Source organism: Hydra vulgaris, chromosome 12 (genome assembly GCF_038396675.1).
Source record: "Hydra vulgaris chromosome 12, alternate assembly HydraT2T_AEP".
NCBI classification, from domain to species: domain Eukaryota; kingdom Metazoa; phylum Cnidaria; class Hydrozoa; order Anthoathecata; family Hydridae; genus Hydra; species Hydra vulgaris.
In genome coordinates, this window is record NC_088931.1 from 84957501 (window position 1) to 85065000 (window position 107500).

General features: G+C 27.3%; 4 protein-coding genes and 1 long non-coding RNA gene across 9 annotated transcripts; 2 read left to right on the forward strand and 3 right to left on the reverse strand.

Moving 5' to 3' along the window:
• The first annotated feature begins 3897 nt into the window (after positions 1 to 3897).
• LOC100204708 (NIPA-like protein 2) lies at positions 3898 to 27430 on the forward strand. Of its 4 annotated transcripts, none has more exons than XM_065814776.1 (14): positions 3898 to 4031; positions 5584 to 5652; positions 6609 to 6667; positions 7287 to 7390; positions 7474 to 7533; positions 20776 to 20828; positions 20924 to 20992; positions 21337 to 21433; positions 21654 to 21789; positions 21872 to 21960; positions 22074 to 22137; positions 25351 to 25448; positions 26432 to 26544; positions 27170 to 27309. In XM_065814776.1, the coding sequence occupies exons 1-14, from the start codon at positions 3966 to 3968 to the stop codon at positions 27170 to 27172; spliced, it is 1080 nt and encodes a 359-aa protein (XP_065670848.1). In that variant the 5' UTR covers positions 3898 to 3965; the 3' UTR covers positions 27173 to 27309. The 4 variants fall into 4 exon arrangements, with proteins under 4 accessions (XP_065670848.1, XP_065670847.1, XP_065670849.1 ...); XM_065814775.1 differs by having other exon boundaries at positions 26432 to 26561; positions 27170 to 27307; XM_065814777.1 differs by lacking the exon at positions 26432 to 26544 and having other exon boundaries at positions 27170 to 27430.
• A 4544-nt stretch (positions 27431 to 31974) lies between these two features.
• Positions 31975 to 36804, reverse strand: LOC136089083 (uncharacterized). Its single transcript, XR_010642786.1, has 4 exons — positions 36752 to 36804; positions 36571 to 36594; positions 36474 to 36497; positions 31975 to 36355 (listed from the first exon to the last, which is right to left on the reverse strand). It is a non-coding gene; the product is annotated as an uncharacterized LOC136089083 (long non-coding RNA).
• A 305-nt stretch (positions 36805 to 37109) lies between these two features.
• On the forward strand, positions 37110 to 39309 carry LOC136088424 (uncharacterized). Its single transcript, XM_065812132.1, has 3 exons — positions 37110 to 37118; positions 37271 to 37299; positions 38886 to 39309. Exons 1-3 carry the CDS (start codon positions 37110 to 37112, stop codon positions 39307 to 39309), a joined length of 462 nt encoding a protein of 153 aa, XP_065668204.1.
• A 34612-nt stretch (positions 39310 to 73921) lies between these two features.
• LOC101241134 (uncharacterized) lies at positions 73922 to 78821 on the reverse strand. Its single transcript, XM_065812133.1, has 5 exons — positions 78636 to 78821; positions 77253 to 77858; positions 75585 to 75831; positions 74314 to 74577; positions 73922 to 74150 (listed from the first exon to the last, which is right to left on the reverse strand). The coding sequence occupies exons 1-5, from the start codon at positions 78682 to 78684 to the stop codon at positions 73937 to 73939; spliced, it is 1380 nt and encodes a 459-aa protein (XP_065668205.1). The 5' UTR covers positions 78685 to 78821; the 3' UTR covers positions 73922 to 73936.
• Positions 73978 to 77123, reverse strand: LOC136089084 (uncharacterized). Of its 2 annotated transcripts, none has more exons than XM_065814779.1 (2): positions 77061 to 77123; positions 73978 to 75831 (listed from the first exon to the last, which is right to left on the reverse strand). In XM_065814779.1, the coding sequence occupies exon 2, from the start codon at positions 75544 to 75546 to the stop codon at positions 74578 to 74580; it is 969 nt and encodes a 322-aa protein (XP_065670851.1). In that variant the 5' UTR covers positions 75547 to 75831; positions 77061 to 77123; the 3' UTR covers positions 73978 to 74577. The 2 variants fall into 2 exon arrangements, with proteins under 2 accessions (XP_065670851.1, XP_065670850.1); XM_065814778.1 differs by lacking the exon at positions 77061 to 77123 and adding an exon at positions 76016 to 76117 and having other exon boundaries at positions 74148 to 75831.
• Positions 78822 to 107500: the final 28679 nt, after the last annotated feature.

Genomic DNA, 107500 nt, shown 5'->3' on the forward strand with positions numbered 1-107500 from the left:
TACAGACTTCAGAATAGACCATGTTAGTATAGGGGTTTCGTCAGACTGTTTTTCAAATCCCAGATATAGTTTGATCTGATGCCAAGGGAGTTGTTTTTGTATCCGCTATTTATTAGTGCTTGTTCATATTTATTTTTAGATTGATTAAATATAACTTTGTTTGAGGAATTTTGCAAAAGTCTGTTGGATATTGAGGTAGGTAAGTATTTGATAATTTGTGGTGGGTGATTGGAAGATGTGTGGATGTATCTTCAATACATTAACACATCTTCATATTGTTGGGTTTTTTGAAAGGTTTATGGGTGTTTTGGGCTAAATAAAAGTTGACATCAAGTTAACTGATTTAAGATTTGTTTTCTACTTGAAATCCAACATCTTTAAACTTTCGTATTATCAATACTTACATATCAAATTATGTATTATCAACAAACCATCATTACGATAAAGCCCTATGTCAGTTTTTATAATTATATTGGATAGTTTATTGAGTATGTAGACCCCTACAAGTTCACAAATTTTAGCACCATCGTAACTGCCCATTGTTAAATCAAAACTTTCATGATTCAATTTTTTTATCCATGTGCTTTTGTTGTAGTGAGGCGGGATTTTTGGCTATGTTTTATAATTCTAAGTTGGTTATCTGTTAGTGTGGCGTTTTTTTTTTTTGAATTATTCACCTACCCAAGACAAAATGGCCACTACAGTTGAGGAGGCTACTTTTGTGGTTACTACCTTCTCTCTACTCTATAACTCTGAAACACAAACCTCGATGAACAAGACCTATTTTTTAAGTATGTGTTAGTAATGTCAATAGTAATGTAATAAAAGATTTTTTTGCTTATTCAGATTTCGCTTTTTGGCTGGTTAATGAGACATCAGGCAGGTTTTGATTTGAAGTTTTCTTTATGGTCTTTCAAGGTGATAAATGCGATGAGAATAAATGAGATTTTGATAGGTATTCTATTTGGTTGCTCAAATTTAATTTTAAGGCTATTTGGTTGGCTTCTAGGTTGACTGATTTTTCTAAATTATCGGGTGCTTTTTTAGAGGTTTTTGTAACATTTTCGTTCATCAGTTTATTGTGACTTTCAACAGACATTTTATATAGATTATTAGTTTTATCAGCAAATACATGAACTTCTTTGCTGGTTACAATTTTAAGAATATCTTTTTTTATTTTTTTTAAAACTCATTGTTTGTGTTTCTGAATTTAATAGATTTTACTCAATTCAAAAAGTCATTTTCAAAGTTGTTAAGCTTGGTACATTAAGGGGGCGTTAGTTTTGATTTAAAACAGCATTTATCGCTTGTTTCATCGTTTTGTTTGTTTTTTAGAAAGAACTTTCTTAGTTCCAACAAACTCTTTTTATAAAACTTTCTATTTTTTTCTACTAGTTCGATATTATAATTTGTGTATCTCTCTCTCTCTCTCTCTCTCTCTCTCTCTCTCTCTCTCTCTCTCTATATATATATATATATATATATATATATATATATATATATATATATATATATATATATATATATATATATAGATCTATAGTTTGTTGGCTTTGGGAAGAGCGGAAGGAAAAAAGTGATTCTTACGCCAACACATACGTCACTTTTAATTACTTTTGACTTTCGTCCAACATTTTCGTGTTGGACGAAAGTCAAAACCATTAATTTAATTACAAATTAATTGTTATATAAAAAAACCACAAAAACGCAAATTTAATTGACCAGAATGTTTTTAAAAACATTCTGAATGTTTTTAAAACATTCTGAATGTTTTTAACAATAAAAACAATGTTTTTATTTTTATTTTTTTTAATAAAATGTTTTTATTTTTATTTCTTTTAATAAAATGTTTTTATTTTTATTTTTTTTACTGTAAATCATGCGCCGAGTGTTGCTACATCGACTATCTTATAGCCTGACTCGGAAGGGAGTGCTGCTACATCGACTGACAAATAGCCTGACTCGCAAGGGAGTGCTGCTACATTGACTGACAAATAGCCTGACCCGCAAGGGAGTGCTGCTACATCGACTGAGGGTTTGGTTGGGGCAGGCAGTCTATCATTATTAAAAAAAAAAAATTCCGGTCTTGCATTTTAATTTTTACTTTTTGTCAACAAAATATGGAAAAAACTTTCGGACAACATCTAAGGGTTCTATATATATATATATATATATATATATATATATATATATATATATATATATATATATATATATATATATATATATATATATATATATATATATATATATATATATATATATATATATATGAATCAGTTTTTTTTAAAATAGCGAATTTGCTCAAAACTTCTTAAGAGAATTTGCCCTTCTAAAAAACACTGATTCATATACATATATATATATATATATATATATATATATATATATATATATATATATATATATATATATATATATATATATATATTCCTGTAGTTTGACATTTAAGTTTACTGTTTGTAATAAATTTATTGCTTTTTAGAAAACCAAAATAATGCAACTTAATAGACTAGATTGTTTTTTTTTTCAGCAGTAATAAAGAAAATAACATTCAATGTTTTTTCTATATTTTAAATTCAATTTATTTTTATTTTATTACTATTTGCGTACATTGACTGTCAAATAGGTAGAACATGCAAGGAGTATTGCCACATCGACTGCCAAATAGGTAGAACATACAGTGTGATGTCATACTAAAATAGCCTGCTGCCACAAAGTGGCAGCAGGCTATTTTAGTATGACATCACACTGTAAAATAACTATCTTATATCCTGCTGCCACAAAGGGGAGTACCGCTACATCAACTGAAGGTTTGGGATAAGGCAGCAATTTTTTTCTTTTATTATTTTCAGTTTTTTTCTTTCTGAAAAAGCTATATGCTAAAAGATAAGCAAAATGATTAAGCAATTGCTGATCTATATACGCTGTAGTAGATTTTTTAGTCCAACGTCTTTTCATAAACAAATTTTTCAGCAACAATAAAAAAAAATGATTAAAAGCGTTTTTTTAACAACAGCTTTAAATTGAGAATAAAATTTTTTGAAAGATGGCTACAAATTAGTTGTCTTTAAGATTAAGTTTAAAAATCCAATCTGCTAACCTTTTTAGCAAGGGAATCTGAAAACTTTTGTTACATAGAAATATATTTAGTTTAATAAAAGACTGCCTTGATAATTCTTTAATTTTAATTTGTACATTAATACCTTACCTAAATGATTATGTGTCATTTCCCTTGAACAATTTAGTGCACAGTTTATCGACACTCTCGTGTGTTTGATTGTAATACTGTTCTTTCTTAGCATTAAAACAAAGCCAAAATAATCAACTCTATAAAAATCCATAAAAGGAAATCAGTATAGAAAGAAGAGTCTGAATACCCTTATTACATATTTCATAGGATCATTTATAATTATGATATTAATTAAACTTTCTTTTTTTGTTTTTCCCCAGAGCATTATTTGATAACTTGTGAAATTTCCACTTTTCATCATAAGTCATCTCTCATCATAGAGTAATCTCTAACACACAGCACATTAAGAACTTGTTTATATCCTGTTTGTCAATTGCTTGTAAACATATGCTCTTATTTTTTTTAAATTGAACAATAGATGTGTCTTCATCATCTGCAAGTATAGTACAATAGTTTTACTCTTTTCCTTTAATCACCTGTTGATTGTCTCTCTATCTTTAATGAGAGGAAACAAACCAGTCATTAATACTGCTTGTCTCTTTCCATTAAATTCTTTGCATTTTATTTATTATTGTGGAATAAATGTATGTTCTCTAAATATATATGTTTAAATATGTGTTTATAATACATTAATGCAATTAAAAATTTATAATAAAATTGTTGTAATATTTGTTTTCTAAATATATGTTCTCTAGATATATGCCTTTAAATATGTTTTATATATAGTAATGCAATTAAAAATTAATAATAAAATTGTTGTAATATTTGTGGTATGAATGGAACCACGACTAATCCACTATCTACATCTGCAGTTCCTCCAACATTTCCTAGAAATGAGGTTGTTTTTTTATTTTTTTGTTTTTTTTAATCTCTATAATGTTTATACTTTTTCAATCTTTACGTGTAATACTTTTTAATCTTTATGTTTAATACTTTTTCAAATTTTATGTTTAATACTTTTCCATCTCTTTGATACTAGAATTGAGCATGGTAAAATTGGTGGAGGCTAACTTAATATATTTACCATTAAACTTACTGATAAATTATTACTATTGCGATCAACCATATTATGGAGCATCATGTTGATCATATCTCCAAGCTTGATCCTTAGATGGGTTGGTTGCAATAGTAAAAATTTACTGGTAAATTTACCAGTAAACACATCAAGTTACCCTGTATAATCCCAGGTCAGATAAATACATCAGACAATTACTTCAAGTTAACCTATAAACCCAAGTCAGGTCAGGTTCAAGATCATCACGATCACCCTGCTACTGGTATCATGTAACCCAATACTACATGCCCCATGCTCTGCTACTTTTTAGGTTGTGCTTTTTTAGGCAAAGACTAAGAGAAACAAACTCTGAAAAAATCCCCTGCCATGGGGCTTTTGGTTGAGTAAAGACTAGAGATGGTGTCTTGATAAAAATACTCATCTTTAACATTTGTTAACTGCATCCATTCTTTGCCTAGGAGACCTTCTACAAGACAGTAACATTTAAGACACAGGTAACATATGCCCAAGATAAGTACTTTTATCTCTAGCCTCTACTCAACCAAGAGCCCCAAGATATTGTCTTAGGGCTCTTGGCTGAGGAAAAGCTAGAAAAGTACTTATCTTGGGCTTACGTTACCTGCATCCTATATGTTACTGTCTTATAGAAAGTCTCCTAGGCAAAGCTTTTAGAGGTAAGCAGAATAATTCTGTTGACCAGCTTTGAACCCTTTCATCTAATAGGCTGGCATAGATGTAAACCTGGATTACATTGTTTCCTACCTAGGATGATGAATGCTGGATCTTCTTGACTTTACTCAAAGTTTTTTACTTGTGTCTCCGTGATGGTGGCTATGCAACTCCCCCTGTTATCTCTTAATGAGGGTACAGCTCTAAAATTTAGATAATGTCCCTGTTAATGTATTGTCGAGGCCACATAAGGAGCCCTATGTTATGACTTTGGGTTAATTAACAGGACTGACACAATGTAACCCAAATTATTCTGACTCATACAACTTTTTAAGTCTTCTGTCAACCGTTTCCTTACTCTTTAACTCTATTCTTTTTTTCTTTTTTTTTTTTTTTACATATTCACTTCCAACAAGGCTGCAACCAACCACTATTAGAGTTAGAAGTCATTGGAAGAGAAAAGATGAGGTTTATAAAGCAAGATAACAATTAATGGACAACTTAAAAGATTGTAAGTTATATAAATTAGGAAAATAAGATGAAGAGAACAAATTCCATAGAATTTTCTTAGTAACTGCCAACTTAATAGTAGTTGCTTGCAGCTTTGTTTGAAGTAAATCATGATAATAAAAAATACTTAATACTTTTTTATTCTCCATAATATTAGTTGTTTTGCTATTATCTATAATAATTATTATTTTTGCAGCGAATTTTATTAGGAGTTGTGTTGGCAATTACTGGAAACCTGTTGATAAGTGTATCAATGAATATTCAGGTTTTTTTTGATTTTCTTCCATAAATTATCAATAATATTAAATTGTATAAATTATTATTTTTATTTACAAATTCTCTTGATTATAAAAGTTTTTAAATCATTTTTACCACTAAATTTTTCTTCAATTTTTTACTTAATTAAAATAATTGTAAACCTTTTTATTAATCTCTATTGCAATTAGTGTATATTCAAACATTTGATTTTTAGGAGGTTTGCTTTATTTACTTATTATTCCCACCTTTTCGAAATACTGTTCCGATTCGCATTCAATGTAAAGAATTATTGAAAATAATTTTTTTTACATACACTTTTTTTTCCACCCATTTTTATTTGAAAAACAGTTAATAAGCAAGCTTAAACAAAATTATTTTTACTCAGTGTGTGTATAAACAGAATGAAAAAACGTTCCAAAAAAACATATTGTTTTTTTGGAAAGCATTTTTTTTTTTTAATATTTAAGTTTTTACACATTTTATATATTAATACACATCAGTAATTCTGTTTCAAATTGGAATAATTTGTATGCACTTTATTGTTTGTAGCCATTAAAAACTTTGAGTTTTCCTTCCTTCAAAATACGACATGTGGTTTAACATGGTTTTCACTTTAAATTAAGGCATGTTTAAAAATAAGTCTTTTTCTTATCTCTAAATTATAATAAACATGTGTTTAAAAATGTGAAAAAATGGTAGCCAATATAATATTGCAGTTATAAAAATTATACTGCAGTATAAAAATAGTTCTAGATTTGCCTGAAAATTTTTATGAAAATTTACAATCTTATAAATCTTTTATCCATATTAAATAAATAAAGATAAATTATTATAGTTATTTGTATTCTTATTGTATATTAATGTATTTATTTTATTAAATATTAATGTAAATTAATACTAATGTAATTAATTTTTATTTTAAAAATGTTTCTAAGTAATAGCAGTAATGTGTTATATTTATAGAAATATTCTCATAATAAATTGATACCTGGAACATCTTACATTAAAAGTTTAACATGGTGGTAGGTTGTATATTTTGTATTTGTTATCAAAACTCAATTGATTAAAATAACTATGAGAACAACATAAGACAAAACATCAGTTTTAGACAATACGATAAATATCAGACAGTAATTAGAGACAGTAACAAGTGACGTTAACAAGATACAGTAATAGGATACAGTAACAAAGAGGTAGTAATAAGAGACAGTAATAAAATACAACTATTATATCAATAATGTCAGTCAGCAACAATAATAACATTCAGATAGCAACAATAGTCAGTAACAGTAATATCAATAATATCAGACATCAAAAGTATAATATCGATAATGTCAGACATCAAAAATAGTTTGTAGCAACATTAAACTAATTTAAAAAAAATATAAGCCACACAATATTATAAGCATGTTACCAAAATTTTTAACAAAACAACAGTAAATTAAAATAAGTAACAAGTAGAAATAAGATTGAATTGAATTAAGACTAATGAATTTATAAGTTTATATCAATAATTCAAAACAACAGTAAGTAGAAATTTTGTTTTTGTATGATGCAATCTGTTTGTATTTTTTTAACTAATGTTAAAAAAATACAAACAGATTATATCATACAAAAAAAAAATTATTCTCATTTATACAGGGGGGGAATAATTTTGATGGCTATTGGAGAAGTGGGAAATTTTTCTGCCTACGCTTTTGCACCAGCATCTTTGGTTGCTCCACTTGGAACAACTACTGTTATAGGTAATGCGTATTAACTGTTATATTTAAATCTTTGTTTGCAGTTATAAAAATCAAGTACTTAAAAGAATAAATTAAATTACTAGCTAATGCAGTTATTGCTGTGGTATTTTTAAAAGAAAAGATCAGATACAGGGATGTTCTTGGTAAGTTTGTTAATTTTTAATTTTTTGTTTATTAATTTAATGTCTTCAAAATTTTCCAATGATAATAATGTGGGTTTTGACTTGTTCACTGAATACAAATTCATGCACAAAATAAAATGTAATATGTCTAAATGAACAAATTTGAAACACACTATAAAATTCATAATATATAATACATTATATTCTCATAATATATACATTATTTTCTTCCAAATACATAATATATAATACATTATTTTCTTCCAAAAATATGCTGAAAAAATATTCCAAAAATATTCTAAAGGATTCCAAAAAATTCCAGGATTTCTTTTATAACTACTTTAAGTTTTTGAACTTGCACTTGATTTGAGGTACAAGTATTTAAAATTTTAAAAACTGCAATATATATATATATATATATATATATATATATATATATATATATATATATATATATATATATATATATATATATATATATATATATATATATATATATATGCAGTAGCGTGCAAAAGTTTAGAAACAACAACTTTTTTTCAATTTTTACTGCATAACTTTTCACAAACTTTTTTAAATAAGCTGGAATTTTTACCAAATGTACTCTATATTATTTCAATTTAAAATACAGACCACAAAAGTTGTAAAATTAAGCGGTTAATTTACTTTTTATTATTTTTTTGAAAAAGTTTCTGTGCAAAAGTTTAGAAACAGCATCATACCCCGCAATTAAATCATGTAAACAAAAGCAAAATTTAAGGCCAAAATATTTGTGAAAATTATTAATTTAATTACTTTGAGATATTTCAAAAGACAGTGAAGTATAACTAATTGCAAAAATGTTTGTAAAATCTTATAATTCAATTACTTAATTGTTTACAGTTACCCGCTGTTAAATATGGAGAAGGAAATGTTATGGTTTGGGGATGTTTTAGTTGTGACAATGTGGGTCCCATTCATCACATAGAATATTTTATGAACCAGAGAGTTTATTTAGACATAAAAAATGTTATGCTGCCAAAATGCAAAGCATAAAATGACTGGCAAATGGATCTTTCAACTAGATAATGATCCAAAGCATTTTGCCAAATCTGTTAAGGAATATTTTATATCACAAAAAATCAAAGTTCTTGAATGGCCTTCACAGAACCCAGAGCCCCAACTAAATATTCGATTAATATTTAGTTGGTAGAAAAACAACCAACAAAGACCATTTATTTGCATTGATTAAAGAATGTTTGTAAGATATTCCTCAAGATGTACTCATAAAATTATTAGATTCAATGCCTCAACTCTGCAATGCTGTTTTAAAGACAAATAGAAATTCCAGCAAATACTAAAAGTTTTATTAAAACTATTTTATTGTTAAAAAATTGTTATTTTGCTAATTTTAATAAAAGTTTCAGCTTTTTTGAAATAAATATTAATCAAATTCAATTGTTTCTAAACTTTTGCGCAGAAGCTTTTTCAAAAAAAACTATTAAAAGTTAATTAACCCTTCAATTTTACAACTTGTAGTTTATTTTTAAATTGAAATAATATATACCACATTTGGTAAAAATTCCAATGTTAATTCACCTCTCCAAGGCCACTAAAGTCGAGGAGGCTACTTTTAATAGTAGTGTGAGTTTTCGTGCAATAGAAATGATAAACCCACACTCTTGAAGGCAGAAAGAATATATATCCCAGGTGCGGACTGTCAAGTTTTTATTTTGTTTTTTTCTTTCTTATTAATTAATTTTTTTAAATTTTTTATGTGAGTTTCTGTCATTTTTTCATTTTTTGCAAATTTTTTTTTTTTAATATTTAGATTGAGTTAAGGTTTATTTCACTTCAAGTTTATTTTTTGCAATTTGATTTGTTTTTGATAATTGAAATAAATTTGACAATAACTACTTTCTTATTTAAAATATAATAATTACTTTTATTGGTTGCTTTTACTTATGTTTTATCTTATTGGTTGATGAACTAAATTAAGTTTGGTAAAAAACCATACAATAAAAATGTATCAGTTAAGTTACTTATAATAATTTTTAATTTTTTAAATGTAAATTTAAAGATAGTATAACAAGTCAGGGTTTTGGAGTCGCCAAAAATTTGCAGTGTAACAATAAGTTTTTACTTTTATTAATTAGCTATTAAGTTTTCACTTTTATTAATAAGTGATTAAGTTTTCACTTAATAACTTATTAATAAAAGTGCATCAACTACTACATAGCAAATACATCAATCTATTATATCATTTTATAACTGATATAAATTAAAATATTCTATTTCGATATTAAATGTTATATATATTTTGAAAGTACATATATTAATATTCCACTTATATAAGTTATATAAGGATGATAGAACCTACATAGATTATATATTATGCTCACTATGGAATGCTCTCTTACTAATAAACTTGCAAATGTAATGGAGCATATCATCATAGCAATCCAGACATATGAATGACTTCTGAAAACAATAATACAGCAGCAATGATAAAAAATTATGGTTATGTTTTTCGGCACAAAATAAGAAAGTGAAAGAGTGGCGGAAAAGAAAAAGGTGGCAGGGTAGGAATTATGTTAAAACAATCAATTAAGCACAAACAGCTACCAAATAAACAGTTTCACTCCTTTGAACATGTGTGTGTTAAAATTACTGTAGCCAAAAGATCACTATTTTTAATTTGCATTTATAGACTAATATTTGTCTCTCGCATAACATTTCTGGATGAATTCATGGATTTACTTGAAACAATAGTGTCAACAGGTTGCAAATACGTTATAGCAGGTGATATAAACATACACTTAGATACTAAAGAACTATTTAGCAAAAGCTTTAAAGAAATACTAGATATACTATATCTAACACAACAAGTCAAAGAACTAACTCATAAAATGGGACACATACTAGATGTAGTAATTAACAGTCAGATGGAATATCAGTAACTATGTTCACCGTAACTGACTTAGATTTTAGTGATCATTTTCTCATCGATTTTAAAGTAGAACAAAAAATAGAAAAAAATTATACCAAACTATCACATACAGGAATTTAAAAACAGTGGACATACCGTTCTTTAACAATGAAATATCAAGAAATAAATCAGAAATATCATCAGCTAAAAATATGAAAAACAAAATAATCATATATAACCAAATAATGTGCAGAAACTTTGAAAACAAAAAGAGTAAAAAATAGTCAAAACAGCTCCTCGGTTTGATGGAGAATATATGCAACTTAGGCAAAAACGAAGAAAAGCAGAAAAATTGTTTAAGAGTGACAAAAAAGAATATAGATGCCTTAGGAAAAAAACAACAATAATTGCTTATATAAAAAAAAGAATATATTTCTCTGATCTATTAAATAAAAACACTACAAGTAAAAATCTATTCTCATTGGTAAACAAGCTACTAGATAAAACTCAAGAATATGTACCAACAACCGATTCAGACGGAGAACTAGCTAACAACTTAAATAATTATTTTACTGAAAAAATCAGAAAACTCAGGTCTGGTCTTCAAATATCCAAACAGAGAAAAACACATCAGATTATAATGGTCAGTTTTTATGAAATTTTAATCCAATGACATGAAGAAATTTACAAAGTAACTATATCATTTGGAGTAAAATGTCCTCCTGATGATCCGATTCCGGCATATCTACTACGGAATAATTTACAAACATTTATACATATATGGGCTGAAATAATAAACCTATCGCTATAATCAAGCAGCATGGATTGTCTAAAAAGTGCTACACTACTTCCAATAATAAAGAAGTTAGACTCTGCCACAGATACTGAAGACTTCAAAAATTACAGACCAGTTTCTAATTTAGTATTCATTAGCAAGCTAATAGAAAGAGTAGTTTCCAATTGTCTTGATTCCCACATGGCAAAAATCTTCATATAGAACATCAATATGGATACAAAAAACTTAACTCTACTGAAACACTTTTGCTGAAGCTTTCCAATGATATATTTGAACTCTTTGATAAACATCCACATTCTGTACTAATGTTACTTGATTTAAGTGCTGCCTTTGACGCTATTGATCAGCAAAAACTACTTAGACTGTTAGCCAGTGGTTCGAATCATTTTTAGTTAGCGATACACAAAAAGTTAAAATTGGTAACTCATATTCCACGAACCAAAATGTAAAATTTGGAGCACCACAAGGTACAGTTCTGTGTTTTTATTTACTCATAAGTTAGTAAACTTGTGTACGCAAGAATGCAAAAACTTTGCATTTTACACTGGACATCAGTTTTTGCTAAGTCTTTAGCTGGACTACTTGGAAGCTTTAATTCATTTATTTTTGAAGTCTTGGATGTTTTTAGCTTCTTTGACATTAAACCTTAGTTTTCCTTTGATAACCTACAGACTGTCAAGCAAAGTTATTGTTGACAGTCTGTAGGTGCTGGAAATAATTCTTAGTAATCCCAGTTATGATTTTTTCACAACCCTGGTATATTGGTAATTATAGCATTTTTTTATTATATCATTTTAATGTCTTATCAATTAATCAGAATATTTCCAAGAAAATATTTTTTCATTCAGGTTTGTTGCAAGCTCATTTACAGTTTTCACACGTTTAAAAGTTTAAGTCATGCTTTTTTCATTTCAAAAGTGAAATATTTAGTTACACTTTTGTTGCATCAATATTAACAAAGATAAATACTTTCTAATTAAATGATTTTATCTAGACTAAAATCACAACAAAAAGAATTCTTCTATGAAATATAAATAAACTTTATTCTTTTTTTTTCCCTCAGTAATTTTTCTTACCAGCTCGATCAAGTTCAGGAAAAATAATCACAATTAAATTCAAAAAGAAAAAAATACATTATTAAGTTTTAAATTATTCAAATTAATTATTTCAAATATTATTTTAAATATTATTAATATTATTTCAAAAACTATTAAGATCATTTTAAATAGTGAGAATTCCTATCTATCAGAGGTTAATTGATGTAAATTCTATTTTAAAATTTTTTTAATGTTTTTGACAAAATATATAATGTGAACCAAGTTAAAATTTCTTAACATAAAAGATAAAAGAATATATTGCAGTTTTATGGACATTTACCATGGAGCTAATGATAAAAATATTTGTCAAATTTTTTTATTTGAAATCCTGGCTTTAAGTCATCATTTATTGTCATCAATTTAGTTAATTTATTTCCTTTTAACTAACAGATGTTAAAATGCCTTTCTGCAATCACCTCAAAGGGGGATAATGGATCATGGATAATAGATTAGTAAAAAATTTTAAGCATTAATTATTTAGACATGCTTAAGTATATTCAGTACTCCTAATATTGATAAATTATTCAATTAAAATTGTTATTAAAAAGCAGACCATCTTAATACTTCAATGTACTCTGTTACAGTACAGTGAAGTATCAATTATTGACAAACATGTTTTTAAATGTGAATTCAATGTAAAAAAAAATTGCCTTACATGAAAGGTGCAAAATAGTTTAAGGTTCTATCATTGGTTAAGCTAAAAAGTACAGAAAAAAAAAAGAAAAAGAAAAGATTGAGCAATAATTTGCCGACCTCAATCTTTTAGAGGTCGGCATCAGATTGACAAAAAAAACTTGATACAAAGGTCTTACCATAAAACATAGAATTGAGGTTGGCAATTTTTTGCCGACCTCAAACACTTTAAGGTTGGCATTGCCGAATGCCGACCCTAATCCTGTGGGCTGTATATATTTTATATATATATAAAGTATACACTCACACATTTAAATGATATTTGTGTGTATGTATGTATGTATATATATATATATATATATATATATATATATATATATATATATATATATATATATATATATATATATATATATATATATATATATATATATATATATATATATATATATATATGAATGTATGTATGTATGTATGTATATAGCGAAAACTAAATAATTATTAAGATATATTTCAATTACATAACTAAAAGTATAAACAATAGCGATCATCAGATGTAACAACAACAAAAAAGTAACGACAAAAGTTATATACAAAAAAATGCTATGTAGTGTCCGCTTTGACGACATAAAGTTCTTTATTAGAAATTTATTTTCATGTCAACATTTTGACACAAGCTCAGTTCGTTTGTTAAGCAAATTTAATGGTGATGTAATAATGTGGTGTTTTTCTGTCAAGCATAAATTGCAAAATTCACTACCAGGTTTAAATGGCTCCGCTTGATCGAGAATATTCTATTTTAGTATAGGTTCTAAAGCTTTGTTTTTGCATTCCCACACAAATTTCGAAAGTTCAGTGGAGTTGGCCTTACTTTCATAAACAAAAGAGTTTTTATCTTTATACTACTTGTCTTTGAAAGTTTTCTCAGTAAGCCCAATGTAATAATATCCTTTTTCTTTTTGGTGAGTTTTTATGTTGCAAATATAAGTAAGATTTTATGTAAGGCATTTTCCATTGAGTGGGCATAAGGTGGTTTGTTGACAATTCCATAATTGATTGGCATTATCATGAGAATTGAATATATTTTTATTATGAGAAATAATAATACTCTTGTTGTTTGGAAGGCAGTTATAACTAACCTTTAAGTTGTTTCGATTAAAAAGTTTGTGAAATTTGTGGCCTTAAGGGAAAGATTTATCAATTGTACTCAAAAATGTTTTTGCTACATTTGTTCTGATGTTGAGCGAATAAGGTGGGTTAAACCAGATGTTTCTTTTTCAAGATTTCTTTTTATATTTCTGAATATTTGAAATGAAATTGATCTTATCTTTGAATCCACAAGAATTGAGAGCGTTATTATAAAATGGTGCTGCTCTATCAAAAGCTTCTTTTCTTAAAGATATATTACTGATGCAATTAGAGATCATTTTTGGTATCGATTTAATAATGCTTGGTGGATGAATGGAATTGATGTTAATATATAAAGGATCATCTCCTGGTTTTCGATAAGGTTTAAAAGAGTACTCAGAAAGGTTAAATGTGGTATCAAGAAAATATACAGTCTTTAAGTTTAGTCTGATAGTGATGTTAAGATTATAATTGTTTTTAAAAATTTTTATTAGATTTTTCTTTATTTTTTCCGATTGAGGACCAGTGATATTATAAAAGCAGCAATGATCATCTCTATATAGAGCAGTAGTATTAAGACCAAATTCTTTGGCAATAGTGTATAAGATATAGAGGCCAACTAGTTCACATAATTCAGCTCTGTCAAAACTACCCATGTTGACATCGAAATTAGGCTGCACCGACTTTTTAATCCACATATTATTTCCTGAAAAAAGTAAAGATTTCCTGGTGTGGTAAATAATTTTGAGTGATTTATCAGGAATTTTGGTGAACTGTTTTGCATGGTTTATAGAATCTTGAAAAAGTTGTTTCGAAATTGAAGGGTAAAACTCGTCAATATCATACTGAATAAAATTACTTTTTTTTTTGGGGGGGGGGGTATGGATTTGAACCATTTTATGACATTTGTCCTGTGCCATTGGTGTACTTGGGTAGCATTCCTAACTTTACTATTGATATCATCTGATAGAATTTTATTTTTACGAGTTCAGGTTTAGCTGGGTTTATTAATCGGCCCTGTGTATTGTTGGGGAAATTATCCTTATGATCTTTTAAGGTAATGAATGGTGTATTCATAGCATGGCCCTCTAGCTTATCATCTATGCCCAAGTTTTTTGCTATGATTTTAGCATCTGTGTTAATGATGTTATATTGTGTGATATCAGAATTTTTATAGATTTTAGTAATATTTTCATTATAAAATTTATGATATGAAGGTTTGTCTAGCTCATACAGGTTTCTGATTTATCAGCAAACACAAAAACATTATTTGAAGATTTTATTTTTGCTATGTCAGTTTGATATTGCTTTTGAAAATTGCTTTGATGACATTAAAGTTCTTACTGGAAATATTAACACAGTTCCTACAATATGTATATATATATATATATATATATATATATATATATATATATATATTATATATATATATATATATATATATATATATATCTATATATATATATCTATATATATATATATATAGATATAGATATAGATATAGATATAGATATAGATATATATATATATATATATATATATATATATTATATATATATATATATATATATATATATATATATATATATATATTATATATATATAATATATATATATATATATATATATATAGATATAGATATATATATATATATATATATATATATAAACACAAACAGTAAACTCCCAGTTATTTGAACCTCCAAGGGGAACAAGAATTTACTTCGAATAACCGAAAGTTCAAATAACTGAAAATCTTCTTTAAAGTGACCAATTTCAAGTTACAATCAAATTTTAACAGTAGAAGAAAGTAAAAAAGAAGAAAAACTTTGGAATATGGTGCCGTTTAAGTCTTTACCTTCTAAAAAAAACAATCTAAAATAAAGAAATAAAATATTTACAATTTTTCGAAAAAATCGTTTAATTATCTTACCATTTAACCTTTCTGAGTACTCTTTTAAACCTTATCGAAAACCAGGAGATGATCCTTTATATATTAACATCAATTCCATTCATCCACCAAGCATTATTAAATCGATTATTTCTATGCATGTAACCAGGATATATTTACATGCATAGAAATAAGCACATAGTTACATGCATAGAAATAAGCACTTTTAACAAATTTAAGGGTTTAAGGACTCTTAGAAGTGTTAGGTGTAAAAAATGAAAAACAGGCATTTTTGGATTTTTTTAAGGTTTTCCATGTAAATGATACATTTCCACCTCTTTCTCGTTTATTTATTTTGAATTTATAAATAAGCAAGTATTATTTTTAATACTATTACAGAGATTATATATAATACATTAATTTAATCAATATAACAATAAAGTTTGTTTTTTAAATATATAAATTAATAGTAATATGAAAATAAACATAAACAATGCAGAAAAATATGTTGTAAAAAAAATTTAACAATGTGTTAGAAAACTGAAGGAGACCATTGTATCTTTTGAACAAACCCATTTTAGAGCTTCCTAAATACCAGTTGCCCTCAAATAGTGACATTTTAAGAAGATACTGCCATTTTATTTTTATTTTAACCTCTTTTAAAGTTGTAAATGTGTAAATTGTGTCTTTTTTACCAATGCTTTTATTAACTTGTTGTCTCTGTCTTTTTGTTTGTTTGTGAGCATCAAATCTTGCAATCAATTTTTGAGTAACTTCCTGAGGTTAGATTTTCTTCAAATTTTGTATACATGCTCTTGCTTGACGACAATACAATATTCAATGATAAGTTTTGTTATAAGTCAATTAATTTAGTTCATTTTAATTAAGTTTTCTATATGGAAAAAATAATAATAATTTTTAAAACAAGTATATTGATTGTTTTCGTACTTGTACGCGTTTAGCATATTTGGATAAGGCATTGACTTTGGAAACGGAATGTCTGTGGTTCGAGACCCACATCTTCCTAAACTTATTTGTTTTTTTACACACACATTCAGCCAAATGTTAATAAAACAAAACAGTAATATCAGAATAAATTGGTTGCAAAGTTTGTGTTTTAATAAAATATAAAAGCATTGGGTTTTAAAAATTTGTTTTTAATTTTACTCGTTTTCATATTAGATGAACCTCTCTTCAAAAGAAAATCTTTTGATTCTTGAAACCGACTATAAAAAAAACTTCAAATGAACTTTTTGATATGTGCTGTAAAAATATTGTAATGAAAATCAAACCTGATCGCAACACATCACTGATGCCATTAAAGAGGACATTGAATTCTTAACCACCAAAATTTAATTAGAAAAATGTATTAAACTGAGGATATTGATATAATTTACCAAAAAAGTAATGAATGTAGGAATGAGTTAAACAAAAAACTTAAAATGTTCATAGAGCATAAAAATTTATTTGAAAATCATATTGTCTCTGATTCTGATACAGAATCAACTAATTTTGAGTCAAATTCATGTAATGATTCATTTTTCGATGTATCTAGTGAAGAAGATAAAAATTTCTCTGTGCCGTTAACAAGATTTAATCATGGTGTAAAGGGTCATACAACGGTTCTTTCCTCAATTCTAAAGCAGGCAGGGCATAATTTGGAAGATTAGTCAATATCATGAACCCACAGAAAAAGAATTCATACCATCAAAAACAAAGGGGAAGAAGTTAGAAATAGTTATAAAAATGCTTAAATCGGTAAGAAACTCTTGCTTCACTTCGATGGTAAATTGTGTAATGAATGGGATCTTAAAAATAATATTACTGTTAAAATGAAAAAGATTGCAGTAAGTGTGACGGCTTTTGAGGTTGATAGTAATAGTGATTCTGCTAGGAGTGTTCCAGGCAAATTCATATAAAGGCAAAGATCAAGCAAAACAAATAAAAAAGGTACTAGAAGATTTCGAAATTGAAAATAACATTTTTGCTGTTTGCACTGACTCAACTGCTTCAAACACTGGTGCACATAATGGTGGAATCAAACTTATAAGTAGGTATGTTGTCAGGAAGTATATTATGTGACTTTTATGTTGTCGACGCATATATGAGAGATACTCAGTATAGTGCGAGCACTAACAGGAAAGACTAAGGCTCCAAAAAAACTAGGTTTTTTCTATTTGGGTAACTTCATCGACCCCCTGATTGTCATAAAGATAGATTTATAGCAAATTGGCTTGTATTTATTGATAGGATATATTTATTGATGCTTCAACTAACTCATAAGAAACTGAAATTTATGTCAGAGGAGGAGATAGAAGATGTCAACAAAATTGACCTTTTGTAGCAATATTTTACATTCCGTGGTTTCTGAAATCATTTATCATAATCCAGGCACCATCTAATGATCTCAAAGCTATTAAAGTTACCGAAAGCATAGAGAAAGAAGCCAAGTACTAGGCAAAAGTCTAACAAATTCTTTTCTTAGATATACATAGTACTTGTCTGAAGATGTTATTGTTTCAGTAGCAGATCCAGGTGTTACTAATGAAGAGAAATTTCTAATGGTACAGAAACTTATTAATTATCCCTATCCCAAGGATATTTCTTATTTTGAAATAAGGAAACCAGAGATTAGAGATGATATAATCATTAACAAGAACACTCATTTGCATAAGTCTGTTGAGAAAAACAGCTAATATATTTTTTTCATATTTTTCATATTCGATCTTAATATACAAGATATATTGATTTGGATTCCTGATGGAAAATTTGTAGATCTTTATCCCAGCTTCAAGCTTTTTAAAGATTTTGTTTCAAATATTCAGTGCACAAATGACTGCTCTGAAAGAAATATTTGTCTTGTTCAAGTTTTCCTGGCAGACAGTCATAATGAAAATCAGATACAAAACATCATGGTGGTTGCTAAAGAGAATAGAAAAAGTGTGGATAAAAGAATAAAAAAGATTTGTACAATATAACTCCTTAGCAAAAAAGTATTTTTATTTTTTTTTCAACTTTAATCAAACAAAAAATATTTTTAACCAAAATAATCCATTTTTTCTTCGGATTGTTTTATTATTTAAATATTAGACATTTTTAAAAAAAATGAAAATTTACACATAACACTTCCTCAACGTTTGCAGACCTAAAATTTTGCATTTTTATTTTATTTAAGGTATACAACCAGGATTTGTTTCAAACCTTTTGGTTCTGTGAAAAAGTTGTATTTTTGGGACACCCTAATATTTATATATATATAAATATATATATATAGATATATATATATATATATATATAAATATATATATATATATATATATATATATATATATATATATATATATATATATATAAATATATATATTTATCAATCTTCTCTGTTTTGGAGACGCTTTAGCGCTAACCCTAAAACGATTTGTGGAAACGGTTTTATGTATAATATACTTTGTTTTAGAATTTAAATAAAACATTCGTTTTGCCATTATTAATGTAATTATTTTATTTAGAAGTTGAATTTTTTTTTTTTTTTTTTTGGTGTTTTTATTTATTTTAATTTAGGACTTCAATAAAACTTTTGATGTTTTTATTCTAATATTTTTGAGGGTTTTTTTTGATTATTTTATTTAGAATTTTAACCATACATTTGTCTTTCCGTTTTTATATTAATTATTTTGTTTAATATTTATATAAAATATTTTTTGTTTTTTTGCTGTTATTATTTTATCTAGAACTTAATAAAACATTAATTTGGTAATTAATTTTTTTTTTTATTTATTTCATTCAGAATTTATTCAAAACATCCTTTTTGCTGTTTTTATTTAATTTAAATAGCAAATAAAGATGAATTTTTAAAATTGCGCACTACTGCCTAAATATGAACATCCGGCCAGCACTTTTTGTGTGCTGGCATTAAATTTTAAACAGAGAAGACTGATAAAAAATTTCAAACACAATCATTTTATAAAAAAAATTTTGTTATAGATTTTACTGCCTAGACAATGACATTTTTTAACTAAAAATAAAAAACTAAAAAATTTTCGGATTATTTTTTTCTCATTGTTTTATTTAATAAAATTGTGATTATATTTGAAATTATAAAAATTTCTTTTGAGAGCCAACACTTTTGAAAAACTTTTTCTTTTGATAATATTAGGGTTCCATTCAAAGTGATTAAGCTCGTTATCTCAAATAGGTGTTATCATTATGTCAAATATGTCATTATTATTATGTCAAATATGTTGCTATCATTATATCAAATATGTTGTTATCATTAAGGGAAAAAAAAAAGTAGTTTTTTTTTATATATGTAAAAAAAAAGTTAGCATGATATATTCATTTTCAGATCTTGTATAAGGGTAATAATATTTTTAAAGAACTTTTTTTGTTATTTGTAACAAAATTAAAACTTATCATTAGAATTAAAATTTCATCAAAAATGTTTTGGGATATTGAAATAAAATTTACAACCTCCTCAATTTAGGTTGGGTTGTTTAAATTGAAAATATTTGGTTAAAACAGAATTAGAAGATTTCAAACATGCCTTTAAATATATTTATAAGGTCTTGATAATGCTGACATAAAAGGATTTATTTAATCCTTTTAAATAAGGTTGACTTCACCAGGTGTGTAGTAACAATTTGAAACAATATTTTAACTAGCTAGGTAAAATAATTTCTTTTAATGATCCCATATTTTTTTAACTATAAAATTAAGTCATTTTTACAATTTATTTATAATTTTTGTCAAGTAGTTTACATGTGAAGATATTTTTTAGCAAACATTTTAATGTTGTAATTGTTTTTTTTTACAGGAATTGTTCTTGCAATAGTGGGCGCATTTCTACTTATTACATTTTCAAATAAAGTATGTTAAGTTATTACAATAAAGTATGTTAAGTTGTTAGAAAAATCTTTTTAAATGCAAACTTAACTTTTTTCAATGTGTTTAATTTTTATTAGAACGATACAATGCTATCTGCTCAGGAAATATTAGTTTACATCAAGCAATGGTCATTTTTAGTTTACATGGTAACTTAGAACTATAAAGTTATATATAAGCATATTTTTTAGTTTACATGGTAACTTAGAACTATAAAGTTATATATAAGCATATTTTTTAGTTTGTGTTTATAAACTAGTTATTTTTTGCCTTTATAAATTATTTATAAGTTATTTGTTTGCTTTAAAAAATTATATCATTTTTTTTTTTACTTAGTAAATTCATAGTGTTAATATATGTTAATATTCATAGTGTTAATATATGTGTTAATATTCATAGTGTTCATATGTTAATATTCATAGTGTTCATATGTTCATATACTTTAGAGATTTGAGGTTTTTGCGTTTGTTATTTTTTTGTTTTTTATTTTTAGGGATTTGAGATTGTTGCATTTGTTGTTTTTTTGTTTTGGGATAAATACTATGAGGTTGGGAAAATAATTGTTATATTACTTCAAGTTGCTATTTTAGGTATAATACATTTGTTTAGTTGTTCTCTTCATGTATTTGTTATATCTTTTTCTATTTTTCCTATACAGTTATCCTTTGCATTAACTTGTTTTTTCTATATATATATATATATATATATATATATATATATATATATATATATATATATATATATATATGTATATATATATAGATTACATGCTGCTTCTTTATTATTTGCAAATTTACACCTTTTTTCAAGGTTCATTTACAGTTATTACAGCAAAAGCTGTGTCTTCTATGTTAACTATAACTTTTCGTGGATATAGTCAATTAAATCAACCAATATTTTACATTATGTTTGCAATTATGGTAGCAACAGCTGTTGCTCAAGTTAGGTAAATATAGAAAAAAAAAATTTAAACTTTAAAGTTTGTATATGCTTTATTATACATTTCATTTTTTATTCTGTTTTTTCAGATTTCTAAGTAAAGCTATGTCTCTTTTTGACACAACTATGGTTGTTCCTACTAATTTTGTATTTTTTACCATGTCAGCTATCATTGGTGGTTAGTATTTCAAATTTTCTAATAATATATATCGCTATCGTATTTCAAATTTTTTAATAATAAATATCGCTATTATATAAGAAAACTTATGTTTTTTTTTTCTCTCTCTCTAGGTATTGTGTTTTACAGGGAGTTTTATGGACTTCTGTTTTTAGATATTTTTATGTTTTTATTTGGGTATGTTTATTTTTAATTAATTATTTATGTTTTGTGAGTATGTATGTTTTTTTAAGTACAGTGGGTTGCATAAATATAGAGTCAGTTGATTTTTAATATGATTTTTTTAATGTTTTTTTTTAATTTAAAGCAAACAAAAAAGTTTATAATTTAAATTGTTTTAAATTTTATTAACAGTGGTTTTATAAACAAAATAAGAAAAAAAGTTTTTTCAAAAAAAAAAATTTAAGATTTTTTATGAAAAATATATATAACTTTTAAAAAACAAAACAAAAAAACATTGCAAAAATATAGAGTCAGGGTGCATTTTAGTATTTTGTATGCGCACCACGAACTTTCACACATGCACAAACACGTCTAGGCATAGATTCAGCTAGTCGGATGTATAATTCTCTTGGATATTCTTTCCAAAGCTTTTCTAACGAATGCTGTAATTGTGCAACACTGGCTATGCTCTCTTTGACCAATCTCCTGTCTATCCAAGCCCAAATGATCTTGGTGGGATTGAGATCTGGAGAACAAGCTGGCCAAGGCATGACCGTAATGTTTTTCCGATCAAGCCTCACTTTAGCTGTAATTGCAGTGTGAGCCATTGCGCCATCATGCTGAAGAATCCATTGTTGTCGTCTTCCGTAAAAAGCTCTGAATACAAAAGTTTACTTTCGAGGGTCTCTTTGTAGTTGTACTCGTTAACTCTGCCATTATAAATGTTGTATGACCCTATTCCTTTATGGGAGAAGCATCTCCATATTCCAACTGATCCTCCTCCGCCTTGTATCCTTGGTACACAAAAACGCTCTTTGAACTCTTCACCAGTCAGCCTCTTGACTTGTGATTTATCACCTCAAAATTGGATTCGTTGCTGAAAATGACTTAAGCCCAGTCTACAGACCAGTGAAATCTTTCTCTACATACTTTAATCTTTTTAGGCGATCTGAGACACGCAAAAGTAGTTTTCGAGCAGCAACATAGCAATCTAAGCCTTTCTTATTTAGGTATCTTCGTACAGTCCGTCTTCTAACACTAATGTTACCAGGCGTATTTGTGAACTCTTCAGCAAGTTTTAGGGTCTTGTCTAACCTTTCGATAGAGATAATTTTGGTCTCTTGAAGTTAGCTTTTAAGCCCTACCAAGCCTTGGTAAATCTTTGACATCATTATGTAGCTCGTGGTTTTTCAATGTTGTTTGTACACATTTAAACGAAACATCGCACATTCGAGCTATTTATCATTGGCTTTTTGTTTTATCTTTTAGCAGACCTACAATTTGCCATCGTACCTTGTCTGAAACAGCCTTTCTGCCCATTTTTGTCTTTTTACTTTGCCAATTAATTACCAATGCGAATAACTAAAGATATAAAAATGATTATTTTATTTTCGCAAGAATGTTTATATAGATCGGATAGCATTTCGTTGACATATTTCAACTTAAGTCATTAAATTTCAGTTGACTCTATATTTTTGCTACATTAGAAATACAGTTATGTTCTAATTGAATTAATAATTACTCAAGACTGATTAACCTAACGAGTTTTAATTACAGGTACTGAAAAAAGTTTAATACCACTTTTTTTTTTTTTTTTTTTAAACATCTTTGCTTCCAACAAGGCTGCAAGCAGCCACTAATTAAAGTTGGAAGTTACTGAAACAGAAAAGATGAAGATTGTAGAGCAAGATAACGATTAACAGACGACTTAAAAGATTGCAAATTATATGAGTCAGGAAAGCAAGATGAAGGAAGCGAATTCCAAAGAGCTGATGTTCGAGGAAAAAACTAGACGAATAAGCGTTTTTTGAAGCACTTAGGAACAGTCACAGAAAAAGGATGACACTTAATTGAATGACGAGTAACACGAGAATGAATTATAGTAGATGGCACAAGAGACGCTAGCTCTTTAGAGCAGTGTCCATTATAGTATTTGTAGAAAAGAGAAAGAGAAGCAACATTACGGCGATGTGATAATGGTTGGAGGTTGGCTGCAAGAGCAGGTCCAACTATGTTTACAACGCGTTTTTGCACCTTGTCTAAAAGAGAAAGGGCATCATTAGAAGATCCGCCCCAGATATGGCAACAATATTCCATACAAGGCCGGATTTGAGATTTATAGAGATAGAGAATAGAATCCGAAGTAAGAAAGTGATGAGCTCGATAAAGAGATGCAACCTTAGCAGATGTTAATTTTGCAACTGATTTGATATATGGTTTCCAAGAAAGATTGGAAGTAAGAGTTAATCCTAGAAGATGAAGAGTAGGTGACTCATTGAGTACATCACCGTTCATAAATATAGGAAGATCTAAATTATTGCGATAACGATTGGCTGAAAAAAATTGAGTTTTATCTGAACCACTTAACAATTTTGCGTAATTTCATTATTTTTTTAATGTATGAAACTAATATTGAACTTTGATGATAAATTATATATATATATATATATATATATATATATATATATATATATATATATATATATATATATATATATATATATATGACATGCATGACGAGTCAACCTTTTTGCAACAAGATTGCCAACAACAATAGTCCGACGTGATCCTAATTCCTCAAAATATGATCCAAGATACACCTTCAAGACAGTCAAATATTCTCCAGGTGTCATGGTTTGGGCTTGCTTTGCATATAAGGGTGCAGGAAGTATAGAGTTGATTGAAATGAGCAAAAAAATGAACAGTGCCCGATATGTTGACATCTTGTCACAAAACGCAAAATGTTCTTTGAAAAGCTTCACTGTTCAATATTTCAGCTAGATAATGCCACTTGTCACGCCTCTAAAATTTCAAAGGCTTGGTTTGTAGACAACAAAATTGAAGTTCTTCCTTGGCCTGGAAATAGTCTGGATCTTAATCCGATTGAAAATTTGTGGTATTACATCAAAGATAATCTTGATAGAACCAAATGTACATCTACAGAATCCTTGAAGGATGAAATCAGACGAGTTTGGTGTCTGGAAGCTAATAAAGATCAGTGTTCAAAGTTGGTTGAAAGTATGCCTAGAAGACTTCATCAATTAAGAATCAAGAAGACATTTAATACGCTTTTAATCGTATTAATTAATTGGTCTTAAAAGTAATTTAAAAAAACAAAAATTTCACACAAAGTAGTGACTCTATATTTATGCAACCCACTGTATTTTTATTTTCATATGATTTTTATTAAAACTTTACAAATAATTTAAAATTTAATATTAATTATAGCGCATTTCTTTCATTTGGCGGTGTTTATCTTATCACAGCTGAAAGGAAAAAAGTAGATGTACCGTCTTCTGAAGATGAAAATGTAGTTTTAATCCCTTGTAAGTAAATCCATTTATAAACACATCAAAATTTAAAACCATGTAAGGAGGTTTTTTTAATCAGAGGTTATATAAATAAAGCCAAAAGAAAAGAAAAAATATTAAAAGTTAATTCTTTTAAAACTTTTTTTTTCGTTTTTTTTTTTTTTGCTCTAGTTTTCTGTAATTAAAACTAAAACTTAAAAAATTAATGAAAAAAAATTTTTTTTAATTTTTTTAAGAAAATTTAGTGTCAAATATTTTACACTGTTAATAGCAGTAGATATAATTTTTTTTTTTTTTGTAATCTATAAAATAAGTCGGAAAAAGTAAAAATTTGTAAAAGGTAAAAATACATCAGCTTCAAGGAATAAACCTCTTCAAATTAAGACTAGAATATGTCCAGAATAAAACCTACTAGGTTAAAAATTAGAACATTGATCTCACAAATGCTATAAGCTATAAAAGAAATGAAAAAAACGCATGACTTAAGTCAACAAGCTGTACGACTCTATTAAAATCAAAACAATTTCTTTTATATTAAATTTATTGCAAATTGGTGGAATGCATTGTACTTTGATTTGGCGAAACCATAGTATGTCAACTCATTCAAAATTCAAATAATACAAATTTTTATAGTTTACTGGTTAATAATTAAATTTTATTTAAAAAAAAATTATTCAAAAAAACAAAGTTTAATTATAAAAAATATTTAAAAATAAACTTAATATAAACATTGATCACACAAATATATTGATAAATAGATATAGATATATAAGGGTAATATATATTGACATAGATGTATAGATACATTACATTACATACATACATACATACATACGCACATACATATATACATACTGTAACAAAGTGCTATTGAATCCTATATATTTGTAAAACCTCCTTCGTGTGTTTCATTTTAACCACTTTCTGCACTTTATTGCACTGTATTAGTTAAAAATGACTCATTACTTCACTGATGACGATTTTATGACATTTAACAGGCATACCAACTGTTACAACGAATGATTTGGTGGCTACTTCCTTACAACTTCATGAAGTGTATGACAACTCCGCTTTATTAGGCTTTGATGGAATAGAGGAAAAATCTGATTTTGTAACGAGTTAACATTTGTAATTTTTTAAATATTTGTTGTATTTATTTTTTAACTGAAATACTTTTTGTTATAAAATTTATTTAAATATTTAAATTAGTAAGCGTCGACGTTAAGTAAGCGTCGACGTTAAGTAAGCATCGGTGTTTATTTGTGTCTAAATTTAACTTTTAAAAGTTAGAATGTTTAAGTTTTTAGATTTTTCATAAAATTTGTAATAAACATCTGACAACGAACTGTTAAATGAATGTTAGATACGCGTTTAACATAAAAATTAACGCGCTAATTTAAATTGAAAAAATATTGAGCAAACAGTATCCATAGTGATAACAAAATGAAGAATATCGTAATGATGCCGTGCTTTTTATTTTAATTTTGAAATGTTAATTGTGTTTATCGAATCACATCAATTAAGTAGTTGCTTAGGTTTTGTTAACATATTTTATTGCTTTGCTTTTTTTCATTTTTAATAATAATAATATAAATTGTTGCTCTTTGTGTTACCAATAAGGTACAAAAAATTTCAGCTGTAAATCTAGTATTCTTAATGTCTTGCATTCACTATTTAAATTACGTTAAAATTTAAAGAAAAAGCAATACTTTACAATACTGTTTGTTTTCTTACAGTAAAACGCAAGTTCTAGCGCTTGTTCAGCAAAACAAAAAAGTTTGTTCCTTGATATGGTGCAAAGTTGCAACTGCAAAGATGCGACCTACCGGCTTCGATAAATGGAATATATTTAATTTTTTCCTATTTTTAATTTATTAAATATTAAGCATATATTTAATTTATTCTGAATTATTACAATTCCTTATTTTGTAATGTAGTTGTTTGTATATAATATTTAAAATGTTGTAACTCATTATTGTAAATAATTTCAGTATACACTTTTGTTTTCTCTTTATGCTTTATTTTTTTTACAACATGAATAATTATATAAGTTGTATTGGTACTTATGTATTATAGATGAATATCAAAACCACGTTGGTTTTGGTATTTTGCTCCTAGCAGCTTTTTTAATATTTTATCTATTTCAATATTTATAGCTTATTTAATATTTGTAACGATGTACTTACTAATACTTTATGGTACTTGTAAATGCGAACTGTGAACCATCAAAATGCGAACTGTGAACCGTTAAATGCGAACTTTTTAACGAACCATGATCTTGTTGATAGTTGTTGAACGTATCATGGAAGCTCCATCCGTCGATGTTTAATCTAAACTCGGCCACTTTTTTTGTGGCAACTGCTGCTGCTTTTTCAGCCGGCAGAGATCCAGAAATTCTAATCAAGCCCAGATTCCGGTATGTGTGTTTTTGATAAATATTAATGTTCATGTACTTTCGATTTGTCAAAGAAGTGTACTCATCCAGTGTATTTGAAAGGTGTTATCCAATCTTAAAATCAATCCAGAAATTCTAATCAAGCCCAGATTCCGGTATGTGTGTTTTTGATAAATGATAAATGTTCATGTACTTTCGATTTGTCAAAGAAGTGTACTCATCCAGTGTATTTGAAAGGTGTTATCCAATCTTAAAATCAATGCTTGCACTTTTTTGGAAAATCGTAACCTTTTTTTCACACATTGCAGATCGAATGAAAGAACTGTTAACAATGGCATGGAAACTAAATCCATTTTGATTCCATGCTTTTGGTCTAAGTGATACCACATTCCAGTTGTGGAACTTAAATATTTACTGACATTTTCACATATTTTTGCAAGACTATGTTTTTTCTTTGATTAAGGTTTAGTATTTTCAAACTTGTGATATTTTGACCAAAAGCAAATCAAATTAGTATTGATTTGCTTTTATTGACAAGATTAATAGCAGCCATAGCGCAGTGGTTGCGTACTTGCCTCAGAAACAAAGGATTCGTGGTTCAAACCCCACCTCTATTGCAGAATAAATTTCCTATTTTAAGCCTTTTAAAGTATTTTTGAGCATAATAATTCTACTAACTAACATTTAGTTTTTTAAATTTTTGTAAGAGAGATAAATAAATGAAGAGGTGGAGAGGCAAATAAATAAGGTGGAGGAGTTCTGATTTACGTAAAGGAAAACTATATACATAACATTGTAAATGATATGTGCGTTACTGACGGCGATGAAAAAAATCATAAAGAAATTTTAGTTGATAAGAAAAATAAAACTCTATTATGTGCGGCTGAAAATCTTAGCTTCTTTTTACAACATAATATTATTCAAGGTAGAAAAAAATTTCAGAATTTGCTATTTCAAATGAATTATTAAATTTATAGTAAAGTAAAAATCATTATTTAGCGAAATTTAACGACAGTTTAATCGGTGAAACAATTTTACCGATTTACCAGTAAATTTTCGGTAAAAGCTCAATCCTAGTCTAGTTCGTTTATGCTTCTTTATTTAGTCTTTAAAAACGGTGAAAAACTGTTGCTTGTATAGCTATTCTACTGATTACTAATCACAGAAAAAAGAAAAGTTAAATGATTCAAAAATATCTGTTTATATTTTTCCGTTTATGTACTTCCGAATACATGTTGGATAAAAAGCATTTCTAATGCAAATCGAAAAGTGTCAGGCAACACTGTAGTCTAGAGAAGCGGTTCTATGAGTGGGTGGGGAGGGTCTTTATAATCTCCTCTTCCCCCACCCTTGGTAGCCGGTTTTATAAGGAATATATATATATAGTCGGGCATTCGACGCATTTCAGTCAAATAATTTTTAATTTTTAGGATTATTTTTTTTTTAAGATAGCAGTCGGTACTTTTTAAGAATTAGCCCCTTGGCTAATCGACTGTTGCAACTGTAGCAAAAGTCAATTTGTCATGTTTTGAAATAACTCTATACATACCCCCGATAATTTATTTTGAGCATAATAATTCTACTAACTAACATTTAGTTTTTTAAATTTTTGTAAGAGAGATAAATAAATGAAGAGGTGGAGAGGCAAATAAATAAGGTGGAGGAGTTCTGATTTACGTAAAGGAAAACTATATACATAACATTGTAAATGATATGTGCGTTACTGACGGCGATGAAAAAAATCATAAAGAAATTTTAGTTGATAAGAAAAATAAAACTCTATTATGTGCGGCTGAAAATCTTAGCTTCTTTTTACAACATAATATTATTCAAGGTAGAAAAAAATTTCAGAATTTGCTATTTCAAATGAATTATTAAATTTATAGTAAAGTAAAAATCATTATTTAGCGAAATTTAACGACAGTTTAATCGGTGAAACAATTTTACCGATTTACCAGTAAATTTTCGGTAAAAGCTCAATCCTAGTCTAGTTCGTTTATGCTTCTTTATTTAGTCTTTAAAAACGGTGAAAAACTGTTGCTTGTATAGCTATTCTACTGATTACTAATCACAGAAAAAAGAAAAGTTAAATGATTCAAAAATATCTGTTTATATTTTTCCGTTTATGTACTTCCGAATACATGTTGGATAAAAAGCATTTCTAATGCAAATCGAAAAGTGTCAGGCAACACTGTAGTCTAGAGAAGCGGTTCTATGAGTGGGTGGGGAGGGTCTTTATAATCTCCTCTTCCCCCACCCTTGGTAGCCGGTTTTATAAGGAATATATATATATAGTCGGGCATTCGACGCATTTCAGTCAAATAATTTTTAATTTTTAGGATTATTTTTTTTTTAAGATAGCAGTCGGTACTTTTTAAGAATTAGCCCCTTGGCTAATCGACTGTTGCAACTGTAGCAAAAGTCAATTTGTCATGTTTTGAAATAACTCTATACATACCCCCGATAATTTATTATATATTTAGGTGCAATCTTTTTATTAACAAGGAGATCTTACGTAGTGACTAAAAGTCATCAAACGAGAACCTGTAGCAAAAACAGAATTTGTGTAGCAAAGACAGAAATTCTGTTAAATATCCATTCTCCGTTTATAAAACTTTTTTTAAAGAAGAGGGTAGCAACCATTAAATGAAAGAGTTTTTATAATTATAAAGACTAAATTAAATAGCACCGTCTGTTGGTTTCTTTATTTAGTCTATTATAAAAATGGTGAAATTTGTTTATGTTTATGAAAAACGGTGAAATGATTTTTAACCATTTTAAAAAATTTATAGATTTATAGACAAAGAGACAAAGAGACGAAAACACGTTGCATAAAATATTTACCTAATGCGAGTTTTAAAACGTCTAGCAACACTTAATTATATGATCTGATTGACATCAAAACTTCAAAAAGGTTAAACTAAAATAACATTTTGCACAATTTTCCTCTCAGATAGATACTTAGCTTATTCTAAAATTGCAAGGAACTTTCTACTACTTTTTTTCGAATTTGAAAATTTCTACTAGGAACTATTATTCTCTGTGACAAGGTGTATGTTATAAAAATGTTATTGTATCAGGAAGTTGCTGTTTTTGGAAAACCAATTGTATGAGTTTTCTTTCAAATAGTGTTTTAAATGTTATGATAACTTGTAATACAAGTTGTATGTTTGATGGTTCTAAATTTCTTTTGAAAATGTTGTGAATACCTTAAACAAATAAGTTCCTTATTTTTATGTAATCGAATTCATTCAAATCTAAAATCAGTAAAAGAATCAAATAGTAAAGCAAATGCAATTACATGTGATAAAAATCTATAACGTTTTAAGAAAAGCCTTGATTAACTCTGGAATGGAACTCTTTTGTTGTTTGACTTTGGTCCACGTTAACAAAAACATATGAAATTATGGACTTAGACAGCAAAATTTTTTTTCTGATAATACTTACATTGCTTTTCTTAATCACCCTAAAAATGTTGTGATTTTAATGTGCGTCAATAATTTGTCAATAATTAGCTTTGCTAATTATTGACAAAAGTCATACGTTGCATATTTTTATTATTATAACGTTTTGTATAACGACCATTAATTGTTGACAAGAGTAACAAGTAAAAAACAAAATGGCTTTTAAATGCGTTTTTTATTTTATTTTTTTTGTTATTTTATTTCTTCACAATAACTATTACAGTAAAATAAATGAAAGAAAATGCATATAAATAAAAAATTACAAATTTTGTTGCATATAAAATAAGAACGCGGAGACTAGCAGAAGATCAGATGATTTTGTCATCAAGAACCGCTTACAATCGTTACGTGTTAAAACAATTTTATGTGTATAAAATAAATAAGGCAGTCAAATAAAGTTTATAAAACGAAAGTTAGAAGTAAAAATTAACGTTTCATATAAATACTTAAAATACAAGAATTGATAGGTATAAAATGTTTAAATTAACATAGATACACAAAAAAAATAATTAATAAAACAAAATTTAAATATACAAGTATATAGTTAAATAAATATTTTAAAATGTATATAAAAAAATATTTTAAATATTTTGAAATATGTATAAAAATTTTAAAATATGTATAAAAATATGTATAAATATTTTAAATATTTTAAAATATGTATAAAAAAAAATCAGAATTATGTATAAAAAAAATCCGTCACGTGACATTTTAAGAATTTGTTTTTTCTCTGTATCCATTATTCATAAGCACATTTTTTTGGAACGATACATTGAGACAATAGGCGGATAAAATCTTACTAGCGAATCTTTCTATTCGATTAAATATTTTAAAATTTGAATTTCGCAGCAAAATGTACACTCGTCGACTAACCGTTTTGGGTTAAGTGTAAAAAAATTAGTTTTCAAAAAAAAGTTAACTTACCAGGCTAAATTTAGGTTACCAGTTTTTTAAATATTATTAGGGTACCTAATGATATTTAAAAGACTTTTCGAAAGAAAATTAAAATTACATTATAATATTCATATAAAATATAAAAAATTAACGATCTAGAGTTTGATTTTTTCAAACTTTTGTTCTTCTTTGCTTAGCGACCATTTCTTAACAACACAATCAATATCAATTTTGTCATTAATATCTTTTTCACAACTTAACATCATTAGTGAACTTAATCTTTCAGTAGTCATAGTAGAGCGCAAACTATTTTTAACCAACTTTAATTTACTAAACGTACGTTTATTTGATGCTGTAGATATTGAAGCTGTTAAAGCTAGGCGACATAACTGATTTGCCCAAGGTAATAAATTCTTCAACTCGTGAGATTTCTCAATTACTTCCATTATTGTTGCTAAAATTGAACATTGATGACATAATATCTCCCATTCAGCAGCAACTGCATCATAGTCTAATAAATAGCCAGCTTGACTCAGTCAAGGTAAAAATGCTTTTTCTAAATTTTCTGGTGAAGCAGCTGTAAACTTTAGCGGAATATGTAAGATACTAAAAATCGGCTTGAGTTTCTCAATGAAGACTTTAAGATTTTGATTAGACAAACTTAAAAGAGTATTTAAAACTTGATTAAATTGTTTTCGATAAAAAGTTAACAAATCAATTTTTGCAGAATTATCAGAATTATCATCAATTTTTTTTTGGCATGCTTCTAACTCTGTGATATCGTATATAATCTGCATCTGGATCAACTCCATGCAATTGAGCAATTTTTTTTGAGCCTTCAATTAAGTTATTCATATTATCAGAATCTGATCTTATATTTTTTAAGGAAGAAACAGTACTTTTTATTAGTACTATTGCATCACATATATTCAATTCTTTTGTTTCTAAATGTTCGGTTAAATATTTAAGTTTGTACATGATGTTTTTCATTAACATTAACGATACAAAGAAATCAAAACTTAATATCTTTTTTTTTAATCCAAGAGCTTTAGTTTTTGTTAAACTGTTAAATTTATCTGAAGTTGTTATGTCTTTTTATGTATCAACAATTGGATTTAGCGATGTCCACACAGATTTTATACTTTCTGCTTGAGCAGTCCATCTTGTTTTCGATAGATTTCTTAGCTGTAAACTTCCTTCAATTTCTATCATACGGTCTGTTAAATCTTTGAACCTTTTTGTTCTGAATGAAAAAAATACATAAATATTTTCAAGTACACTTATAAATTCTCCAATTACAGGACTAGCATCACAACTATGCTCAAGAAAGATAATTTATCGATGTGCTTGACATGGTATATATGGAACAGCGTGGCCGACAAATTCAGTAAAGCAATGCTGAGCTCCTTTAATATTTCCGCTCATATTGCTAGCAAAATCATACGAATGAAACACTACTAGGAAATTCATTAAATCATATAGGAGTAAAGTGTTGTTGTTTATTTAATGGAATGTTGTTGTCTCTAGGATATCTGGCCAGTTTAGGTTGATGGGGTCCTAATGATATTAAAAATTGTTGTTGTAATATTGTTAAATTATAATTACATTTACCTGGATCATGTTCCGCAAAACTATCTTTTCCACTAATGTTATCATGTTCATTTCCAATCATTAAGTCATCTAATGCTTTTGTGGCGTAACTTATGTAATCACAAATACCATTTCTAATACTTGATATATATTCTATACTATTGATCGAAAAGAGTACAGGATTTGCAAACTTTGAATTCTTAACATTGTTTAAAATTTCATTACATTGCTCAAATTCTTGACTTATGGCTTGTAATTGTCCAATACAAGATATCCATGGGTGTTTTTTTTGTCTCAACATCACCAATAATTTGTTTTTCATTAATTAGTTGGCTACTTTTTTTAACTTCAACTAGAAATTAAAAATGAAAGTTTATAAATAGTAATATTATATATAAAAATAGTATGCATATATATGTAATATATATGCATACTTTTTTTTAATATATACAAATAGTCAAACCACTTTTTGCATTCTTCGAACACTACTGAATAACACTATAACTAGATAATAAAAATAATATGTCAATAATTATTCAACAAATGAAAAATATCTTTTAACTTTTCTCGATCTATTTTGTTGATTAATGACTTTTTTCCACAAAACTTTAAAATCAATTGGATTTTTTTGTTTTAAATTCTGCATAACTAAAGATAAATAATAAAGTTAAAAAACCTAGAAAATCAGCATCAAAACAATCAAAACTCATTTAAAATCAACCTTTTATCATATAGGCTCGTAAAGGTTTACTTGTATAGTTCTGAGCTACATCATTTATTTTTGAACATGTTACTTCAACTTCCAGCCTTTATTTCTTTTCCATTATGAACTACACGTTGATGTTTTAATTTGTAGTCGTTATTAATAGGTACGTGAGTAAAAAATTTCAAATTGTTTGAATACTATAATATTATATATCATTAGAAAGAGGATTATTATAGTATTTTAAAGGTGAAAAAATTATCAAAATCGAACAATTGGTTCAAAAGTTATGACGGTTTAAGTAGCGATTTTTCTATATATGGATTTGTTGAAGAAACTGTGGTCAAAATAATGTTTTTCTTCACTTAAATTGTCCTAACTTTGCCAATTCATATCAAAATACAAATATCTTCGTGTCAAAAGATAGGTTTAAGAGTGGGTTACAACTTTATGTTAAACTCTAACCATCGGGTGTATCGGATGGACAGAGGGGGCACCAAACTACCACCTCGCCCGTATAAAACTGAACACTTTTTTCAGAATTTTTTTTTTTTTAAATACATAAGCAATATAAATACACAAAAAAGTTGTTTTAAATTTATAGTAAACCACCAAAATATACGAGAGGTGAATGTTAGCAATAGAGGTGGGTGTGGTCGCGATTGGTGTATCACACCCTAGGATCAAAAACGACTTGATTTTTTAAATATTTATATCTTTACTATAATGAGTAAAATTAGTTCACAATATAAAATTATGTTATACAATCTTACGTATAAAAGTGGTGTTTCTATTACGAAGGGGCGTATGCCCCCCTGCCTACCCCCCCCCACACACACACACACACACACACCTCTCCACCCAACCTAAAAAAAAAATTATTTTTTTCAAAATTTGAACAATAAATTTAAAAAATAAATTAAAAAATTGGAAATAAATTAAAAAATAAATTCATACCAGACAACCACCAAATATGGGAGGTTAATTATTTTTTAATTTATTTCCAATTAAAAAATTGGAAATAAATTAAAAAATAAATTCATACCAGACAACCACCAAATATGGGAGGTTAATGTAAAACTCACAGTAGATATGTTGATGATGTTTTAGTACTATAATATCAAAAAATGTTTCAATTCTTGAAATATCTGATTGAATATTTAAAGTACAACAACAAAGAAGTAAAAAATATATTCCACTAGATTAAAAGATACATTAGTGGTGCATCCATGGTCATAAGAGAGTGGAGTATAAAGGAGGGGGTATCCAAATATGTCATAAGAAAGAGGCATTCTAATGCCCCTTCCACTTTTTACAAAAATTATTATTTAATTGGATATATATTACAAAAAAAATTATACAACTACTAATGTGGGGCTATAAATCGATTGGCTGTAAAAAACATGTCATCTTTCTAACCAAGTATGCAAAAACCTATAATAAAGTCTTTCATGTGATTATTACATTAACAAAAGTAAGGACCATACAAAAATTGCAAATATTTTTAAAATAAACTCATGTGGCAAAGTTGATATATATAGCCTTACAAGTTGCAATAGATAAAGAAAAAAAAAGCATAATAATAATAATAATAATAATAAATACTTAAATCAATTTTCAAAGAAAGAAAATATATGTCATTACCAACTGGAACAGATGAAATTTGCACTAAAATAAAGAAATAGGCATAATAAACTAAAATCAAATTCTTGTAATAATTTTCTAATTACAAGTTCACTTTATACACCTTACCAATTCATTCAGATGACGATGGCACTAAAAAATAAACATAAAATACAGCCACGTCTTAAAATTATTTGGTTGTTAAAAAGTAAAAATATGTAAACCTTACCAGTATTAACAGAAGAAGATAAAACTAAAAAATAAAAATGCATTACATTATCTTGCAATTATATATGTAAATTATTTGTCGATACTGGAAAATATTTCTTATTTAAGATCTATAAATTCTTATTGAAAATATATGACATTACCAACTGGAACAGATGCAAGTGGCACTAAAATAAATAAAAAAATCTTGTATTTATTTTGTAATAACAATCATGTTGAAAGGTTTAGATTATACCTTACCAACTTGTTTTGATGATGATGGCACTAAAAAATAAAAATATAAAATACTATAGCATACACTTATATGATAAAAAAATGTTATATGAAAAACTTTATATGAAAAAATTAAATAATATAGCACAACCTTAAAATAATTTTGAAATTAAAATCATATATGAAAATAAAAATATAAAAACCTTACCCATTATAACCGATGAAGTTGATACTAAAAAACAAAAAATGCAATACACAACATAACTGTATAACTATTTAATAATTGAAACCATACTTAAAATTATTTGTAATTAACAATATATATATACATACATACACATATATGTATATATATATATATATATATATATATATATATATATATATATATATATATATATATATATATATATATATATATATATATATATACATATATGTGTATGTATGTATATATATATTGTTAATTACAAATAATTTTAAGTATGGTTTCAATTATTAAATAATTATACAGTTATGTTGTGTATTGCATTTTTTGTTTTTTAGTATCAGCTTCATCGGTTATAATGGGTAAGGTTTTTATATTTTTATTTTCATATATGATTTTAATTTCAAAATTATTTTAAGGTTGTGCTATATTATTTAATTTTTTCATATAAAGTTTTTCATATAACATTTTTTTATCATATAAGTGTATGCTATAGTATTTTATATTTTTATTTTTTAGTGCCATCATCATCAAAACAAGTTGGTAAGGTATAATCTAAACCTTTCAACATGATTGTTATTACAGATTTATATATATATATATATATATATATATATATATATATATATATATATATATATATATATATATATATATATATATATAAACCTTACCAACAGTAACGGATGAAGATAATACTAAAAAATAAAAGGACAATACACAAAACAACCTTACAATTATTTAGCAATTATAATCATATCGAAAAGTAAGAATATATAAACCTTACCAGCAGGAATAGACGACAGTGACACTAAATATGAATTAAATGGAATAATATAAGTCTCCTTCCATTAATATATATATATATATATATATATATATATATATATATATATATATATATATATATATATATATATATATATATATATAAATTCTCTCACCAATTATCGAAGTAAGGTTTGCTAAAGATAAAGAAAGTAAATTAAAATTGTTGGAACGTAAATGGAATATATTTCAACTTTAAAATGCACTTGTTTCGAGTTATAATATCTATATAATGATGTATTAACAAAGTAAACACTTTAAAATATTGAAACCTACAAAACTTACATATTTGTTTGCCATATTCATCTAAATACCAATTTTAAATTAAAACATTTACTTGAAGTTTATATTTGTAATGATGTATCAATTAGTTATATGTTGAAAAATATAGAAATCTATGAAACTTAAGTATCTGCTGGCCGTACTCACCTAAATACCAATTTTAAATCAAAACGTTTATTCAAAGCTAACAAGGAATACTAACACAGCATACAAATACTTTTAAATGATATAGTAACTAAAACAATTTAAACTAAACTTACTGATTGTTTGTTCTAATTTGTCTACAGAAAAAAAAAGTGACTTAATAAAATGTAAGAATTAGGTATACAAAAATACAACTAACAACAATCTACATAGGCATAATAAAGAACTGTATTTGAAAACTAATAGTAAATGACTAAATACTAAATTAATTCATATAATAGAGATATAACTGACTGATCCTCTCTAAAGCAAGTTCATCTAAACAAATTAAATTAACTTTATTTTAACAAAGTAATATAAAAATTTGCATATAGTAAGTCATTTGTTCCGCTTGAGGTTTTGAACGGAACGGAGGTGTTTGGCAGCGTGGTAAAAAAAAAAAAAAAAAAAAAAAAAAAAAAAAAAATCAATTAAAAATACAAATGTAAAAATATATATATATACATTAAACAATTAATCAATATGACAGTTACTCTCGCGGAAATAAAAAAGATGATCAAGAATATGTTGGACGAATTTGAGAAAAAAACGGAAGCGATGCTTAAAAGACAAGAAGTAAATTTCGTAAATATAATTAACGCAAATTTAAAAATAACAAACGAACGTTTAGATAAAGTTGAAAAGCTATATAATGACAATACAAGTATTTTGAAATTATTATCAAAAGATGTTGAAGAGTTGAAAATAAGCTTAAACTTCCATGAAGAAATTTTTGAAAACAAAATAAAGACCGCCATTACAGTCGTGGATAAAAAAAAAAAGAAACAAACGACAAAATAAAAGGTAAGAGTTAATTTGTATATGTAAAAAATAAATTAAGAGAAATAGAGGACCGAGCAAGAAGAAATAATCTAAGGATAGACGGAATAGAGGAAGCTGAAAACGAAACCTTGGAAGTGAGTGAGACAAAGGTTCTAAATTTGTTTGAAGAGCAACTTGGCTTGGTAAATATAAAAATTGAGCGAGCGCATCGCACTGGTAACACGGTCACTAAAAACCCGAGGATTATAGTTCTCAAATTATTGGACTTCAAGGATAAAATCGCAATCCTCAAAAAATCTTCAAGTTTAAAAGGAAAAAATTTATATATTAACGAGGACTTCTGCGCGGAAACAAACCTTATTCGAAAAGATTTGTGTGAAAAAATGAAAGTGGAAAGAGAGTCGGAGAAATTTGCTTACATATCGTACGATAAATTAATCGTACGTGATTGGAAAGAAAAGGAAAGTATTATATGTCCTTAATATACTATTTTCTTAAGAGTATTTATTTACCTTTTTTTTGCTTATTTAAATTTTTTACTTTTTTCTTTTTTTTATCAAAAATGGCGAATGATGTGTTTGACCAATTAGATTTTGAAAAATTAAATTATGATCCTTTTGAAGATAATCTTTTGAACAATCTTTCTGATGACAACTTAAATATTTTTTTAGAAACTCAAATGAGTTTAATTAAAACACCATATTTTGATCCTTATGAATTTAAAATCAAAAAAGATTTAAACTCATTTTCTATATTACACTTAAACATAAGAAGCATGCGGCAAAATTTTGAAAAATTTAAAGAATTTTTATTTATTATAAATTACTCGTTCGACGTCATATCTCTGTCAGAGACTTGGCATGATTCAGAAAGTCCTCTAGAGTTGAATTCGAATTATAGTTTGGAAAATTACAAACTAATTAGCCAACCACGAGGAAGCAATAAAAAAGGCGGAGGACTGGGTGTTTACGTACTTAAAAAGTATCAATTTAAAATAAAAAAGCAATTAAGTGTAGCAAATAACAATTATGAAAGTCTTTTTATTGAAGTAATTAATGCAAAAAACAAAAATAGTATAATTGGATGCGTGTACCGACCACCTAGTGGTAAAATTAGATCTTTTCAAGACTTTATCGAAAAAAGTATTTTAAAAACAAACAACGAGAAACAAAAATTATTTATCCTTGGGGATATAAACTTGAATGCACTAACATACCAGAAATTTCCAAAAACAAAATCTTTTTTTGACATGTTATATAAGTACAATGTTTTGTCAGTAATTAATAAACCGACTCGGGTTAATAGAACTTCTGCAACTGCAATAGATAATATTTTTATTAACAATCTCTTAGAAACATCATTTGAGGCAGGAATATTTAAGACGGATATTAGCGACCATTTCCCAATATACATTACCATAAAAAATATAAAAGTTATTCCAAATGATCAACCCAAAATTTTATATATAAATAAACGCAACCTTTCAACTCATAGTAAAAACAATCTTACGAACAAATTATATTTAAAGAATTGGAGTGATGTTTATAAAAGTCAAAATGCAAATGAAGCATGTAATTTATTTTTAGACAAATTCCAAGAGATTTTTAATGAAGCTTGTCCAAATAAAGTATTAAAAATAAAAACAAAAACACTTGCTAATCCATGGATGGATAAAACACTTATTAAATGCTCTAGAACTAAACAAAAACTGTATAATAAATTTCTTAAAAATAAAAGCACAACTAATGAAAAAAATTATAAAGCATACAATTATTTTTATATCGATCTTTTAAAAAAAACTAAAAAAAATTATTACAGTAAACAATTTACTAATTGTAAGCTGGATATTAAAAAAACATGGGCTGTAATTAATGGCATACTAGGAAAAAATAAAAATAAAACTTCTTCGCTACCCAAACGAATCAATATAAATAATAATGATATATTCTGTCCTAAAGAAATATCCAAAGAGTTTAATACATATTTCAACAATGTTGGACTTGATCTAGCTAACAAAATTACAGCACCCCTTAATTCTTATAAAACCTAACACCATCAAATGATAAAACGTTGTATGATCTCGACTTGACATTAAAAGAATTTGAAACGGCTTTTTCTTCGATAAAAAATAAAAATTCATCAGGATTTGACGGTATTCCCAGTAATATACTAATTTCAAATAAAAAAAGCATCAGTAGACCATTGCTCTATATAGTCAAGCTTTCACTGGGCCAAGGAATATTTCCTGATGTACTAAAACTCGCAAAAGTAATTCCAGTTTATAAAAATAATGATCATGCAAATGTTTCTAACTACAGGCCTATATCATTGCTTTCTGTATTTTTAAAGATATTCGAACGTGTAATTTATAATAGAATTTTTAACCACTTAACAAAAAACAATTTTTTTTATCCAAAACAATTCGGATTTCAGAAAAATCTTTCAACTGAACATGCGATTATTGAATTAGTCGATCAAATAAATAATGGCTTTAATGAAAATAAATTTACCTTAGGTATATTTATTGATCTAACTAAAGCTTTTGACACTGTTGATCATTCCATCTTGTTAGAAAAATTAAAGTATTATGGGGTAATTAATAAGGACTTCAATTGGATTAAAAGTTACCTTACTGATAGAACACAATATGTTCATAAAAAAGAATACGGAATTCTTAAAGTCCCCTGTGGAGTACCCCAAGGATCAATACCAGGCCCTCTCTTATTCTTAGTTTATATAAACGACTTAAGTAATGCATCAGTGAAATTAAACCCAATTATGTTTGCTGATAATACAAATCTCTTTCTTTCCAACTATAGTATCAAGCAACTTTATGCTGACATGAACTTTGAATTAAATAAGATCAATGATTGGTTTCAAGCAAATAAACTCTCATTAAACGTTAAAAAAACAAAGTATACATTATTTTATATAAGATCGCAAGAAGTAAACCTTCCCCTCAAACTACCAGATCTTTTTTTAAGTAATAAAGAAATAAAACAGGAAGACTCTTTAAGGTTCTTAGGGATACTTGTGGACAAACATTTATCTTGGCTTCCCCATATTAAATATTTACAATCAAAAGTTAGTAAAGCCATCGGCATGATGTACCGAGTTCGTCTTTATGTTAATATTATATGTCTTAAATTAATTTACTTCTCTTTAATTCATTGTTTTATCAGTTATGCCAATATTACATGGGGCAGCACGCAAACTACTAAACTTAAAAAAATACTTAGTGTTCAAAAACATGCGTGTAGAATTATATACGGAAAAAAAAGAAGGGAGCACACGAAACCCTTGATGCTTGAATTTTATGAATATTTATGAAATAAATATTTATCAACACCTAATTTTTATGTATAAGTTTACAAATAACCTAACTCCAGTAAATTTTAATTGTAAGTTTAAAAAAAATATAAATGAAAAGTATTTCCTTAGAGCAAACCAATCAAATTTCTTTAAATTGCCTTAGAAACTAAACAAGTTTACAGAGTGTTCAATAGCATTTCGCGGACCAAAAATATGGAACTATTTAAAAAAAAAAGAAGCTAAAAAAGATAATATGGTAAAATCATTAAACTCATTTAAGTTGCTAGCAAAAAAACACATTTTTAATTCGGAGGAATTACAAGAACTCCGTCAAGTTTTATCAAAATAGTTTTACTTTTTTATTCTTTGAAAAATTATTTGTACATATCTTTTATAGTTATTTATGCAATGGTGTATATATTTTAAATCCTTGAGTATTTAAATTTGAAGTTTTTACATCTTACTTTAATCTGTAGTTTATTTGAACATTTTGACGACATTTTATTTTTTCAAGGGGCTCTATGAAAAGATTGTGGTGGTATTGTATCACCCATATCTTCTTTGAGTCCCGGTCTGTTTTTTAAATTGTATTATTTGTTTATATATTTTATTACGTGATAATCTTATGTAAATTATTTTATTAAACAGCAAAATATATTCTGAACTAAAAAAAAAAAAAAAAAAATTTGTATATATATATATATATATATATATATATATATATATATATATATATATATATATATATATATATATATATATATATATATATATATATATATATATATATATATATATATATATATATATATATATATCAGGGCGTTAGCCAGAAATAAATTTTATACCGCGTTTTTGCCATATTGGGAATTTTTATTGTTGTTGTTCTACAAAATGTTGGGAATTTTCTTGAAAAGGTCCTAAAAAACTCACTAAAACCCTCTTAAAAAAAAAAGTCATTGTCTTTAAGGAACTTTAAGATCATTGGGAATTCCGCATTATACGCGGCACAATTGGGCTAGCTAACACCCTGTATATATATATATATATATATATATATATATATATATATATATATATATATATATATATATATATATATATATATATATATATATATATATAATAAAAATAACTACTGAGCTATTGAAAAAAGAAAGTAACTAACTGATGTTGTTGGCTGACGCCATTTCACAACTTAGAGCATCTAAAACAGCGAAAGAAATATTTAAGTTATACATAAAGTTATACATATTTATTATCAGGCCTGACATGAGTATTTCCGATGGCGATAAAGAGGTTTTAACGATTGAAATTACAACCAAAAATAATAAAAATATACTTTTGAGTTGTTGTTATCGCCCACCTTCAGGCGTAATTGAACAATTTAATAATTTTTTAATTACTGATATAATAAAAAAAGGTTTTCAAGAAAAGAAATTAAATTACATAATTGGTGATATGAATTTAGATTGTTTTGAATATCACTCAAATAAAAATATTAAAAAGTTTTATAATGACTTGTTTGAAAATGGAGCAATTCCTTTAATAAATAGACCAACAAGGGTAACTGCAACATCTGCCTCGTTAATAGACAATATCATAACAACTGACACATCTAATAATTTACTAAAAACAGGAATAATTAAAAGTGATACCTCGGATCATTTTCCTATTTTTTTATCTATAAATATTAATACAGATTCGATATTACATGAAAAACAGATCATTATCAAACGCTTTATTAATGATAAAAATATTTTATCATTTAAGGAACAATTATCCTTAATAAACTGGAATTCAGTAAGTAATTTGTCAGAGGCAAATAATATGTATAATGCATTTTTTAAAGTTTTTTATGAAGTTTATGATGTAAACTTCCCAAAATGTAAAATTAATAAAACAAAAAAAAGTTTAAAATCACCATGGGTAACAAAAGACCTTAGAAAATCCTCAAAAATAAAACAAAAGCTATATATTAAATACCTTAAAGCAAAAACAATTGAAAGCAAAACACTCTATAAAACCTTTACCAAACTATTTGAAAATAAAAAAAAAACCCTTAAAAGGAAGTATTACAACGACTTATTTGATAAATATAAAAACGACTATAAGCGAAAATGGCAACTTGTTAATGAAATCACTTGTAACAATAAAATGAAAATATGCTCTTTGCCAAAGGCAATTAAAATAAATACTGACATCTTTTATAACCCTACCATAATAGCAAACGAAATAAACAAGTTCTTTGTATCAGTTGGACCAAACTTAGCCAAAAACATCCCCATAATTAATAATTCAATCAATTCAAAAAAAGATTTGACATCCCCTGAAATATCTTCTCTAAATAAATTTAAACTATCTTTTGATGAATTTGAGATTGCTTTCAAAATGCTTAAGACTAATAAAGCAATTGGTCCAGACGATGTAAACGGGAATATTGTTATTGGTTCATATGACATAATTAAAAATATTCTCTTTAGGGTCTTTACGTGCTCAATAAGCCAAGCAGTATTTCCCGACAAACTCAAAATAGCTAGAGTTACCCCAATTTTCAAAGGAGGAGAACTTACAAACCTCAGTCATTATCGCCCAATTTCAGTTCTCCCAGTTTTTTCAAAAATTCTAGAAAGAATTCTATATAATAAAATATTTAAGCACTTATCAGAAAACAAAATATTATATAACAACCAATATGGATTTAAAAAAAATAATTCTGCAGAACATGCAATACTTCAACTAACAAGAAATATTGGTGATTCATTTGAAACATCGCAATACACATTAGGTATTTTCATAGATCTATCGAAAGCTTTCGATACTATAGATCATGAAATTCTTTATAACAAACTAGAACATTATAGAATCACTGGAAATACTTTATTATTACTAAAGAACTATTTAACTAATCGTAAACAGTTTATTCAAATAGACTCATCATTATCATCAAATTTATTAAATATAACTTGTGGAGTGCCACAAGGCTCAATACTAGGCCCATTGCTGTTCCTAATATACATCAATGACCTCTACAAAGCCTCAAACTTAATGACAATTATGTTTGCGGATGACACTAATCTTTTTTTAACCAGCAATGATCTAACAACATTATTTAGAAATATGAACACTGAGCTTATTAAAATCTCTAACTGGTTCAAATCAAACAAATTATCAATTAATATAGAAAAAACTAAATGGATGCTTTTTTACCCAAATTCAAAAAAAAAATTAATTCCAAGTATTACACCACCTATTTTTGTTGACAATATTGAAATAAAGCGAACAAAAATTACAAAATTTTTAGGCATTTATATTGATGAAAATCTTAAATGGAAACACCACGTTAACAACCTAAATAACAAAATTGCTAGAACTATAGGAATATTATATAAATCAAGAAGTTTCTTAAATAAACATACTTTAACTCAATTATATTATTCCTTTATTCACTGCCATATTAACTACGCTAACATTGCTTGGGGTAGTGTGAACAAAAGTATACTAGAACCTCTTCATCGTCAACAGAAACACATTGCACGTCTTATAAACTTTAAAGACCGTTTTACTCATGCCAGGCCTCTCTTACTTGAAATGAATATTTTAAATATATATCAGCTAAACGTTTATAATATTTTATGTTTTATGTATAAATGTAAAACCAACGATTCCCCTTCTTCCTTTCATAACCTATACTCAATAAAAGAAAAAAACAAGTACAATCTACGAAATGATAATTCTATTCGACTACAATTTTCGCATACGAATTTTGGTAAATCTTGTGTTTCTTTCCGAGGAGCCTTTCTTTGGAATAAAATAGTTTTGAAACATTTTGACTTTTCTCATGAATGGACTTATACCTCTTATAAAAGGAAACTTAAGAAAATCATTTTGTCCATTGATAATATACTTTTATACTTTTAATAGGAAATTTATTTGAAAATTTCTATTTTTTATTTAAATTATGTTTTTCTTCTAATATTGTTAAACACAGTTTTTTTTTTATTTATTTTAAAATATGTAACACGTAAATTTGTAACGAGTTTGCAGCGGTTCTCGACGACAAGACCTTAAGGTCTTCTACGAGTCTCCGCATTCTTTTTTTTTATTTTATTATTTATAGTAAAAATCCTCACTTGTAATTGTTTATATTATTATATCTTAACTTGTATTTTATAAATATTGAAGAAATGTAAAAAAAAAAAAAAAAAAAAAAAAAAAAAAAAAAAAAAAAAAAGGTTTAGATAGTGGCCAAATAATAGTTTAAAAATAGTTTAATAAATTTATATAAAAATAACTTATTTATTAGTTATAAATTATAATCTAAAGGCTTTCCTTGTTAAATAAAGACAACGTATAAACTTCAAATTAGATATGATTCATAACTAATTTGATTCATATATAATTTATATTATGAATATGATACGAAATACTATGTGAAACCTTTATTTTCTTTCTCCATTTTGTTTCTAAATGAAATATAAAATTTTATTAAGTCTTATTTAATTATTTACTAAAAATCCTTTTAATAAAACAATTTCGTTTAAATTTACATATTTTTAAATCCTATTTTCACTATAAAGTATCTAGGTTTATAATATCAACTTATGAAGTAAGTTAAATATTGCTAATAGTATTATTAATATAAATGTTATATATAAAAAAAATATATATATACAAATAATCAATGGACCCCTCTGTCTCCGGCGCTAACAACAGGGAAAATGTAAATTAGGTAACAAAAGTGCAAGAAATAGGGTGACTGCTGCATAATATTTTTCAACGAAATTTGGCAGGTGCATAGATAAATGAATAACTTAAAAATAAAAATTGAATAGATAAAATATAGATTATATCCTGGATATTAATTTCACCACAGAAGTACAACTAAAACTTTGACATCAATAAACTCGGTAATATATCAATTGAGTATAATTAAAACCAAATTAATTATAAGCTTCAATTATTCTTCTTTCTAAAAATACTCTATGTTGATAACGAATACTAAAAAGTTATTTCAGAAAGCCTTCCTCAAGCACGCTAACTTTGAAGAGACTGCGAAAATCGTGGCACAAAATTTTAGCACAAAATTCGGTTCCGTAAAACGCAATTGTCACGTACCTATTATTAAAAACACTGCCACAATCAATGCATTCCAGCTTTATTCTTTTGCTTTTTGACGTTTTTGACATTGTTTTAAAACTTTTATTAAGTAAACGCCAGTGATATAAACACAAATAATAATACTATTAAACGTAAGTAAGCAATTAATGAAAAAAGTAATTTAAGATAAGGAGCTCCTTTCACTAGCTCCTTTGATTTACAATCGTGTATATAATTAAACTTTGACGCTAGGAAGCGGGAAACATTGCGTTAATTCAGCAAAGTATAACCGACCATGTTCAACCGTGTCCAAGTTTAGTCGGCAGTAAAATGTTCCGAAAAAATAGATATCGCCACTGTAAAAGGTAATTATATCGCGACTATCGTATATAAGCAGATTTTAAAAATACTCAAAAAACTTGTTGTTTTTAAATTCTATAAAAATCATGTTGAAAAATTGTCCATGAAATTTACCGACTATAACTTTTCTTCAAAAAAATACAGACTTTAAGTTTGATTTTACAATTGCCAGGGAGATGTAACATCCCCCCCCCACACACACACACACCCGTAAAATTGCGCCTATGTATGTACCACCCCCCCTCCTATAATGTAACTATTATAATAACTCAAACCCAGGATCCAATCACGTTCAACCACGTTCAACGACGATTATAACTTTTTTTTTTTTTTTTTAATTTTTATAAAAATATTTTTGTTAATTTTTGTAGTTTTACTTTTTAATGTTATACTTTTGTTTTTTCATCTTAGTTTAAATTTCATGGATACTGTATTTTTTTTTTTTTAACTTTTTTTTTATTAATTAAAAAAATTTTTTTTTTTTAATTTTTTCAATACTTTTTATTTTCTAATATAATTTTTATAGTTTTAATTTGAGAAGTATTACTTTTGTTTTTTGTATTAGTTTTAAGTCCAGTCATCATGATTGTATAAAGAATTATTTTGGATTTGTGTATTGCTTTTAATATAATCCCTTGATTGTCCGACGGGTATCTTATTTGCTTTGTTTCTTTTTATTTGTCTTTCACAATTTTCTCTGATCATATTCTGCTTTTTTGTATGCCTTAAATATTAATAGTTCATCTTCCGAGCATTTTGTTTTATCGAAGCCGTACAATAAATTTAAGTTGTAAATATGCTTTCCAGTATAATCTAAGGAAAGATATTCCGAGGGAAGTTCGATTTTTTTTTTCTGGTTCTTCTACTTTTTCTTTTAGCGTTATGTTTGCATCGTTGTCGTTGTGAGGTTCGATTTTGTTTTCAATATTATTATTGTTAAAACTTTGGCTTTCTTCCATGTGAGCTTCTGTTTTTTGTGTTTGAGAATCTATTTCAGGCGGTTGTGTATTTGTTCGGGTGTCTTTGGTTTTGTTTTATTTAAGTTATTGGTATCGTTGTTTATAATTTGGTTTTTGAGAGAGTTTTGGCATATCACCATAGGGGCTTCTGATTCTTGTGGTTTAGAAAATTTAATTGTTGGTTCAGGTATTTCTTCCGATATTTCTGGTTCATTAGTTTCCGTTACTTTTTTTCTAGGTTCTTCGGTCACTTCTATAAAATTTTCTTTGGTTTTAGGTTATCTTCTTTGTTTTGTCCGGTATAGATTATCCTGACGTTATATCCGCATAGTTTTAAAGATCTTGGTATTGGTTTAATTAATTGATTCATCATGGCAACTAGAATTCCTGTATAGTAGGATGTTCCGTTTTTAGGCGTTTTGCGGTATACTGCTCTTGTATGTATATGTTTCCCATATCCGAGTTGCTCAAGAACCACACCGATAGGTAAATATTTTTTTTCAAGAGGCAAACCCATTACCGATACTGCAACTCGTTTGCATAAGTTTCTAGTAGGAGTAGAATTATAAAAATGGTGGGTTACACCATTAAATAAAAGTCCATTTTCAAAGATCAACGATTTCGACTTATCAGTTTTCATGACGAGTTCGATCATTGTCCCTTTACGAATAATTTGCAGGCCTTTCAGATCGTGATCTAAATTGGCGTTTTCAAGAGCGATTAAAATGTTAGGTTCAGTTATATTTTCTGTTATTTCACACAAAAGGGTTCCTTTCAATGTGCTAAATTCATTAGACAATTTTGAGTTAAAATTAGTTGCTATAGCTTGAGCATAGCTTTTGAAAAAAGACTTTTAACGCTCTTTTTTTTTATACAAAATTAAAAGGTAACCTTGATTTTGTGAAAGAAATACTTTTAACGTGGTTGTGTTTGTGGAAAAAGAAAACTTTTTTCAGAAATAAATGATTTTACAATAACGATAGATAATAATTTGATTAATAACAGTGTTAGACTTCGTGTAAATTCAGAACAAAATTTTGCACAAGTCTTCATATTGACAAAGGTCACTTGTGTTTTTTTTTTTTTCCTAAGAAACTAGAGCAGCTTCGTATTCGTTTTCATTAATGGAGATCACAGTTTTTTTTTCTTTATTTTGAAAAATTAAAATTAGTAAACAAGTTGAAATAAATAAAAATTAAAGAACTAAAATACCTAAACTAAAATACCTCGAGATTTTAATATTTTAACCAATCTTGTGAACATACAATAGCTTCCAATGTGTTTGGAATCATAGAACTACGATATTTATCAAGAACTCTACCACCTGTGTTAAAGACTGACGAAACAACAGTAGACAACGGAATTGACAAAATGTCTATTGCTAAACATTGTATAACTGGAAATCCGACTCCAAAATGTCTCACCTTTCTAGTATGTCGAATCCTTCTTGATCAACAATCAATGGCTCATCTAAGTACAACTCGTTTTTTAGTTCCAAATAAGAAGTTTTTAGACTACATGTTTTTCAAATTTCTCAATTTTTGAATATAAAAAAGAAGCAGAAGAAGTAGACTGATTTAAAATGCTTTCCGTTAGCACGGGAGTGTTTACCACGTTGAAATATTTAACACCGTACTCATTATACAACTTTTTTATTAGTCCATTAATATTTTCTAACTTCTGTTCATATGCGGCACCATAAATTTCCCTAAAATAGTTCTCAAGGCTGATCATTTTATAACGCGGGTCCAATTGCAGATACAATGGCTAATATATCAGAACTAATTTTACAATATTTTGAAGATTTTGCCATCATTTTCCTCCCCATTTTACAGATAAACTGAATATGATTGCTGCAGATATCAGTTATTTGTAAATAAAGTTCACAAATATGATTGAAGTAGTAGTTTACTGTTGGATTTATTGTTGTAGAGAAAAGGTTTGTTACTTCGTAAAAAGAAATTTTAAACAGTCACAACAACCTTTAACATTTGACCACTCCTCTTTATTTAGCGAATATATGTAACTTTAATCAATTTTTTTTAGACGAATAAAGGCATCTTTGAACTTCAATGCAGTATCCAACATTATATAAGTAGGGTTCCATCTTGTTTTTATATCTAAAACAACATTATTACTAGAAGTCTATACTTGGGATGCTACTTCTTTAAACTGTTGCCATTTCAAAGTTGACAATTTGACATATTTCAGCTTTCTCCAACTTTTACTATTATATGTTTAATGCTTTCAATTGCTTTTTGAACAACCAAATTTACAATTTCTAACATGAAAAAAATTACCGTCACTGACGAGTTTAGTATTCAACTTCTCTTTGAGAATTCTAACCATTGCGTCATTTGTTAAACAGTTATCTAGAACAACACACATGATCTTATTTATCAGCGTTCCATTTGTATAACTTCTCAAGTAAAGTTTTGTATAGTGCTATTGCAGTATAATGCGCATCAATACTAATAAAATTAAGTATATGCTTTTTTAGTCTCCAATTATTATCAGTATAGCGGCAGGTAAAGTCAATGTAGGATTTATTTTAAATAGACGTCCACAAATCACTTGTGAAATTAATTCGATATTGAAGCTTTTCCATTAAACTTTTCCTTTTTATCCTCGAAGATTTTCAAACAGTCATTTATAATTGTACGTCAACTAAAAGATGTTGTAGATTTTTACTATACTCTCTGCAATGCTCAACAATTAAAAAATGACATTCGTGAAGTATTATCATGCGGGCCAAGTCGTTTCTGCATGTTTCTTGATTAAATTTAAAACTTTAGACTCCCAAATACCATCGAATATTACTTTACCACTTTGTTAAAAGGTTTGACCTTTTATTGGTGAACAAACTTATGGGTGTTTAGTCCTCAAATGTTTGACCAACTGACTAGTTCTTTCTGTAGGTCTTGCCGATAAAGAACGCAAACAGTAGTTACACTTTGCTTTATGTTGACCATTGGTTAATACCTTTTTATGTTTTTTATGATGCCCGAACGTTTAAGGTGCATTTTCTCTTTTTAGTTTTAGGTAATACTCTTAACTCAGATGAAAGTAGCTGTTCGATATCAATAATTGGAATGATAGCATTTGCATTTTCTACCTCTGACATATCTGTAAAAATAAATGAAATAAAGAAATAGGTATCTAAAGTAAAAGATTGGTTTTGGACCTTTTATAACTTAAGTATTTTTTCTTTGACGTTATGAAATTTTTGGAGCTAAAAATAAAGCTTTTATAAGAAGATTTTTTGATGAGACGACTTTTTTTAAACGATCGGGTTTATATATTTTTTGAAAGTCATCATTAGATGACTTTCAAAAAATATATAAACCCGATTGTTTGGTACAAGATACATCTTTGCGAAATGTTTCTTTGTGAAATGATAGAACAAAAAGCAATCCATCAAATAAAAAACTTACAATGTTAGAATTCTCGTTACAAAAAACACTCCACAAAACCTGTTTTTTACTTGTTTTATTTGTTAAAGACAACTCCGAAATCGAATTTTAATTTAACTTGAAAGAACTTTTTCTAAAAAAATCTTTATAAAAGGGTGCATTAAATCGGGTTTTATAATGTGGTTTATGAGCCTTTTTGAATATTTTAGAAATCATTGTTGGTTTACATCGGCATACGCCTAATATTAAATAAGATATAATGAAAAAGTTATATAAGAAAATTATAATAATGAAAGCATATTAATTAAGAAAATGTTAGCGGGGTCTGGGTATAACGGGTCTGAACAATAAACAACCCGTTTGGTTAACGGGTCTGAAGGGTTTAAGTCTGGCGCTTTTCGGGTCCGAAAAATGAGACCCAGACCTGAACTTAACGGGTCGGGTAGGATCGGGTCTGGGTCGAGACCCGACCCATTATTAGCCCTATGTGTAACTGCTTATTATAGTTTATTGAATAATGTGAAGTGTACCATAGTATAAAAAATATTTTAAAGGTTTTCAAAAAAAGTTCAACAAAAAATGTCAAAAATAAAAAACAAACTATTATTTAAAACAGTGGTGTTCAATGGTGCGTGATAGAGATAAACGCTTTTAATTTAAAATCAACACATTTGAATTAATTACTCGTCATCATGAAGAACAATATGGTGTGTGTGTTGTTTGTATGTACATACTTGCTTATATATTTAAGTTTTGCATTTTTGTTTTGAACATATTTTTGATGCTTTAATTACTCATAAGATTTCCAATTGCTTGTATCTATAATGAGTTTTTTAAGATTTTAAGGAATTTTTCAGAAGGGATTCATTGAAGTGCTTTTGGTATTGATTTATTATACAGATAAGGACCAAGATATAATATAGAGAATTAGGACAATTTTTTTTTTTATAGGCTACTATACAGTTTCTAGTTGCTCTAGTGCTAAATTTATTTATATTAGTTTCAAAAAAGTTATTTATAAATTGACTTGGAGCAGTTCCCATTTTATGTTTGAATATAATAAAAATATTTTGATATATATTGATTTGGTAAATGCTTAAGGCAAATCTGTTTTAAATATAGGTTTGCATGAGAAAGCTTGTCTTAACAAAATATAGTTCTTGAAGCGATTTAAATTTTTTGTTTTAATTTCAACTTTTTAAATAATCGAAATAAAATAGTCAAATGGAATGGCTAAAGGAATGGCTAATGGAATGGCTTAAGGAATGGCTAAAGGAATGGCTAATGGAATGGCTAATGGAATGGCTAATGGAATGGCTAAAAGTGTCGAATGGGAAAACAAAGCTAATTTTAGGTGAAGGAAGTTAAGCAAGCTAACCCTTTTTTTAAATGATTAAAAGATTGATAAAGTAAATTTCCTGAAAAACCTTAGTTGAACTCAAAATATTTTTATCGTGGCTATTAAAAAAAAAAAAAATGCTTTTTCAATAACATTGTTCTTAAAATACTTTGAAGTATTCTTTACGGAATTCAAACTTTCTTTAAAAATCAGTTAGTCTAATAATAAATCAATTTTTTTACGATGATATTTATTACAACGTTGTTATCAATTCTTACGACGTTATCAAAGTTGTTCTCTTTATGGTTTTTCATTGACCAACAAAACAGTTTTCATTGATCAACAAAACAGTTTTTCATTGATCAACAAAACAGTTTTTCATTGATCAACAAAACAGTTTTCCTGAAAATCTAAAAATAACCAGTGTCACCACTTTTCAAAAGACGTAACAAAACTAATGTTTCAAATTATCGCATAGTCTCTATTTTGCCTAATTTTTTGTATAAGTTTTAGAGAACTTAAATAATATAATTTTCAATCATCAATCTTCAAGTAATACTACAACCAAAGCAGGTTGAAACAAAGTTTTACAACAGAACACGCAATACTACAAATTCCCCCTCAGGATTGCTGATTATTTAAAAAAATCCCAATATGACGAAGATTTTAAGCAACACTAGGCTTGACGAATATTTTAAGCAACACTAGACATGACGAAGATTTAAAGCAACATTAGACATGAAGAAGATTTTAAGCACTAGGCTTGAGTGTCTTTAAGCAAAAATCTTCTGCGTGAAAACTCACGTTACATAACTTAATTGTTGGTACGTTGCGTAATAGAAATTGTTTTTATTACTACTTTTACAACGTATTTCTGCTTTTTAATAAATCGTTAAACTACAGAGACTTGGACCTTAAACTGTAGGTGTTTTTTTGAATAGCCATAGATTTTTTTTGTTGCATTAGATAGAAACTAATCTTCAGAATTTGAACTGTCCAATTGGTCATTTAAATTTTATGGAGGTATTTGTTGCACTAACACATTTTAATGAATCACTAACAACTCTGCAAAATAAAGACTATTTTATTATGTGAACCATAAATTGTAGGTTTTGTTGTCTAGCAATATCTTTGAAACAATCTTTTTATTTCTGTTTGAATTTGGTGATAATTTCTTGTCTTAAACGAAATTGTCTTAAATAACTTTGATTTTTATTTTGAATGGAATTAAATATTTTTTTAAAAAAAGTTGAAAAAAGTAGATTTTGAAATCGACAATACACTAATGTACTTTTAAAACCTTTTAAAATTCTCTTTATCTTCTATTTAAATAGGTTTGTATGATTTGTATAGGTGTTTTTAATGATCGGTTTTTATGATTTGTAATTCAATTATTTACTATCTGCAAGCCTATATTGATATTATATTATCTGTCTATATTACCTTTAAGAAATTTTTTGTAAATTTTTTTGTTTTTATATTTTTATTTAAATCTTGTTATTCTTTTTTTATTTCAAAATATTAGAGTAATTTGGCGTATTTCGAGCAATTTAGTGAACGTTTGTTGTAAACATCATGGAGTCAGAACATACTGCTTCTAGGAAGATACGGGTATCAATTTGAGCAGCCAATAATTTTATCCACAACATAGTAATTATTTGAAAAATATACAAATAATTTGTTACTTTTATTCATTTTTTTTCAATTTGATTTTTTTTTTTAACGAATTGCACAACTTCATGCAAGTTGACGAAGTAAAATTTAATTTAGTGCATTTTGTTTATATATTAAATTTAGTAGATTTATTCAAAAAGATTAGGTAATTCCTATATTTCTGTGTAAATTATTTTTTACAGATTAAGCATCTACCTTAATATTGGAGCCGGTTTTGGAATTTAAAACAAACATGGGACCTGGGGCTAATTAAAGGTCGCAGTAATTCAGCCTCTATATAGACTTTTTAAACTTTAAAGACTTGTAAAAACCAATTATAAAAGACTTTAATAAACGAAACACAGTGTAAAATAAAAAAAATTTGATAAGTAATATATATATATATATATATATATATATATATATATATATATATATATATATATATATATATGTATATATATATATATATATATATATATATATACATATATATATATATATATATATATATATATATATATATATATATATATATATATATATATATATATATATGTATATATATATATATACATATATAAATATGTATAGATATATATATATATATATATATATATATATATATATATATATATATATATATATATATATATATATATAGATATATATAAATATATATATATATATATATATATATATATATATATATATATATATATATATATATATATATATATATATATATATATATATATATATACAGAGACGATTCTACGAATAAAATGAAGGGGGAGGGGGTTGGGTGAATCCTTAAAAAAGTACTGACTGCTTCCAAAAACAAAAAAAATAAAAACAAACAAAAAATCCGTCTGAATTGGGAGTAGAATAGTTGTTGTATATATATATATATACAGTGGTGGCTCAAAAAGTTAGAGCCACCTCAAAATTTAGACAATATTTGAGTTTCGACTGTGAAATTAATTAAAATACATACGGATGTCCAGTTTTTGTCATTTCGCATTGTTAATTACTTTGTTTTGAACATATTTTTACAATGACAACACTATTGAGCGGTTTAGAGTGAAGTTAGTTGCATTATTGCAGAAGATGTCACATTTTAGCACGTGTTGTACTGGGCGATAGTTGTGTTTCTGGCGGTTTTTATTTGTTGATTTTATATTTTTACACCAAAATTTGTTTATTTTACTATTCAACACTTATTATATATTCTATTTACATTTTCTTATCATTATTTTACACCTTTTTTATCATATTTACTTAAATTTTTCTATTTTTTAAAATAATTTGCGTTTTTAAGGTAAGGGCAAAGAGAAAGATATTTCTCCCACAAAACTAGGGCTTATTCAAGGATATTTGTCGAGTGGAAATCATTCCAACAGGCAAATTGCCAAGTGTGTGAATGTTTCCAGAGCAACAGTCAATAGGATTAAAAGAAAACCGGACAATAATCAATCACTAAAATTGAATAAAAGAAAAAATTGTGGACGAAATTGAATTACAACGCCTCGCACCGAAAGAAAAATAAGGGATATTGTGATAGAAAATAGGAGAAAATCGAAAAAAGTGCTTAAGGAAATCATAAACAATGAAGGTATAACAATATCCCTTGCAACACTTCGGAGAAGAATGGCGGAGCAGGGGTTTAAGGCCTGTAGACCAGCCAAAAAACCTAGGCTCACCCAGGCAATAAAGGATAAACGTCTCCAATGGGCTAAAAATCATCGCCATTTTACCACTGATGATTGGGAAAGAGTAAGTACTCAGTTTCTCTTCATAAAAACATTAAAATTTAAACGAATACCATATTAAAAAAAAAGAATATAAGTATTTCATCAAAAATATTAACCCAATTTTGAAAATTTTAGGTTTGCTTCTCAGAAGAATTGGAAATTCTAATGGATAAAACTAATTTCGTCCGAAGAAGGACAGGTGAAATGTTCAATGAAGATTGTCTTGTGGAGAGGGTGAAGCACCCGCTAAAAATTATGGTCTGGTCAGTCATTAGTAGCCAGGGTACTGGAAGGTTATACATTGTAAAAAATACAATGCGGCAGGACCAGTACATCCAAGTCATGAAGGAAAGAATGATTCCTTAAGCGATGTAGTGGTATCCGAATGGGAACTTTACCTTCCAGCACGACTCTGCTCCATGCCATAAGGCAAAAACTGTAACAAAGTTTTTAGAGGCTGAAAAAATCCATGTATTACCCTGGCCAGGAAACTCGCCCGACCTAAATCCCATTGAAAATTTATGGGAATTGTTAAAGAGGGATATAAGTAAAAATCTTATAACAAATAAAAGAGATTTGATTGAAAAATTAATAAATGTTTGGCACCACAGCGAGGAAATAAAAAAAAATCGTCAAAACCTCATCAAAAGTATGACCAGAAGAGTTGAAGCCGTAATTGCTGCAAAAGGTGGCCACACTAAGTATTAGTGATTTTGTGTACAATATTTTGTATATCTTATTTATTTTTTCTAAATATACGTTACACTTCTATATTTTTGTTATTTACTATTATTTATATCTTATATTCCCAAAATAAATAGTTGTAAATTTAACTCATTACAAAATATAAGGAAAATCAGCTTCAGAATATGAAAATTTGTAAAAATGTTGGGTGGCTCTAATTTTTTGAGCCACCACTGTATATATATATATATATATATATATATATATATATATATATATATATATATATATATATATATATATATATATACATATATATATATATATATATATATATATATATATATATATATATATATATACATATATATATATAACTTTACAACAAAATACGTCATATACGCTATACCAATAGTTTATAATTGTAGCAGGCTTACGAATTCTTTTAGTTTTTACATACTTAATTTTATAAACAAAAATTATGTAACTAGGACAACAACTGCTTCAATAATAACCATTGCTTATTAACAATAAGCAATGGTTATTATTGAAGCACTTTTGCTTTGCTACGCAAGTAGCTCTTGCGTAGCAAAGCAAAAGTTACGAAAAACGTGCACAATTAAATATTTTCGTAACTCTTAATCTATTTGGTATTCACAAAATTTTTCGCAGCATTTGCGTAAATTTAAGGATAATAATTTACGCATAGCTTACGTCAAAACTTATTACGCAAACATTTTTTAATCATTTGATATACAGAAAGTAGTTGGTACAATAAATTCTTTTTCGTTTCGATAGGTAGGCAATATATATATATATATATATATATATATATATATATATATATATATATATATATATATATATATATATATATATATATATATATATATATATATATATATATATATATATACATATATATACATATATATACATATATATACATATATATATATATATATATATATATATATATATATATACTTATATATACATATATATACATATATATACATATATATATATATATATATATATATATATTATATATATATATATATATATATATATATATATATATATATGTATATATATGTATATCTAGACTCCACGGGAAGAAACGGCAGGGTCACATTTTTTCATTTTGAGATAATTCATTATTAAACTTTTAAACCTATATAAGTTTTGAACTTTTAGGAAAAATGTGTGCATTTTTAAAGTATATTGCAACTATTGCAATATACTATTAACTAATAACTATTGTGGTTAATAAAGCTAGAAAGTGTAAAAAGTCAAAATTTTAAAAATGTAACCCTGCCGTTTCTTCCCGTGGAGTCTTCATATACAAACACTACCAACAAAAAGTTTGAGGCAGGCTAGGATTTTTTAAAAATAAGTGAATAAACAAAATTTTTGAAGCCTAATTTATAATTTAAATAATATGTTTACAAAAACTAAATATTATTATACATTTTTGATCAATAATTTCTAATTTTAATTAGCGTTTTAATTAAATTTTTGATTTGTCAAAATACCCACCTTTATTCTGTATTAAAGCTATACAGATCCTCGGCATACGATCAATCAATTGAGACAGTTTTTCAGGTTGTATTGCGTCACATATTACTTGCAATATCTGCCAATAGTCTTTCACAGGCTGTTTTTCTCGCACATTCCTATCATGTTCTTCTCACAACAACTCGATCGGATTAAGATCTGGTGATTGTGGTGGCCATTCCATTATTTTTAATATTTTCTGGCTTTGAAGATCTACTAAATTAGTTTTGCAGATTTTGCTGGTATGTTTCGGTTCATTATCGTGCATAAAAGCATACTGATCGGAAAATAACCTCTCACCAGAAAGCAGCATTTGATGTTCTAAAATGTCTTTGTACACCTCTTTTGTCATAATTCCTTCAATTTTGTGTAGGTTTCCAATATTTCCTCCACCAAAACATCCCCAAACGACCACAGATCCACCCCCATGTTTCACAGTGGATATTAAACATTCTTCCGAATACCTTTCCTCTGCAAATCTTCGCACAAAAACACGACGTTTTGAACCAAAAACTTCAAACTTGGATTCATCTGTTCAAAGGACGTTTTTCCATTCTTCAATTGACCAATGTTGATGATTTTTAGCCCAATTTAGCTTCTTTGTCTTATTAATTGGTCTTAATAATGGTTTACGAGCAGCTACACGCCCATGCAAGCCAAATTTCTTCAATCGATTCTGACCTTGATTTTTTCGGCGGTGACATTCAAATTAAAAGAGTAACGGCTACAAATTTTTTAGGGGTTTTTATTGATGAAAATCTGACATGGAAAAAACACATTGAAAACTTATCCTCTAAAATTTCCAAAAATATAGGAATACTATATAAAATAAGAAGCATGCTAAATAAACATACTTTAATTCAGCTTTACCACTCTTTTATTCATTGCCATCTAAACTATGCTAATGCGGCTTGGGGTAGTGTAAGTAAAACTAAATTAGAACCACTTTATCGCCAACAGAAACATGTTGCACGACTTATTAATTTTAAACATCGATTTTATCATGCTAAGCCTCTTTTAAACGAAATGAATATTCTTAATATATATCAACTTAATATTTTTAAGGTATTGTGTTTTATGTTTAAATGTAAGTCTCGCACATCTCCAATTTCTTTTCACAATTTATATTCTTTAAAAGTTAAAAATAAGTACAATTTGCGTAATGAAAATTTTATTCTTCAACCAGTTTTCAAAACTAATTTTGGTAAATTTTGTATTTCATTTAGAGGAGCATTTTTATGGAATAAAATAGTGTTAAAACTTTTTGATTTCTCTCATGAATGGAACTTTTTCTTATTTAAAAGAAAATTGAAAGAAATTCTTTTGTCAGTTGAAAACATTCTGATATATTTTTAAGTTTGTTTTGTTTTTTATTAATACTCTTAGGAAATATTTTATCGTAATTTATATATACGAAATCTTTTATCTTAACTTATATATATATATGTATATATATATGTATATATATATATATATATATATATATATATATATATATATATATATATATATATATATATATATACATATGTATATATATATATATACGTATATATGTATGTGTATTTGTGCGTATTATTTGTATGTGTATATATATATATTGATGTGTAAGTATATTTATTTACATGTTTGTATGTTTAAACATGTATAAATAATTATATTTGTATTTATGTGTGAATATTTGTCTATGAATTATTAAAGGATTATTTACAAAAAAAAAAAAAAAAACCTTCTATTTGATAAAAAAATCTTTTTTATTTCTCTATCTTGAAATTTATTAGTTTTTTTAGGCCTTCCAGAACGTTTTTAAGTTGTATTCTTACCAGTTTCTTTGTGTTGTTGTAATGTCCTTTGGACACAACATCTTGAAATTTTCATTTTTTTGAAATTTTGACTTGTGAATAAACTTCTTCATAATAAACTTGAATTCTTTCTCTTTCAGCAATGTTTAATTCCTTTCGTTTACCCACTTTTTCACTTTTTTTACACTTTTTAGACAATTTTTGCCAATTTATAAATATCAAAATTCTGTGCTCGTTTTCTTTTTACTACAAAAAAGTCTACCACACACAAAGTTTATTGTCACTCTAATAAAGGTATTAATAACACTATTTCTTAACAGTGGGCTATTTACTGAATAACTGATTATTTTGACAAATCAAAACTGGTACGAGTACAACTAGAAAACGCAAGTTAAAATTGGAAATTATTGATCAAAAATGTGTAATAATATTTAGTTTTTGTAAACATATTAATTAAAGTATAAATTAGACTTGAAAATGTTTGTTTATTTGCTTACTTCTAAAAATTCCTCGCCTGCCTCAAACTTTTAGTCGGTACATATATATATATATACACACACACACATATATATATATATATATATCATTAGAGAACCAAGAGACCGTATCTCCACTTTTTGTGATTCGATTTTCAAAATTTAGGGCACAAACACTGGCAGTTGATCTTTATTTGAAATTTGTTTTTTTTGACAGTTGAAATTTGTTTGAAAGAGTGGTTTCAATCTAAAAACGTTGCAAACTGAACCTAGTAGTAGACATGCAGCCTGCTGGTTTGCATTTCTTTAGACTTTAATAAACGGCGTTTTTCAGAAAATCGTTTATATGATTACTTTCGGGTGATTAATACAAGGGGGTGGGGGCGTAAGAGTTTTAGTCCAGACTTAATAAACAGAACAGAGGAAAGATGATCTTAATAAAAATATGGATGGGAATTTTTTATACAAAATGAATAAACAAAATAATTCTAAAGTGACTTGCCTACAAACGCGCATTTTTAAACAGCTGTTTTATTATAATTCAATAGAATTTAAAATGCTTACAGAAGTTTTATACTATGATGAGAAACAAAGATAAACTTAAACTCGACAAGTCGAAACTTACGATATTTTTTAAAGGTTGATAGTTTTGAAAGCCTAATTACACTTAAAGTTTTTATTTTTATCAGGATTGATATATATTTTTATTATAAACGTCCTCGTGTTTGAAGCGGATAAGAGAAATTAATTTTTTAAAAATTGGAATTAAATTGCTTTTCCAGTGTCTGTGACACCTGGACTCTACTTTTATCCTGTTTTCTAGTTGTTAGCTCTTCATGGTAAATTATTTTTTAAATATTTTAATGCAGTTTTGAAAAGCGTAAAACCAAAAAAGATTGCAAAACATAATTTTTTGTTCGCGAGGGTTGTTCTTGAGGGTCGATTATGTTGATACAAACACTATACAAATAATAAATAATACAAAATTAGTTTCAGAATTAAAAAGTATATATATATATATATATATATATATATATATATATATATATATATATATATATATATATATATATATATATATTATTTTTTTGATTACATTTTTTGTAAAATACAACAACCGGTAAATTAAAATTTATAAAATAATTCTTTTATTTGATCAAAAATTCATAAAAAAAGTTCAAAAAAAATTGATGCAGAACCAAGTTGTCACTAGAGCTGAAAATTGCATAAAACAAAAATTGATAACAGTTAATATTAAACACTAGATGAATGTTTGAAAGGCCAATGACATATATTCTTTGTCTTGAAGTGGCATGAATTTTAACATTGGTTTTAGATCTTTTACTTTTTCTTTTTCTTTTTTTTTCAACCACTTTCAGTTTGCAAATTTTTTTATTATTTGAATTTTGGTGTCTGGCGTTATAGTTGAGAATATTTTCCAACTTCCATTCAGAACTAAATTTAGTTTTGAATTCTACACTCCCAGGCTTATCTACTGAGTATTTAAGTATATTTGCTTTAGCATATGTAACATTTTTAAGCAAAGGAATAATTCTTTGCAATTTTGAAAGTCCATCATCTGCTCTTCTTTAATTTGAATCAACTTGATTGTATTCTTTCAAGGTGTGTAATTTTGAATTCTGACAAGCCCAATTGGAATGTAAACTTCAGCTAATTCCATATTTATTTCAATAATACTATGTAAACTGTCTGTCTCCTGAATAACATTGTCCTGGCTCACAAAATTTATAAAAGATTGTTTTAATTTGTGAATGATTTTGGATGAAAATTTTGGATGAAAATTAACAAAAAAAGCACTAGCTATATCATTTCCTGTTCGGCCACTTGTAAGTTCTGACCAGACCGCACTATAATTTTTTTTTTGATATTGAATGTTGTGTAATCAAATGAAAAACAGTCAACTTTCGTTTGTAAAAAAAGTTGAAAATGTTTGCTTTTGGTAGGATGAAAACATTTTCCATATCAAAGCAAACAATACACTTGCTTTTATCAAGCACAATTACGTTCAATTACATTCATCACAACTACGTTCTTCATTAGTTTCAGCTTTGTTTTTTGTGTGAATTTCATGTTCTATTTTTCCATTTGATTTAGGTGAAGAATTCATTTTCATACTTTCACATTTGTCACATGTTTTTTTAGTTTATGAACTTCAATGTGTAGCTCTTTATTAAATATTGATCTATAGGGGAAAGCGGAGCAAGATGGCGAATGGGGTAAGATGGCTTTTCATATAGCAATGGGGTAAGACGGCTTTTCATATAGCAATAAATTTTTATAAAGTTGGAGTCAGAAATCGCATAATAAGTCATCTTGCCCCGGTCACGTGACCAGATGACATATTTAAGAACTTTTTATTTTAATTTTTATTTCAAGTTTTTCTACTTTTAAACTAAAAATTCATGCAGGCAATGAATAATTATGATAAAATGAACATACTGACAAAGCATTACTGCTTCATGACTGATAGTTTTGCAATAATTTAGGGCTTTTAAAACGTTTGCCATCTTGCCCCGCTTCCTCTACATACTTTTTTATTGCAAAAATAACATTGTCAGAAACACGTTTTTCACAACATTTCTCATACAAAATGGTCATATTCAGATTTTCTTGAATGTACTCTTTGTTTGTACTTTTGCAACAAAAGTGTCTGTTGATTCTTGGAATGCTTTGAATATGCTTACGTACAGATACTTTAATGTAATTTGGGACAGTTCGACTAGGTACTTTACCTCTTTTATATTGTTGAGGTGTTCATGGTGTTTGCTTTTTTTGTTAAACGGTAATTTCTAATTCTTTCTTCATCGATATCTAGAGTACATAGATAAAATTCTTTGCAAACCCGTATTAGTTTATCAGAAACAATAAAATAATATGAATAGCTGTTTTTTTTAATTCTGAATTTTCAGCCAAACAAAACCTTTTTTTGTTCTCTACAGTTGTGGTTTGGGAGTAAAAAAGACCCTTTTCTTGATCATTTAAAATCCAGCGTTTGTGCAAAGTTTGATCAGCAACGTTAATTTTTATTTTTAACACGACAACGTGTTGTCTCTCTTACAGTCTTTTAAAAATTTCCCCCGTTTTATTTTTCCAATTGAGGCTATGTATTGCTGACCATTCCGTCTAAGTGTTTTTCTTATTTCTTTTTTCCAGAAAGTAGGGTCTCGTTTTCGAGTAAGATTCTCTCTAGTTCTTCTGTGTTTTCTGCTACTTTCCCTGGCTTCTTGGGCGCTAATGGAGTTTCTCTCCCCCCACCCTCCTTTTACTTTTATATTGCTGATTATGATAGAAAATTTTAAGCTGATTAAGAATCGTATTAAAGCATAGGTCTAAAAATCAACAGAAAGTGCTCTAATTCGCTGTTAAAGTTTAAAAAATTACGCTAAAAAACGCTAATATTCACCTTTTTTTAAAAACGTTTTACATCGAAGTTTAAATTTTGAAATCAATCGCTTAGAAAATCTTTTTTTAATTACGCAACCCAGTGTTTATTGTCGTCAAAATTAAATTATATTTAAAATGAATTTAATGCTTTTATTAATTTATTTTATATATTTTTAATTAATTTTTTAAAAATTAATATGCTTTTTAAATGTACATAAATAGACTGACAAATAGGAATTAGCGTTGTGACTCGCATAGTCCGCCATATTGGATCCTGAAGTACCGTCGACATCTGCGTCCATTTTCTGTTCCATTTTTACAAAATGCTTTTTTGGCACGTCAGTGCTTCAAGCATTGTTTGATAGATCAGCCACTTTCAGTCACATTGTTTGTTTCATTTTACCAACAAGAAGGATCTCTAAGCATCAGTAAATTTTTATTTTTGTGTATCCGTAGCCATTTTGGTGTTTTTTCCCTTTGAAATAAGGTAAGTTTTTTTTTTTTTAATAAAATTTATTTATTGACCGTACATATCTAATTTGTAACCATACACCTAGCAAATTCGTTTTTCTATATTAGTTTAAAATTGTATTTCAATCAGTTTAGTCAACAGTATAAAATTTTTAAGCACAAATCTACATGTTGTCATTGTCAGCCGACTACCAATTATCGATAATGAGATCGTTTAAAAAAAAACTAAAGTAAAACTAAGGAGCCATGATACTAGTCTAGACTCTAGATTACTCTAGAACTAGATCTATTTCTATCTGTTAAAATGTGAACTTATTATAATTGTAAGTTATTAGATATAGAATGTAGATTATTCTAGATCTAGATTGGAAAATTAGACTTAGTGACTTTATTACTTTATAAGTTTACTCAGTGAACTTAAGTGACTAGTTTAGACAGTAGTGACATAGTCTTAGAACCTTAAATTGTTGATTGATCTATTCTAGACTCTAGAATCTGTGACTATATATATATTATTATATTATATAAAATTAAAACTGCCACTGGAAAAGAAGGATCTGTAGTGTCTTTTCTGTACAACCTTTCAAAACTTAGGTAACTATATCTAATTTATATATTCTTTGTTTTGCTAACCTTTTTTAATAACAAATATGATGTAAGGTACTATAAAAAAATATAACACATAATATATATATTATATATATATATATATATATATATATATATATATATATATATATATATATATATATATATATATATATATAATTTATTTATTTATTTCTAAAAGTAAAACAAATTGAAAACTATTTTTAGATATAGCTTCAAAGGTGAACCAGCAGCATTCAAGTTATTCTTGAGAGAACATGGAGTTGCTTCAGGAACCTTTCTGCGCTATGTTGGAAACAGGGTACACAGGGTACATGTAATTTTTCACATGGCTGGAGTTGCTATATTCTATCTACAGCTGCTAAAGTCATTTCTTCAGATGTAAGAGTTTTATTTTTACAAATTATTGATAGAGCTTCAAAAATATAATTGAAAATTAAGTTAACATTTTGAAATATTTACTTTCAGACAAAACAAAAATGTTGTGAGTAAAGCTCTTTTTGGGGACATCGATAAAGATGGCATCATCTTTCAGCTGCAAGCTCTAGGATTGATTGGAAAAGTAATTACAGACCCGTGGATAAAACTAGTTTATGGCAATGTATTGCAGAAATTTAATCTTGAACTGATATTTTTTATTTTATTTTAAAATAACAGTAATTAAAACTTGTTTTTAGTAAAATTGATCACATTTAATTGTTGTCTTTCTATCTTTTTTGCTTAATATTATTTTAGCTTAAGAATATTGTGTACCCTTTTTCATTTATTTTTACATTTCATTAAATTTAGGTACCCATGTTCCAGATTTGTCATCAAATAATCACCCAGATGAAACAAAGTTCCAATGATTTGTTGTTAACAGATCTAGATATTTTTGGGCAAAAATTAGTGTTTGACGAGGTGCACAAGTCATTGCTGAAAACAACTGATATAACGCTCCTCAACAAAATAACATCAACTCTTCTGAGTTCTATTGAGTGTGTTATTCATAGACAGTTGCACAATTATACATCTGGTCCTCTATCTAACCCTACTGAGAAAATATTGAAGGACACACTATCAGCACCTGCCAACAATATGCATGCAGAACGTGCTCTTGGCATGACAGATTGCCTACTTAGAAAAGCCCCCAATGCTACTATTGGATATCTAGATTCAAAAGTTAAAGCAAAACTGAATCACACTCTTCAGTGGATTTAATCCAAACCAGAAGATATTCAAAGAAACCTAATACAATTTTCTATCACTAGAGGATCACAGATCCGAAAAGCAGGAGTGCTTGAAAGTAAAGGGATAGACGATAACATTAAAACAAGATGGATTGAAGCATCTCAAAAGGCTAAAAAGGCATCCAGGCAGAAACTGGAACAAGACGTTAAAAGAGTCTTGCTAAATAATGCCTCTGTTGGTAATGAAATGTTTATAAAAGTTGCCCCAAACCAGAAACCTTTTCTTGAGAAAATGTTAAGCAATCAAAGTATGACTAATCATTTGTTTAATCATAAATGGGAACTAGACAATGGACAGGACAAAATTTTTTATGGACGAATACTAACAGAAAGGCAAAAAGACAAGAGAACTGTGTATGCTACATTTTACTGGGTTTTCGACGAGGACTCATCAGAGGATTTTGACATGTTTATTGAGTCAATTATTGCTGACATGATACTTGGCAAACTATTTTTTGAAGTTTAGTTAACTGTTATTGTTTATGTAAAAAAAAAATTTTCATGTTCTTTTGCTACTTATAAGTTCAAATTCATCTCTTGAAACTGTTCATTTTGATGTGTTTTTTTTACCTATATGTAATCTTAAAAACTTATGGAATATTCATATTTATTTAAAAAAAATCATCAAACGTTTTTTTGTAATTTGCATAACTTACGGATAATAATTTCTTTATTTCATTTCATTTTTCATTGCAACTAGTACAAATAAATTCCTCTTTTGAAACTGCTCATTTTGGTATATACTTTTGTTAATGTATTCATAATACTTTCTGAAATATTTACATTTGAAAGAAAATTGCTTCACTTTTTTTTATTTCTCTATATAAAGTCCATAGGATGTCAAGGCACTTCGGACAAACTAAAAATCTCAATAACTTTTGAACCAATAATGCCAGCATCATAAATTTGGTGTTGTTGGAAAGCATTTTTCATTCTCTTTCATTTTATTACACATTTATTGGTATTGGATTAAATTAACTTTTTTGGTGCAACTACCTAAATTAGCGCAATTAAATGTACATGCATTGACTGAAAAATATTGATTGGCCCAATTGAATGTACATACATCGACTGACAAATAGGGATTGGCACAACTAAATTCACATTGAAACAGTATGTATTTTGATTTTTCTGTATTTATTGATAATTTATTTTGTTTCAACCATATATTTAATCTTTTAAGCTCTTTGTTCATACATTCATAAAGATCTTTGATTGAGTTCGAGGAATAAAATAAGTTTGTGTCATCGGCAAACATAATGACATCAAGTTTATCCGAGACAATTGTAAGGTCGTTAATATATAGAAGAAACAGAAGAGGTCCAAGAATGGAACCTTGGGGGACACCGCACTCAACTCTTAGTAGTTTTGAGTGTTTATAATTATCTGAAAAAACACATTATTGTCTGTTGCTTAGATAGTTTTTGAACCAGTCAAGGGTTATGTTTTTTATCCCATAGCTTTCCATTTTTTTAAGTAAGATATCATGATCTACAGTATCAAACGCTTTTGAAAGGTCTATAAAGATGCCTAGAACAAACTGATTTTTATTAAAAGAATCACATATATTGTTAACTAGATCTAGAATTGCGTGTTCAGTTGAATATTGTTTTTGGAAACCGAATTGCTTTTTATTTAGAATTTTATTTTGGATTAAATATTCATACAATCTGTTATAGATTACTCTTTCGAGAAGCTTAGAAAAGGTAGGGAGTACTGAGATAGGTCTATAATTATTAACTAAGTATGTTTCACCTATTTTAAATATTGGTACTACTTTAGCTACTTCAATATTGATACTTAAATATTGGTACTACTTTAATACTTAAATACTTAAATATTGGTACTACTTTAATACTTAAATACTTAAATATTGGTGCTACTTTAATACTTAAATACTTAAATATTGGTACTACTTTAATACTTAAATACTTAAATATTGGTACTACTTTAGCTACTTTAGCTTGTCTGGTACAACTCCTGTTTAAATCGAAGACTTAAAAATTTCAAATATTGGTTTATTTATCGTTGTAAAGACATTTGCCACTACTCTACTACAGATATTATCGATACCTGGAGTTTTATTTAATTTTAAGGAATTCCTTTAAGTTTCTAAATTATTAAATATTATATATATATTATAATAGTAACAATTATAATATATTAAATATATAGAACTAAGTAGTAAGCATTGAAGAGTCTCAAAAATTCTCGATTTTATAATTTAGAGAACTCTATATTTATAATCGTAACTTTGAGAGATTTCATCAGTAGTTTCACGGTACGCCATTTTAATGATTACAAATTAAATTTTAGCGGTTGTTTCATCACAGCGTTAACAAAGTCTTATACATACAGCCAGTTAATAACAGTCATCACTTTTTTGGACATACGATCTTCTGGTTTTTTTAACATAACCCTAAGTTTCATGATTTTTGTGACTAAAATCACTCAAAACACAGATTTCATCCTAGAGAACATTTTTTATAATAAACAGAAAAAAGTCAAAACTGAATATACGGCCTTTTTGTTCTTGGCTGGCGATATATATATATATACATATACATATATATATGTATATATATATATATATATATATATACATATATATATATATATATATATATATATATATATATATATATATATATATATATATATATATATATATATATATATATATATATATATATATATACATTAATAAGAAAACATCAAACAATAAGAATTCTCTTAATACAAATAATAACTTATTTTTAGAAATTTTCACTGGGTTATGGACACCAGCATCGTAAAATATTTCAAAATTTATTGAACGTTAAAAAACAGTTAGATAAAAAAATTTTTTAACTGACGTCAGCAGTTGAATGGCTTCTTTTTTCGTTACGCAAGAATATAAAAAATGGAGTCCAAAATTTAGTTTTGACAAATTGCCCATTATCGAGATTTATTCCGCCATTCGATGGGAAACATTGGTGCCTCTGTATTTCGAGTGCTTCTCGTACTTTACGTTCGAATTTTTTTATTTCAACTTTAAGAGTTTTAATTTTCTCCCAATTTATTTTTTCAGAACAAAACTTGCTATGTGTTGCAATTGCTGACTGATAATGTTTGCTATCATTTAAACTTGTTTGATGTTGTTGAATTCTTGTTCTAATTTGTAATTTTATTTTTCCTACATATCTTTTTGAGCAATTGCATTCAACTAAATATATGCCAGGCTGGCTATTTTGGGGCAATCTAGATTTGTTTTTACATGTTAATAATGTTCTTAAACTAGGATGGGGTAGGGGATGTGGGGTAGGGGATGAGGGGGTTGGAGGTAGGGTGTTGAAATACTTATGTATTTTGCACCACATTTGCGTCTCATAAAAAAAAAGATCCTCAATTTCTAAGTTATTTTGGGACTTTAAGATTCTGGTGAGGGGGAAGGGGATGCATACCCTATTCCCCGCCCCTCACCTTCCATCCTGGATTCGTCACTGCATGTTACCTGTGTGTTTGGGGTCGTTGTCACACAAAACGATTGTGATCCAACTGCAGTTTTTCTTATGAATATGATTTGCGTATCTTTGAACTTAAGCTGTTTTTTTTTAAAAAAAAAAATCAGAAATATTTAAATGATTTTTAAAACATTTAAATGATTTTTAAAATATTTAAACGATTTTTAAAGGAATAATTACCAATAAACAAAGAAAAGTTTTAAATAATCAAACGTTAAACAAAAATTATATGGGGGGGGGGGGGGCGTACTACCCCGAAATAGTTTCAAGGACCTTTTTTTTTAATTCATTTTTTCAGCCGGTTTCTTCAAAATTATTGATTTGAAAAATTATGGGGGGGGGGGGGCAAATTTAGCAAAAAAATTAGCAAAAAAAAAAGAACTTATCCAACTAGCGCGGAGTTTGTAAAAAGCATGGAAGATAAGATGAAAAAGAATGATGCGATTAAGAATGGTAATAAAAATGTATAAGACACAATGGAAAGATTAAAATGTAAACTAAGTGAGGATTTAAAGATTATATAAAAAAGAGAAATAAAAACATCAAAAAATATTTATCGTGAGTACCATTGATTTAAAATTGTAAACATCTTTTCATAACATTTTTTATTTTATTTTTATACTTGTGAAAATTGTCACAAACATACTGTAATCAGTGACTGAAATTTTTTATTTTCCAAAAGTTAAAAGTTAAAACAACTTTAAACTTAAAGGTTTTATGGTTAACTAAATGGTTGTTTAAAGCAACTATAAGCAACTTGCTTATGTCGTAAATCTTTTTAATTTTATCTGTAGTTTTAATGGATTTATTGTTGATTAACATTAGTTTTCTTGTAACATAGAGAGAGAAATAATGTTTTTTTTAATGTAAAAAATACTTTTGGACTCGATATACCATTTTGTAAAGCACTCAAGGTGCCAAATTTGCCTTGTTTACCAAAATTGCATTGTTTACCAAGTTCAAAAGTGCTTTTTTTAAAGCTTGCCAGCTTTTCATACACCTTCAAGTAAACTAGCACTACAAACCCATCCTCATAAGAATATAATAAACTAGCACTACAAACCCATCCTCATAAGAATATAATAAACTAGCACTACAAACCCATCCTCATAAGAATATAATAAACTAGCACTACAATTGACCCATCCTCATGAGAATATAATAAACACGGCATAAGCTAATCCGCGAATGAATGAATCGCTATTCAAAGACAATCTATTAAAATTGTTTAACAAATTCCGAAAAACTAAAGACACTGAAAAAGAACATCGGTATGTTAACTTTTAACTATAATCTAATTAAAAGTTCGAAAAAAAAATTAATGTATTAATTAAGCTCAAAGCTTAAAAAAAAGTAAAACAGTATTTCGACGATGTTGGTTCAAAACTTGTAAATTAAGTAATACCAACATCAAAATAAAATCTACGTAAGATCTCCGCATAACGATATTTTATGCAATTATCATTTAACATTTTATGCAATTATCATTTAACATTTTATGCAATTATCATTTAACATTCAAACGTTAGGGTTTCCAATGTTTTCTTTTCAGAAATTTTTTTTAGTTTGTCTGCTCAGCGATGTTTAAAATAAATATTGATCAGCATTTAGTTTTTTTTGCATAAATATTACAACAACTTCATACTTCAATAATAAGTTTAAAATAAATATAAATGAAAAGTATAGTCTCAGATCAACGCTTATAAATTACCCTATAAATTACTTCATAAACTCTCAGAATATCGTATAGGAAACTTAACTATGAAATGCCTCCTTTTTGAAAATGTCTCCTTATTTTTATTCCTTTAGATTTGTTTGAAAGATTTGTTTGTTTAATTTAACCGCAATCAATGATATTATTTTTATTAATGGAAGTTTTACTAATTGGAAGTTAACACAAACATCAAAAAAAGCTGCTTTCGCCCTTATTATATATATATATATATATATATATATATATATATATATATATATATATATATATATATATATATATACATACATATATATATATATATATATATATATATATATATATATATATATATATATATATATATATATATATATATATATATATATATATATATATATATATATATATATATATATATATATATTAGGGTGGAGCGATTTTGAAAATTTTTGAAATTTGATTTGCCTGAGCAGCAAATCAATACCTTTTGGTGAAAAAAGAACCTTACTCTTTTTTTTTTTAGTTTAGATGAGTTCTTGAGGTTCCACTTTGGATTCTAAATTTTTGATGGGTCCTAATATTGTTTAAATTTTTTTTTTCTAAACTATATCAACTATAAATACTTAAAAGAAGTAAAATAGTATGATGATTTTGAAAATAATATTTGTTTTTATTAAAAAAATAAAATTAAAAAAGTAGAGTTGTTTTTTTCATTAAAAACCCCCGTCCTCAACAAAACGGGGGTTTTAAGGTATATTTTTGCAAGTATTTTTTTCACTAAAAAATTTTTTTAATAAAATTATTATTTATGTAACAAGCATTTTTTTTCTGCCTTTTTTGAGTCCAAGGTTGATATGGTTTAGAAAGAAAAAAAATCAAAAATATTAGGACCTGTCAAGAATTTAAATTCCAAAGAGGACCCTCAAGATCTCATCAAAATCAAAAAATATTTTTTTACTTTTATCTTATAATTAATAGACATTGATTCGTGTCTCAGTAATATTGGTTTTTAAACTCTTTTTTTTTTGCTATGAAAATCGCTCCACCCTAATATATATATATATATATATATATATATATATATATATATATATATATATATATATATATATATATATATATATATATATATATATATATATATATATATTATAATATATATAGTATATTATATTATATATTAGGTATACTATATAACGTATATTATATTATAAAAATTATAACTACTAGGGTCGTTTCCACACTTACCATGAGTTTAACAAAAGTTATTATAATATATTAGATTACTCAAAAAGTAGAAATGCATTAGAAATGAATTTTTGCAGCCGTCAATGTAATACGATAAGGGTTAGTTTAAAATTATTCTCACTCTGAAATTTAAATCAATAATGTCCTTACTTTGATCAATCTTTTAAAGCGCAGTTTTCATACTTATCGTAAGTGTTTCACACTTATCGTATATATTGTCGACACTTATCGTATATCTTAAAATCTGCTTTAGTGTCTGGTTTAAAATGCGCTCGCGATTTCAAATGAAAATCTAATGCATTAGTAACATTTTATAAAACATTTTTAGGTATAAAAATAAAAAATAAGACTATTAAATAAATTTTATGTTTATTATCAAATAAACACTAATTATATAATAATAAAAACATTATTATGAATTAAAATTAAAGATTTTAAAGCATTTCTATTACTTTAGTATCCTTATCCTTTAAGTTCTTAAACTGGAAAGGATAGAGTTTCGTCATAACTATCTATGTCTTATTCTATAATTATTATCAACATTTAAATGGAACTCGTTTTCTGACTCTTTTGCAACTTTTTTTTTTAATTTTCATGTTTTCTCTTTCTTTTTTAGTTTTTTCATTTGATAACTTTTTCTCCAAAGCCAATTGTTTCTTTTTTAATTTTTCATCCTTTATTTTTGACTTTTCTTGCACTTTTGTCTTCTGAATAAGGTGCAACGTTTCAGATGTTACAACCGATGGTAAACGTTATACTTTGTGCTTGGACAATTGGACTGGTTGTTTTGGCCATATTAAAACACTTTCGATTGGATTTATTATTTCTGATGCTATTTTTAAACTGAAACAAGCTGGTTTTGGTTCTATCACAGCTGCATTATTGCAATCAGACATTTCCATATCGGTTATACCCTTGCACATTTTCTAAATTACAAGTTGTTGATAGATTTTTATTATCCTGTTGTATTTCATCAGGTAAAATTATTGTCTTATATGTTTCAGATAAGACTCTTTTCCAAAACGGATACAACTGGAGGTGTTCAAGATCACCTTTCCAACCTAAATGTTTGTCAGCCAATTTAAACTGCTCTAAAATACCAAAATCAATGCACTTTTCAATAAAGTTTATGGGAAAGTAAGTGGGAGAGATAAAGTCACACTTGAGTGGTTCTCTTCTAAATAAAAAGCCAAAACAACAGTTGACTCAGATAATTTTTGAACAATTTTTTTGTAGTCAACACTATTAGCATCAAATGGAAAATTCCAGTGTTTTTAAAACCACTTTTAATATTATTTGCCATAGAAGGATCGATTATAAAAGAATTTAATGCCTCTGGTACATTTTTACTGTTTATTTCTTGTCCTTCATGGTCAATGCGCCATTGTCGGCAAAACGATTTCCACTTTGCTTTCATTGGCCCAAAAACGACCACATCGAGCGGCTGCAAAATATGTGTTGCATTTGGGAACAAAGCAACAAGAATTATTCCATTTTTAGAGCAAAGCTCACTCATTTCGATAGAAAAATGTGACGCATGACCATCAAAAAAAATAATAACTGGTAAAGGAATTTCTTCTTTCATTAAAAATGGATGAAAAGCGTTTGCTACATACTCAAAAAAACATTCTGCGGTCATCCAACCATTTTCACTTTTTCCAATACCCCATCTTGATGGAGCAGTATTTATAATTCTATTTGGAAGACGAACATATTTAAAAATTGTTAATAATAGAGCAAAAGTTCCGCTGGCATTTACTGCAAATAAAGTGGTGATGCTTTTTTTATTACTTCGAGCACTTTCTTCATATGTATTTTTTCCTCGTTCACCAATTAATAAATTAGATTTTGGTGACAACCAAAACCCACTCTCATCCATATTGAAAACGCGCATCGAATCATTTAAATATTGAGCGTTTTCTCCTAAAAGCTTCGGAATTTTAGTAAACCAATCTCTTATGGTTTTTTCAGTTACTCCTCCTCTAGCTCGGTTTAAGTATTCACCTCGTTTTTGAAATAGCTGTTTGTGACGGCGAAGAAATGCATAAAACCAACATTTTGCAGGACGGTTGTGAGTAAATTGTGTTTTTATATTGTTGGAATTCAAATATTTTTGCATAGTATCTAATTGCTGTACTACAGACATGGCAAATTCTGGTGTATGTTAGTAACCATTTGACTAACCTGTTTTTAATTTGTTCACGAAGAACTGATTCATACCCGCAGTGTTGTATTGTCAAAGAAGTTCTTCCAGATATTTTATCACGAAGCGTCTGATAAGGAATTCCAAACGTCTTGCTCGCTTTGTACACAACCATACCTTTTTTAACAGCATTAATTGCATCACGAAATTGAATATCTGTATATTGAAATCTTCGTTTTGAACTACAAACTTTTGTCTTATATTTTTGTCGTGCCATTGTAAAATAATCTAAGTAAAATATTATTTATTTTTATTGTAAAAAAGAAACAAATTGATTATTCATTGGACATACGATATGTATGGAATGACATTTTTTTTTAGTTCATAATTATCGTTCATTCAAAAATACTACATTGATACTACAATGATGAGTTGTTTTAATAATATTATTAATAATTCATGTATTATTTACCTGATTAAGTCAATTTTGAAATAAAATTTTATGTTATCTTCTTAAATTTCCTTGTTTTATTTGAAACGCTTCTAACAGCTGGTACTTAAAAAAAAGTATTTTCATAGGCTGACGTAATAAACCCACTGAGTTCATATAAGTAACTATGTATTGCGGTTTCTATGTATTGTAATAGAAGTGCATGACGATGTTGATGATACACAAAATATTAAAAAAAAAATAATAATTACAACTTTTTGCAAAATTTATGTTAGTATTTAAAACCTACGATAAGTGTCGACTCACGGTAGGTGTGGAAACGACCCTATATAAGGTATATAAAGTTTGAACCTCCTCAAATTAAGAGAGTAACAAATTTTAAAAGGTCATAATTTTTGAACGCTAAGAGATTATTGTATGAAGTTTGAAATTTATCGATGAAAATAAATTTAGTTGAGAATAGTAAAAATTATATTTTATTAACTTGTTTCTCTAACGTTTGTATATATATATATATATATATATATATATATATATATATATATATATATATATATATATATATATATATATATATATATATATATATATATATATATATATATATATTATTATTATTATTATTATTATTATTATTATTGTTATTATTGTTATTATTATTATTATTATTATTATTATTATTATTATTATTATTATTATTATTATTATTATTATTATACATATATATTATATATATATATATATATAGTATATTATATATTAGGTATACTATATAATGATTGATTGTATTATTAGTGTGTGTGTGTGTGTGTGTGTGTGTGTGTGTGTGTGTGTGTGTGTGTGTGTGTGTGTGTGTGTGTGTGTGTGTGTGTGTGTGAGAGAGAGAGAGAGAGAGAGAGAGAGAGAGAGAGAGAGAGAGAATCTTTTACTTATTAAGTTTTATGAAGACATTATTAAAAAAAAAAAAAAATTTTGAAAAAGCGCTAGACTACCATTAAATAGTTTTAATAACTACCGTAATGTCGGCAATATCGATGAAGTTTATTTTAAATAAAATAAAACATACCGACGAGAAAATCCTTAAAAATGAGTGAAGCTTGTTTTTGAGACGTGCTTAATTATTAAAAACAAAAATATAAATATATAAAATTTTAAATAAAATTTTAAAAATAAAATATTTTTAATAAATTATTAAAATAAATATCCTTAACGGAAACATAAGATTAGAAAAGAATTGTTTGATTTAAAAAAAAAAATTATTTGACGAGACGGTGATTGTTCTTTAGTAGTTTCTTTTTTATAGTTCCGAACACGCGTTCTTGTTTGTTACGATTGCAGCCATTAAATTTTTTCGTGTTAATTATCGATTTGTCTAGAACTTCGTTTAAAAAATTTTCCGAACTTAAGAAGTTTGTGTGTTTTACTTTTTTTTCTGATTTCCTCGAGCTTAAAATAGATTTACGAAGTTCGTTAAGAACTTGCCTAAAATCGATTGATGGAACAAGAGCAGAGGTTTCGTAAAACAAAACTTTTAATTCTTTGGCAAAATTAAGTCCATCCGATACAGAGACCTGTCTTTGATCGTCTAAGTCAATTTTATTACCTATTAATGCAATCTTCGGTCTTTTTATATTTAAATCAACAATTTTAATTAAAAAAGACTCAATGTTCTCGAAACTTTTTCTATCTGTTATTGAATAACATATTATAAAACCGTCAGCGCAGCTTATTAGAGCATCGTTTTTTCCATTAAAATCGATAAGATCTACAACAGCATTTTTAGCCGTTAACAATCTGTGCGCAACGTCTTTACCAGATGGTGCGATCGGTTGAAACACGTTTTTCACGCAAAGGTGAACGAGAGCTTAAATAAAAGTTTAAAAAGTCAGTTTAATAAGATTTTATGTAAATCAACAAAAATCACAAAAACGCGGTGTACATTAACCTAATAACAAAATACTTACAATAACTCTAACTTTTAATTATTTATAAGTACAACTATTGTTATATATATATATATATATATATATATATATATATATATATATATATATATATATATATATATATATATATATATATATATATATATATATATATATACATCTATATATATACATCTATATATATATATATATATATATATATATATATATATATATATATATATATATATATATATATATATATATATATATATATATATATATATAACTAATCATGATAGTAATAATAAATTAATAAAACTAATAATAATAATAATATTATTATTATTATTATTATTATTATTATTATTATTAATATTATTATTATTATGTTAAAAATATACAAACTACAATAAAATAATATAAGTTTAGAAAGAAAAAAGGAAACAAAAATAAAACAATAAAAAGGTCACAAAACTCTCCAAAATTCAAATTCGAGAAAAAAAATTATTCTTATGTTAAAGAAGTGACAAAATTAATGAATGTAATAATGACATTAAATAATAAGAAAATAAAAGTATTTAAAGGGGGAAGAAGAAATTTATATATATATATATATATATATATATATATATATATATATATATATATATATATATATATATATATATATATATATATATATATATATGTATATATATATATATAATTTTTACCTGATTTTCCAACTCCTTTATCTCCTACAATAGCTATTCTAACTGTCATGATGTTTTGTTTTTTTCAATTCACACTCTATATTATAATGATTGCTAAACTTGTTTTAATTTAAATCTGATGTAAAAATATTGCGTGGTTTTTATCTTTTATACTATCTAACCATGATGCTTTTAATTGCTTTTCTACTTAGATTATGATAAAAAAAATTTTTTTAAGAACTTCGCTAATTATCATTAAGTTTTTGCGTTTTTTTTTAAACTTAAAACTTCTCCTTTGGGAAATTAAAAAAAAAGATATTTTAAATTATATTTTTAGATGAAGTTTAAAAAAAAAATAATAATAATAAAAAGCTAATAATAATAAAAAGTTAGTTGAAGAGTAATTTTGGATATTTTACGTTATTATATATTTGCGTCAAACGAATTTCTATTCATTTTAAACAAAACTAATTTGCGTATTGGTTTTTAGTAAATTATATAATTTACGAGAATTGAAGTTGTAAAAGTTCAAACAGTTTTTTTTTCATTATCCCCTTTTATTATATATAAGGAAAATAAATTATAATAAATATACTCGGCTCATTTTGAAGCTATTTTTGTTACTTTAATCAATGGAATATTTTTGTTAAGACCAAATTTATTTATAAATTTTAACACAGTGCATACGGAGCGATAATTAGTACTTGTTGCTAAAATATGGCGAGGTATCGGCACCGCCTACACATATAGATCGCTATTGTAAAACCTTAAAAATATAAGGGTTTTACAATAAATTGGGTTGGCATAAACTGCCTGTCAACCTAGTTATATACTACTTGACAATTACAGAGTTTGTATAACTAATAGAAAATAAAATGTGGATTAGTCGTAAAGAAGCCATTCATTTTTTAGATGGTTGTCTAGAAGCAGCTTAAACGTTTTTAGAGATAATGCTGATTCAATGTTGCTATTTATAATTCTTAGAGAAAAAAAGTTCATACGTAAACTTAATCGTGAAGATTGCTTTTTTAGTTTATATACATGACCACGAGTAATAAATTGGCTATCTATTTCAAAAAGACTTCCATCACTATTTGTATTTGTGCACCATTTAAAGACGTTGAATAGGTCTGCACGAAGTAGCCTTTATATTACATCTTTTATATAATATTTAACATTTTTTTGGTTTTCTCACCCAAGATAAAAACAAGTGCCGCGACTCTTAATGATGAATTTGAAGAAATAAAACCATGTAATTTATTTTTTGATGATTTTTGTAATAATACCACGTGTTTTAAACTATGTTATTGAAAATACTATAAAATAATTGTATCCTTCCCAGTAATATAATTTAGTAGCATGTTCTAAGTTATAGGAAATAGTATAAAGTATTAGTATCTAATTATTCACTAATACTTAACAAAGCATTCCATTCGTAGTTTTAATATTCCGTCTAGATCACTTTAAAAATCAGTCTACTTGATTATATAGTCGAAGTCCACGTCTGTGGAACTCGGTCCTGAAAGATTTCATAAAAAATATAACCACATTTAAATTTCTTAGAAGAACAGTGAAAAAATACATAATAACATGAACTATGTATTGCTCTTACTGACCAGAGTTGTTGTGGATATTTTGTTGTAGACTATTTCTGTAGGCACTGTTCCTACTCCTGCTTCCCAACCAAAAAAATGTCTTTGTACTTTTGTCATTGATTGTATCGTTTAAATGTTGTTCTACCACTTCAAAAAATTTTAAGATGATGAAAGAATTGATTTGTCTAGAGCCTTTGACATCGTTAATGATGAAATCGTTATTGAAAAATTCTTTTCTCTATTGAGTAAAAAGCTTAAATTTACTTTGGACAATAGTACGCTCAGTGATCAAAAAGCTTACACTGCAGATCAACTTGTTTCTCCATGCAGCGGGCTTGTTTGTCAAAGTTCGTCTTTCGGAGTAAAAGAGTTGAGAGAGGGTTATAACCACAATAAGCCTCCTCGTCTGTAGTGGCCTTCTCGGCCTTACGGAGGTGTATTAAAATTAAAAAAAAATAAAAATTATTACATTATTATTACGTGCAAAGTTATTGGTATTTAGATCTCAGAAAAGAAAATATATTTTTATCGCAGCAACAACTGAGATAAAGTTAGTTACTAAAATATATGTGAATTTAATCAAAAAAAAAATTTCCCTAATTTTTTAAAGTAAAAAGTGGCAAAATAAGTGTTTTGACATTTTGTTTAGACATTCTAAGAATTTAACAAAAACATATATATAATGCACATTCTAATATGAATATAAAAACATTTACCCCCAATCTAATAATTACCCCCAAGTTAGACAGCCAAAGGGAAAAACAAAATTGGCTTTGTCTCATTGAAGGTGTTTCCAAATGAATCTACTTTTCAATGAATAAAAATAATTTTAAAAAAGCTTATAAATTTTCCAAGATAAGGTATTTAATTAGCCAGAAGAAAAAAAGCGTTTTAAACAACTTCATTTTGCAAAAAATTAAAGTTCAATATGTTCTTAATAAAGTGCAAAAAAATATTAGCTGCCATGATCTACCCCAAAAAAAAAAATACAATTTTGAAAATGTTTCGTTTACTGAAAATACAAAATGGTCAACTTTTAATACATTAAAAGTACATAATAAATGATCATTATCTAAGATATTAGTATCTTACTTAAACGATGTGAAAGATTGTCAATTACCGTATTGATTGTGTATACACCGAATTTCGGGTTGATACCTCATTCCGTTTATTAAATTTTGCTCTCTAATGACAAAAAAGTTGAAAATTTAGTTTTTTTACTTATGCTGACTCGATATTTTTTTCTAACGAACAAGAAATTTTTAGCATAAATAAGAAAATTAAAACCTGAATATCTCAAGAACCGTAATGAGTTGGTTGCAGCAACTTTTAGACTTTCCTGGCTTTCATAAATTCTATAACATATATTAAAGTTAGCATAATCAAAAACATGTAATGCCATTTTTTGGTTTTTTCAATCAAAAATTAGCACATGAAGTAGAAATTACTTCAAATTCTCGTTTTTCGTATGAGCTCTGGGTGAAGAAGAATAAAAATGATAAAGCAAAAAATAACGAAAGTTGTTGTTTACAAGGGAGTATGGAGAAATAATTCTGGCCATCATTTTTACAGAACCGTATATGGTCACCCCTCTAACAATATTTGACAAGTTATAATTATCAAGATATATTACGATTACTATTCATGTAAACACAAGTAAAAAAAGTCTTTTTTTTTAAATTTATTATGCATCCAAACGTTTTTTAAAGTTTAGCAAAGAGACAAGAATTGCCTTACCCCTCCCCTCCCCCTAAAAATCAAACAAATAACCTTCATTCAAATAGTGAGAATGCCATAGTTGCAAAAACGATTCAAAAAAATTAATAAAAACAACTTATAAATTTTAACAAGATTCAAAATAAAACAACCAAGTGACAAATACAGTAATAATAACCAAATAATGTCAAATTAATAATAAAAAATTGTTACTAACTAAATATATAATCATTCTGTATGAAAACAGGAGAGAAAAAGTTTTAAAATATTTACAATATAATTTTTTTTAGCAATGCTCACTTAAACAAAGTTTTTTTTGATTTTGTCACAGGCATTTTTTCTCCATTTTGCAATTGAGTTCATACAAAACCATCTCTTTTATCCCAAATGCAGACTGACTCAGCTGCCTCGGTAACTAATTTGACTGCCCTCACAACTTTGGGTATGCAACGAATATAAAGGAAGCTCCAGGGGAAAAACCCTTTTATTTTTTAAAGTTTTTTTTTTTGCTGTAAAAAAACTAGTTTAGTTATGAATTTTTTTTCCAATCAATAAGTTCTTTGATTTTAGAAGCATCAAGGTTTATTGTTTGTAGAACTTTAAAAGGTCTCAGTAGAGCCATGTTCACTTCCCGCTCTGACTACCAATAGTATGTCGGCTGTAAATGACCTTTGTTCTGAGTTATCAGAACAGAGAAGTGCAACAAGTGTATTCTCAGGATGAGCTTACCAGGATTCACTTTTTAGATAAGGTTTAGAGGCTTCTTTAACTCTATCATCTTACTTCTCTGCATTCTCAGGTTTAAGATCATGTTTGCTCATATATAGAAGCAAGCATGCCACAAGTAAGCCATCGGCTGTGAAACAATCTACTACATTTAAAAGCTGCTATTTTAGGATAAAGGTTTTTTTTTTTAATATTACATTTTAGTACTTTCATGAAACTAAACTGTCAGTGCTCATTTGCTTAACAAAATCTTTCACTGATACTAACTAAAGGCTCCAGAAGAGAGATTGGCGTAAATTTAGTAATTCTTTCAGATAATCAACTTTAGAAAACAGTTTACCAACTGCTCCACGCCATCCTTTTCCTAAAGAAGTTGGATCGTCAAATTTTTCTACAATATGACGGAATGGAAGCTCATTAATGTGAAGCCAGCAAAATGATCTAAAAAGTTTTCGATGGATAATCCTCTACAAAATAAAGCATTCCTTTTTTCAATCCAGACATTTCATTTGTAGTATTACTACCAAATAGTTGGAGATTAAGATCTCTACCTTTTTCCATTAACCAGTTGGATAATCCAATATCACATTATTTGGCTGATTTATATAATTCAGATTTAGGCTCTGGTGTATAATGAGTAAGATAGCAACCTTTAGGCTCCTCGGTCACAGATATATGGTATTCTTGAATAATTTTTATTTCTGAAGGTGACTGTGATCTTATCATGCATAACAATTAAAGTTTCATCTTTTCTACCATCAACAAAAATTCGAGTGATTATATTTCTTCCACAATCAATATTTTCTTCTACTCTTTCATGCTATCACAAATGAGATTATTTTTATCTTCAACAAGTTTTTCTGCCTCCATAATATCTTTCAGAAGACCATTAATGATTGCAGCAGTAGCAGTCGATGACACACCAAAACTGACAGAGGCAATGGCATCATTTCTAATATCAAGGTAATTTCGTTTATGATAATTTTCTTGTTTTTCTAATGTTGAGTCTCCTTCACTATCACTGACTTTATCTCTCTCACTGATCATGTCAAGATTAGAATTATTATTCATTTCTACTGCAACATCCATATTTTTAGCGTTAAATCTAATAATAGATAAATAAAATGTTCTCAACAACTCTGACTTTTAAGTCAAAGTTGTCGAGAACATTTCCTCAATCGACAATAAGAAGAAGCTTTTAGAGCTTCTTCTTGATGTCAATCGAGGCTTGCTTGATCGATTGACTTGATGATGCTTGATCGATTGACTTGATGATGCTTGATATTTTTGAACTTAAGCTTGGCAGTTGTAACCAACTTTAATATAAAAATTTTTCTAACTGGCGTTTTAATTTAGAAAGAGTAAGAAACTAGTACTAATTGATACCGTTAGGGTACCGTTGCGATTCTAAAAATAGATTTAATAAACTTTTTGCAAAGCTTTCTGGGATCAAAATGCGGACAAAGAATACAAATTGCAAATAAGCTTAATGCCAGTTCTGAAGAAAATGCATATAAAAGTGTAATAAAATAATGTTATTAGGATTTGTTCTCATCAAATTCATGTCTTAAACGCTTGCCAGCTGGTGTAATTTAGAAAAAATAGAAAGAACTAAAGATTTGATGACAAACTTGGATAAAATGATTAAAGAAAAACATAGCTTTCGAAATTATATATTTAAACAAAAAGTTTACATCTTTTAGATTTTCTTGTCAAAAAGAATGAAAATAGTATTAACTTTGCAAATAATATGTATAATCATTATAACAAAAAAATATGCAAACTCTTTATTAATTCTGATATAAATACAGAATGCAGCATTGTTGATTTTAATACTGGAAACAGCATTGATTTTATTGTTGATTTTCTGTATCATTTAGTCTTTTATTATATGAACATGAAAAATATGATTTTATCGCTTTCATGAAACTCAATTTTCTACTTTTATTGACTTTCTTAAACCAGCAAATTATCAACTTTCATATTTCAGCTCAAGGAGTGTTAAAACACAGTTAAAACTTTCATATTTCAGCTCAAGGAGTGTTAAAACACAGTTAAAACTTTCATATTTCAGCTCAAGGAGTGTTAAAACACAGTTAAAACTTTCATATTTCAGCTCAAGGAGTGTTACAGTTAAAACAAAGTCTTAATAGTTATCTGTAAAAAAGCAAGAGCATATATCAAATTTTATATCAATGCATTAGTAATGTGGCTTTATTTCAGAAGTAGGGAATTATGAAGTTTATTAATTTTTAAAATTTGTTTTCTTGTTTATAAAAGAATTTTTAATTGGAGACCTACTTTTACAGAAACAAGAAACTATTTATATTGCACTATTTTTAAGTGTGTAAAAAGTTTACAAAATAAGTTGCCATGCAACCAAAAAGAATTGTAAAAGCACGAGTTTATTTTGAACGATTCAATGAACATGTTTATTTATTTCAATGAACATATTTATTTATTTCAATGAACATGTTTATTTATTTCAATGAACATATTTATTTAGATTCAAATGAAAATAAACAATTCGATCAAAAGGATAGATTGTTTGATGGAGTAATGCTTTATTTATTGGCATTGCCAACTTAATTAGTTTATGTTACTTCAAAATTGTTAAACTTTTAACAACCCAGTGAAAAATAAAACCGCGTCCCACATGGGTTCCGCGTGGGTTCCGTGTGGGATTAATGGGATTTACGTGGGACGGATTTTCCCATGTGGTATCCGTATGGAAATGTGTCACCCTAAACCCATGTGGGTAATCCCACATGGGTTACATGTGGGAACCATATGGTATTTACACACATGGGAAATCCCACGTGGGTTTCCTGTGGGATTTGCATGGGAATTAATTTGAAAACTGGAAACTAAAAAAAAACTTTTTAAAAGAAACTAAAAAAATTTTTTAAATCGACATAGCATTGCGTTACGTTTATATTGTGTAAAAATATTTTATATTATATAGAAAATGGCAAGCAAGTATGTAAGTACCACGAATAATGTTTATCTTTCTTTATAGATATAAGATTAAGATTTGTGCAAATAGACGTATTATTAGGATGATATAATAGTTATTTGAATATAGATCTTGAGTAAATTATTTGCAAACAATTAACTGATGCAAATTGAAATGTTGTCAAAAACCAATCTTGCGTGCATGGGACACTGCAGTGTCCCACAAAGAAATGCAGGTTTGAAAGTCAAAGAATTCCCAATTTTCTTTATTAAAAAAAGAAAAAAATAGGATGGAGATGGGTTTCTGTAACTTTTTTTATGATCCAAAACTTTTAACTTTAGATATAATAAGGTCCTTAAGACTTAAAGGACTTACGAACTACATTGAGGCACAAAAACAGGATATTTACAGAAACTTTTTAATTTTTAATCTGGAGTACCACAGTGTTATTGAGAATAAAGCCTCTGGGTCCAGTTTTCAAAGTAATTTGATCTAAAGTAATGTTTAAATAATATGCTTTAAAATGCATATAATTAAATAAAATGCATATAATAAAATAAAATAATATGCTTTAAAATGCATATAGTTATACATATAACTCCTGATAGTTAACTATATGTATAACTAGTTATACATATAATTTGTTATAAAAACTTATTTTTTAAGGTTATGCTTGAACAAATTAGTACCAATTAATTCAAATTCAAGATTTAGTTAAAGTTCAAGTTAAAGTTCTTATTTATTCATTGTTATTGTTAATTTTATATTTATTTGTTCAAATTTATCAGTTAATACTATTTTTTACTACAGTAAGAATGTTTATCATTGTTGAACGTGATTTTATTAGTAACTTAATTTTATTTTCAACATATTTTGACAACACCCTTTATATTTTAAATGATGACAGCTTTACTTTTCTATTGATGTTAAATTTATTACGTTTCAATAACTCAGATTGAATTTTAACTGAATTATTGTTAGCTTTGTTGGGGTTTGTTGTATATCAAATGGTGTTGTAAATAAAGTAAAAATAATATATATATATATATATATATATATAATATATATATATATATATATATATATATATATATATATATATATATATATATATATATATATATATATATATATATATATACATACATATTGGGAATTCTTTGACTTTCAAACCTGCATTTCTTTGTGGGACACTGCAGTGTCCCATGCACGCAAGATTGGTTTTTGACAACATTTCAATTTGCATCAGTTAATTGTTTGCAAATAATTTACTCAAGATCTATATTCAAATAACTATTATATCATCCTAATAATACGTCTATTTGCACAAATCTTAATCTTATATCTATAAAGAAAGATAAACATTATTCGTGGTACTTACATACTTGCTTGCCATTTTCTATATAATATAAAATATTTTTACACAATATAAACGTAACGCAATGCTATGTCGATTTAAAAAATTTTTTTAGTTTCTTTTTTTAGTTTTTAAAAAGTTTTTTTTTAGTTTCCAGTTTTCAAATTAATTCCCATGCAAATCCCACAGGAAACCCACGTGGGATTTCCCATGTGTGTAAATACCATATGGTTCCCACATGTAACCAATGTGGGATTACCCACATGGGTTTAAGGTGACACATTTCCATACGGATACCACATGGGAAAATCCGTCTCACTTAAATCCCATCAATCCCACATGGAACCCATGTGGGACGCGGTTTTATTTTTCACTGGGTGAAGTTACACGAACATTTTTATGATTTTTAGCAGTTTCCTTTGTTATTTCAATCCAAGATGGCAGAGAGAAAAAGATTGTCTGGTGCGCAATATTGCAAATGATGGGCTGGTTTGTTGTTAAAGTATCTATGCACATCGCAGAGAAATGAAAATGGCGCAGATGAGTTAAATAAACGAGTTAAAGCAGTCAGGGAAGCCGAGGAGATAACAGTATCAGAATGTAATACACGTTACACACCAACCCAGTGAAAAAGCGCACATGGGATACGCGTGGATTTTTTCCATATGTAACCCATGTGGGGATTATCATTTTGTCCCATGTGGGTTTCATATGCTAAATCCCACATGGATTCCATATGGTAAGTCCCATATGGGATACGCGTGAGTTTTTACCATATGTAACCAATATGGGGATTATTATTTTGTCCCATGTGGGTTTCATATGGTAAATCCCACATGGGTTTTATGTGGTAAATCCTACATGGGATATAGGTGGAAAATACTACATGTTATAGATCTTAAATGCCACATATTTTAATCCAAATGGCATAAAAGTAGTCAATACCAGACAAATAAAAGTCCCAATGCTTCTATGATAATTTTTAAAAATCCTTTAATTTAAAAATTACTTAATTAGTAATTTAAAATTAATCATCGAAGCTTTCAGAGAGGCTTAACTTAATCTGGTATTTGCTACTTCATCCCATTTGGGATTCAAAATGTGTAGCATTTTTGATCTTTTCCATGTGATGTTTTCTACCTATAACCTATGTGGGATTTACCATAAACTATTATGACGAAATTTTATAAAATTAAAAAACGTGTTGCAAAATGAATTTATTTTAAAATAAATGCTATTAATCAATACATCCAAAATGAATATTAAAAAAATTATTTTTTCTTTTGCGATTTACACGCCGTTTTTTGTCGATTGAATTAATTAAATCGCTTCGGCTTGCATAATACCAAGGTTTTTAGTATTTTCTAACTTTCTTCAAACATTTTCTAAAATAAAAAATATAAATACAAATATATATATATATATAGATATATATAGATAGATTTTTATATATATATATATATATATATATATAGAGATATATATAGAGATATAGAGAGAGAGAGAGAGAGAGAGAGAGAGAGAGAGAGAGAGAGAGAGAGAGAGAGAGAGAGAGAGAGAGAGCAATTTTAATAAGGAACCTTATTATTTGAGCAATTTTAATTATTAGCCAGGTTGAAGTCATTAATAACTCAAATATTTCACAAATAAGTATTTCCTAATTTATTACTTACAATGACTAACGTATTATGGGTAATTGAACACGTATTATGGGTAATGAGCTTGAACCCATGAAGAGAATCCTAAAAAAAAGTGATGAATTAGGATTAGTCGTTAAACAAAAAAAACAAAAACAAAAATGTAAAAACCTACTTTACAATGATGAAATTGGGTGCAATAGACACTGGGTGCAAAAGTATCTTTATTTTTTCGTCACACATAATATAATATTCTGAAACTAATAAACAAGCATCTAAATTTCTATTAGTAAATTTATTCTTTGATCATTTTCTTCATATCCTATCTTATTTTCATATCATATTCTATTATGGTATTATTTATATAACATATCACAACACTATTATTAAATTTGTGATGTTCAAATATCATATGAACATTTTCTAACATGTTCATATGATATTTGAGCATAGTTCTTGAGTATATTATCTGCAAACAATTAACTGATGCAAGTTCAAATGTTGTCAAAAACCAAGCAAAAACTGCAGTGTCCCAAGCATGCATGCATGGGACACTGCAGTGTCCCACAATGAAATGCAGGTTTGAAACTCAAAGAATTCCCAATTCTCTTTATTAAAAAAGAAAAAATAAGGTAGAGATGGGTTTCTGTGACTCTTTTTAGGCTCCAAAACTTTTAACTTCAGACAAAATAAGTTTCTTAAGACTTAAGGCACTTACTAACTATATTGAGGAACAAAAACAGGATATTTACAGAAGCTTTTCAATTTTTAATCTGAAGTACCACAGTGTTATTGGGAATAAAACCTCTGGGTCCAATTTTCAAAGTAATATGATCTAAAGTAATATATAAATAAAATAACATGCTTTAAAATGCATGTAGTTATACATAAAACTCCTGGTAATTAACTATATGTGTAACGAGTTATACATATAGTTAATACTTGTTTTTTAAGGTTATGCTTGAACAAATTAGTACCAATTAAAGTTAAAGTTCTTATTTGTTCATTGTTTTTTCACTATTTTATATTTATTTGTTCAAATTTGTTAACTAGTACTAATTCTTACTACAGTAAGAATGTTTATCATAATCTTAACTGAATTATTGTAAGCTTTGTAAGGTTTTGTTGTATATCAAAAGGTGTAATAAATATATATATATATATATATATATATATATATATATATATATATATATATATATATATATATATATATATATATATATATATTTATATATACAGTTATATATATAGTTATATATATGCATATATATACATTTAATATTTAGGCTATCAGGTCATCCATAAATGATGCCAGTAGATAGAGGGGCAGTGTGAGCTGAAAAGTTTAACAATAATTGACAATGGGGAGGGGATGTTGAGACCAAAACAATGTCAATTAAAAAACTGTATTAAAAAAAAAGTAAAACATTTTATTTTAAAAAAAAGTAAAACTATTTATGGTATCTATGAGCAGGTTTTAGAGGTATTTACATTAACAATGTGGTATAAAAACTTCTTGCTTTTTGCTTAAAAATGTACAGGATCATCGGAAAAACAATTTAAATTTAGAAATAAGCTTGCTTATCCGAAAGAACAATTTATGTTTTTTTTTTTTACTTTAATTGAGTACTCTTGAGAATAAATGTATAATTAAACCAGAAAAAAATTGATGGTATATGCATTTTTTATATTATATTAACAATTCTGATATACCATCATAATATGATAATAAAAACTGACATCATTATGAATAGGAGATGGCAAATAATTGACAGGGTTTGATTAAGGGGGATGGCGTTCAATAAACCAGGTCATTATCTTATATAATAAATTTATATAATAAATTTATAAATATATATAATAAATATATATTTGTAAATTTATATAATATATAAATATAATAAATTATATAATATATAATAAATTTTATGTATAACTAGTTATACATATAGTTAATTATCAGGAGTTATATGTATAACTACACTGTGTGACAAAAGTTATCGTACGCTAAGAAAAAAAAATAATATTCAATACAGACACAATTTTTCTGCTATAATTAATGAAAATTATTTATAATTTTTTTTTTAATAGTATTTATTTTGTTAATTTATGAATTTTTTGGAATTTATATTGAAATAACATTAAAATTAGGCTCAAAATTTGAAAAAAGTACATTAAAGATGATGACAAAAGTTATCGTACACTTGGCGTACACTAATATTTATATAACTCCAAACCGTTATGTCCACCATTTTTCATACATTTTTGAAAATAAAGTAAACTATAAACACTTTAAGATTATTTTCAATTGTTTTAAATGAATTTTTTGGTTAAAAAAAAGTAAAATGAGCTCGAAACGGGTTAAGACCACTGTAGAAATTCGTAAGCTAATAATTAAGCACTGGAATGAAGGAAAATCGTTAAATTGTAATGCAAAAATTGTTGATTCTAAAAAATCCACAGTTTCTTCAATTATTAACAAGTTCAAAAAAACAGGAAAATTAGCTGATTTGCCCCGAAGTGGTCGTCCAAAAAAACTGAATAAGCGTGCTGAACGAAGCTTAGCTTCCACAATCAAGAAAAATCGTTTTGTAAGTGCCAAAACTTTAGCTTGCAAAATAGAAAACAATTTGGGGATTAAAATTAGTCCAAAAACAGTCATTCGAAGTCTTAAAAGACAAGGAATAGTGAATCGCGTTCCAAGAAAGGTTCCTTGTATTAGTGATAAAAATGGTAAGCTTCGATTAAACTATGCTAAAACGACATTGATATGCCAGACTCATTCTGGAATAAAGTTTTATGGACAGATGAGTCTAAATTTAATGTAAAAAGATCTCATGGTAGAATTCGTGTATGGCGTTCATCAAAAAATTGCTTAGAAAATGGAACTACAGTCCGAACATTTAAACACGGAAATGGATCAGTAATGGTTTGGGGATGTATGTCGGCAGCAGGTGTTGGAAAGTTAGTATTTATTGAAGGAAATATGGATAAACATTACTATAAACGTATTATTAAAGAAAATGTTGAACAATCTGCACGTAATCTTGGTATTGGTGATGACTTTGTTTTTCTTCAAGATAACGATCCCAAACATAAGGCCAAAGATGTGATGGAATTTATGGAAAAAAAAGGTTGGGACATACAAAATCATCCACCTCAAAGCCCTGATTTGAATGTGATAGAAAATTTATGGGATGAAATTGATTGACGAATAGATAGAACAGGCGTAAACACCATTGAACAATTAAAAGTCCAAATTGTAAAGACGTGGGAATCAATCGATCCGTCTATTACAAAAAAACTCGTTGAATCGATGCCAAGACGTCTTGTTGCTGTTGTAAAAGCTAAAGGACAAAATACACGATACTAAAATATAAGTTTAGTTCCCATAATATTTATCAAAGTGTACTATTTTGAAAGCGTACGATAACTTTTGTCACCTTCTTTTTGTTACTTTTCTTGCTTTTTCATCAAGATATTAAAATAAAATTTTTTTCTTGTTCTGTTTTTTCAATTTTTGTTTAAATAATTATAAATCAAATAGTTTTTATTCAGTTTTTAACTTGTTCCTTGCATTTCTTTTATTCTAAATTAAGAGTTAGTAATTTTTTTAAAGTGTACGATAACTTTTGTTACACAGTGTAAATGCATTTTAAAGCATATTATTTTATTTATATATTACTTTAGATCATATTACTTTGAAAACTGGACCCAGAGGTTTTATTCCCAATAACACTGTGGTACTCTAGATTAAAAATTGAAAAGTTTCTGTAAATATCCTGTTTTTGTTCCTCGATGTAGTTTGTAAGTCTCTTAAGTCTTAAGAAACTTATTATGTCTAAAGTTAAAAGTTTTGGAGCCTAAAAAAGTTACAGAAACCCATCTCCCCCTTATTTTTTTCTTTTTTAATAAAGAAAATTGGGAATTCTTTGACTTTCAAACCTGCATTTCTATTATATTATTCTAATATGTCTATTTGCACAAACCTTAATCTTATTTCCATAAAGAAATAAAATATTATTCGTGGTACTTACATACATGCTTTCCATTCTCTAAAATAATATAAAATATATTTACACAGTATAAATGAAGCCTCGTCGTAATGCAATGTCGATTTTAAAATTGAAGGTTTTTTAAGTTTCCAGCCTTCAAATAAATTCCCATGTAAATCCCACTAGAAACCCACGTGGGATTTCCCATATCAGTAAATACCATATCGTTCCCACATGTAACCCATGTGGGATTACCCACATGGGTTTTAAGTGACAAATTTCCATACGGATACCACATGGGAAAATCCGTCCCACGTAAATCCCATCAATCCTACACGGAACCCACGTGGAACCCATGTGGGACGCGGTTTTATTTTTCACTGGGAAGAATCTGAAGCGGACGAAATCAATAAATTCTCTGGTTTATATGCTAATTTTAACAATCCGGCTACTTGGGTTGTATTTGATTTGAAATGCAACAACTTTTGATAGAACATGGCTGCTGTATTTTGACACAATCAAACAATTGAGCCCGAACATTTGCGTCTCGTTAAAAAAAAAGACAGTGTTAAAAAAAAGAAGTTAAAATAAAGAACAGTGTTAAAAATTTTAAAATTTTATATTTAAAATATCAAATTTCAAATAGACAAAGAAAGTATCAAATTTCAAATAGACAAAGAAAATATCAAATTTCAAATAGACAAAGAAGTTTACTAATTTAGATAACGGCCAATATATTTTTAGCAAACTTTAGAAAACAATTATGTGTTTTTCGCTATTTTATTTTATTCTATGTTAATTTTATTTTCGCAATTTTATTTTATTCCATGTTAGAAACAAATCCATACAGTCTCTCTCTCGCATCATTTCCACTAATATTTTTTCATTTGTATGCTTGCGCTATCAAATGACTGGTCATAGCACAGTTCTGTTGGGATATTCAGTTCATCTAAAGAAGACTTTAAAACATTAAAATAGGTTTCAGCATTTGCAGTGGGTTGCTCTAAGAATTGAACAAATATTTCTGCTGAATCTCCACCTACTGTAACATATCGCAAAAAAATATAAAATTGATCAATTCGACTTATATCTATGGGGAAATCTATAATAATTTTTTTTCAGTATTTTAAAAGTTGGCAGCAAGTCTTCATACAGCTGATAGCTTTAGTTAAAGTTCTTGGCAAAATCTTTTTGTGAAACACATGAGAAAATGAACACTGCTGATGATGGAAACTTTCCTAAGTTTATGGAATTTCTAGCTTTGTTTGACCCACTTATGGATGAGCATCTTCGAAAGAATCAAGACAATGAAACACATGTACATTACCTAGACAAAGACATACAAAGTTGAATTGATTCATCTTTTCTCCAATGCAATCAAACAAAAAGTTCTAACATCTACTCGTGATGCTAAGTACTTTTGAATAACTACAGATTGCACACTTGATGCAGGTCACTGATGCACACTGAACTGCACACCTGATTTAGAACATTTTAAACAAATAACTACAACTGATGCCGTTGAAATTGCAGTCATTTTAGAGATACCAGCACTTTTCGAATCCGAATTAACCCGTATCAGAAGAAAGAATAAACAATTTGCATATAAAGGAGATGACAAATCTATACAAGATCCAAAAGAGAAATGTAAAAAAAACTTTCACTTTACTATTCTTGACACACCAATACAATGCCTAGTACTTTTATAGCTCTAAGAATCTTGACTCTTCCAGTTTCTGTGGCTAGTGGTGAGCAAAGCTTCTCTAAATTCAAAGTAAAGCAAAGAAGAATTGTTTCAATAAAAAGTGGCTTAAAACTTGATCTTTTAATGATAAGTTTTGTTAACAACATATCATTTTACTCAACAAATTAGTTCTAATTGCAAGGTTTGTATTTCTTTAATTAATATTATTTATTTGAGCTAATTTAAAGTGCTCACGCTATGATGTGGTCACGCTATCATGTGGTCAATAATCACTACTTTTTTAAAACCCCTTTAGTTTAAAAACAAAATTTCGGGTGTCTAAATAATTAAGTGGATTAAATGAGTAGTGATTCCTAAAAATTGTTTATTTGCAAAAATCATGAATCCAGCAAAAAATTTTCTTTAAAATATTCCAATTTATGCTTAAGGTGCTCATAATACTCTAATCTACCCTAACTCATAACACAATTACTTATTAAGAAAACTGTATTACAGTGGTTATGCTATGCACTATATTTCCAGGCATTTCTACATTTAATATAGCTTTATGTCCACTTAGTAATTTTTTTTACGGCTTAATGTATTGAAATAGGAGATTGTCTCATGGTAAAAAAAATTACCATACGTCCTTTGTCAGGTAAGGAAAGTACAGACCAGCATATCAAATGTTTACTATATTATAGTAAAATGCTTATAAATTTACAACTTAGTCCAAATTCAAGTTGAATAATTTAATAGTATATTTTTATGATTAAAATATCAAAATATTTATGTTTTTAATTACAATATCTTCTATATTACAATAAATTCTTCTACTTTTGATTTTCCAATTAGAGACAAGATTGCTAACTTAAAAACGAATAGAAAGAATTTAAACAAACTCAAAAAACATTTTGGCAAAAATATGGTTTTTAAAAGAGGAGGATGTATTTGATGAAAATCAAAAATAATGTAAAGATAATATCTTGAAAGTTGAAATATCCTTTTAAAAGTAGACAATAAGATGTAAGTTTTCTAAATGATCACTGCATGTCTAATCCAATTCTGACATCGTCACTATTGTGTGGTTATCGTGGGTACCTCCAAAATGAAGAAAAATATTTATAAAAGTTAGATAACACCTGGTGACAAAAATTTGGCACAAAATAAACACAGACAGTAATAGTACAACTAAAAGTTTAATGATCAAAAAATATTGTACAGAATATTAAACAATATATTAGTTTTTTATTTTCGGGACTGCAATAATGATTTCTCGCCATTACGACGTACGGCATCAACTTTTTGTATACATGTTCACACATGCCTTGTACAAGATTTTCATCAATTTTTTTTAAACAAGAATGGGTTTTTTTTTGCAGCTGATTTTCACTTTCAGCTTCCCAATTGTTTTCATACGCGTAGCCTTTAAGGATTGACCAGAAATATTCAATTGGTCGTAATTCTGGGACACATGCTGGATTATCAAATTTTGTTACATAACGGATATTTTTCTCATCGAGGTAATTGGTCACACTTCTAGCATAATGTGAAGAGGCCAAGTCAGGCCAGAATACATAATTACCATCACTGTGATGTTTGTTGATAAAAGGAATCAATCGTTTGATGATGCAATCATTTTTGTACACTGTTTGGTTAATTGCCAGTCTCGCAGGAACAATAAATGGTTTCGAGATTCCACGAGGGGATATGGTAATCCACACAAGAATTTTTTTTTCAAATTTGCTTTTGCGCTTATATTTTACATTTTTTGGTGCATTTTTTGCGTCATCTGAGTAAAATCCAACATTCGAATTTTTATTTGTATGTATAAATGTAAAATAAGACTCATCGTCAATGACAAAGTCGCGGTTTCTGAATTTGCGACAAATTCTTCCACACTTCAGTTGCAACTGCTTTAACTGTTTCTCAGTGCGATCAGGGATTTGTTTTTTCTTAAAATAACAAATGTTTGTTTTGTTTTTTATTGTTTTTACAATGTAGGAATGATCACACTTGGATTTATTTGCAATTTTTCTTGCTGAAGTTCCAGACCGGTTGTTCAAAAGACCTTTCAGGCGATTGATGTTCCCAGCAGTCATAATTTTTGGTTTTCTGCCTGATCCAGGCTTACGAGACTTTGGCTCATTGTTCTTCCACTTTGCTATATAAAGTTTAATGGTTCTTTCGGTGTGATTAGAGGCAACAAAATACTCTACGGTGCTCTTCGTTTTAGCGTTAGGATGCAAATTACAATAGTTGTACACTTGTTCAATTAATGTAGTCGACTTCATTTTTGAATAACTTTTTTATTAATTAATCTAAGTAAACAAAACTTTCAGTAAAAGATAATTAACACTTTATAAACAAAATAACTAAAAAATTAAGACTGGATAACTAAAAATTCAATAAGTTTTAGCTTATCAAAGATTGTGCCAAATTTTTGTCACCAGTGGTTATAGGGTAGTTTTAATAAATTAAACCATAATTTAGGAACATTGCTGACATCTAAAAAAAATCTATATAGTCTCACAATAGTAATCCTGGAACTTACTTAATTAAATGCAAACGCTCAAAAAAATGGCAAAACAAAATTACAATTTTGAACTTAAATTCTACAACATCTAAAAAGTTTAAACAAGACAAAAAAGTTTAAAAGCAATATTAGTCAGCAAAACACACATAGTAAGCATTGCTTGGAAAGACTGATTTGGGAGAGTATTGTAACTCTTAAAGTTCAAGTGATAAAATCTGATTAAAAAGTTTGTGATTCTTTCAAAATACAGAGGCACCAATCAGTCAATCAGAGGCACCAATCAATCAATTAGAGGCACCGATGCTCCTTTTTTAATTGCGGAATTTACCTTGAGAATGGCCAGTTTATAAAAAAATGATAATTAATTTCCTTCCAGATAATGCATATGTTGCAATTGACATTTAGAAGAAATTTTCCTGAAATCATACATTAGTACATATCCAACAAAAAGTCAACAACATATTTGTCGACTACCACATATAACAATTTTCTTATAGATATTCTGATCATGGTTCCATAATCTGACCAAAACATTTGGATATTGCTAAGTTTCAAAATTCTTTAACCGAAATAGATAATTTAAAAATAAAATCAAGGTTTGAGAACAAACCTTGGCAAAGAATTTATAAAAGATGGTAACATTTATCATACTTGAAAACAGCAATAAAACAAACTTTTTTTTATGTGTTATTCATGCTATATAGGAAATGGGATTAAATATATCAAAGGAATACAACAGTATCTAAAAAATCTGTTATTAGAAATCAAAAATAAATTTTATATAAATCACTCCTAAATCAAGACGAGGAAAGAATTCAGAAACGGAGGCTAACCTTAGGTATTATTACTAATACTTTACATTAGCTGACTATCAAGAAAAGAATACAATCTAGAAATGGAGGGTTAACATTATTCAACACCAGTAATACTTTACATAAACTGCCTACGAAGAAAAGAATCCCGAAATAAAGGACCAGCCTAAGGAAAAATGACAGTATACAGATGAAGTGCAAAGTCCTATGATTTATTACTTTTTTTTTTTAAATTATTATTTTTTTTTTTTTGTTTCTTAACGTCTTAAAACCGTCAATCTTTAAAATGCTGTTGCATTTATAATACGGATATTTAGAAACTATTGGGGCTCGGTGATAAGGCTAATTTATGCCTTCTTCTTGCTCCAGCTAGTTGAATACTTTTTTTGTATTGTTTTAAGCTGTAAATATTTTTAAATGCCGAAATAAACTAAACCAAACTTTCTCGTTGGTGCACTTTTAGTGAGCATGGTACGTATTTAAAACGTATTTTAGACGTTTTTAATAGATTTAAACCTAACAAAAACGTCCAATAAACGTTTAAAAAACGTACCTTGCCCACTGGGTTTGTCAAGTAAATTAGGCTGTATAATTTATGAGTGAAATAGTCAACATTTATATTAAAATTTATTAAAAATTTATGTTAAAAATAGATACTACAAAAGTAATACAAAACAAATTTAGTTATTATTCAATGACGTAAACAGCGGCGTCCCTCTTAAAAAAAGCCGCTCAGGACAGGCCGCCCCACCCTTTTTATGCATTTTTCTTTAATTCCATTTAAATTGACGATACTTAAACGCTCAGGGTAAGGGATGGGGTTTGGGTATGAAAGTAGATAAAAAATTTTGCATCGGCCATTTAAGGCGGTAGACTACTAAAAAAATAATTCTCGTATTTGACATTATTCAGATTGATTTTTTTACTTCAAACACATTAAAGTATAAATATATAATAAAGTATAAATACACAATAAAGGTATTAAAAAAAAAAAGTTTTAAATTTTATTATTTTTTTAAATAATTTTTGGATAAAAACAGGTGGTTTTAGGTCAAAAATATGCAAAGATCTTGGCAAAGATATCTCAAAAAATAAAATAAATTTTGTTCTAACCTTTTGCAGTTTTATTCCTTTTATATAGATTAATGTCCTGAGACGAAAAAAAAATCAATTTTTTTAATCATAAGGTTTTTCAACACGACTGAATTAAGGTCAAATTTCTAACAGAATGGACCAAAAATTCAGTTTTTCAAAAATTTACATTCTTAATTTTTTTATCTTAGGGCATAAAGCTCATTATAATGAACATTTGCACAAAATTTCAAGTCAATTGGACAAACACAACTCCTGCAATCCAGAAAATGCAAAACTTTTCAAACAGAGAAAAATGCAAATAAACTTTAAATTTTAATTATACAAAGTTATTGACATATAAAAATAAGTTAAAATCTCCCTTTTTCATATGTTCCCTCATCATCGTTGTATTTATCATCAAAGCCTTTCCTTGTTGCTCTAAGCTTTTTTCTTTGGTTTTTAAACTTTTCAGATATTATAGTATTTATAACTTTATCGGTCATCCTTCCTTTTCCGGTAAGTCTTTTGCCATCTTTGAAAATTTTTCCTTTGTATGATGCTTTAAGAGTGCGTAAACATGATCCAAATCTTTTTGTACTTGGCTGATACATTCAATTTTTTCAATTTTATTCCCTGGATAAACATTCTTACTTACAATTTCCTGGTAAGATTTACTGTCACCATCACCACATTATTTTGTATAGCGCGTCATTGTATGTTTTTTTTTTGCATTGGCAAAATGTTTCCATAGCAGAATGTCTTTTTCCAATTTCTCGAAAGGCTGTACACAATTGATATTAATATCAAAAAATTTCAAGCCTTGTTTTTTTTTCTTCATTAGGATTTTTGATTTGTTTTGATGTAAAAAACTCGTTCTCCCATTGACAATTTTTTTCAGTACAAGATAAGACAAGTTGATGCGAAAAACCTTTCCTCCTCGACAGATTGTTATTTAATTTTAATAATGATTTGCACTTTGGACATGAACCAACAAGATTTAAAGTTGAACTTAAAACATCAGAATTGAATATAATGTAACATTCTGGATTTTCCATATTTTTATCTTGAAGAATATTTGAAACATCAGTAGAGGGCAGATTTATCTTTTTAGCAGAAGCTGATGGTTTGTTCGACAATACATTCGTTGGAGGTGAAATATTATTTAAAATTGAAGAAGACAAGTCAATAGTATTTTCAAGTAATCTGTAACATTTTTTTTTTTCTTTTTATTACAAAATAATAAATATTTACAATTTTTATATACTATTTCTGCATTAATAAATATACTTATATTGTATACAATAAGTTTTACATATATTTCTCTTTGTATATATATTTCAGTTTTTATATATTTTTATAACATGCGTTAATGATATTAAAAAGCTTTTTTACTAAAATTTAACATTTTATTCAAAAATATTCGGCAATATATATGCTTTTATTTTTAAAATAATTACTTGACCCTATATATGATTTTTTTTTCTTTAGTTTTTTTTTTTTTTGTTTAGTTTTTTTTTTTTTTTGTGTGTGTTTTTTAATTTTATATTTTTTTGTGTTTTTTGTTTTTATTTTTTTATTTTTGAGCCGTTGTGCGGAAAGAAATCGGGAACATGGAAAAAGAAGTTGATTAAGATTAAATAAATATATTTAGTGAAGAAAGATTTTATTAAGTAAAATTAAAAAATGCAGGACTTTTGCTCAAACATCACGTTACGAAATCTACAGAAAACATGCAAATAATAAATTATATATCATAAACTAAGGGCTGGCAGTGATTGTCTAATCATATATAACAATATTTTTGTTGTAAAAAGGAAATTATATTTGCAGGGAACAGGAATACTTAACTAAACATTTAGTTTTTGCTATGAGCCATATATTTAGTTTCAGGCTCCATTCTCTATTTGACAAAAAACGTTTTTAATACAAAAAATTTGACAGAAAATATCCGTAGTATTTCTACGGGCATGATAATTATATTTTAAAGTAATAATATTCCTGATGTTTCTGGTAATTATCCCGATCACTGCTCTTGGGTCAATTTTCGAATTTTTAAACATATGGTGGCATCTGCTGTTTTATATTTCACTCATAATGGTTTGAGTGACTGTCAACAGCAGCTGTGAGGTAGGGTTTTTCTCCGATAAATTTGCTGTTTCAATCGAGAATATCAAATTTATTGGAGAAAAATTGTTTTGGGATGTCAAGGAGTCATATACATGTTTAAAGTATTCCCATATTTCAACAGAAGGAGGACAGTAGATAAAGGTATAAAGGTTGTCCTCAATTTTACTACAAGTTTTGCATTTGTTATTTTTAACAATCTTGCCTTGTGTTGCCTTGTGCTTTTGGCTAGCAAGGCTGCAGAAGGTAGACTGTTGTGTAGAAAACGAAAGAGGATACTTTGTGTCGGTCCGCATGCGTGGGAAGTAAAGATTTTTCTCCAAATTTGGGTCCACGGCATTGTTGTTTTTGTTGAACTGTTCCAGAAAAGTTCTACTGGCACGACTGTTTTTTTGCTTTTTGCCACTTCTAAGTAAAAAATATTTATTGATTTTATGGGGATGTTAACCAGGAACCCATTTTTGCCTAATATTTCAATTGTTGTTTTGTAGTACTGATATGTTTTGTTGTCCCAGTGTTTTGGAAAAGTGTTTTCCTTTAAAAAATTCCAGCTTTGGTTTTGGTTCGTAAATTTTATAAGTGAACTTGCCAACCAATACTTTGAAAAGTAGTAATAATGAGATTAATAATAATCGTGAGATTTATCCTCTCCGCATTCCTTCAGTTGAAAGAGTGTTTTGATGCAAAGTGCAAGACTTTGCTCCTTCGTGATAAAATTCCGAGACCCTCGCTTTTGACGGGTAAGAAAAGTCTCTCTCTTGACCGGATTGAAATTGGTCTTTTGCCACAGATTTTTAAAAATGGCTCTGTGCAGACGTTCTATAACCCATTCAGGAATGGGTAGCACGTTTGCAAGAAACCACACTTTTGACATTGCTAGCGTATTTATCAGCATGGTCTTTCCCCTAAGTGACAAAGTACGTAGTCCCAGAAACTTGAGTTTTTTCTCTACTTTGTTAAGAGTTACTAGCCAGTTGAAATCGGTAGTATTACTCAGTCTGGTGTAAAAAGTAACACCCAATATTTTGAAACCGGTGTTATTGTTCTACTCTATGTTATCCAATTCTAGGTACATTTTAGGATAAAACCCCCAAGAGTGAGGCTCTTAGTTTTTGAGGCATTGATCACTGAACCATTTGCTTTTTTTAAACAGTTTTACTTTTTCAAAAAAATGGCAGACAGATTTTACGTCGCGGGCAAAAAAAGTTCGAATCGTCTGCGTACTGCTGCAATTTAAGGAGTTTCGGTGCTCCTGGTAGTGGGAAGCCCTCTATTCTGCTATCCACCCTGACCACCAAAACAAGAGCTTTGGCAACAAAAACATAAATCAGAAGAGAGAGAGGGTCACTTTGTATGACTCCTCTTTCCGTAGGGAAGAAGACAGACAGAAAACCGCAATTTAAAACACGTGCCGAAACTTCTGAATATAGGGTGTTAACAAAAGATATAAAATTTTCTCCGAGATTGAATTTTTGGAGAATTCGCAGTAAAAACGCACGATCGACTTTGTCAACTGCCTTTTCTTGGTCTATGGATAAAATGAAACTAGGTAGATTTTTAAATTCGGCGTAATCTAATAACGATAATCTAATAACGTAATCTAATAACGGCATAATCTAATAACGATCACGGATTTGAGAATAATAACGTAATCTGATAACGATAATCTAATAACGGCGTAATCTAATAACGATCACAGATGTTGCAACTTTTAAAAAATTAATTTTTTCAAATTTTTTTAGTAGTCTACCACCTTAAAATGCTATCTTACTTGAATGATAAGTTTGAAAAATAAACATAAATAAGCCGCTTTAAAGACGCCGCTTTTGAAAAATTAAAAAGAAATGTCATTAAAAATAAGTAAATGTAAGCAAAGCTAAATTTTTTTTTTTTAAGTTTATTTTAGGCCCCCCAAAAAGTCCTCTTGGTCTTATTACAGAGCTCAGAGCCCTGAAGAGAATTTGAAAGGAAGTTCACGCCTCCTTCCCTAATCTTTCCAGCGCATAGTGAGCCAGAGGTGAGCAAGCCCTTTAAAATTGACTTTTATATTGGAGTAATTTTTTTTTTGTAAATGTAATCTAGAGACCCCAACCACTCTAAAACTGATATAATTTTTTCCCTACTGTGATTTTTGAGCTTAATATATCAATTTTACTGCAAAAAATAGTAATATTCTATTTTTCAAATATTGGTGAAAATGTAAAAAAACATTAAGGTGCCACACAACTGAGAGCAGTGTTTTTTTAATTATTGCAAACTTTAACAATTATTTTTTGAGGGAAAAAAACTTATACAAAAATTAAATAAAAAAAAGCATATAATATTTTTTTTTGCTGAAAAAAAATTCATTATGGATTAAAATACATTGTAAAAACTTGATTTTGCCTTCGTAACTCAAACTAAAATTTTGTACATAGTTTACTTAGCATATTTTATCCTGCTTGACCGTGGGAATTTTTGTTATTAAAACTATTTCAAAAAATATTGCATTTTTAACAAAATCACTTTGCATTTATATAAAATATCAACAATTTTAACACTTTAAACTACAATATTTCGTCTTTTATAGCTCTGCATTATAAATCTGAGGGTCAAAATAAGTATTCTATTGTAATAAACAAGTCCTGAAAATTTTGTAATCAGGCAGAGTTTGTTTAAAGAGAAAATGCGTTTCAAAGTTTCAAAAAAGACATATTGGTGAAAAAGCAAAAACAATAAAAAAAATTTAAAAAAGTAAAAATTGAAAACATAAAAATTATCAAAATCCACCGGGAATGTAACAATTACTTGTGTTTTTTATTTGTGGATAATCCGTGAAACCTTTTTTTAACTGCTCTCAGTTTTTTTCTTTGCATTTTACTTTTAACCTTTGACTTTGACTTCATATGTCAAATTCTGGTTTTGTCAATTTTACAGGATGAAGCTAATGTGACAATTCCATTCAGGCCAAAATACTTTAATACTTCTAGTACTCCATTAGCACCATCATTGTAATGTAGAACTGCTGAGTGTGTTCCCATTTCGATCGTAGACTTACTAACAAATGTGTGCTTTGGTACGCGAGACCATATAATTGAATTTAAAGCTTCATTGGCATTTTGTGTTGTACCATGTAAACATTTATATAGAAGATCATCAGCTTGAAGATCTTTGATGATTGGTAAAAAAAGATTCTTAATCCAGATAGGTATACACGATTTTGCTTTGTAATTTTTATGATTGATAGCTCAATATTTGCACCAACTTTTCAATCCTCTTGGACAAAACTGATGTTGCGTTTGCAAGTTTTCAAAATTGGTGAAATAAAATAAAATAGCATATACTGCTTTTTTCATAGCATACAAGTTGTTGACATTTTGACAAATTGCCATGCCATAATATTTTTGCATAGAATTTATACATTTTTCCGTTAGGTTACCTCTGCCTGATAAGGGAGTTTTAGTGTCTTTGTGTGCTTTGACTAAATTTCTGAGTCGTGTGCTCAATCGTTTTTTGTACAAGAGCTACACATTCAAGTTTTATAGGAGTGATGTCAAAATCCTGGTTCGGATTTGCGTTTTTCACATGGTGAAGAAGTGCCACAATCACCAAGAAACTCTTTATAAATTAGATTATTATTTTTAACTGAGCGATTAAAAATTGTTAACGCCCATGCAGACTCCATACTTCCCAATGAATATCTGTAATTTAATTCACATTGATGATCAAGTTTCTAGCACTGATATTCTGGAGTTCCCTTTTTACTGTTCCACATTTTACAACCCATGCAGTATTTAGACAAAACTTCAATATCTATGCATTTATCTCCAGAAATTACTGTAACTACATCAAGCAATGAATTGTGACCACATTTTGCCATGTATCACCAATTGAAACTCTTACACATGGTATATCCTGAGCAATGTCATTTTTTAGAGTCTTTATTTGCCAGTTTCATACTTTTCTCCGCAGCATTTTTATAAGCTACTATAACAGTTCTGTTTAATTTTTGAAAACCATTTTCAGAAATTGTTTTTAAGTTCATGCAAGATGAAAATGTTTTTACAGCTCCGTAACCACAGCCAATTTTTCAAAAAGCTATTATTACACAAACATTAACATCACATGGTGTGACAATTTTTACTTTATCCAATTTAGCATTTACTGATTTGGTTGATGAATTAAATCTTTTGATATAACCACATTGTTCACATTTTAACTGCAACGAATGTGCGAATCCTTTTCTACTGGAATCAACATCTGATAAAGTTAATGTCTGAAAGCAGTTATTGCATGCAGTTTCAGCTATCAGTTCTTTCAGCTATCAGTTCTTTCAGCTATCAGTTCTGTCAGCTATCAGTTCTTTCAGCTATCAGTTCTTTCAGCTATCAGTTCTTTCAGCTATCAGTTCTTTCAGCTATCAGTTTCAGTTTTCAGTTCTTTCAGTTTTCAGTTCTTTGAGAGTTGAAAAGTTAATAAAAACAAAATAAAAACTTTTTAAAACTGTCATCTACTAAAATGCTATTAGATCAACTTTTATATTATTTTTGAGAATAATTTTTTTATTATATGTTGGAAGAATGGTTATAGTATCCAAATACCAAAAAATCCTAAAATTGATTTTTTTTTTTTAAACTTTTTTTTTTAGGTTGTGTGCCACCTTAAAAAATGAAATGTGAGGGTAGCAAGACAATTTTACAACATTTTAATTTCTTAAAAGTTTATATTAGTCCATTGACATCATATATTGAAATAAGAAGAAAAAATATGAAAATTTATTTTTATGCTTGCTTTTTTTCAATGTGTTTTTCAATAAAACCACTTTTAATGCGCAACATTTTTTTTTAACACTTACCTTTACACATACCGAAAAACACTAGGCCGCACTAGGCCGCCCATGTGATCTACTTTAATTTACAATCTCATATATAGTTCAAAATTTACAACCAAATTTCATGAGCACAGCTGAGCGCAGTAGGTGCTAGGCTTTTTATTATAAATGATATACAATCGTAGATTTTGCTTTAAAAGCTGAAAAAGACCCATAAAGAACAGTTTTAATCATTTAAATCTTATTAAAATCTTTTTTAAACAGCACTTTTAATGTTATTGTAAAAAGTTATGGAACATTTTATGAAAAAGGAGGGAACAAATAAGAACTTGGAGGCTGGGAACCAATAAACCCCAAAATGTCACCCCTCCCTCAACCCAAACGTGAGGGCATTAAGTTGAAAAAATATTTTTTGTAGTATTCTCAACTAGACTTATATTTATCTATAAATTTTAAGTTTCGAAGTATTATTTCTCCGCGTTCAAAAATTATAACCATATAAAATTTGGAACCCTCTCAAATTGAGGATAATTTTAACTTTATACGGTCATAATTTTTGAACGCTGAGAGATAATACTATGAAACTTAAAATTTATCGATGAATATAAGTCTAGTTGAGAATAGCACAAAAAATATTTTATCAGCTTGATGCCCTCATGTTTGGGATGGGTGGTGGGGTAGAAAGTGACAAAATTTTAGGGCTTATTTGTTCCCGAATTCTCGAATCATCCCAAATTTGTTCCGTCAGGGCTAATCTCGAATCATCTCGAATCATCTCGAATCATCTCGAATTTGTTTCTAAAGTCTCGAATCATCGCAAATTTTTGCAAAGCATAATTATTTGACATAAGTATCAACATACAAATGTTTGGAGTTTGCTCAATGTCTAGAAGTTAGCTCAAACACCAAAAAATGCTGGATCCGTCAATGTAGAGGGTATTTATTTTTTGTATTTATGTATGCAAAAAATTTTTGTTTGTGTGAAAAAAAAATTCAGTTTAGTAAAGAGTTAAAATTACCTTGCTTACGAGAAAAAGTATTTTTTAATTTCTCATTGTGTTAAAAGCGAGAAAACTACATCATTTAGTACTTTCAGGTTTAATGTCATTTAAATAAGTTTTATAAAATGCCGTTTTCATCTAGAAAATTGTACTTTAAATGTGTCAAATGTGTTTTGTTCATTTAAGGCACATAAAATGAAAAAACAATAATTTAATTGTGAAAAATAGTCATTTCATTCACTCTAATATTAATTTTTTAGACTAAAACAGCAGAAAACATCACACAATGAAATTCTCAAGGCCTCAAACAGATTATGATCTTATAATGAAAATGCTTTGCATCTGCGTTACTAAGGTGTCCAGAAAAAGAAGGAGTCAGGGAAGAGTCAAAGACTCCAATCAACCAAGGAGGGTAAAGGGCTCTTGATGTACTAATGTATGATATACGTCATCACCTAGATTCTTATATATATATATATATATATATATATATATATATATATATATATATATATATATATATATATATATATATATATATATATATATATATATATATATTTATATATATATTTATAAATATATATATATGTATATATATATACATATATACATATATATATATATATATATATATATATATATATATATATATATATATATATATATATATATATATATATTTATATACTTATATATATATTTATAAATATATATATATGTATATATATATACATATATACATATATATATATATATATATATATATATATATATATATATATATATATATATATATATATATATATATATATATTTATATATATATTTATAAATATATATATATGTATATATATATA

Coding starts and splice junctions, on each gene's coding strand:
- LOC100204708 (XM_065814775.1), top strand. CDS start 3,966: ATGAATGGAACCACGACTAATCCACTATCTACATCTGCAGTTCCTCCA. Junction 7,534..20,775: donor CAGATACAGGGATGTTCTTG/GTAAGTTTGTTA, acceptor TTTTTTTTACAG/GAATTGTTCTTGCAATAGTG. Junction 21,961..22,073: donor CATGTCAGCTATCATTGGTG/GTTAGTATTTCA, acceptor CTCTCTCTCTAG/GTATTGTGTTTTACAGGGAG.
- LOC136088424 (XM_065812132.1), top strand. Junction 37,300..38,885: donor CATCAAAACAAGTTGGTAAG/GTATAATCTAAA, acceptor AAATAAATTAAG/AGAAATAGAGGACCGAGCAA.
- LOC101241134 (XM_065812133.1), bottom strand. CDS start 78,684: ATGACAGTTAGAATAGCTATTGTAGGAGATAAAGGAGTTGGAAAATCA. Junction 75,832..77,252: donor CAATCACCGTCTCGTCAAAT/AATTTTTTTTTT, acceptor TATTTTACTTAG/ATTATTTTACAATGGCACGA. Junction 74,578..75,584: donor CGTGAACAAATTAAAAACAG/GTTAGTCAAATG, acceptor CTTTTTATTTAG/AAGAGAACCACTCAAGTGTG.
- LOC136089084 (XM_065814779.1), bottom strand. CDS start 75,546: ATGTCTGTAGTACAGCAATTAGATACTATGCAAAAATATTTGAATTCC.